We start from the raw sequence: 144,179 nt of genomic DNA on the forward strand, positions 1-144,179 counted from the left end.
GCATTTCTAACTAGTGCTTAAGATAATATCTAACAGTAATTTAATTCTACGAGAAGTTATTGCTGGTAGCAATAATAAAAATTACTTGCAGGAAGGAGGTGTGTGATGGAAGGAAATGATGACACGTTTGGAGATGTGGGAGAAGGATGCAGCCTGTCTTTTTCAAGCTGAGGACATTGATAAATTGTATCTACAGAACATCTGGTCCACAACCACCCTCCTTTTACAGAGGGGACAAGTAAATCTGCAAACAGGCAAGTAATTTTCGCAAGGTTTGTTGAGTGGTGGAACCAGGTCCAGTGCAGGTTTCCCAATTCAGCTGTACCATATCAAGTGCACTGGGTGCTATAGTTGAAATCAGTAGCAGCAGGTTTATGCCCCCGCCTTAAACACCTAAATTCACTTCCTCCCACCACTATTCATCTATCATGCCTCTTAAATATTGCTTGCCAATGCAAAATAATATATTACTCTGTAGGGAGTGGAGGACTTGCACTCAACAAGCTTTGCGATCATCCCACATCCACTCAACTCCCACACCAGCCTTGACTGGGTTGGGGAAGAAAAAAAATTGGGTAACTCAACTGCTCCCAGATTGTGGGTTTTTGTCAGTTGCAGCAGGTGTCCAAGGATATGTAGTTGGCCTGAGAGGTTCACAGTAGCAGAACATTCCTATTTGAACACAGGAATCCATAACCAGAGTATGCTCAAGGTGACTGTCCCATTCTGCGTGGGCCAGTATCTCTTTTTATGGGGTAAAGGAGGGGAAGTCCAAACTTCCTCATGACCATTGTCACAAGACCTCCAAAGGGAACCGTTAACGCCCACATATATCAAAAACACACCACTGCAATTCATAGTCTTCAAATATTTAAGTTTTCCAGCTGATTCACTTTTAACAGTAAACTCAATTTTAGAGTAAATCACATCAAGCAATGGAAAACCACTCATTACATTGAAATAGACAATTTTGCCAATAGAAAAACCAATTACTATCTCAAATAATTTGTTTATAACTACCAAGCTAACCAATGACTCTGAAAACTATTTTCTAGGGAATATTTGTACGCTAAAAGAATTTTTCAATATTGTTATATAAAAATGTTAAATATTTATATGCACTAGTTTTTATTGTAACAAAGCTAATGCCTATACAGAGGTTACTGTGTGCCAAGTGTGTTCTAAGCATTTTCCATGTAGCTAATAATGTAATACTCCTCTCAGATAGATACAAATATCAGTGCCTCCATATATAGATGAGGAAACTGCGATGCAGAGAAGTTTTCTAACTTGCTCATGATTACCTGACTAGTAAGTAGCAGTCAGTCCTCATGACCACTTACCAAGCCTGCTCCTCTCTCCTCATAGTAAGCTGAAAGAACTGAAGAAAAAATTCAAGCCTGGAGTTGCAATATTGAAAGATTCTATGGGGAAACTATTAAATGACTCAGGAAGCATCAAAAGAAGATGGAAGGAATACACAGAGTAACTGTACCAAAAAGAATTGGCCGACATTCAACCATTTCAGAAAGTAGCATATGATCAGGAACCAATGATACTGAAGGAAGAGGTCCAAGCTGCACTGAAAAAAAAAAAAAAAATGCACTGAAGGCACTGGCAAAAAACAAGGCTCCAGGAATTGACGGAATATCAATTGAGATGTTTCAACAAATGGATGCAGTGCTGGAGGTGCTCACTCATCTATGCCAAGAAATTTGGAAGAGAGCTACCTGACCAGCTAAATGGAAGAGATCCATATTGTACCCGTTCCAAAGAAAGGTGATCCAACAGAATTCAGAAATTATCAAGCAATATCATTAATATCACACGCAAGTAAAATTTTGCTGAAGATCATTCAAAAGTGGTTGCCGCAGTACATTGACGGGGAACGGCTAGAAATTCAAGCTGGATTCAGAAGAGGACGTGGAACCAGGGATATCATTTTTGATGTCAGATGGATCCTGGCTGAAAGTAGAGAATACCAGAAAGATGTTTACCTGTGTTTTATTGATTATGCAAAGGCATTTGAATGTGTGAATCATAGCAAATTATGGATAACGTTTCAAAGAATGGGAATTCTGGAACACTTAATTGTGCTCCTGAGGAACCTGTGCTTAGACCAAGAGGCAGTCATTTGGACAGAACAAGGGGATGCTGTGTGGTTTGACCACAGGAAAGGTGTGTGTCAGGGTGTGTCCTTTCCCCATACCTATTCAACCTGTATGCTGAGCAAATAATCTGAGAAGCTGGGCTATATGAAGAAGAACGGGGCATCAGGATTGGAGGAAGGCTCATTAACAACCTGTGATATTCAGATGACACAACATTGCTTGCTGAAAGTGAAGAGGACTTGAAGTGCTTGTTGATGAAGATCAAAGACCACAGCCTTCGGTATGGATTACACTTCAACCTGAAGAAAACAAAAATCCTAACTGGACCAATAAGCCGTATTGTGATAAATGGAGAAAAGATTGAAGTTGTCAAGGATTTCATTTTACTTGGATACACAATCAACATGGAAGCAGCAGTCAAGAAATCAAACAGCACATTGCATTGGGCAAATCTGCTGCAAAAGATCTCTTTAAAGTGTTTAAAAGCAAAGATGTCACTTTAAGCACTAAGATGTGCCTGACCCAAGCCATGGTGTTTTCAATAGCCTCATATGCATGCAAAAGCTGGACAATGAATAAGGAAGACCAAAGAAGAATCGACGCCTTTGAATTTTGCATTGGCAAAGAATATTGCATGTACCACAGACTGCCAAAAAAACAAATCTGCCTTGAAAGAAGTATAGCCAGAATGCTCCTTAGAAGTGAGGATAGGGAGACTTTGTCTAACCTACTTTGGACATGTTATCAGGAGAGAAGGACATAATGCTTGGTAAAGTGAGGGTCAGTGAAAAAGAGGAAGATCCTCAACCAGATGGATTGACACAGTGGCTGCAACAGTGGGCTCAAGCATAACAATGATTGTGAGGATGAGGTAGGACCGAGCAGTGTTTCGTTCTGTTGTACATAGGGTCGCTATGAGTAGGAATTCATTTGATGGCACCTAACAACAACTCTTCATAATATATTGTTGTTTGCTGGTATTTGAATATATTGTTGTTTGCTGGTATTTGAATATATTGTTGTTTGCTGGTATTTGAATACTGCTGGTATTTGAATACCGGTGGCATAGCTTCCAGCATCACAGCAACACCAAGCCCACACAGTATGACAGACACGTGGGACTTCATAATATAAAAAAAAAATATATAGTATGTTTTTATTTGAAAGATTTTGAGGACAAGTACTATATCTTTTTGTATTCCTTATTTTAATATCTCATGCTCTTCCTTACATATTGCAAACAGTCAGGGGCAAATATAAAAATATTTTAATCAATAGTAATCATGTTCCAGATAAATGAAACAACAACATTCCACAGAGATGTGCCTTGGGCCCAGTAGAGGTTCAATAAGTATTTGTGAATTCTTTCTGTTAAGGTACATGGAGATTACACCAACATTTTCAAAAGTAGTAGATATTATTGAATTTTTTCCTAATCCTTGAGTCTGACAAAATTCAATGAAAATTAAACAACATGCTTACCATATAAAATTATTTAACTGCCAGTTCAAATGTATGAATACCAACAATATATTCTTACTAAGTTTTTTAAACAGCTAAAACTTTTGGAATAGTTAAGACACGAAGGTGAAACTCATTGCTATCAAGTTGATTCTGATTCATAGCGACCCAAGAGGACAGAGTAGAATTGCCCCCACAGAATTTTCAAGGAGTGGCTGGTGGATTACTAACCACTGACCTTTTGGTTAGCAGCCAAGCTCTTAACCACTGAGCCACCAAGGCACGTGGTCTGAATTTACCTAAAACGACCACTTTTCTTAAATCTCTTATTTAAGCCTTAAAATAAGCTTAATCTCTGTCAGTTATTTGTTGCTACACAGTGATGTGAAACTAGCACTATATTTCTTCCATTAACATTACTAATAGATATTTCATACCTACCTGACAGATAAAGTTTAAAAAAAACTCAAACCCACTGCCACCTTGTCTATTCCGACTCATAGTGACCCTATAGGACAAAGTATAACTCCCCCATAGGGTTTCTGAGGCCGTAAATCTTTATGGGAGCAGACTGCCTCATGCTTCCCCTGCGGAGCCACAGGTGGTTTCGAACTGCTGCCTTTTGGTTAGCAGCCGAGCATTTTAACCACTGCATTACTGGAGCTCCCTGATAATGTTTTAGTCTTCTCATATTCTACAATTAGCTTGAGTGAGCCCTTGGGGAAGGAAAAGTCAGGCCCACTTCCATTGTCTTTTCAGAATGGATGACTTTTCCTTCTCCATTCTTGGTTGTTCATAAAGATAATGCGATGGCTTTGAAAAGAATTTCAAAAGCTACATTTAATCCATTCATCAAGGAAATGTGAAATTATTGAACAATGAATTTGTCAATTATTTTACTAAATCGACACTAGAAAAAAATTGCTGAAGTCAATTCTGACTACATGAAGCCACTTTGTAGTTATACAAAAACATTTGAACCATTTGTTTTACTTGTTCACACAAAAAGCTTATCATTTTTCACCCCAGGAATATTTCCAGTCTGAAATAAGAAGGACAAAGAAAAATTATTCACATTTAGATTTTGCTCTTGATATACAGGGGTGGATTAAACAGTAAGCATGGTATGCACCAGCTTGCATTGACCAAGGTACGAATGACTTAATTCTGTTTACTTGCTAATCTGTGGTGAGTGAGAAATTTCACATGGCTTTTACCACATCTTTGATGTGGTGGGGGACAGGTGACATTGTGCACTGCATATTTTTGTGCACTGAGTATTGGTGGGAAGGCACAACTGGGCCCTTGCCTATCTTGCTTATTGGGTAATCCGGCCCTGCATGGCAACCTACGTTAAATTCTGAAACTCTAACTTAACTTTATTGAAAAAGAACAACTAAGTGGATTGGGGCTTAGAGCTACTAATTTTTTCACCTGATTTTAGCAATTCTTTGGCTTTCTAAGAAATAGAAACATGAGACTAAGCAACAGGGAGAAATACGTGTCTTTCAAGTGGTACAAAAGTAATATTTCCAGTTAGAATTTTTTTCACGTTTCACATTTGGAACTTAAGTATGTTTGGATCAGTGGAAAACCTTGCTTTCTTTTGGCATCTCTTAAAGATACCCTGGTAGAAGGAGGTTCAGAACCATATCCCTGGGGAAATAACATAGAGAAAGAAATGGGAGAAGAGCATGAGATGAGTGTGCTGACTAGTTCTTTATTCTGGCCACCAAAAGATAAACGACAGTCCATTAATTTTTCATACATAAGGTAAAGGCACGGTTACAGTTTCAAAGCAGAAAAAATATTGGAGAGGCAGTATTATAATTGAATGCTACCCCTCAAGTTGCAGGCTGTGGAATACAGACAAGTAAATGTAATCCCAATTAATTCACCAGTTCTATATATAAAGGAGCCTTCTGAGTTATCTTGTCATTAAAACAGATCGTATGCTTGCAATAAGATCTCAGATCCATGTACTGTAGCTCAAATCAATGCTGCATTGTGCCGCTTTCATAGAATATGCTTACTAATGTCTATGGCTATCTTTAATGGTTAGCAAAAGTTCTATATTAAATAAGAAAACTCCCTAGAATATAAACCAATTGCCTTCAAGTCAATTTCAACTGATGGTGACCCCAGGTGCGACAGAGTAAAACTGTGCTCCATAGGGTTTTCAATGGCTCATCATATATTCTCAGGCTTTTTTCTTGAGATGTCTCTGGCTGGACTCAAACCTGCTGCCTTTCAGTTAACAGTCAGGAGTTTTAACCATTTGCAGTACCCATGGACTTCCAAAAAATTAAAGCCCACATATACACTTTTTCTGTCATATGGAGTCGAGTCGATTGCCATCGAGTCGATTCCGACTCATAGCGACCCTATAGCAAACCTATAGGACAGAGTAGAACTGCCCCATACGGTTTCCAAGGAGTGCCTGGTGGATATACACAGGTAATTAATTCATCTGATCTGTCCTCAAAAGTCAAGAGCATTTATAGATCTGGTATTGAGAAGGGAGAAACAGAGAAAAGGAATTGGAATCATGGTTTCCATTCTATTAGTCTTGGCTGTGTGCATCTGTCTTTCCACAGCTCTGAGGAGCTGTAAAGAGAAAGCACAGAAGATGCTCCCAGGGACTAGTAACATCCACTTCAAAGTAGTGGTGCAGAATAAAGGTACTAAATCATTTAAGAAATCAAGTTCAACCACTTTTAAGGATTAGAGAAACTACTCCTGGAGTTCACATGGGCCAGAATCTTTGAACCTCAACAAAAAATATTTTTTTTACTTCATTCACAGCTCAAGGTAAAGACAGTGGGCAGGCTTTAGCAAACAAGTCTGCAGCCATTCTTCTTCATTACCCAGCCTCCAGGGAACCAGCATCCTCAGGTTCTTTAGCCAAGAGCACCCCATCCCCAAGTCATGAGGATTTAATGATACACTTTTTAGTTACCAGAGAGTCTGTGGAGGTGGGTAACCTACCTCTTCCAGACACGACCCTGTGCCAAACGTTTTGGCCCTGATTGAAGACTTCAAGTCTTAGTCTTAGTGTTCAGTGAAAGAAATTTCAAACATTAGTACGTTGGTTAAAGAAAACCAGACGGAAAAAACAACTCAGGAGAACCTGGTGCCTACTATGGCTCTTTGGAGTTTACAACAGTCCTGTGAGATAGTGTACTGGTGAAGCTTAAAGAGGGCCAGGGTAAGATTCCCCAGGGCATTCAGACATGGAGGCTCTTGCCCGTGACTCTTCTGTGGTATCACTAATGGGGATTATGCACGAGTCCAGATTTTAATGCGTATGTACACATTAAACAAATTGCCATCCACTTAATTCCAACTCATGGCGAGCCCATGTGTGTCAGAGTGGAACTGTGCTCTATAGAGCTTTTAATGGCCGATTTTTTCTGAAGTAGAGTATCAGGACTTTCCTCTAAGGTGCCTCTGACTAGACTTGAACCTCCACTCTTCTGACTAGCAGCCATTTGCACCACCCAGGGACCTCACATTAAATACAAATAAATACGAATGCACTTTCAAAGGAACAAGCCAAGATTTCATTCCAAAGCCTCCTTTTGCATTGGCCCAAGCAGATGATTAAACCTATCATTTTCAGATTAAATGTTGATGTTTCTACCCTTTCTAATTGCATGTTTTAGCTGATATTTTCCCCCAGTCCAGTTTCATTCTTATTAAACATGTATTGTGCTCTTTAACCAACTTAATAATTTTGTCACACTTCAAATAACTTAGTTCTCTTGCTTCTAAATCAGCACTAAGAGTCTCTTTAAAGCATTAAAAAACAAAGATGCCCCTTTGATGACTAAGGTACACCTGAAGGAAGACGTGGTATTTTCAATTGCCTCATATGCATGTGAAATCTGGACAATGAAAAGGGAAGATCGAAGAAGACTGAATACATTCAAATTGTGGTATTGGTGAAGAATAATGAACATACTATGGACTACCAGAAGAACGAACAGATCTGTCTTTGATGAAGTACAGCCAGAATGATCCTTAGAAGCAAGGATTGTGAGATTTGTCTTGCTTTCATTAGACATGTCTTCAGGAAGAACCAATTACTGGAGAAAGATATCACACTTGTTAAAGCATAGGGTCAGCAAAAAGAGGGAGACCCTCAATGGGAGGGGTTGACGGAGTGGCTGCAACAATGGGCTCAAACATAGCAATGATTGTGAGGATGGTTACACATGGGTTCATTATGAGTCAGAGCCAACTCCAAGGCACCTACCAACAACAACAACAATGACAAAAAGTTTCTTAACCAGCTTTTGCAATGTGAAAACTGGCAGGGAGTTTTAAACCTATTGACCTACCCATAATTAGCCACCAATGTTGCATCAGGATTGCTATGTTTTCTTCCTCTATGGTTTTGGAAAGTTCCTGATCTTGAATAGACACTAGGCTGAACAACAGCTGTTTTTTAATTTGAACTGCTGTCCATGCTGTGAATAAACAGCAGGGGTGGCTGCAGTGAGGCAACACTTCCCACTTTGGCCCTCCCCAAAATGACAAAAGCAAGAGGCTGAATGAGGTAGCTGCTTTTGCCTTGGGCTTTTACTTCTTGGTATTCACCTGTATTTCGCATGACTTATATTTCCGTATATATAGTATTATTGTCCATGTCTCCAAAGTTTTATAAAGTTCCCTAGTGAGTAATTTGAATAAACTTAAGCTTGGTTAAATTCAGAGACGTCCAGCCTGGAACACTCAGAAGTGAGCAAACAGAGCCAGCTCTGTTTGACTATGTGGCCACATCCTTCCCTAGAGACAGTTTGTACCAATTACTTCTTTAGCTGTGACAATCACCTTATTATTCCCAATATACTATTAGTTCTCCATAAAGTAAATCCATAAAAGTGAAACTTTTCCTGGTTAATTTAAAGTGAGGATGTGGAGTAAGCGTACTGAATTGGATTATGTCGTCAACCTTTTTTGGCCAGAACACCTGTTACATTTACTCTTCTTCCTTCAGCCAAAGAGGCCCAAGTCACTGGAAATTTAAGAATTTATATTGTTTTGAGGTCTTCAAATATTTCACGAAACGAAAGTTCTGATAAAGCCTGTGCTTGTTGGCGTTAGATGCACCAAGTTGGCAGTGAAATGTTGCCCAGTCCTGGGCCATTTTCCTTCCAGCCTGAGGGGCTTGTCTTCCAGCACTATATAGGACAATCTGCAGTTATCCACAAAGTTTTCATTTGCTGATTTTCAGAAGTAGTCTGGAAGTTCTGCTGAACCTGTTCATCATCGGTGACCCTGCTGTATTTGAAATAACAGTGGCATGGCTTCCAGCATCACAGCAACATGCAGATTACCAGAGTACAATAAACTGACAGATGGCTGATGTTATAATAAAGCCTCCAAAAACCAAGAAAACAAACACGTTGCTGGCCAGTTGATTCCGACTCATAGTGACCCTTCAGGGTAGTGTAGAATTGCCCCATAGGGTCTCCAAGGCTGTCAGTCTTTACAGAAGCAGACTGCCACATCTTTCTCCTATGAAGCGGCTGGTGGGTGCTTAGTAGTTGAGCACTTTAACCACTGTGCCAATACGGCCCCTCATAATAAAGCCTAGTTTCCACAAAACATTCAAAGAACAGAGAAGATAAACCAATCTACAGTCTCTGGCCTCTGACCTAAGAAATCATTCAGGTTTTCCAAGTAAAGCTTCTCTCTCAGCAAGTCTTAATTGTAGAGGAAGAGAAGCAAAGGTCAGGAGTTGGACTAGTGAGATGGAAAGTCAGTGATTCCAACCACAACCTGAAGGATGCTACAGTTTTTCCCATTTTACAAATATAAAATGGTGGTAGTAGCCTCAGAACGTGTCTAATTTCAGGGGGATAATGACCAGGATCAGCCCAAAGCTGATTCTCAGAAGGTGAAGATCAGACATACCTCCACCTCCAACCTTTTTACCAATTCTGATACCAGCCATCCTTCCCATGGCACACTCTACTTCTCTTCTGGGGTCAGTACTCTGTTGCAATGCCAAACAGAACTCACAGATCATACTTACAGTTAAGTCATTTATTAATGAAGCAACAGGCTTCAACTCAGGATCACGAAGCATGTAGGCAAAGTCTCCCATCTTCAGTGCCAGGACAACTCTCTCATCTCCTCTCTTCCATGCAAGGAAGTAGGCCCTTCTCTCTGCTGTCTGTGCCACCTCTCAGCAGGCCTCCTTACAGTGCCCGCAGGATAGGCCTCCTCTCCACCCCCTCAGGGCAGGTCTCCTCTTGGTCCCCTCAGGACAGGCTTCTCTTGGCCCTGCCATCTGTCACCACCAATTCTGCTACACAGACTCAGCCGTTGGGCTGCTTCGAGGCCTCTCACTGTCTTCAGTGTTACAGTCCTTGACCCATGTCACAGCTCTTTCAGGAGGTTCCTTGCTTCCTGTCTTTCCGCGTCTTCTCCCTTCTCTCTTGCCTTTACTCCTTTCTGCTTATTCCTTCTTCTTATCTGAAAAAATTTTGTGGGCTTGGCTGCGTATGTACACAAACTCCTCATCAATTTCAAGGTCACAGACCAGGGCCACGAACTGACCAATCCCCTGTTGGTAGGTCACAGACACTTCATTTGCATGGTACTCTATAATAACTTCATTTATGCGGTGGTTAAGATTGTGTGTCAACTTGGCTTAGCCATGATTCCCAGTGGTTTGGCAGTTACATAATGATGTAGTCTGGCAGATAAATAATGATGTACTTTGGCAGTTATGTAATGATACAGCAATCCTCCATTTTGTGATATAATGTAATCACTTCCATCATGTGACCTTATGTGATCAGCCAATCAGGTGTAAGAGGAGCTTCCTTGGGCCTGTGGCCTGCATCTAATACATATGGATGTTCTGGCAAAGCTCACTGGCTTTTGCTTGCTGTACATCCAATTCTTAGAACTTGAGCCAGTGGCCTGCTGTGCTGTCTGCCAATCTTGGGATTCATTGGCCTCTGCAGCCTGTGAGCCATCTGACCTGCTGATCTTGGGCTCATCATTCCCTGCAGCTACGTGAGTCAGGAGAAGCCTCAAGCCTGACGCATAACCCAAGGACTTGAGACTTGCCAGCCTACAACTCTGTGAGCCATTTCCTTGACATAAATCTCTCTCACTTTATGTATATATATTTGTTTCATCGGTTTTGCTTCTCTAGAGAACCCAGCCTAAGACGATTTGCATAGTCAATAGTTTCTTCATTTGCATAGCATATTGGCCAATCCTTGCAAGGTGAATACCAATCACAGGGTCAGCTACAGCCCAGGGCCAGGCTAAAAAGTATCCAACCATCAGTTATTTACAGCTTGTCCAGGAAATGTCAATCGACCTGGATGAAAGTAACAAACTCTCTGGGGCAGAAAACGAGGGCAAAAGTAACTTCTCAGGGCTTAAAGGAAAAACTCTTAAGCTGTTTTTCCAAACACCAAGGCAAAAAGTCACATAAAGGCACTCATTTCACCAAAACTAAATGAGTAAATGGAGGGGTAGAAAGATCAGGAAACTCATCTAACTTCAGAAAGTTGACGAATGGTGCACCCAAAGGTCAAATTCCTGTTGGTCTCTTTGCATTATAGCAGTAATAACCATAGACTACTGCATCTATTCTTCCAGAATTTTTTAAACTGGAATTTTGCTCACTATTAGTTGATCATAATGTCAATATACTGACTCATGACCAACATTCCCATAAAATAGAATAAAATAGTAAAAGCATGAGTATTGTTTTTTGAAAATTTTATTTCACTGATGTAATACATGCCCACATATTCATGCATACTGGGTCGTGGTATAAAATGTATTTCTTCCTAGGTTCTTAGTCAGAAATGAAACTTTAAGCCACCAAACTCCTCTCCTTTAAGATTCTTTGTTAGTCTAGAAAAATCAGCTTATAGGTTTGAGAACTATTCTTTTGAGACAAAACAGTTGCATTCTGAGTTTTTCTCCAAGAGCAGAGATTACAGCACTATTGATTTATGCGATTCCTCACAGCGATATTCTGAAATTCCCCACTGTGACTCTGAAAAGACAGCCATACCTCACTATTATGCTCTTTGTAATTCACTGAATACTTCAGCATGGATACTGGGGTGTGCTTCATAAGTCTGGGTGTGGGTGTGGTTAGGGGAGGGTAGTTACAGAGAGAATTAACACTGGTGGTTCCCTAACTGTGAACGCATGCTCCAGAGACGGCTAAGTTACTGCAAACTTGAAAAAAAATTGAATTCAGTATTTTCAACCCTAGATATACCATATGAGGGGTTTTAAAATTTTTCTTTATCATTATGTTACCTTATTTTTAATATTATCATACAATAATATTGACTTTTTGTCATTGTTGTTATTGTACAGCTCTACAGATTTTAACACATAACCAAAAGTTTAGTGGTTTGAACCCACCCGTTAGCTCTGCATGAGAAAGACCTGGTAATCTGCTTCTGTAAAGATTACAGCCAAGAAAGCCCTATGAGGCTGTTCTGTGCTGTCACATGGGGTTGCTATGAGTCCAAAACGACTTGACAGCACCTAACAACAACAGTAACACGGATTTGTGTGAGTAGTAATTGACTCCACGGCAATGGGTTTGTGGTTTAGATAGATAGATAGGCAGGTAGGTAGGTAGGTAGATTTGTATAACTATCTCCAGAATCAGGACTTAAAATAGTTTCATCACCCCCAAAAACTCATTCCTGTGTGCTAGCCCTTTATAGTGTAACTGCTCCCCACAATCCTAGCCTCTGGTAACTACAATCTGTTGATCGGCTTTTTAAAAATACCAACACCCAGCTCTACCCTCAAGATTCTGATTTAATTGGACTGAGGTGGGCTAGGGCTTTGGGTTTCGTTGTTTTCCCAGTGACTCTAATGTGTAGCCAGGGCTAAAGAATTGGGGCTTTAACCAGAGTGCACACTCCAGGGGCTGCTCCCACAAGCTTTTTGACTATCTTCATCTCAAACCAGGACTATTTTGGTTTTGTATGGGTGAAATGAATGCTGTTCCAAACATGTGGTGGGCTGGAAGGTGATTGTACAAGCACCCCCACCTTCTCACAGAGAGGGATGAGAGTCCAGTGAGTCCAGAACCCACTGGAGAAGGACATAGCCCACTTAGCAGAAGACAGGGACAGAATCTGATTAGAAATTTGGTTAAATTCTGTTCCTGGAATTTCATAGGATCTGTTTTGAACAAACTCTTCACGCCTGGTGCCTATTCAGATGGTCTAAAATGAAAAGGAGCTGGAACTTCATGGAAGCTTCAGAACAATTTAGATGTCTGTTTCTGCTTGCCTGTAAATATTTGCTTTGCAGATTTAGTCTGAGACTTGCTTTCGATATAATTTACCGTCTAGGGGAGGGATGTTGGGGAGGCAGAGGGCGTAACATTACACTTCCCAACCTCTAACTATTAGAGCAGTAGTTTTCCACCTTGGCTGCACATTAGAATCACCTGGGGAAATTTAAAAACCCTAATGCACAGGCTGCAGCCCAGAGCAATTAGAATTTCTGGGAGAGAGAACCAGGCATCACTGTTTTGAACACTCCCCAGGTGTTCAACCAAGGCTGAGAAGCACTGCATTAGAGGCTAATACAGTTTAACAAAAATAATCTAATAATTTTGAACAAATAAGTTGGTTTAAAATTTTCACCTCATTAAATAGAATTCCATCTTCCTTCACCAACACATCTCAGCCAGGCTTCTAGCAGAACTTTTTACCACTGGCCCCTCTCCACTTTGAGCCATAAACATCCCTTACAAGATGTACTAGTTATCGCCTGCTGTGCATAAACTTGCCCCAAAACTTACTGGACTAGAACAATAAGCATTTATTATCAGGAATCTGGAAACAACTTCGGTAGGTGGTTCTGGCTCCGGTTTCTAATGAGGTTGCAATGAAGGTGTAGTTGTCTGTAGGCTTGACTTGGGCTGGAGAATCTGCTGCCAAGCTCTCTCATGTGGGTTGTTGGAAGGAGGTCCTTGCTGGCCTCAATTCCTTGCCACCCAGACATGGGCCTCACAGTAAAACTGCATGAATAGCTTCATACACGGCTGCTGGCTTCCCCTCAAGTTAATGATCCAAGAAAGAAAGCATGGGGAAAGTTGCATTGTTTTATTTTTTAAAATAGACTTCATTTTTTAGAGCTGTTTTCAGTTTACAGAGAGATGGTATGGAAAGTACAGAAAGTTCTCCTATTCTCCTCCTCTCTCTTGCACACCATGTCTCCTATTGTTAGAATCTTGCATTAGTGTAGTGCATTTATTGCAGTCGAGGGACCAATACTGATACATTATCATTAACTAAAGTCCATAGCTTTCATTTGGGTTCACTCTTTGTTTTGTATAGTCCTACTGGTTTTGACGCATGCACAATGTCACATGTCCACAATTACGGTATCATACAGAATAGCTTCACTGTCCTAAAGATGCCCTGTGCTCCACCTAGTCATCTCTCCCCCTTCCCCATGCCCTTGGCAACCAAAGGTCTTTTTGCTGTCTCTGTAGTTTTGACTTTTCAAGAATATAGCTGAAATAATACATTATGTAGCTTTTCCAGACTGGCTCCTTTCTTCACAATATACATTTATGGCCTACTTAGCAGTATCCATTTAAGGTTCATCAAGCAATAGCTTGATAGCTCATTTCTTTTTATCACTGAATATTATTCCATTGTATGGATTACCACAGTTTATCCATTCACCTATTGAAGGACATCTTTGTTGCTTTCAATTTTTGGCAATTATGAATAAACCCGCTGCAAACATTTGTGCGTAGGTTTTTATATGGACATACATTTTCACGTTGTTTGTGTAAGTACCTAGGAGCGTAATGGATGGACTGTATGATGTGCGTATGTTGAGCTTTGTGAGAAACTGGAAGACTGCTTTCCACATGCATTGTCTTTTATGATGTAACATCTGAGGCAAAGAATAACTTCCCTTTAATTCTACTTCTTAGAAGGTAGTAACACTCTAAGGAAGGGGAATTAAGCTCCACCACTTGATGAGAGAAGTAGAAAAGATTTTGTGGACATAGTGTTAAACCACCACAGAAGTTAGTTGGCCAGGATTAAGGAAATAGGTAGGTGTTTTAATTACTTTTATGAAAAACAAAAGAAGTCCAATTCCACTGGGATACATCAACATAACAAGAATCAGACACCTACAAAGTTGAGGCCAAAACTCAACAACAAATTTGACTCTTTTTAATAAAAGGTGCCCTGGTGGCACAATGGTGAAGCACTTGGCTGCTAACCAAAAGGCTGACAGTTCAAACCCAACAGCCACTCTGCGAGAAAAAAGACCTGGGGATCTATTTCCATAAAGATTATATACAGCCTAGAAAACCCTATGGGGAAGTTCTACTTTATCACATGGGGGTAACTGTGAGTTGAAATTGACTGGCCAGCATACAACAACAGCAACAATGTATTAATGGGCAGCCATTGTAATTTGTTCCCATACTTTAAATCTTAAAAGAACAAAGGACATATTAGAGCAAAAGATGTCATCTCATCTTGCTCAAACCCACATTTCCAATGAACCAGTTCTTTGGGAAACATGTACTTTACGGGAAATGCTGTGTGTGTTAACAGATGAACAGAAATGACATTTAATTTCAAGCTCCATTAGTAACATACAAGAAAGGGGGAGAACAAGGTCAGCCAAGATGGTAAAGGACAAAAGTATTTCATTTCCCATTACTTAAAATAGTGTACAAATGTAGCAGCTAAGATAACGTTGAGCGCTTGCCAACTTAAAATAGAAGGGTTTATAGCAAAGAACTAGAAAGCCTTGATACTTTCACTTGCTGTCAAGTTGACTCACAGTGACCCTACAGGACAGAGTAGACCTGCCACATCTTTCTCCCTTGGAGCAGCTGGTAGGTTTGAACTACTGACCTTTCAGTTAGCAGTCAAACACTTTAACCACTGCACCACCAGGGCTCTTTCCTTGATATTTACAGACCCCCAAATTCTCTATTTTCTGTTGAGGTAATTGTTTGGGCCATATAGACCAAGTGCTGGCAAACTACAGTCAGCTGGTGAAACCCTGTTCACATCCTTTTTTATAAAGTTCTTTTTTGAATACAGTTATGCTCATTCCTTGAAGCATCACCTCTGGCTGCTTTTGCAGCACAACATTTGAGTTGAGTAGTTTCAACAGATGCCCTCTGGCCTGCGAAGACTAAAAGATTTGCTATCTGGTCCTTCATAGCAAAAGTTTGCCAATCCTTGGTGTAGACTAAAGAATGGAGATATATAAGCATTCATAACTTAGTTACAATAATCCCTGAACTTTTATCACAGATCCTGTGGGCCTCAAAGACAGATCCAAAGGAAAAGATGGCGATCAAGAGATTGCCCCAAAACATGTCATTTTCCATATTTATTAAGCGCACGCTGCATTCAACGGCAACGGGGAACAGGGCATTTAGGGCAAGATGACTGAAAGTTAATTGAAAGTATTCCCTCTGTCATACTAATAATGCTCTGCACCTTAAGATATTTAGTGATCAACTAAGTCAGTATTCTCTAGGAAAAGAGAGAGCAAGAGGGAGATTTACTGGCAAGTAAAATCAAAAGATGTCAGAACCTGGGAATCTGAACACTATTCTCTTTCTGGGTCTCTGTCTCTCCCCAACCCTGCTCACATTTCTTCTCTCTCTACTCCGTTCCTACTCCTCTCTCTGGGTTGCCTTCATCTTTCTTGCTGCAACGAGTTTTGCTAATGTAATGAGAACTGCAACTCCCGGCAGCTCTAGTCATACATAATTATACATAATTCCTGCCATCATCAGAAAAGCCATGTCTTAGTTATCTAGGGCTGCTGTACAGAAATACCACAAGCAGATGGCTTTAACAAAGATAAACTTATTCTCTCACACTCTAGTAAGTTAGAAGCCCAAATCCAGTGTGTCAGCTCCAGGGGAAGGCTTTCTCTCTCTGTCGGCTCTGGAGGAAGGTCCTTGTCATCAGCCTTCCCATGGTCGGGGAACTTCTCAGGCGCAGGGACCTTGGGTACTAAGGAAGCTCCCGGCACTGCTTTCTTGGTGGTATGAGGTCCCCAACTTTCTGCTTGCTTCCCTTTCCTTTTATCTTTTGAGAGACAAAAGGTGGTGTGGGCTACACCCCAGGGAAACTCCCTTTACCTTGGACAGGGAGGTGACCTAAGTGTGGTATTACAATCCCACCTTAATCTTCTCAACATAAAATTACAATCACAAAATGGAGGACAATCACACAATACTGGGAATCATGGCCTAACCAAGTTGACACATATTTTGGGGGGGACTCAATTCAATCCATGACAAGCCACTTCTCTTATCCAGCCTCAGTACAGAAATCGCAGGGGTGCAGGTTCAAGGACTACTTTGGGACACGCTCTCATTCCTGGATCAATCACCGTGGCCTAGAAGATGGGCTACAACAATTGGCCCATCTCAGTTCTTGGGTCACCCCTGTGGTTATAGGGTTAAATCTGGCTACAGATGAAGAATAGAAGAGTAGGTGGTGTGCTGAGAAATGGACAGCCAGTGAGATGAACACAGAGGCTGCTCTACAAAGTGAACTAACTCTCCCACAACGTTACCTAACAGACCTGAAGACATTCTAAGAGGATATTCCATCTACTTTCTGTTTAGGCAGGAGTCTTGTAAATCATCATTGATAACTTAAAATATCCTAATTTAAAAACCTCTCCAAATTTTATAGCTCCAGTCTCTGTTTCTCAAGAAATTCTTTATCCTCCATGCTAGAGTTGATGCTTCCAAGATGATAGACTATGTTATGCCTTCCTTTAGCCATCTCTTTCTCAGGTCAAGTAATTCTAATTTCTTAATTCCTCCTTAAGACCCTATGGCTGAGACTTCAGTCTTTTTTTTTTTTTTGCCTCTCCTAAGATTTGTTATGGAAAATTTATGACACCTCTTCTTAATAAATGAACTCAGAATATGACCAAGGCAATGATGTAGTCTGGGGTAGAAATGAACTGTTAACTTTGGAATCAGATTCACCTGGGAAGAAATCCTAGCTCTGCCAAATTATTTATTGTATGATCTTATAATAATTAATATGCCCTTTCACAGGTGAAGACTGTAAGATATTCATTTTCCAAATATTTATTGAAGATCTACACTATGCCAGTGTTAAGGAAGCAATAACGGACAAGAGAAATACGGTCCCTAGTCTCACAGACCTTGTATGTCAAGGAGAGCATAGACAAATTTATAGGCCATGTCAATACATTGTGATAGGTACCCAAAGTGTGGTAGGTATGTGAAATGAAATACTGGATGCTGTAGGAGAACATAGAAGTGGTATGCAATCCAAACTTGAGGGTATGGTGAGTAAGAAGTGAACCCTTCCTAAAGGAAGTGGTATACAAGGTGAGAGACCAAGTAATCAGTCAGAGAAAGGAGAGAAGGAGGAATAGGAATTGAGCAGTGTTTCTGGGGTGAGTACATGGCATATATACCATGATATGAGAGAGCATGGTGATTTCAAGGAACTGAATATTATTCAAGTATTAGTCAGGGATTTCAGGTGGCAAGTGACAGAAGTCCATATCCAACTAGCAAAATGAAAAAGCAAATGTATTGGTTCATTGACCAACCTATGGGTAAACCTGGTTGGCATCAGGAATGACAAGATATGGGGCTGAAAAAATGTCATGATTCTCTTCCTCTCTGCCTCTGCCTTTTGCTTCTCTTTCTGAGCTAGATTTGTTCTCTACTTCTGTAGGCTGTCTTCTCCACAGAGTGGAGAAAATGGACACCAGTGGCTCTGAATTCATTATACAAAAGCTTTGCCATTGGAAGGGAAATAGAAATGCTATTATTCTTTTGCTCCGGCCTGAAAAAAATGTCAAGAATTGTGCAGGGCGGGATTTTCACCTGCCTTACAAACTAGCAAGTTAGCCTGCCACAGTTTCATGAATGCTGGCAGAAGGCACTAACCCCCTAGGTCAGAGACAGAGAACTTTAGTTCTCAGAGCACAGCAGGCAGCATGAGCTTCACGTTCACCTCAGCTCCCCTTACCCCTCAAGTCCCACGGGGGTGATGCAGAGCACTTCAGGAGAGTGCTGCACACAGTGGACCTGTGTCCCAGCTGAGGATCCCTGATTTTAAGGAACCTGTCTTATAAGGGGGCTGCTAGCAAACCTACCCAAACCTTGCTCTCCAGGGAGACTTTATCTTTACTACCCTGGACAGGAAACAAGTCTGCCCTCTGACCCTGAGGAGAACACTCTCCCTAGCTTCCCAGGTTACTGTCCAAACATCCTTGAAAAGATAAAATATAAGCCATGGGGGTCAATTCCAACACCACAAAATCCCAGAGAAGGAATCATATTGGTGAATCTTTGGTTATGTGCCCATCCCTGGGCAAGCACTTTGTCTAAGGAGTTGGGGTGGTATTATTGGCTCTGCTGAGATCAACTTCCTTCCCTGAGGACAAGGGTCAGAGTCAGTTGCCAAGAAATTAGAAAGGTACTTTTTACAAAGATGAGTCACTACACATATTATGATTCAGTATTAGAGTGTAAGTTTTAAGGCTAAAGCGGTAAGATGAGGTCAGATCATGAAGAATTGTGGGTCATGTAAAGGAGTTTGGGAAGTTTCCTGTGTGCAAAGTGATTTGTTATTTTGTAATGCGGTAGTATTAGGGTTATCTTTAGATCACACTGGCACAGATTTTAGAGATTGCCGTCAAAGAGATGAGTTAGGGGACTGCTTCAACACTCAAGGTAAGAGAGAACAGAGGTCTGAACCATGATAGTGCGGACAAAGAGAAATGGGCAAATTTGAAGGTTATTTTGCTAGCTGCTCTAGGGAGAGAAGGTGGAATCAAGAACAAATTTATGTTTCTGTTTGAGAAAACTTATTGAATTGAGATACAGAACATAGAAAGAATAGCTGGTTTTAGGTGGAAAAGAAAGCAAATTTAGTTTTGAAAATTGTGAATGTGAGGTACGATGAGACACAGACAAAGCTAGATTGAAATGGATTAGGAGACATTTGTATGTCATTGGCAGGAGGAGGGTTAAACAGAGGAAAGATCTTAAGGACAAAACCTGAAGAATGCTGATATTTGAAGGACAGGCATCAGAAGATGAGCTGCAAAAAAGGCTGAGAAAGAGTATCCAAGATGGTAGGAAGAAAACTAGGAACAGACAGTACGGTGGAAGCCAAGAAATGTAAAATTCAAGAATACAAATTGACTTGATTCATTCTTTTTAATGGCTGTGCAACATAACATAGTATGGATATACCAAAATGTAAAAAGAACTAAAAACAAAACAAGAACTCAAACCAGGCAGAAGTTAAACAATATGAAATGCTCTAAAAAGACAAAGTTCTGCTTTGCAAGAGGGGGGAGCCCATCAACCTTACAGGAGTGAGGTGGGGTTAAAGTAGATCCTACCAGACACTCCTTGTACAATGAAGGCAGTCAGTAATTTTCCTAGATAAAAATCTCCTGTGACTTACATGTGGCTCTGATTATACTCTTCCTCCCAGATGGTTTTCAATCACTTCTGCAAACAACCTCGAGTTGTACCAGCACATTTGTACTAAAAAAAAAAAAAAAAAACTAGTGTAGCTTTTTTGTGCTCCATTTTACTTGTCCCAAATAAATGCACCTTTTTTTTCTCCTTCCAGTTATGCTACTGGTACAAAAGCTTTTGACTTACTGATTGCACAAAAACTCATGGACTAATTGGCAGGAGATGTAAGTAACATTTTATTTCTGTTCGTCTCATAAATGTAGACCAGCTCTGGCTGATTAGTTCTCCCTCAAACATCAGTGAGAGGGGCTTCACAAGGTGAGTAAAATGTTGCTTTCCAGGTGGGCTTCATGTCGTGTGTGTGCGCGCACGCGCAAGTGCACAAGGCCCCCTGGTGGCACAAATGGTTTGTGCTCAACTGCTAACCTAAAGGTGGGTGATTTGAACCCACTCAGCAGTACTGTGGAAGAAAAGGCCTGGCAATCTGCCTCCCCTAAGATTACAGCCAGAAAAATCTTATGGAGCAGTTCTACTCTACACACATGGTGCCACGAGTAAGAAATAACCCAACAGCAACTTACATGTATGCACACATGATACTCTTACATTTTCCACACCTGTTTGCTTTTCTCTTCCTCCAGAACTAGCTCAAATAAAATTTAAGCTTTCTTTAGGAAAGGGGGGTGGTGGCGATGTGCCAATCCAGTAGAGGAGATAAGGAAAGCGGGAGCAGACTGGGAAAGTTATTGTATAATTCATTAATATGGATTAGTACCTTTTAAAATTATTTTTATTAAAACGAAATAAACAATGTTTTATGATCAGAAACCAATAAGAAGTCGCATATTTTAAAAAGATTTACTACTTGCTTTTTAGGGCTTTATTGGCTATTATCAAGTTTCAATATATTTCAAATAATTAAATACTGCAACTGGGACATTAAAAATACAAACTAATTTACCAAAATAATTGTATTCTGAATATTATGTACAATATTATACATTTTACATTACATAAAGGGTTTTTATACATAAAGGTAAGATTTGATTACTGAAAATCCAAAATACATTTGAACAAAGCATTCCTGTGCATACAAACACAATCACTCAACTGGGATAATCAAAACTACACAGGAACGCGGCTATTAAAATACGCAACTGCATTCATACGATGGGAGGAACAAATCTGACTTTATTGAGCGTTATTAAAAACCACATCCATATGAATTATATTGCCTAGTTCTTACATATTTAAAAAGCTTTATAATTATGACTGAGATATGTCTCCATCCAAGGGGAATTTTTGGTTTTTAATTTTTTATCATAGGGATTTATTATAATTCATAATCATTAAAATGCTTATACACAGGCAAAAAGCAGACCCAATCTCAGCAAATACAAAAGTCATGAAGTTGTACACCATCATGTGTATCTCGTATGGTTTCAAAAAATAATCCTATTATACAGTTGGGTATGCCTTCATATTCATACTTGTCATCAAACTATGTGTTGAGGTCCAGCGCTCAAAGGGGACGTACATATTATTGTAGAGAACTAAATACTCAAACATGGGGATCACTGGATGACTTAAAAAAATACTGAGAATGGGTTCTCACGTCGAACACACCACCCATACACACTAAGTTAGTTTTTAAACAACGCATCAGTCCTTCCTAAAGGTTAATAGTCTGATGTGTTACACACCTTGTTTGAACACTGAAATATCTAATTTAAGGCCAGGATACTGTCGCATGAACTTTAGTACTGCTTCACTTTTCAATTTAGTTCCTCTCAAGCAGAACGGCTATGATTTTAAGTAATGTCTAACATTTTTGTAACCGATCTGGAAAAATCTGAAAAACAATGTCTTTACTCTGCTTAAAAAAAAATGCCCTTCCAATTGCATGCCACTTCGTATTTGGATCTCATTCCAGAGACACATACACAGGTGAAAATTCTATCAGAACCTGGGAAAGGCAGCAATTAATAAACTGACCTTTCCCCTTAAAGTTTGCACAGGATCTTGCCATTTCACTGTTTTCTATACGCTCCACTTTATCAAAGTCAAACAGAACACCGGGAACTACAAGGCGGAAAGGTAACAAGTTGAAACATACACAAAACTGTTCTTTCCAACATCTCATAATCTACGAAAAATGAGAGTCAGAGCCTAAGGTTTTCTTTGTTTTCCTTCTTCTTCATGATTAGCTTGAATATAAAAGAAGCTCTAACCTAGGTTATCAAAATATATTCATATAAATGTATGAGTTATTTCTAATACAAAAGTTAAAAAAAGTCTAAATTCTTAATTTCTGTAATTAAATATCCTAGAGTTCAGTAGGCAGATTTATTTTTGAGCAGCTTGAGAAGACTCCCTTGGCTGAGCACTGTCTGTGGGATTGGGCACAGCTACATTTCTGCTCTTCGATGTGATTTCTCAGCAACAGCAGCACCATCTTCTTCCTCCTCTTCCTCCTCCTCATAGTGTTCCTCTCGGCCTTTGGGGCGGTTGTCCTCTCGAACTTCTTGCTCTTCTCCATCATTGTTTTTATCATCAACCTTAAAAGAAAAAGAGAAACACTAAGTAAGAGATAGAGAATACAGTTAGTGATGTAAACAATTTCCTCTTAAAAAGGTTTAAAATTATTCATTTTTAGCAAAAGGAAACAAGTGAGGAAAAATAATCCTAGAGACAACAGTGTTCGTTTCTCCTAATCCTCAAGCTGTCATAACTTTTCCTAATTCTAAGTTGGCCTGTTAAACTCAGTAGCTCCTCTGAGATACCATCATCCACCGGTACCTCAGGAGCACTGAAGATGCAAAGGTTAAGTGCTCAGTTGCTAACTGAAAGGTTGGCGGTTTGAACCCACCCAGCGGCTCCACTGGAGAAAAACTTGGTGATCTGCTCCCATAGATTACAGCCTTGGAAACCCTATGGGACAGTTCTACTCTGTCATACAGGGGTGCCCTGAGTGGAAAATCGACTCAACAGCACCTAACCACCACCACCACCTCAAGATAAGCAAGTAAGCATCCCTCTACCAAATTATACAAATACAAATATGTATCTTCTATACCTTGTTTGAACACCAAAATATCATACATACATATACACGTGCAAGATATATATGTATCCTACACGTACATTTTCACCGTAAGTCTCTTCAGCATTATGTTCCAATTTCCTTTTTTTCTCTTCAGTCAAATCTTCCTGAATCTGAAACAAAGCAGAGGTACCGCATGACATTTTTATCACTTAAACAACTCCAACAACAATAAATTCTGACCTCCAGAAAGTTCATTCAAAGTAGCAAAAACAAAACTAAACTTAAAAAAAAAAAAAAGATACAAGTTAATGAGTGACTTATGTATCAGGTACAAAGAAATGTATAATACATCTACCATAAAAGTCAATGTGACTGATTCTGATCTAGAACTTTGTGTCTGAATTTCTGATTTCTTTGGATAAGAACTAACAGTCCCAAGTGTAACACGTGGAGAAATTCGGTTTATAAAGCTAAAAATCCCCCCTTTCCAAGTGGAAACAACTACAGAATTCTGAAAGCTCTGGTAGATTTTAAGTCCCATGAAGGCAAGAGGCAACTGTTTTACTCAACTCACTGTCTTCAACACCTAGCACAATTACAACTGCTAAATAAATACACTGGAATAAATTAGTCTATGAATCAATGAATCGATGCAAAAAAAAAATCTGCACAGAAAACAGACACCACTGCCTATATATAAGATAGTAACAATCTAAAGCATTTATTCGATAATTAAGAATAAAATTTTCTGGCTAAAATATCTAGAAAATAGCATGTGGGTGATTATTTCAAATTCTTCATGAAACAGTCTATTACACTGCCTCAAATCCCTACTTCGCTTTAGTGTTCTAACATGACATTTCTGTTTCAAGTGCTTTTCCTTTACGTACTCTATTATTACTGTGTTTCACTGATCCCCATTATTTATGTCAAAATGCAAATCAAAGAAAACAGCCTAATGATATTTTTGCTAAACAATCTCTAATGCATCGGATCATATTCCACAAAAACACAGAGTAAAGTGCTGTCTAACTTGTCGATGATTTTGAAGACCATATTTTGTCAAAAGGTTTAAGTCATTTGAATACATTTTTAAAAACCACTGAGCATCAGTTAAACACAATGTAGTGTCCTGGGGCCAAAAGAAAGACTTCGCTCTCCTAGAATTGTGGTAAAATCGGAATTGCGGGTATGTTGAAAATCTGAAAAACAGGCAAGGGAAGTAAAGTACGCAGATGTTATAATCAAGGAGCAAAAAATGATGGGCCATCTCAAGGTGTCCAGTCCAGGTGAGACACGAATGAACTGCTGTCTCTCAAGACCAGCTTTGGGAGGAACCTGGCCCACCACAGATGCCCTAGACAGAGCCCAGCTTTCATGAACCTCTTCTAACCAGCTACTACACTGACACCAAATACATTCTGAGGACTGAGGCACCAAGCATATTTTGTATTCATTTTCCTGGTGCATCGAGCTAAAGAGAAAACACCTTAGTCTCACTTTATGGCTCTATCAAGGAGCTCTGATGGTATAGCGGTTAAGCATTCGCTGCTAACCAAAAGATGAGCAGTTTGAATCCACAAACCACTCCACAGGAGAAAGATGCAGGGGTCTGCTTTCATAAAGGTTTATGGCCTTGGAGACCCTAATGGGCAGTTCTACTCTGTCCTATACGGTTGCTATGAGTCAGAATCAATTCTACAGCAATTGGTTTGTTGGTTTGGTATGGCTCTATCAGTGGTTCATGGCATCTCCTCTGCCCTTAGAGAATCTCACAGTAACACCTCACAGGATGTTGGGAAGAAAACAATGAAGTACTTATTTTACATTATATGAAGGTCTGATGAATTGAAACATCATTCAGTTACTAAGTGTCCCTGATGATTTCTATTAACATGTCATCTATATAGCCTTAAAATGAAAACAAATTATTATTGAATACTAAACGTGGGTATACTTATGGGGGGGAGAAACTGACTTGAAGCTATGCAGTATGGAAGAGAATATATAAATCAGAGATTGGCGAGTTTTTCTTGTAAAGAGTTTACATAATAAATATTTTTAGCTTTCTAGGCCATAAGGTCTTTGTCACAACTACCCAACTCTACTGTTGTGGTGTAAAAGCACCCATAGACAATAGGTAAGCACATGGCCATGGCTCTATTCCAATAAAACTTTATTTACAAAACAGGCTGCAGGCCAGCTTGCCCACCCGATACAGACTACGGAGTCAGACTTGAACTAAAATTCTGGCTCCGCAGCTTTCCTAGCTGTAGGAACAATAAGGTAATTTGTTTTTATTATGAAATATTTCAAACATGCACAAATAATGGAAATAATTCAACAAAACTCCTATAACCACCACGAAGGCTGAAGAGCTCTCTTGATGCTGCCACACTTGCATCATCTATCACTTTAGTGCTTTTTTTAAAAATTATTTTTAAAAATTCTAGACATGATGTAATCTTGCTCCTACATACCTCAGTGTACATCTCTAAAAATAATGGCCATTCTTCACTCACAGAGCCATAATGTCATTTCCACACCTGAGAAAATGAATAATTTCTTGGTATCAGCTAGTCCATTTCTCTGATTGTCTTAAAAAATGTGTTATGGTTGGTTTGTTCTAATTATGATCCAAACAAAGGCTGGTTCCACTCCCCTTCTTTATCGTTCATGCTTGTCCTGTAAAAAGACCCACATTCTGGAATTGTTTACTTCCTTGTGGTGTCACTTCGCTCATTCATCTAGCCCCCACATTTCCTCTAACTGGAAGTCAGCACTCAGGTGCAACTTAAAAAGTAGGGGTATTTCAGAGGTAGGGGTGTATATTTCATATTTTCCTCACATCAGAAGGTACCTATGTTTGTCCCACTTTCAGTGAGGCTAAAAGTGGCCAGCAAGCGCAGACTGTGACAGCCTGATCCTTCCAAGGTAGAGCTCTCCAACCTCCCTTTATTTAGTGATTTCGTCCATTATTTCTTGAATCAATCATTAATTAGGGTTCACAAAATGGTGACTTTCTATTTCTACCATTCCTTCTGCATTTACTAACTTCTACATAGAACTTGTCCATATTAGCTATTTAGTTACCCTAAGATGCAGTCTGTACAAGAAAGGCAGGATAAATTTTTAATTATTTCCTCAAAACTACCAGTTTTCAGAGTAAGAGTTGATGGTTTAATCACTTCCATAGTGTCCAGTGAGAAGGAAGAGTTATCATCATTAGTAGTATCTGCTTTCTTTCTTTTTTTTTTGGAGAATCATTATAACCCTGGGTCTTTACACATTCAGTATATTTAAGTCACTTACTCTATTCTATGCTCACATACTCCCATCTTTGGCCAATAGGAATTCCTTTATATTGACTCCTGTGTCTTTTTGATATAACACCCTCAGTCCTTGGCAACTTGTGTAAAACAATGAACAAGTATAAGGCTGTTATGGACTCAATTGTGTCCCTTGAAAATGTGTACTAATTTGGTTAGGCCATGATTCCCAATATTATGTGACTGTCCACCATTCTGTCATCTGATGTGATTTTCCTAAAGTGTTGTAAATCCTACCTCTATTATGTTAATGAGATGGGATTATCGGCAGTTATAATAATGAGGCAGGGCCCCGTCTATAAGATTAGATTATGTTTTCAACCAATCTCTTTTGAGATATAAAAGAGGGAAGTGAGCAGAGAGACATGGGGACCTCATTCCACCAAACAACAATAGCTAAGAGAACAGCATGTCCTTAGGATTTGGGGTCCTTGTGCTGAGAAGCCCCTAGACCCAGGGAAGATTGATGACAAGGACCCTTCCCCAGAGCCCAGACAGAAAGCCTTCCCCTGGAGCTGGCACTGTGAATTTGGACTGTTAGCCTCCTAAACTATGAGAGAATAAACTTCCATTTGTGGAAGCCATCCACTCGTGGTATTTGTTATAGCAGCACTAGATAACGAAGACAGAGGATTACTTTCCTCAAAATGGGAATAAAAAACATTATCTTCATTGCCAGGTGACTGCATTTGGATAATTACGCCCAATGTTCATCACGTGCCTGGTATACTGCTTGACACCAAATAAATCCTCCATTACGGTAGCCATGAAAATCAGACCTGGGTGGGTTCTAATCATGGTTCTAAGAGGAACAAGCTGTGTGGCCTTCAATAATTCAGCTAATCTCTCTGAACCTCAAATTTCTTACCTGTAAAATAAAGAGGTTGGGTAAAAATCAGTGATCTTCAATTTTCTGCATGGGGGAGAGGAGTCACAGACTCTTTTAAGATTTTGATAAGATGCAAATGAGAACAAACACACAGCATTTTACATACAAGTTTCAAGACGTTTAGACTCCCCAGAGCTCATCCAGGGCTGCCTTTCCTACAACAGTTTCCCTAAACAGTGTGTCCCTCAAACATCAGCATCAGCTGGGCACTTGTGAAAAATTCTGATTCCTAGGCCCCATGAAAGACAAGATCCCAATCTCCAAGGCTGACATCTCGTAGAGATTCGTATTTTTCACATGCTCTCCAAGGTGACTCTTTGCCACGGCAAAGACTGAGAACCAGTCCTTACCCTTGGGTGACAAGGAATGCCAGGTTAAGAATGTCTCTGGCTAGTGAAATAATCAAGCTTTTACAAGATCTTTCTTTTCTACTCTTGGGATCTATTGTAGAAAATTTATCTTACCAATTGTCAATAAAATATGAGTCAGGAACCACTGATTTAAATTGCTCTTTAGGAAATCCATAAGTGGAAATTTCAGAAAAAAAAAAAAATATATATATATATTTTTTTTATAGAGAATACTGTTAGATATACTTTTTATTTTAGTAGTATGTTCTTCATGTTTGGGGGCAAAGGTACTCAAACTCATCTTAAAGGCATTACTGAAAAGGAAAAAAATGATATGGAGTTTTCTAATTGATCTTTAAAATATGTTTAGATTCATAAGCAGAAGTCAAATGTTACTCTTTTATGATGCAGGCATACCAATTACGTCTTCCACACCTGATCTTTAGTACCCTGCTGATGCTGACACAGCACTTTATCAAAGATTTCCTAACACTACTGGTCTGACAGAGACAGGAGAAATCCCAAAAGTGTGGTCCCCAGACACCCTTTTAACTCAGTACTTAAGTCACTCCTGAGATTCACCCCTCAGCCAAAGATTAGACAGGCTCATAAAACAAACAATAATACACGTAGCCCAACCATGTACATGAGACTAAATGGGCACACCAGTCCAGGGGCAAGGACAAGAAGGCAGGAGGGGACAGGAAAACTGGATGAATAGAAATGAGGAACCCAAGGTCCAGAAGGGGAGAATACTAACAAGTCGCAGGGTTCGCAACCAGTGTCACAAAACAATATGTGTATTAATTATTTAATGAGAAACTAATTTGCTCTGTAAACCTTTAAAGTACAATTAAAAAGAAAAGATTTTCCAACACAGTGTCTCTTTACTCATTTTTATTCTCTGAAATCTAATGTTTGAGGCATTTTAGAAATGGGCCCTATAGGATTTGGCAAAAGTTAATAAATGGTCAAACAAAAAACAAAAAGATACACTGAGTCTGAAATGGGCTTTGGCTAGCTCTGCCCCCATGTGTACTAATGCCTTTCTTTGACCCATCAAAGATGTTATGGAACAAGACAGAAACAAGAAAGCTGAACCTTAAGTAGTCAAAAATGCTAGGATCTAAAGAGGTGGGTGGAATGTGACAAATGAAAGGCCATAGCAACATTAGCTATAGTGATCCACGCCACTGCTAGCTGAGTAATGTTTAACAGAACACCTTCTGCCATCTGGATTGTTGTTGACATGGTGGTTCACAGGCTGGCAATCCCATGCAGCTGTGTGTGTGTATATGTAGCCACAGAGGGTAGCCATAGAACCTTATGCTATACTCTCCCAAGTGTTCAGATCAACCTGTTTTCAGTTAATTGGGTAAACTGAGGCACTTAGATTTTTCCAGCGTCATTTAATCATGCATTCTTTTTGTACATTTAAATAATTTTAAAGTGCAGCTAGTACTTTTTGGCAATGCTATAACTTGTTTGGCTCATAAACCAAAAAAACCCAAACTAGTTGCTGTTGAGTCAATTCCAAATCATGGTGACCCCATGTGTGTCAGGGTTGAATCGGGCTCCATAGGGTTTTTAAGACTGTGACCTTTCGGAAGCAGATCACCAGGCCTTCTTCCGAGGTGCCTCTGGGTGGATTCAAACTGCCAACCTTTCAGTGAGCAATTGAGCATGTAACCATTTATACCACTCAGGGAGTCCTTGTTTGCTCATAAATAGATTAAAAAATCTAGAATGTAAGTAACATGAGGATGGGATCACCATATAAACATATTTCTCCCTCACAACCCCAAACAATAAACAAGGATTGCTGGTTAATAAGAGTCATTTTTATGTCTTAGAAGGATAACATTGCTGCACTAAGATGAAAGAAGGCACAGATAGCACAAATTTCCTAAAAGTCACTTGTTTTGAGTCTTTTACTCTCCAAGTTCTAGTCTACAATTTTGGTGAACTGCTCCCTAGGAGCAGATGCCAATAGCAAAAGTTTTGACTGTGGGATGGGAAGGAAAGGAACTGATGGCAGCACTGGCCTTACTTCCTAGCAGTTAGCTGCAACAGTGAGAGGACTCTGAGATTTAATGGAGATAAAAACAACGCTCAGTTACGTGGCATTTTACTGTTTTCAGAGTGATTCCATATATGTCGTTTCATACATATACACTTAAGAACAATGCAATAGCTGTTCTCACATACAGAAGAAAAAAAAACCAAACCCATTGCCGTCAAGTCAACCAACTCATTGCGACCCTACAGGACAGAGTAGAACTGCCCCATAGGGTTTCCAAGCAGCAGCTGGTGGATTCCAAATGCTGACCCTTTGGCTAACAGCTGAGCCATTATGCCACCACCAGGGCTCCTATCCCATTCTACACTCCCCTCATTTTTTCTCATTTTGCTGAAGTCTGCTGAGAACTTCATATCTAACTATCCCTAGTCCTTGAATGGTATTTGGGAACCACTCTTCTCCTTCCCTCTCAACTGAAGAACTGGGAACAATGGAAAGAGGAGGCAAGATCCAATAACTAAGCATCTCAGAAACTACCAGAAAAATACAGCACAGTCTGAACAAGAGACATTCTGGGGCAGAGTGGAAAGCCACGTGGCGCAGAATCAAGGCATGAGGCAACAGGTCTAAATGAAAGGGGCATGGCTGCTTGCAGCCCATGCAAGAGGGAATCAGAAAGTAGGGACACACATCCCAGACACAGGAATTCTGGGCAGGGAATTAGAAAAAAGGAATTAGAGCCTAAGGCTAGGTGCAGAGAGAGAAAAAGGGCCCTGGTCAGTTCACCAGACCTGAAGGGAGATGAGCAGCTGCTGAGTGAGTGGTTGCCAAGGACAACAATTTCCTCTGTGTTCTCACCATGTCCCCTCTCTGTCTCTTCTACCTCTGAACCCTCGATTTCTCCCTCTATCTTAATTGATGATAATATAGAAATGAAAAGCAATCAGTATTTACTGATTAATATTTTATGTTTACCTTTCTGAATTTTTAAAAAGAAACCAAGGTGAACTTTTTTAATCCCATAAAGATTCCTGGCACCTGACATAATGAAGCAAAATAATATTAGTATACCTATCCTGTTACTACAAGAGAAGCCTACATGAATATCTTTTTCTTGCTGAATGTCTTAATATTCAAGGCTGCTAATTCTCTAATGCCCTTTTCTGACATGACAGCTCAGGATCCTGACTAAGATGAACACCAGGATGAGAAAAGCCAGAGAGTAAAAACATCGCAGGTGACTACAGATGTTGCCAATGGTTGTAAACAGCTACATCCTTTCCTGTTTTTGTGGGCTAAGCACACATTTTAGCATTAGCTCTGAAAAGCTGGCAGATGCAATGAGAACGAACAAACCCAGCCATGGGAACTGTGGGTGTGAGCACAGCAGAGCACACGAATCCAGAGCAGGCTCTCTAGCGTGGGGGAGCGTTTGTCCAGGCTGCCATTTGTCCATTTTCTGGTGCAGTTCCCTCAGGGCCAAAGCCATGTGTTTGTGAGGCAGCTGGCTGAGACGTAGCCGTGAACCAGGCTTTAATTTTTTTTTTTAATCTGAGAAACATCAGGTGGTCCACAAAGAGACTAAACATGGCACTTTGGCCACATACATGTCATATTCCCAAGTACAGAGCTTCGGCAGTCCTCACAGTGGAGCGCTGTGGCTAACTGCTACGGTAACAAGCAGCACTCATCAGTGACATGAATGTGGCACTAATATAGGGAATGCATAAAATCTAATATTCTTAAAGTTTACAGTAAAAAGCAAATTAAAATGACAAGTAATTCTATCCAAATGCATTTTATTCGACTGAGCTCCTCACATATTTTTCTTTATTACTAAATTTTAATTAAGATACTGAAGTCTTATGAGTGAAGAGGGCAAAAGGAGTGATACAGTAATTTACAGAAACATTTGGAGAGCGTTCAGTCTGGTCCGATGAATATTATGGGGTACCTTTTATGAGGCAGGCACTGCAGAGATGTCTCCAGGGAAAAGTCACAAGGCTTAGTTAGGCCAGGCTCCCTCAACATACAGAGCTTTGTCCTTCCCTCTTTTAAGAGGGGAAGAGACAGGAGAAAATATTCTTACAAAAAGATCACATAAATCTAAATCCACAATTCCTACAAAGTCAAATGTGTTCTTAACTCGAAATTTCCAGGGAGAATCAGAGAAACGGATTCCATTTCCCTGTTTTTTGTTATTTTCTAATGGATGTGTCCACCCCATGGTCTCTTTCCTCTTCAAACCACCATTTTTTATCCCGCTTAGGTCTTTCTGAACATTTCTATACAGTGTGTCAAAGACGACGCTGCTAAGGTTTCCTTTATACATAAGGTTAGTGTGAGAGACCAAGCGATTTGACCAGAATCCTGCATTAAATCTTACTACCTCCTCTTCTCCCTCTTCCTGGTACTGTTCATCAACATTATCTTCCTGCTGGTCTGGATTTCCTGCCATCTGTTGAAACAAAAGGAGAGGCTCACATTACTGTACATTGGAGATGGGTTTCACAGTGCACTGAGACAAAGAGCAAGCATGCCACCAGGAAAGCACACTCTGAATGCATCAGTGGCCAGGAAATGCTGAACGATCATTTACAATACAAAGCCCAGGACATCCACTGCTACCTCTCTCACAGGGCAAGCATATAATTTCATATAATGGCCTAAAAACCAACAAAAGTGGCAAACTTCCTGTCAATGTAGTTTATGACCAGCCTTTTACAAAAACCAGGAGTCCATTAAACTATCCAGGTTAAAAATCGCCCTCTGTAGAGGCATCGGAAACCCTGGCGGCATAGTGGTTAAGAGCTATGGCTGCTAACCAATAGGTCAGCAAAGCAAATCCACCAGGAACTCCTTGGAAACTCTATGGGGCAGTTCTACTCTGTCCTACAGGGTCGCTGTGAGTCGGAATTGACTCGACAGCAATGGCTTTGGTTTTGGGTTCGGTAGAGGCATCTGCTTACCACCAAATGCTCCTCCATTTCTGTATTCTCTTGCTTTTGATTGTTCTGTTTTTGCTCCTCATTTTCATCCGGCAGGTTTTCTTCTCTCACTTGTTCGGCTTCCTCAAATTCATCTTCCCCTTGATTATTAGGGTCGTCTGCTGGGTTTATATCTTCTACAGCTGCCCTCTATAAAAGTTTAATAGAAAGTGACCCTCCCCACTTCAAAACCCAGGATCAAATTTAACTTCATTTGAAAGGCCACACACAGGCAGAAAATGAAACCGCCCTTCCCTGGATTGTTTGGATTTACCCTGGTCAAGACTCACAACTATTCAACCCTCCCACTGTCAAAAGACAGAAATCCTGGTTTTTCAGAGGTTGATAAACCAGGGTGAAGTACAAATAGCACTTCTTCTCTGCAACTGATCCCAAAATAGTTCTCAAACCCTACCATCACAAATAAGGTAAGCACAACTGAATAGACAATAAGAAAAATAGCTCACAAAAGCCAAAGGACCAGGTAGGAGGGAAAAAAAAAAAAAGAAAACAAATTAAAATGGGATAATTTAGATGGGAAAAAGGTAACACCTTTCACTGGTACACTGATTTTTATACAAACTTTCCTTTCCAAGCAATTTTTAATGTGTAATAGGTGAACAATGGAGGTCTAGAGTAGTGCAAACAGTTAACACGCTTGGCTGCTAAACAAAAAAAGGCTGGTGGTTTGAGTCCACCCAGAAGTGCCTCAGAAGAAAAGCCTGGTGATCTACTTCCAAAAAATCAGCCACCGAAAATCCTGTGGAGCACAAGTCTACTCTGACACGGATAGGGTCGCCATGAGTCAGGGTCACCTTGCAGGCAATTGGTTTTGTTTTGTTCTGGTGCGGGGAGCGAGAGGTAGTTGAAAGGAGAGAAGGCCCACACCAGACAGAATGTAAGAAGAGGGCTTGGAAAGGAGACAAGATCCAAAGAAGGCTAACTCAAAAGTAAAGGATCAATTCCTAGCATAGAAGAAAGCTTTTTATAACAAACACAACCATGAAACTGAAAGGTGCTGCACTGCTAAGGGACAGGAGGAAAAAGAACAGAGCTAATCCAGTCTTTGCTAACATATTTTGAAAAAATATCCCCCCTCCCAACTCACCCTGCATCCCAGGGTAGTTCTCGGATATTGTGTTCAAAAAATGCCCTTTGTATTTTCAACTTTGGAATTACCTCGATTTTCCACTTAAGCTCCCAAAGCACCTTTTATGATAATACACTTCCCTCACGAAGATTCCGAGCTGTAGAGACTCGGATGGGTAGGAATGCCGATGTTTGTGTGAGCTCCCCCATCTCTCCAGCGTCACAAACAGGACACTTCCTAAAGCAGCACATGCTTCTGGAAGGTGAAGTAGCTACAGAGTAGAATTGAGTTTCTGTGGATGTTCTCTGGACATAAAGATTCTCCTTCAGTTCACTTAAGAGCCTTGAACACGTTCAAGCGGTGACTGTAATCTCAGCCGATACATTATCTGCACATCCCCGGCCCTATACTTCATTCAAGTGCAAACGGTGCTTCCCTGGGAAGGGGGAGAGTGGCAAACGGCTTCACACTAAGCTCTAATTACTCCATGATCTCTTATTACGTGGATTTCTTTTTGTGTTTTACCAATAACTTGTGTGGAAATAAAAATTAACATGTTTTCTTCAGGAAAAAATACTATCAAATATCTTTTGCAAAAGGCTTAAATTTTCACAGAAGTTCATAAAAATGGATACCCTAACTCCAACTCCAACCAAGTAATAAAGATTAACAGGCACAGTCGGCAAATTCAAATAAAACAGTTAAGAAGAGATGAAGAAAGGGACGGAAGGGGCTGATAATTTCTAATTAAAAGAAGGCATGGTAGAAAAAGGCCAGTGTTTCCCGGTGTGTTCCCCAGAACACGTCAGCAGCAGACAGAATAGCGGACTTAGTAGGTAGGTATTATGGCACTACACAACTGTACACAGCATTTCCCAAACGCCTGTGGCTGGAGCACTCATCCTTTCCCAACCCCCTTCGGCCCTTCTCAGGCACACTCGCAGGCTTCTGCACGCAATCTTGCTTTCTTGCTGTCTCGTGGATACTCTCTTGCTCTCTCACTTTTGTTCTCTCCTGAAAGTATTCCAGAGCTCGCATTCCGTGCTGCAGGCAAGTATGTTTGTGACATCTCAGAGCAAGTTAAGTGGGAAAGCCCTTTGCATCAAAGTTGGTTAAGTACCCATCAGGAAGACTTTCTCAATGATTATCAAGGAAGACTATATTAAGCATCTGTTCAGCACTCTGCTGCTAACTGAAAAGGTTGGTGGTTCAAACCCACCCAGTGGCTCCAAGGAAGAAATAGCTGGTGATTTGCTCCCATAAAGATTACAGCCTAGAAAACCCTATGAAGCAGTTCTGCTCTGTCACACAGGGTCGATATGAGTCAGAATCGACTCCACGGCACTCAACAACAACGTAAGTCCACTAAATCCATAAAAACAGGAGTTATAATAAAGGCACAGACTGAATTTTAAAAGCATGGTGGTTGATTTACCAGCAAAAGACGACAGGAGAGCAAAACAAATCATCTACGTATAAATTCAAGAACACAGGGTCTCTCAACATTGGCTTGCCTTACTCGTTGACAGGGCCAAGGCCCTGGACTGTCCAGCTGAACTGGTCCTTTTTTGGTAAACACAAAAGAACATTCCTGGTTATTAGGTCTCTACCTATCTACATGCTAAATTTTCTATAACATCATGGTATCTGAGCAGTTCTTCATTTCTCAAACTGTACTTTATCTATGTATTTATTAAAATACCACTGTACTGCTAGATTACAGAAAGTCACATGACACATATAAAGCCCTAAAAGAGTGCCAGACACACTCAGGAAAGGTGAATTTCCCTTTTCTGATCCCCTCTCCAACTCCCACACTTGTTTTTCTCCATTGTTCAGAGTTACTGCGTATTTCAATGCCTCTCAATTTTGCTTTTCTCAGTTTTATTTTTCCCAATCTAAAAATCCTCTGAGGGGCAATCTTTTGATGTTTTCCTAGAGTAATCTTTAACCCATTCCTATCATACATCATGGTTTATAGTCAACAACATTACTCGTGTCATATACTTATGCAAGCCACCTTCCTTCTGTACTGATGAAATAACAGACGTGTCTAGAGCTAAAGGCATGGTGTGATGCAAACTTGCACATTTCCTTTCTGCCTCATGAGTTTTCAAGAGTTATGACCAGAAAGGAGGACACTTACATCTGCCTCAGGTTCTGGGTTATCTTCTTGGGGCCTTTGTTCTCGAGGTTCATGTCCATTACCTGCATCTTCTTCTGCTTCATCTTGGTGCTGGTTCTCTCTTTCATAAGCTAGAAAAGCAAAGAAACTAAAATCAGACCTATATGAGTCAAGCAGCAATCTTCTAACTCAAAAAACCCCACCAGTGCTCTTTCCTAGAGACCACGTCACCCAGTTTCTCCTCCATCCAGGCTAACTCAACATAGGGCATTATGCCGCAGCTTTGCTGAACAAAGTTATGCCCTTTTTCCAGACTTTGAGCCTAAAAGAGATCGTGTGGATGAGTGACACCATTTTAACCCTCTCAAATAAAGTCAATAACAGACTGCATTTTTTTTTTGCCCCCACTGCACAAAAAGCAAGAACAGTAAGAACTTTTCTTGATAAAAGAAGGCTCAGGCAGTTGCACATTGCTTGTTTGGTAATGTCTGGTAACGTTTGGTAATGTCTGGTAACGTCTGGTAATATCAGAGGAAATAACAAGGTATCAAAAGAAGAAACTGATCACGTTTCAGGAAATGAAAAAAGAACACCCCATCATCTGTAGAGCTCAAAAATGAACATGATCCATCCGTGTTCTCTGAAATGGAAATGATGACAGCCACAAGAGAGATATGCCACACATTTATACTCACGCAGGCATTTACTTCCTTTTTGGGGGGAAAAAAAAGTTCAGATAAACAAAATTTTAAGAGCATATAAAGAGAAGAACAAATAACTTTTTAAAATAAGTGAGACTCAAGAGGAAGGTTTAAACACGTAGACAGTAGTTACTCTATAGAAAATAAACACATGGGTAACTTGCCATCAAGTTTCAAGTGCACAGAGGGATTTATTAAGTAAAGAAGGGAACAAACAAACATAGTCTTGCTGATAATGAACAAAAGAGCTTCAGGTGCCACATGGGGGACATAAGGAAAACAATTTGACCCTAAGCGCTATAAAATACCAGAACAGGCTATTGAGGGAGCTTGTGTAATCACCTTCCTTTAGACTCTTCAGAGGAGGATGCATATGTAAGTGTTAGTGTTGCCAGAGAGACAGTTACTTTCTACTTTTAAGACCACAGTAAGCAATGGCTGATAAATTTTTACCAGTAGATATTCACAATAAATCAAAGTTACTACTGACTAAAGTGGAAACATTTAAAGACAATGATCTAAAGGCTTCCAAGATAAGGATAAAATGTAGAAGTTTCCTAAACCATAAAAGTCCAATGAAATAACTATTTAATATATACAAAACTTAAACTATGGAGAAAATGTTTGGAAACAGATTATCCTGGATAATTTTGGCTACCAGTGAGTACTGTTTGGGGAATTAAGAAAAACATGCAACAATTAAAGACCCGTGATTCACAAATCTGCCTTGCACTTACTCACGTGTGCATAACAGCTTATCAATATTATATAATATTACTATCACGGATTGAATTGTGTCACCCAAAAATATGTCAACTTGGCTAGGTCATGATTGCCAGTATTGTGTGACTGTCCACCATTTTGTCATCTGATGTGATTTTCCTATGTATTGTCAACCCTTACCTCTATGATGCTAATGATATGGGATTAGTAGCAGTTATGCTGACTCAATCTACAAAATTAATCTACAATTTAAGCCAATCTCTTTTGAGATATAAAAGGGAGAAGTGAACAGAAAGACAGGGGGACCTCATACCACCAAGAAAGCAGTGCCAGGAGCAGAGCGTGTCCTTTGGACCTGAGGTTCCTGCGCAGAGAAGCTCCTAGGCCAACGGAAGATTGAGTGTAAGGACCTTCCCCCCAGAGTTGACAGAGAAAGAAAGCCCTCCCCTGGAGCTGGTGCCCTGAATTTGGACTTCCAGCCTACCAGACTGTGAGAGAATAAATTTCTCTTTGTTAAAGCCATCCACTTTTGGTATTTCTGTTACAGCAGCATTAGATGACCAAGACAACTACCAAGTAAATTTACTAAACACTCATCATTTAAGAAGTCTCACCACCTCCTTCCTCTTCTTGGATGCCCTGGTCCTCTGCTCCCTGAACAATATCATTGTCCACAGCATCATAGCGAGCTTGTTGCCTGTAAGGGACACAAACATCAGAAATTCAGTGATACTGATTAGGTGGCACAGTTCTACATAGGTCATTCACTTTTACAGTAATGATAAACAAGGTTTTTCAAAAAGCAATGAAAAAAAATTTTTAAATGTATACCACACCAAAAACCCACTGCCATCAAGTGGGCTCCTACTTATAGCAACCCTATAGGACAGAGTAGAACTGCCCCATAAGGTTTCCAAGGAGTGGCTGGTGGATTTGAACTGCTGACCTTTTGGTTAGCAGCACAGCTCTTAACCACTGCGCCACTAGGGCTCCATATTATATACATACATACACAACGTACAATACCTATTACCACTCCCATTGCCGCGGAGTTGATTCTGACTCATAACAGCCCTACAGGATAAAGGAGAACTGCCCCATAAGTTTTCCAAGGAGCGGCTGTTAGATTCGAACCGCCGACCTTTTGGTTCGCAGCAGAGTGATTATACGGCTCTGTATACAATTGGGTATAATAAAGATTCCATACACAGTTTCAAAAGATACCTTAAAAAGGTTGAACACCTTCCAACAATAAAATTAGCACAAAACCTGCCAGGTTATTCTGAAACCTAAACTATAATTTTTAAGCAGAAAAAATATTGTTTTTAAAATTAATATTTGGCATTTCTCAAGAAGTACTACCTCACCTACACAAGCAATATGAGCCTCTCGAGTTCAAGGACGGCAACTACACAAAACCGTTTTAAGTCTGCTTATGAAAACCAGGTAAGCGCTGTCTAAGCCCATCAGGAGGGGAAGGCTACCGTGGCTGCTCTTGGCGCTGCTGCTGGCCCTCCTCGTGTTCGGCCTGCCTCTGCCGGGCCAGCTCTCTCTCCCGAAGCTGCTGCTGCTGCTGTTGCTGCTGTTGCTGCTGCTGTTGCTGCTGCTGCTGCTGCTGCCGCTGCCATAACAGGTGTCCCTGCAGCCTCTGCTGGTGCAAAGCTTCCTGGCGTTCTCTCAACCTCTGGGCCTCCTCCGCCTGCCTTGCCGCCAGTCTCTGCTGTTCGAGCTGCTCCTCAAATGGCGATCGGAATTTGGTAGCTGGGTTGGTGGAAGGATACGCCTGGGGAAAAAGCAGTCAACTCCTCTGAGTTATCCACAAATTCATTTGCTTCTCATGAAAAACCCAGAAGGCATAGAGTCCCAGGGTTCCTGTTTCCCAACTTTCTCTAAATTGCCCTTGCTTCTTTTTACAGCTGAGCTTGCCAATATGCTGGCATGTGACAGATTTTCAATGTGCTGCCTCTCACATGGAACACGGAGCACAAGAGAAGGAATACGTTTCAAACCTTATTTAAATGTATGTCCAAAAGGCTCTGATATAAAGGTTTTTTCCTTTAATATTTAAAAATAAAGCCACTTCTCCTATCCCAACCAGCAAAGCACAGGTCCAGCAGATTTGAAGTGGATGACCTCGTACCTCAGCATGAGCACGCCCTTCCAGAAGGTTGGCTTCTTCTTTTTGTTCGTGCTGTTCTTTCCACTCCTGGTCCTGCTCCTCTGGCGATGGATCATGTTCCTCCTCCAGGTGTTCCGCCTGCCCGACCTGCTCCATTTCCTCCTCTTCAAGCGCCTTTCTGTGCTCCTCCTCCACCTGACGCTCCTCAGGCTCTCTGGCTTCCACTTCTTGTTGGTTCGGCTCTGCTGCAGCCTGAGTTTCCACCCCCTTCTGTGTGGGAGGATAAACCTTCGGTTCTTCTGGTCTTCCAGGGGCTGCTCCATGCTTCTGCCCCACATCACCATTTCGAGACACCTAAGACAAACACATCGTTGGAAATGACACTCTTCTATTTCAAAAGTGATATAATAATGTGCCTATGGGTCTACAAGATAAGCAAAATACTGAAGTCTAGAAATATACAGTCCTGACTTAAAAATACAGCTGTGATGGAATCACTTAACTCTTCTCATTGTGTAACCTCACCTACAAAAACAGGTAATATAAGCAAAATTTCATCTCAGAAAGAAATAAGTAACTTGGAATGTATAAGCCATTAAGTGACTCTGCCTCAAAAGTAGACCTTTCCCTCAAAGGCAATCTAACTCCTGTTTTCTTTTAGGACAAAAAGGGGAAAAACCCTTAAACTTCAAGAGATGAAACAATTATGTTATTTTCCTCATTGTAAGTTGTTTTCATTAATTATTGAAAATAATAAGAGGACAAGTTGGCCTTATTTTTTATTAGTTTGGCTTACTCATGAAAAAGAATATCATCATAAGTGGACATCCATGGTAGTTAAAAATAATGTCCATTAGGCAAGATACAATAACACATTTCTTCATGAGCCAGAAGGAATCTTTTGTAAATATTTTGTATTGTTAATACAGAAAACCCTAAACAGAAAAAATAGAGTCTTTTTTAGGATACTCCTCTAAAACTGGTTGACGGAAATCAGTTTTCCCTACAAGTTTCAAAGATTTCTATACGATCTTCCTTACTTTAAAACAGGGAAAGAGACGTTATAACACCAATAGGGACATATGCCGACCCTTTCCCTCCTAACTGTCTTTATCAGAAAAATCACTTCTTTGATCAGATTGTTCTCCTATAGCTGAAATAAAGGTGAAGCTTCTAGTATTAAATTAGCAGAAATACAGCTACCATACTTGAGGAACTGGATTGTATAAATAAGAAGCTGGAGAACAAAATCCTTTCTGAGACATCTGAGAACCACCTGTGGAGCTATGCACTATAGCAACATCCTCACCTTCTCTGGCAAGCGTGACACAACACTGCTGCAGCATTAGATGAAATCTTACTTCTCTGAAGGGCCCTAAGTGTGCTTTCAAACAGCTGCCATTTCTCTTCACAACATCCTTGTGAGGAGGGTTAGAGCAGACATCTCCACCTCACAGATGGAAAAACGGAAGCTCTGAGTCATTAAAGGATTAATCCAGTATACTGGGAGTCAAATCAGGGTGGAGAACAGAACCAATTCCCAGGCCAGGGATCCATCATGTTTTCTTAAATTAGTAGTCACACAAGACCCAGAAAAAAAACAAGAGTTCATGAGGACACTGACGATGTCCATGAAGGCATGCTCCTGCAGACTAAGGACACTCATGTAAACTTAATTATTTCCAGAAGATGGCAACTCAAGTGCAGGTCTTCTCAAATATTTATTGTTAAAAACAACTTTGTCAGGGGGAAGGATAACCATACTTCTCACTTTTCTTACACAGATGACCACAAAAATAACTTAGTAAGAATTAATAAGGGTGACACGATTTTAAATGTTCCACTTACGAGGTACACTTAAGTAGGGTTTGATTTATATGAAGAACAAGAATACAAAAAAGTAGATTATGAGACTAGGACTCATACCTATTACAGTTTTATAAAGGCCTTTTTATACAATTTTGACACGTTCTATATGGACTTAACACTGTGCCAAGTTGAAACGTATTATCTAATACTTGAGTAGACTGTACATAATATCCTCATGATCATTTAACCTTCTCACCCTACCAAAACACCCAAATCAAAACAAACAAAAAATGTTAAAAATCGAGGCACTGCAGCTCTTAAGACAAATAAACCCAGATGAAGAAAGACAAAACCAGTAGTAAAGTCTTTCTCAGAAAATACTTTAACGTTAGTGTTTCTCAAAGGGTGCTCCCTCACCAGCTGAGCCACTTAGAAATGCAAATCAGGAACTCTTGGGTGGGTCCAGCAGTGAGTGTTTTAACAGTCCCTGCTGGGGCGCTGATATCTGCTATAATTTGAGAACCACTGTTCTATAGGAAGGGTGGGCAATACTGAGAGCAGTTCACCTGATGACAGCTTGACAGAGAAAAAGACCTAACCACAGATTACAGCTCATGTCGCTTACCTCCTGTGGCTCTTCGCTCAGTTTCTCTTTTGTGCTGTAACCTCGTGGAGAATGTACCACCAGGGTAACATTTTGTTCCTCAGCTCGTTCAGGTTTTCGAAAGCTTGGAATCCTATTCAGAGTGTCTTTCAGTTGTTTATATTCTGCAACTTGAGTCTGCATATAAATTGCACATTTGGATGCAAATGGCACAATTTGAAGAGAAAAAAAGATGTCATTCATAGATGAGTATTTGGGCTTACTGGAACAGTAGACAAAAATATTATACCTAAACACCAGTTAAGGGGAATATGCAGATGGTGCCCATGCATTAGCTCTTCTTACTCTGACATGCTTAATTGTTTCTGAGCACATGCAAATTGGAATTAGAGTTAGAGGAAACAGAGAAATATTTTAGAAAGATGTTAGCTTATCATGCTGCATTAAAAAAAGTCAGAATTTTATAAATGACCTTCTAATACAAATATCATTATTAAAACTAAGACAACTATGCAACCAATGTTTCACAGCTTTAAAAAATCTATTAAAAATTCACACAATGATACAAATACAAGTGCAGATATTTTTTCTCAAGATGAGTTTTCAGTGGAAAAGAATCATAGGTTTAAAATTATATATATCTTTCCATCACTTCAGCCACTCCCCACCCCCAACTTGCACTCAAATAAGGTCCCTTACTGCCCAGAACCCTTCCTGTACTGTGCTTTGCAACTCTGGAAAGCAGTGGCATAGGAGTGAAACGAGGCTGGACTCTTACTCCCCAATCCTGCATGTCCTTTTCTTCTAAACTGGCAAAGCCATTAATGTAGATATAGGACTGAAATAAGCTCATACAGGGGTGTGTGCGCGCGTGCTCGTGTGTGTGCGTGCGCGCGTTTTCAATAAAGACAAATATACTTAGTTCAAGGAGCCCTGGTGGCACAGTGGTTAAAGCACTTGGCTGCTAATCAAAAGGTTGGTGGTTCGAACCCACCAGCCACTCCCGGAAAAAGATGTGGAAGTCTGCTTCCGCAAAGATTATAGCCTTGGAAACTCTATGGGACAGTTCTACTCTGTCCTGTAAGGTCAGGTCGTTGAGCTGGAATTGACTATATGGCAATGGGTTTGGTGTACTTAGTTCACCAAGTAAACCAACTGGTTTCCTAGAAAATAAATGCTGTCAGTGTAAACCCACACTTACAGAAACACCTACAGAAGAACACAGAAACCTTTTTCTAAACAAGTGAAGTTTCCCAGACAGGGTTGCCTTCCACAGTGTGCACAGCAGACAGGGCAAGTGGAGACTGAAATCTAACCGGGGCTCCAGCTGCCAAAGACATGCGTCTGGGCTCAGCACTCTTCCATCCTCAAGGAAGAGGCACCATTTTGCCTTTTTCTAGTTCAGGCAAAAGTGAAGAAGTCTGCTATAAAGATGCCCAGAAGTAGAGTCTTGTTATGATCTGTACAAAGGTGCGCCATATGGGCCAGAAGTGGTCCTCATCCCAGAACATCTGCAAACCAACTTCAGAAGTCAAAGAAAAAAAAAGACATCCATACAGAGATGCTGTTAACATTTTAAGATGCATATCGAGGATACACAAACCTTTCTTCTATCTCCTCCCAGATAGCCTGTGAAGGCAGGAATGGTGTGGTTCTCAAATATTAGTGTGCATTAAGAACCATGTAAAGATCATGATATAAATTCAGGTTCCTGATCTCCCACTCTAGAAAACTATGATTCAACAGGTCTAGGGTAAGACCCAGGTAACTGTGATGCAGCTAAGTCTCAAAAACACTGGCTTAAGAGTTAAGAGTAACTTTGATGTCAGGCTTCCCTGAAATTCAAGCTCAGTTCTGGTTGGGCTAGCTACTTTACCTCCTTTAGCCTCAGTTTACTTAGTTATAAAAGGGTGCCATGTTATATAACTCACATGGCTGTGAGAATTAAGATTCTGTACACAAAGTTCTTATGGTGACCTTGACAAACTATAAACTCCCAGATTCTAAATCAGGTTGCCAGGAAAGAATCTCATAAGGTGATTTTCATGAGAAGTACAGATGCCAAAACAGCATTTGTTTTCTAAGGAGATCTGGGGAAAGTGTCTTAATATGGGGACTGAGGATGAGGCTCTAACTATCGCACATGTTTTGGCATAACTAAAAAAAAAAAAAGGGTGGGGGGGGCAGGACAAATTTGGAGCCACCTACCAAAACAGTCAAAAACATTAATTAAAAAAAATATAAAACTATATATAGTTTGAGCTAAAAAAAAAATTCTTATTATAAAACCCTGTCAGTAATACACCCAGTATGCTTGGTTTGGTTATTAAATGAACTGTTTTACTTTCAGTTCTGATTTTCAAACTGTTGCTTAGTCTAATACTTATGGCTGTCATAGGACATAGAGTCAATTCAGTGTGTTTTGGTAACACTTGGCTACATTTTACAGTATGAAGAACAGCCTCGTATAAAATCAAGCATTTTTACAAAGAAGGATTTGAATCAAATAATTTCTAAAGTCAGTTTAAATCATACACATGAAAACCATTACTGCAGTTACAGTTGGGTAGGGACAGAGCGAATCAGTGGCCACCTTGAGAGAGGCCCCACAGACACAGATGTTACAGCCTCTGCGATGATCGGGGCCCAGCATCTTACACCTTTTAATAATTTTATTTAAAAGAAATACAAAGTTTCCTGATAAGCACAGTTAGTTGGTTTCCCTTTGCCCTTTCCTCTTAATTTCTCCACCAAAAAGAAAAGATCTAGTTTAATACAGCGAGTGACTAAGCTAGCCATTCCTGTTTCTTTGCTTCTACTAGAAAGCCATAAAACACTCCATACGATATCACTTTGATAAGTTCTCCAAAGCTTGTATTTGTTCATTTGGTTTCTCAGTAAATATCTGTTGAGGGCTTGCCTTGTCCCAGGGTCTGTTACAGGCTTTGAACAAATGAAGCTTATGATTCCTGCTTTTGCTTCTCTGTTGACGTGAGGTTTCATCTTAGGTTCTGTAATTTTATGCACAGCCCACAAGCTTAGTCCCAAAAGCAGTATGTCTAGGCTGGAATGCTGAGAATGCAGGAGGGATGGAAGAAAAGGTCTGACAATTTATTTAGGTAGCTAACACCATAAAATCTTACAGATTCTACTCCTTTACTGGGAGCCCTGGTGGCACAGTGGTTAAGAGGTCGGCTGCTAACCCAAAAGGTCAGCAGTTCAAATTCACCAACCCCTCCTTGGAAACCCTAAGCAGTGGTTCTACTCTGTCCTATGGGGTCGCTGTGAGTCAGGACTAACTCAACGGCACTTAACAGCAATGCCTTTACCAAGAAACAACACCATCAGATAGTTGTAAAAGATCATGTTTATGGAATACTTTCTGAGATTTAAACAAGTATTAGACTACTGCATATATAGGCTAGTAGGTAGGAAAAGGGACAGGGAAGGAATAATAATATATATATCACACAACCAGTGTGGGAAATAATCAAAGATGTACTTCATTTTCTCTTGATTGTCTTTGGAAAGCATGCATGATCCTGAAGATCAGGACAGCTCTGTCCTACGGTACTTATTGAAGATTGGCTTGTAAGAGACTACATGCATAGAGGAATTGAGAAATGTTAAGCAGACTACAAGAATGGAAAGAGGCTGCTACCCTGCTAACCTGTGCAGCAGCTAGTGCACTCTTGTGGTCTTCCAGAGTCACTACAAGTTGTTCATGCTCGGAGAGTAAGTTCTTATGCTGTTGCTACACAAAAAAGAATTTTACATGTTGAGCTTTAACATCCTAAGACAAATTCTCTTTGGCTGGCAGTGGTATGACCACCCAAACGTTGCTTGCTTATTTATTTGTTCGTCTGTTGTTGTTGCAATATTTGCTAAGTTTAAAAATAACTGTTGTGAGACAAGACTAGGGTTTATGTAGTATTCCAAAAGTTAAAATATGCTACCGAAATATTAAAACCACGTGAAATCAAAACCAAAGGACCACATCTCTTATTAACAACAACTCTTTGTACGAGGTTTATTAAAATGCAACCATCTATAGCAAAAGAATCATATCGGTATTAAGGAAAATATTTTGATCTTCATACAACTTTTTAACTTAAGATGCAGAAGTGGTGAAAGTGCTAGGTATACTTCAATAACAGTATGGATTTGTAAAGCATGGATTTTAAAAGTCATCCTACAAAGTAATGCAGACAAACACTGAACAGTAAAATGTTTGCTTTTATTTTACCTTCACATCTTGAAGCTGTGTATGCATGTCTTGGTGTGCTTTCCTTAGTTGTCTATTCTCTTCTCTCAAATTATACACAGTTTCTATTTTAGAAAAAGAAAAACCATGCGTAAAGCCTTGAAATTGTCAGGCTTATGATTCTATCGCCTCCACATTTAAAGTCTCCCATTAACTTGATTTAGAATTTGTTTTCAACTCTGACAGTGTAAGATTCCAAATCAACAAAGCTATACCATACTGGCATGTGGCATGGACTCAGCTGGACATCTTAATGCAACCCGGTGCAGTAGTCTCAACACTTAAACAAGTTACACATCATAGAAGAAGTTAAGGATTTTTAATTACTCAGGAATTAAATACTTCTGTTAATAAACAATCCCTTAGAAATAAAATATAACAGGGCAGGGGTCGTCTAAGATCTGAGCCTCTTCACAAATTAAAGTCATAGCATGAATAATTCCATGTCCTCAAAAGGGACTTTAATTACTAAAGCAGCTCAAGAAAGAGAGAAAGGCAGGCACAGAGAGAGAAACCCCACCTACCTGATGTAATGGACTGAACTGTGTTCCTCAAAAATATGCCTGTAAATCCTACACCCCCGCAGCATATCTGTGGATGTAATACCATTTGGGAATAGGGTTTTGTTACATTAATGAGGCCACATCAGTGTAGGGCTATAAAAAGAGGCCATCAGGCACAGGGCGGAGGAAGAACGAATGGAGGAAAGACAGATGCCACGAAGACCGCTAGAGAAGCCAAGGCAACGATGTCCCCCCAGAGTGGACAGACAGCCTCCCCTAGAGCCAGAGCTCTCAATGTGGACTTCTAGCTTCCTAAATTTTGAAAAAATAAATTGGTAAAGTCGCCTACTTGTGGTATTTCTGTCATAGCAGCACTAAGAAACTAAAACACCCATCTAAAAAAGTTCTAAGTATTTTTCTTTCTCCTACCATTGAATTCTTGACTGATCCAAATTCCACCTCCATAACCATTTTTTTAACCATAGGGAAGTTCTTTCTAGGCTGCAGCAGCCAGAGTGTGGTCGTAACATTTCCCCAGTCCCAAGCTCTAGTGTTCAGGGAACATACTCTCATGGAAAATTTTCCCACATTTCCTGAATCCAGACATCAGATGTTGTGAACTGGCACCCTTGCACCAAATCCAACTCAATGGCAGCCAAGTTTCATTTTTTTGGTTGTAGGCAAACCATCCCTAAATGGCAGCCACACCCTGCAGACAAAGCCCTAACTCTCCAGAGTGCCACTCAGCACTGAAGCAAAGCATCAGTCACTATATCTTGTATTATTTCTGGCCACTTTTACTGCTTTGGATCCTGGCCTGACCCCTGGGCATTAGATTTACGATTGGGTTTTGGGGAAAAATCAAGAACGAAGATGGGAAGATGTGGCCAATGAATGGGTTACCTACCTACAGGTAATAATGGAATTTTCTCAAAGGAAAAAACAGGAGGCCACTGGCAATCCAAGAGGACCACGTGTCATTGACTAAACACACATATGTACATACACACACATGCACATACACACACATGCACACACCTCTAAAATACCCAAACTTTGATATCTTCTGAAGGAATTTCAGGTGATAAACTTAATGGCAGTGGAATAATCTGGAATAAGTTTGAATCTTGGCTTCCCCACCTTTGCTGTGTCACCTTGTTAAGTTATTTCACTTTGGTCAACTTCAACTTCATCTGCTAAATGAGGCTAAACACAATGCCTACCTTACAGGTTGTTGTAAGAATTAAATAAAATAATCCATATGAAGAGTTTTACCAGGAACAAGCATATGGTAAACATTTGTTAAGTGTCAGCCATTATAATGCTGATAACAAAAAGAATAATTACCTAAGCTTATATGTGATCAGCTCAACCTCCCTAGGGATTCTAAACTGTCTCCTTGCATCATACCGAGCTATCAAAGACAATATGGGCTATACACACCTCAGTTAGCCACTATTGACCTGCATCTACCACAGAATGCTTTAATTTACTATTCTAAGTTTTTATCAGGGATCATAACCAAACAAAAGTGCTGATGTGAAAATTATTTGTGGAAGTGTCATCAAAGGCATTGCCTACTCTTTTATTTAAGGTTTCTAGGAAATGTCTGGAGCCCTAGTGGCGCAGTGGATAAGAGCTCAGCTGCTAATCAAAAGGTCAGCAGTTCGAATCCACCAGCTGTTCCTTGGAAATCCTATGGGGCAGTTCTACTCTGTCCTATAGGGTCGCTATGAGTCTGACTCAACAGCAATGAGCTGGGGTTTGGTAAGGAATGTCTTCTAGAATTTGGTACCAGAAACACTGTTGTCTCTCTCTCTCCAAAGGCACTGGTATATTTTCTCCTTCTGATGACAAGAGCCTTATAACTTACTGTATTTTTCCCTTTTGTTCTGAGTGCCAGGAAGTTCAGACCAGACTATGAGGCTTGCATCATTTTAGTACTTGACATATTTGTGTCCTCCTGTTTTCCAAGACTCTGGTTTCTGACTTCTATCTATAATTTGTTAAAATTGTACTACACATGGACTTTGTTTCAAATAAGGAGTAAATGTAAGAGTGGACAAAAGAAAACCTGTCTTCCAGGGCTATTACTAAAAGTATAATTTACTAATTTATGTAAAGCTCCTAAAGTATGCCAAGCACAGATCATGTAGCTTGCTAATTTTATCTCTCATTCCTTAATGAATCTACTTATTATCAGTATAATGTATTTACTCAGCTAGCTTAGGTTTGCAAATGCTAAACAGTGCATTATAAAAACAATCATGAAGATGACACAGAACCAGGCAACATTTCCTTTTGGTGGCCATGAGTGGGAGCTGGCTCTACAACACCTAATGACAACAAACAGTGTACACAATAAGTCAATGTCTCCTCTCCCCCGTCCACTCCAGGCGTAGCCTCCTGTACTCAGGCAAGGCAAGCGCCATCTGACACTGGACTTCTCTGGTACTCTCTTCATTTATATTACCTTTGTGAGGACTTCCAGTGTTCAGTCTTTCTTCTTTTCTTTGTTTTGTCATCTTCAACAACCCCTCATCACCTGCCACATCACCAACAAGTAACAACATATCTACATCTCTTGGGTGCTATCTGCCCACACCTGGCCTGACCATCAAGACCGCCCTAAACCTCTGTACTACTGCCTTGATGGCTACTTAACTCTCATGTGCCTTTTTAACTTTTTATTTTGAAATAATTATAGACAAAAAGTTGCAAAAACTTCACAGCAAGATCCCAAGTATCCATTACCTGGGTTCCCTCAGTGGTGACATCTTACATACATATAGTACACTACCAAAACTAGGAAATCGGTTGGCACAGTGCAATTAACTAGAGTTCTACTAGGATTTCATTTTTTCCATGTGCCACATGTCTTTTTAAACTACTCCCAACACTTTAAAATTATTTAGCCCCTAAATATTTGAATGTAGAATGTGCTGGATCCCTTTCCCAGGACTCAGATACACTCAGAGAAGAGATACATGCTGTGCCATTTTACTCTGAAAATACCTGATGATGATGAAGAAGGCAGAAAATACATACTGAAGGTTTACCATATGCCAGTAATAGTTCTAGGGGCTTTACTTATATTATTTAATTCTCACACCAACTCTATGAGGTTGATAGTTTTTAATGATTATCTCAAATTTACAATGAAGCCCACGATGAACACACAATTTGCCCATAATCACTTAACTAGTAATTGGAGAAGCCACGATTCACCTGGGCAGTCTGGCTCTAGAGTCTGAGTTTTTCGTAGTACTCAACAGCTCAAGAGGAAGTCTCTCTGTCCCCTTGGGGAGTTCCAGAAATACGAGGGGCAATTTCCCATTGACACAATGACTGGGGAGCACTGATGGTACTTGTGCGGGGTGGGGGGGTAGAGATGCGAAACGTCTTGCCTCACACACAAGAACTGTCTTGTTCAAAATGGCCCACTGAGAAACACTGAGTATCCTACTATGCTTCCTAAACAAACTCAAAAAGATAAGAATGAATGCGCAATACTACAAAGACGCAAGTGGCTGGTAAGGAATCACATGATAAAGAATTACTATGCAAAGGCAAACAAAATCGAAGTCTGCTGTTCTACTGAAACATTAATATGAGTAATTATTTTCATACAAACTGGCTACTTAGATTTTCAAACACCTTTTAGCTTAGAAAGTTCCTGTTCTTTCTCCTGCTGAAGCTGCAGGTACTTCTGCTTATGGTCATTAAATGTTCTACTGAAGTCCTCCCCTTGTTGGCGATGCTCCTCTTCCAAGTCACTGTGCTGTTTCTTTAGCTCCTCGTGTTGACTCTGCAAAGATGAAAACTTGAGCAGAGACATACATTCTGTACATAAATTACATAAAAAATTATTTCTCGAGAGCAAAGTTTTTCTCTTCAAAGAAAGAACAAATGAAAACATAAGCCTCATTTCCCTGAGGTTGCTGGTAATTTGTACAGCTCCTCTATATTTCCCCTACATTTTACATGACTGCTTTGGGATTATGGCCAAAAATAATTTTCCTCTTAATTTTTAACATTAATGGGAAACAAGTCAGCATGAGAGACTGAGAAAGAGAGTGATCTGGGGAAATTTGAAGGGACTCAAATTACCATGGAAACAAGCGAAGCTAATGGCAAAATTATCCCTCTACAGATGTTCTGGACTTCCTAATTTCAATCTGATATTCCCCCAGCAACATAACTGACTTCTCTTATCTGGCTTCCAGCCTTCTCTGGTAACCCAGTTTAAAAAAATACACACAAAAAAGATATTGCTCCTTTTGAGGCAGTGATAAATTGACTGTTTATAAAATGACTCTTATTGTTCTTACTTCTGATTATACCACTACACTATAATCACAATTTAGATAAATGCTTAATGTGAAAGGATCGTCTGCCCTAATTCATGTACTGCATTTTTGATAATATGAAAAGTTCTGATTTCAATAAAAAGTATGTGCCTTATGTGATATACTAAACAGAAAACTAGGGGCAGGGGAACTGTGGTTTGGTCTGCACACATGCAGAGTGGCGTGATGGCACGCTCGCTGCTCCTTTCTGCTAGCTTCACACAAACAAGGAGTCTCTCTTTTTTTTTTTTTTTTGGTTGTCTTCCTAAAACCCAGTAATGAGTTTTATCCAAGCACCAAGGGAGGAGAATCTTTAAATATAAATTGTGTCCCTGTGGCAGGTAAAAGAATATTTATTAAATGTAGTAACAGGAAGGAAGCATTTTAATAGGTATACTCTCCAGTCTAAGATAAAAGAAAATCACCATGAGAAACTAAAACAAGCAAACCTTAAAGGGTAAGTAAGGAACAAAACAAAAAGTTAGGTGACCAGGGGGAAAAAAAAAATCTGTTGCTGTTTAGTCAATTCCGACTCAGGGCAACCCTACAGAGTACCTGATTTATAGGAAAATATATAATAAGCTAAACATGTTCTTTGCAATCAGGTAGTAAATATGATGGGACATTATAATTATACATAATTTAAACCAAATATGACTTTAGTATACCATATTACTATACAAATCAACTTTCTGTAAACTTTCATCACTTTAGAGACCACTGCATTAATTAGTTCAAATACTAGTTAACTTTCTTTCATTCATGAAGAACAACTTTAAATTACTCACTTTCAGCATCTGATGTTGGACATTCAATGCACTGTATCTGCTATTGGAATCTTGCTGTAAATTGAAAAGAAAGTGGTCAACACAAAGATAAATCTAGCTCTCCTGCTAAACACGGCTTAAAGCACTTAGTAGAAGAACTTCATTTATTTCATTTGTATAAGCTGAAATGAATTCTATGCTTAAATCAGGATGTCTCTGGAGCCATTTCTTTATTTTACAGCAGAAATGAAGTTTTAGCATACCTTTGCTAGATTTTAGTAATGAAAAGGCAGCATACAAAATCATAAAATGGTAGCTTAAACGGGCTCTTAGAGATGATTTGGTCTCACTTCTCATATTCAGGAGAACTGAGGCCACACACAGAGGGGCTTGTCCTGAGACACGGTCACCACATATGGCTAATACATTGTGCTGGGTGCCCACGTGAAGGAGGGAGAGGTGATAAACCAGCCAGGACCATTCCTCACAAGCTTAGTATGGCTTAAGTGAGAGAAGAGAAAAGGTGCTTCCCTTCACTGAGCTTCAGTAGGTAAGAAATTCTACATACATTATTTTACCTCAGTGAGACTCCACGAAGTGAGAAACAAACTCAGAAAGGTTAAGGAAGATACCCGAAGGCAAACGTCTTGTTGAAGCAGCACAGCCAGGACTGAAACTCGAGTATAAGCTGACGGCCAAGCTCCATGTTCTGCTGGTATATATCTGTGTCCCAGTGGAGCATCTGTGCACCTAACACATTTCCACAGCCCAAGCAGCCATAACTAGTCAGTACGCTAGGGGATCCTGCAATGTTTTCCTCCCTATACTGTGTTGTTTTATCTTTACCTGTCTCTGAATTGTGCCTGTCAAAAAGTATTGAAATCCTAACCACTATAGCGCTGAATGTGGTCCTGTTTGGAAGCAGGATTTTTCTTGTTAGGTTAATGAAGTCATACAGCAGGAGGGTAGGTCCTAAACCTAATCTCTTCTGAGTGGTGTCTTATACAGAGGAGTACAGACACAGGAGCAGATGCAAACCGCAGAAGACATACTCCACATGAAGACAGATCTACAAGTAGCCAAGGAAGCCCAAGAAACGCTGAGACTACAGGAACAGGAAGGACACGAGGATCTTCCCCCAGCACCCAGAGAGAGAGCATGTGGGCACGTGTGAGCTCAGCCTCACAGTTGCCCTGGATGCAGGCTCCTTGCCTCCAAACCTGTGAGGTGATAAATTCTCATCCTTTAAAGCCATACACTTAGTGGTATTTTGTTATGGCAATCTAGGAAACCAAGACAATCACTATCATCAATAATGATAAACGAAGGTAAGTTTTAAAAGAATAATTTTTAAAGCTTTCCTCTTGGAATTTTTTGGTAGTAAATATATTTTTGCCAAACAACCGGAGTGATCAACAGAGTGAAATACTTTATGACTATATTTCCCCCTCCTTCAAGTTTCTTAAGAAAAAATTTAAGAGACAATAGACTTACTCTTCCTTTATTTAGTGTTTCTTGCGCTTCTAACTTATAGACAAGGAAATCTAAGAAAGAAAAGACGGAGAAAGTAAACAGAGTGTAAGTAATTCGTTGTGGAATTTTAAAACATCTAAAAAATTAAAGGCAAGCTTTACTCAGTCTTACAAAAATATTCTAGTTTTAAAACAATCTATTTGGCGATTCATATACCTTTTTTTTTTTTTTTTTTACTACTTCTATACTTCTTTTTGTGGAAACCCTGGTGGCGTACTAGTTAAGTGCTATGGCTGCTAACCAAAGGGTCGGCAGTTCGAATCCACCAGGCACTCCTTGGAAACTCTATGGAGCAGTTCTACTCTGTCCTATAGGGTTGCTATGAGTCGGAATCAACTCGACTGCACTGGGTTTTTTGATTCTTCTTTTTACCACTTAATACTTTAAAAATAGTTGAACAGAGCTATTATATAATCTTCCCCCTTAACTTAGAGCTGTAAATCTTGCATTGAAAAAGCCTGCGTTGTATATAAACAATTGATTAAAAGTGCATTTACAATATCTCTGTGATTAACTCTCCTTGAAATAGGGAGGGAAAAAAAAGCAGCACATATGAATACACGGGTGACTTATTGCTACCCACTAGATGGCATACTATAATCATTAATGCTCTAACAGCTTTATTATCCACTAGGTGGCTCTATAAAATCACTCAGCATTTGAAGACAAGAAACATTCAAATTCTATCAAAGCATTTTACTTAGGTTAAACTTCTATACTTCATACAGGATTAATCCAAGGGTGACTCAAACATCCCAACCAATACCGTCCTCTGCTTTGCCGCCTTCTATCCCACTAAAGTGACCAGACAGAACAACTCCAACTAAAATCTCAAGATTTACTACAAAACATGAATAAATAAACAAAAATTGGAATGCAGAAAAGTTCAAATCATAAGCTCTATAACAAGGCCTGTGCTTTACAGAAAAATTCTGAAAAAGGTCAACAGACTTGCTAATACCTGAGCTGTTAATTTTTCAAACTGAACCAATCAGCTGTGCCACTAAAGTCTTTCCAAAGAGAAAAACAGGTGCAAAACTTAAAAGATACAGACTATGTGATCAATTATATATAGTGTGATATATAACTGTGAGACAATAAATGCTTACATACATATATACTAGACCTTGTATACTGTTTCTCTTATTTTTTTCCTGGAGCTCTACAGACAGAAGTTCCAGGTATTAATAGCACATGTCTATAATATTCAGATAAAAAATTGTTATTTCTGAAATAATATGCACTACCAATATATGAACTATTTCAAGGCAGTGTGAACTGAGGGAGGGATTCTAAATCGCATCTTGAGCAGGAATTACTGTGCAATGCCTAACATACTGTTTGATACCTCTTTCTCTCCATCCACCTATAATACTGGCTTTGGGTTCATCTGAGAAATTTCTTCATAAAAAACTAGTAAGGCAAGTACATAATGCTTCAAAGAACAATATGATAAAAACATAAAACAAGTTAAATTATTTACCTTCCTTTGCTTTCTTATGTTCAAGTCTTTCCTTTTGCAGGGATTTCTCTAATCTCGATCTGTGTTCATATACAACTTAAAAAAAAAAAAAAGAGTTACATTTTGTCTTAAAAGAATGAGCAATTCTAAGGTAAAGTTAATATCATTTTTCAAAACAGGGTTAACCTGAAAGGAAAACAGTTTAGGGTCCTGCTGTGGGTTGACCTGTGTGACCCTCAAAAAGATATGTCTGCATCCTCAGCCCCGGCGCCTGTGAATGTGAACTTATTTTGTTAGCAGGGTCTTTGCAGATGTAATCAAGCTAAGATGAAGCCATACTGGATTTGGGTAGGCCCTAATGCAATGACTGGTATCTTTCTAAGTAGAGGGAAATCTGTACACAGAGGCACAGAGGAGACACATAGGGAGAACCCATGAGACAACAGAGGCAGAGACCGTGGTGACAAATTTACAAGCCAAGGAACACTAAAACTGCGGGCAAGCACCAGAAGCAAGGCAGATGCAAGGAGCAATCTTCCCCTAGAGTTTTCGGAAAGAGCATGGTCCTCTGACACCTTGATTTCAGACTCCCTGCCTCTAGAACAGTGAGAGAATAAATTTCTGCTGTTTTAAGCCACCTTGTTTGAGCCAGTTGGTTACAGCAGCTCTAGGAAACGAATACAAGTCCTTACAGAACTGAAATAGATTCGTGTGCATTGTAAGTGCTACATTATGGGTAAAGAACATACATACTATTCTGGGCTGACTCTCATATAGTCTGCCCCTTTATAGAGCCCATACTCTGAAGAGGCTTCCACCTTCTCTGTCAGCTGCTTTTCCTTCTCCTGCTCCTTAACTGTGAGTATCTCTGTGAGGGCTCCATGTCTCTTCCTGGGCAATCGTGCCCACTCTCATAACTTTGATCACCATCTGCACAGCATTTACTCCCATACCTGTATTTCCAGATCACACCTCTCTCCTTAGGCACTAGATGAGTGTTTCCTAAAGTCTACAGAGTGTATCCACTCAGGTATCCCATAAGCACTTCAAAGTCAACATGATCAAATGTAAATTAAGGCAGCATGAACAGGTGAGGACATCTCAACAGCCGCCACCAGATGCCTAGGGGACGAAGGAGAAGGCGCAAAGGTGAGAGATCCACAGAAACAGGGGAGGCAGGTACTCTCCACAGAACCTGTAAAAGTGCCCACACAAGAGGACAAGTCAGGTTTAATACCTGCCAAGGTCGGGAGAAACCAATGGCAAACTGACGTCAATCCTGTAAGACCTTCCTGCACTAAAGTAGGGGAAGGATAGGTTAGGAAGGGAAACGGATGAAGTAGTTGATCATAACCCTCTTCTCCCCAATACGGGCTTCACATCTATCACAAGCAGGAACTGGAGAGAGGGAACAGCTTTACCTTTGAATGAATAAAATCTGTATTATTACACTGGACAAAATAATTACTGAACTGACACTATGTGCACAGATAAAAGTTATTGAAAGATCTTTTTTTTTTTTTTTTTAAATCATCTGAGAAAAGCCAGACAAGTAACCAAGTCTGTCCTAGATTTCATCCAGGCATAGAAAACCCTGCCCCATACAGTGATTTGAACAGGAAATGAGCTTAAGAAGAGGAGAGAATAAAGTAAATTTCTGACGCACATTTCAAACCCTATTAGTTCAGCATTATGGATATATGATCTCACTCCCTGGAAGGTTAGGCAAACCTGTTACTTGGTTCTTTGCCTAGTCTCAAGCTCTCCATGGCTACTTAAGATAGAATCTCATCATTGATCATCCGACTGACCACGCAGAATACACAGAATTGCCCCAACCCTTTTGGACGCCTCCCAGTTGCCATGGTCACAGCAATTGCCCTCCCCTGCTATGACCTCTTGCTGCTGAAGGGAGTCCCAATCCCTGCTCCCGCACTCTCTCCATCATCACAGCTGCCAGTCTTGCTTCCAACATAGCCATCGCCTCCTGGGCCCTCCACACTGCATCTCCTATCTTGTCATCCCACATAAACCTTCCATTCCCAGGGCTCACTGTACTATTTATTACCACAAGCCTGACCTCTGCTCATACCTATGCTAACATTCTGTCCACACCTCCTAGGATGCCTGTCACCACCCATACTGGTGTGGCTATAGTCCTCTGATGGCACGCCGACCCCAATCTCATCTTTACCCTCAACCTCAGCCTCCTACCAGTTATTGCAACAATTCCTGTCCCATCCTCTTCCTTCATCAGGGTTACAATTCTATTCACCAGCACTAGAGAGGAATGTAATACAAATCAGCACTACTAAGCCCTTACTATGTACCTGGCACCTTATTACAGGTGGGAATGCAAAATGAATAGACATGGACATTGCCCTCGAGAAGCTCAAGCCTAACATGGGAGACAGATTACATGATTTGTAAATTGTTAGTGCCAAAGGCATTTGGCATAATAAAAGTATATTTAAGCCCCCTAAAAGAGAGCAGTGAACTCCAGATCAGAGAGTTGCAAGGGAAAGATTCTCAGAAGTAGTGAACCCTTGGCTACCTTTGAAAGTGAAGGGCAGTTTGACAGACGGAGGCACTAATGGAGAAAGGTACTCATGGAAGACAGATTATAAGTGCAAAGGCACAGAGGTGTGGAAGTGGATTAAAGGCAGCTGTGCTCCAAAAGCCTTGGTCCACTGTTGAGAAATCATACTTTTCAAACATTTACACGTATGGTACAATCCCCTTGGCCAATTTCTAAAAGCCTATTAAACCCAAGAGGTACCTTGGATTGGTACTACTAGCACTATTTTGGATGCTGTTTGGAAGGTGGCAGTGAATTAGCACTTTAGAACCTCACTAAGCCAAAGTCTGAACCCTTAACTCATAATCTTTGAGAATTTCCGTCTGGTGGGGGAGATTTAAAGGGAAACAAATAAATTACAATACTATTATGATGTAACAGGTAGAATAGGATGCTATAGGAATACCTAACCTCCCCAGCTGGAAGGAAAAACACTCAATTTCCAATCCACTGGCCAAAGGTCCCATGGTATGGGGTACAAGGTCATAGGAACATAAACATGATAGTTAAAAGGGAATCTTGGTCACTGACTGGACATATTATATAGATAATTCCAGCCTAGGAATACCCATGATAAGTTCAATAAGAACAGGAACAGTAAAAAAAAAAAAAAAAAAGGCATTCTCAGATACCTCATATTCTAAACATTAAACACTATTTTGGAAGGGTGAGATAGAGGGAAAAAGTTGAGCTTAGACCCTGGCACTACTGGCATGAATAAAAAAACAGAAAATGACAAATGTTGGAGAGGCTACGGGGAGATTGGAACTTTTATGCACTGCTGATGGGAATGCAAAATGGTACAACCATTTTGGAAAATGGGAAGCTGCTTCCTTAAAAAGCTAGAAATAGAAACACCGTACAATCCAGCAATCCCACTCCTAGGAGTATATTCTAGACAAGTAAGAGCTGTCACACAAATAGGCATATGCACACCCATGTTCACTGTAGCATTATTCACAATAGCAAAAAGATGGAAACAACCTAAGTGCCCATCAACATACGAATGAATAAACTATGGTACATACACACAATGGAATACTACGCAACAATAAAGAACAAGGATGAATCTGCTAAACATCTCACAACATGGATAAATCTGGAGACCATTATGCTGAGGGAAAGAAGTCAATCACAAAAAGATGAATACTGTATGAGATCACTATTATAAAAACTCATGAAAAGGTTTACACACAGAAAGAAAATCTTTGATGGTTACGAGGGAGGGGAGGGGTAGGGATGGAAAAACACTAACTAGACAATAATAGATATGTGGTAACCTTGGTTAAGGGTAAGAGAGTATACATTACTGGTAAAGTCAGCACAAATTGACCAACGCAAAGTCACAGGAGCTTCATAGACACATCTAAACTCCTTGAGGGCCGAGTTACTGGGCTGAAGGCTGGGGGTCATGTTCTCGGGGGACATTTAGCTCAACTGGCATAACATGGTTTATAAAGAAAATGTTCTACATTCTACGTTGGTGAGTAGCGTCTGGGGTCTTAAAAGCCTGTGAGTGGCCATCTAAGATACATCTACTGGTCCCACACTGTCTGGGGCAAGAAGAATGAAGACAACCAAAGACACAAGGGAAAGATTAGTCCAAAGGACTAATGGACCAGAACTACCACAGCCTCCACCAGACTAAGTCTGGCACAACTAGACAGGGGTCGCTCTGACAGGGATCACAATAGAGGGTCCTGGACAGAGCAGAAGAAGAACGTAGAACACGTAGTTCAATCATGTATACGAGACTAAATGGGCACACCAGCCCAAGGGCAAGGACAAAAAGACAGGAGGAGACAAGAAAGCTGGATGAACGGAAATGGGGAACCCAAGGTTGAGAAGGAGAGAGTGTTGACATGTTGTGGGGTGTGCAGTGTCACACAACAATATGTGTATTGTTTAATGAGAAACTAATTTGCTTTGTAAACTTTCACCAAAGAACAATTTTAAAAAAGTTGAATTTAGAAATTTCAACCCAGTGAGATTCTTCTTTATTTAATAGAATACGGCAGCAATCACTGCAAACGCATTGTTGAAAACTCAATGTTGTAGGTTATCAGATAATGATTATCTCAGACTAAGGAGTCCTGGGGCACTGTTGTTAACTGCTCAGCTGCTAACCAAGAGGTTGGTCGTTCAAATCCAGCTGCTCCAAGAGAGAAAGATGTGGAAGTCTGCTTCTGTAAAGATTACGGCCTTGGAAACACGATGGGGCAGTTCTACTCTGTCCTATATGGTGGCTACAAGTCAGAATTTACTAGATGGCAATGGATATTTTTGGTATCTCAGCCTCAGGAAGTAGAAAACTCATCAGTATAACTTAATCACAATTAGAATGAAGGGTCCACTACATTAAACCAAGGAAAGAGGGAGTGTGGGCTTAGGAGCAAGGGGTGAGAGGGTAGGAGATAATTTCATTCTTTATTCTCTTCCCCAGGATTCAGTGAGGAATGGTATTGTGCCAACAACTGGTCTAAGATACCCATTTATCAAACTGAATCACACAACTGAGTTTTACACTCAATGGGAATGTACACATTCAACATACTAGTAGCAGTGTCAAGAGTCAGGAGAACTTAGGGTCCATAGTTATAAACTTTCATAAATAGGTCCTATATGATGTCCCCATGAAGTCCAGCATGTTTGTGGATTACACCAAAATTCAAAGCCTTGTGAAATCTAAGACACATATACAAATACATGAATGGCATCACTAATAAAAAGCTCTAATGCAAAAAGAATACACTTTTGTAAATACAGTAGGGAAAAAAAAGATATGGTAAACAGGAATAGAGGATCTACGTAGAAACCATGAGGTAACTTTGCTATTATTAATATCATCTTACTCAGAACTGATCAAGCCATTACTATAACACCAGCTTCTAGTCCTGATGTAATATAACTTCAGAATTCAGGAGTATGTAAGGATTGGAGAATATCACTGAGAAGAAGGTGAAAGAACAGAGCAGCAATGACTTGGAAAAAGGAAAACAAACCAAAGGAAGAGCCTTAAGCTATAGGCTGAGGAAACCATATTAGACAAAAGGAAATGACATACAGAAACCAACATTCACTGGTGATTCCCTGGGATATTGTAGTCAGAGGGTCACCCTCTAGATAGCAGACACTTGTTATTTTGGGGGAGGGAAATGTAGCATCAAATGCGGGTGAAGTGTACACAGCCTGACCAAGGTAAATGATGTCACTAAGATGTATGCAAGAAAAAAGGGCATTTTTGGCAAGTGCTAGGACATATACAACCGTGCAACAACTAAATAATGGGAGTGTGGACACAGGTGTATGCATGTATGCAACAAGTGTACACGTATGTATCTAGGTGGTATCTATATGCTGATACATGTGTATACATATATGTAAGTGTATGCATCCATATATATTCACATGTACAATAAAACACATAGGGAACAAAAGAAAAAAAAAGACGTGAGAGTGAAAATTTAGCCTTGGAATGGGTATTAGGAAGATTTGGAAATTCTAGAAAGAGGAGAGAGAAGAGGAAAAGAGGCATGCAGCAGTATAATGGCTGAGAGCACAGATTACGGTACCTGGCTTTAAATCTTACCTCCATCCCTCATGGGGTGGGTTGCTGAACTTCCTGTGCCTTCGTTTCCTGATATGACATGTGGGGATGATAACAGTAGGTACTTGTTATATAACGGACTGAACTGTGTCCTCCAAAAATATATGCTGAAATTCTGACACCTGTACCTGTAAATATGACCCTGTTTGGGAATAGGAGTGTCTTAAGTTATCTAGTGCTGCTATAACAGAAATACCACAAGTAGATGGCTTTAACAAACAGAAGTTTATTCTCCCACAGGTTAGGAAGCTAGAAGTCTGAATTCAGGGCACCAGCCCCAGGGGAAGGTTTTCTCTGTTGGCTCTGGAGGAAGGTCCTTGTCATCAATCTTCCCCTGGTCTAGAAGCTTCTCAGCAGAGGGATGCCAGGTCCAAAGAACATGTGCTCCTGATTCTTTTGCTTGGTGATAGTGAGGTTCCCACATCTCACTTCTCTCTTTTACATCTCAAAAGTGATTGACTTAAGACCCAACCTAATCTTGTAAACTGAGTCCTACCTCATTAACATAGAGGCCCTAGTGGTGCAGTGGTTAAGAGCTCAGCTGCTAACCAAAAGGTCAGCAGCTCAAATCCACTAGCAATTCCACCCGGTGGGGGCAGTTCTACCCTGCCCTGTAGGGTCGCTACGAGTTGGAATCGACTCAATGGCAACAGGTTCATTAACACCCCCATGCTGATTACCACAATATTGTAGCTAAAACATTAGAAAATTTGATAAAATCAGCAACTATAAGAACACCGGCAACAATAAAAACAACAGCGTGTACTTGTAGTGCATGTAGACGAAACCATGCGATGCAAAACGTCATTGTAATTGGGTAATGGGTAATGATGGCTCTGACCAGAGTGCATTAGAAGATTCAAAAAGTAAATTAGCATAGAGTTTTAGCCCTGTAGGTATATTGATACATATACGCTGGGTTTATGAAGATTTTTGTTGTTGTTCTAACTACAGGAATATTTTCATTAAAAATTTCTGCTGAAAAAACTGCATAAAATTTTTATAGACAGTCATTTTGGTATCAACCCCTCTGCCAGTGTCACCCAGTGCAGTATGCACCCTTCTAGTAACACCACCAGTCAGATGATCTCTCCTGAGTCCTTACCATGTTGCTGTTGAGTTGATTCCAACTCATAGTGACCCGACAGGACAGGGTTGAACTGCCCCATTGGGTTTCCAAGGCTGTAAATCTTTACAGAAGCCAACTACCACATCCTCCTCCTGAGAAGCAGCTGATGTGTTTGAACCGCTGGCCCTTCAGTTAGCAGCCGAGTGCTTTAACCACTATGCCACCAGGATTAAAATCTAATAATAATAAAGTAATTATACATATATAATGTATATATGACTTGAAAAGGCAATAAAACTTATTTTAAGAGATCTTAAAATATGTGAAAGCAAAAAACCATTCCAATAAAAAAGTCATAATCTTACTTTTTTCATAAAAATTGAAGTACAGTGAAACAGAATCTTTGTGTACTTGTAGCTCTTCTAGAATATTCACTATCAATTAACTATACACACACACACACACACACACACACACACACATGCACACATACACGTTACCCTTAATTCTTTTAACCTATATTCTCCTGGCTTTTGAGCTGCAGATTTACCTAGACAGGTTTACTGTTTCACTTGGAAGGAAGATTAGAATAATCAATCTTTGTCACCTATCTCTATTTTCCTATTTATATGCTGAAGTCAAGGGCATCAGTCAAGATGAACTAATGCTACCACAGCCTCTGTAACAAAATGGAATAAAAAGATCTCAAAGTACCAAACAAATTTAAAGGAAAGTACAAAAATAATGGCTCAATCTGGACCCTGAAGAGCTTTAATGCAGAATAAGGCCACAACAGGAACAGGATCTGAACCACAAGAGCTCGTAAGAAAAAGACAGAAACCCGTAAAACTCGTCTCCTCCACTACTTACTAAAAAGTACTTCAGTATTTTCCACGCAGTCAAGAAGGGAAAGAGGTTTTATCCCCCCTCAAAAGCACTCGAGAGTTTAAAAACATGCCAGCTTCCTACAGCAATTTCCCATTTTAACTCTGACTTCCATCTGAAAGTCACAAGAGAAATTATCCGTGTACATTCACTTATCAGAAAATACATATTTATCCGCATACATTCACTTATCAGCAAAATACATATCTATGCCATTTCCAGGGAAACTGCTAGGAGTCAGAATTAAAAAGTTACACTCTAAAATCAGAAAACACTGCTAAGTGTTAACACCTGAAGCCAAGAGAGGGCAACGTTTCTCCGGCAGGAGCAACAGTCCACGGAGCTTTACTTTCAGTACCGACCGTAACATAAGGTTTTATCTTTATTGGAAAAACAAAACAACCGAAGCTTAGTATGAAAGTCACAGTGTTGGGAAGACATTAAGATTTGGAAGTACCTTTATGATTTTACATGTGATAAAAGTTTAAATGAACACATTTGTGCTGTCAACAATTACAGTTGAAGATTAAGTAAAACAGTGAGATGACAAAAAAGGAAAAGAAATTGAAATTAATACTGTTTTCCAAGAACACAACACTTTTGAGATTTTTTTTTTAAAGGACTGAAACTGTAGATATTTATTGTACAGCTATGTGCCACATAACGTCCCTTAGGGCAATGTCTGTGGGACCACATATACATGTCTGTATCCCCTAAGGTTTTTTGTTTTGTTTTAAAGGGAAAGCAGCTCTCCTTTTATTATTCGTCCCTAATGGTTTTAAAGGCCTCAAACCCAGACTCTTAGAGCACTGAACCACAGGTGGGATACAGACAGGTGAGGCAGAGGACATGGCTCTGGGCACGGTGTCTAGGGCATCGTGTAGCAGGCAGATACACAGGCGGGCAGGCAGGCAGGCAGGCAGGCAGGCCATGGCGGCGGGGGCTGCGGAGCCTGGGCTGCTTCTGCTCCTCAGGCAGGGAGAACAGCGGGCAGGGCTGGGTGTGCTCATCTCCCTCCTCGCTAGCTCTTCTGGTTCCGCTCTCGCCACCACCCTATCAGCCACCACCACCATCCCCCTTTCCTCTGGCCTCCACCAGCGGCCCCAGCAGCAGCAGCGATGAGGATGACCGGAAGCGGGCTCCCGTAAAGTTTTAATATAATAGGCTTTATGGGTGCTGGCTCGTAATTATGGGTTGTATGTGGTTGGACCTTCATAACCTGGGGTCTGCCTGTATATAATATACTGTTTGCACGATGTCCAAATCACATAACATCCAATTTCACAGAACATATGGACATTATGCCATGCGTGACTATATTCTTTAAAAGTAGTTGTCAGTTCTATTTGCTAGAAGTGGGTAGAGGTCAGCCACTTACACACCATGCTCCTCTGCAGAACAACAAGTTGGCAGTTTAACATGAAGACATCATCACAGATTATATATCCAATTATGTTTCCTTCCTTCCTTCATCATTTTACCTCAACAGGTGACTCCTAAACCATCAAGTCCAGGTTTTACTTTTCACTCAGTGTCACATCTTCCAATACAATTCAATCCTTCCAATTTGCCTCACAATTCCTAGGTGACTTTAATTAACCCTTTCCTGTGCCTAGCTCCCTTTACTGAATTGCATATTTATGTCCAGGCCCGAGGTCAAAGCCTTCCAGTGATTTTTGCTCTCACTCGAGCGGAAACCAAAGTCCTCACAAGGCTTTGCCCATCGTTCATCCCACTCTGGCCACAGCAGCCTCCTAGTCAGTCTCTGAATATTCCAGGCCTACTTTCACCTCAGCACTTCATAGTGCCTTTTCCCTGTGCCTCAACTGCTCCTTCTCCAGTTAACTAACTGCATGACTAGCTCCCTCTCTTGCTTTACATCTTTACTAGAAAGATACTTTGTCACTGAGTCCTTTCCTGGATGGCCAATCTAAAGTGCGACCTGCTTCCCACGCTCAACACTTCCAGTCCCCTTTCCTACTTTATTTTTCTCTGAAGCACTTATCACTACTACTATATACAGTCTCTTACTTATCTATCTTCTCCATTACTTGTCTATATCATTAGAATGTAAGCTCAATGAGAGCATGGATTTCTGGTTTGTTTATTTCAGTGTTCTGTCACCAGTACATGAATCCCTGGGTGGCACAAAGGTTAAGTACTTGACTATTAGTTGAACGGTTGGGGGTTCAAATCCACCCAGAGGTGCCTCAGAAGACAGGCCTGGTGATCTGCTTCTGAAAGGCCATAGCCTTGAAAACCCTATGAAGATGTTCTATTCTGTACATTTTGGGCTGCCATAAGTCGGAACTGACTTGAAGGCAACATCACCAGGACACTGAGTTACAGGCATTCAATAGATGTTGAATGAATGAATGAGTGAACAAACTGTAAGTACCCTGAAGGCTGGGACTGGCTATATCTCCTGGTTTCTTTCTCTTCTGTATCCTGAACCCTCACTCCCTCTTTAGTCCCAGTTCCCCAGTTCCGAACACCTAGTGGTATTCAGTAATACCTGTTAAATGAATGAGCGCATTTAGAAGATACTTCATTCTTTTCCTTTGTTGACGGCTATCCTTTATGTCTCAGCATTTTTAATTCCCAGATTTGTTGGTTCATTGTCACATATTCCAGAGAACAGACAGATAACGGAAAAGAGATTAAATATAAATTTATCCGTTGATGGATAGGCTTAGAAGATTAGCATTAGTTAAACCACAGCACTGATATATAGAAGCTTTTGGAATGTTGAAAGAAAAAAGAGTAGTCTGATTAGAGATTCTTCTACTTCATGGCAATTGCAGTATTTTTTCCTGTACAATAAAGTTGCTATAATAGTTCACCTAAGTGTCTATTTTTAGTTTTTTTTTAATGCATACAGTTTATAAAGCAGTTTATATGAAAATTTGAACCATGATTCGAATTGGTGCTTAACTGCTTTTTCTATTTTGGATAAAACTATAGCCAGACTTTTCCTCATGACACTGTCTAATTGAGATTTGGCTTTTTCAAACAAGTATTATATTAGCTGACTTCAAATATATCTCTTCACACAAGTTTTATTTTTGGCATTCTTTCAAGTGGTAAGCTACTAATAATCATTCTTATTTTCAGATCAAATGCATTCATTCCTCATGGAAGGATTCTTCTCTGAGCTCCCAGAGCTATAATATTACAGCCAGCAGTGTTCCAGGCACCTTGGGAGACACCAAAGTATAGCAGCTACTCTTATAAAAAGCTTATAATCAATAAATTCAGCTTGTGTGAGGAAGCTAAGACAGGTTAAAGAATAAGAAGACAATTAGAGATCGCCAAAGGTTAGGAAGGCTGGGATGAAAGGATGACCCTGCTGAGCTGGCAGATTTTTAAACAAAATCTCTCTGCGGGCCTAGAGGAAAATATCCTTTGTCCCATGAAAGTGTTGCACTGCCCAAAGCAAAAATTACATTCTCAAACTATGTCTGGATAAGTGTATATGGATAAGAGTAGAAGTTTAAGGACTCACAGTAATAAAAGCAAAATTTATTTAAAAATTAGATGTATATACACAGACCCTATACAGTAACAGTCTTCTTATCCAGCAGTGAGGCTTCAGCTGTCCAGCATCACAGTATTTCTGGAAATAACACACAAGGGCAAGAGAAGGAAAGTCAGAGGCTTCTGGTCATGAAAAATTGATGCAAGGATATCTAAGAATGCATTTAAGATAGGCTACAGTAGGCAAAAAAAAAAAAAGGTTTTACAATAGGGCTATGAATTTATGTACTTTTTTTTTTTTTTCAAAATTATTGTGCTTATACCAAACATATGGAAACCCTGGTGGCATAGTGGTTAAGTACTACAGCTGCAAACCAAAAAGTAGGCAGTTCAAATCCACCAGGCGCTCCTTGGAGACTCTATAGGGCAGTCCTACTCTGTCCTATAGGGTCGTTATGAGTTGGAATCGACTCGACGGCACTGGCTTTTCTTTTTTTATACCAAACATCAAGGACAACTAATTTTCATAAGCTCTCTAATTTTCATGGGACCATGTCAAATTTTATAGATATTTCAAGTAATGCCAGCAAAGAGGGACCAACCTAAAATCCAGTGTTAAAGTAGCCCCCAAAAAACCAAACCCACTACCATAGAGTCGATTCTGACTCACAGCAACCCTATAGGACAGAGTAAAACTGCCCGTAGAGTTTCCAAGGAGTGCCTGGCGGATTCGAACTGCCGACCTCTTGGTTAAGAGCCATAGCACTTAACCACTACGCCACCAGGGTTTCCAAGTATCAGGTCTAAAAGGTTTTTACTCTGTACAACAATGCTTAGGGCAAAACCAGTGGTCCCAGGGAAAACCTAAAATTAGGTTATAATGAGCCAAGCTACAACTGGCTTTTCCTTCACATCAGCGCAGCAGTATACAAACAACCCCACATTCATGCAAACTTCTAAAGTCAAGCTTTCACTTCAGTTGTGAAAATATGCAACATATCTTAGTAAAAGTTGCATATAGATCTAGCTTAAAAGATACTATTTGAGGGCTGTTTATCTACTGCATTTTGAATATTTCATTCAACAAATCAAATAGGTATGTACTGAGCAGCTATTATGTGCCAACCATTGCTCAGCTATTTAGGCATACATCATGAACAAAAGATTAAAAAATGCCTTCTTTTGGGGAGCTTATATTCTGACAGAGAGGTACAAATGGTAAATAATAAACCTAATAGTATATTAGAAGATAATGAGTTTCATGGATAAAGAGCAGGCTTAAAGGGATTGAAGGGGTGGGGAGGTTGAATCAGGTTTCATTTTTAAATAAGATGATCAGTGCAGACTTCACCGAGGAGACATTTGTACCAAGACTTGAAAAAAGTGAAGGAGTTAGTCGTGCTGACATCTAGTGGTAAATGCTCCAGGTAGACAGAACAGCCAGTGCAAGAGCCCTGTGGGCTGCGGTGTTCTAAGAACAACAGGGAGGCCAGTGTGCCTGAGGCAGGCAGAGTGAGCCAGGAAGTGGATATGCATATATATTAAAAACTTGAGGACTCACAGTCATAAAAACAATAATTTTTCTAAAATTAAGTGTATATAAATAGGCCTTGTACAGTAACATTCTTATCTAGCAGTCAGATTTCAGCTGGCCGGCATCATAGCATGGTGAAGGTAGAGAATGGGGCAGACGGCAAGCAGCCTTATAAGGCCTAGTGGGGCTAAGGCTTTTACTCTGCGAAACAGGAGTCACTGGAGGGTTCTGAGCAGAAACATGTGATGCTGACTGAGGTTTTAAAATAATGACCACTCTGACTTGCTGTGTTGAGAACTGACCACATGTGTGCAAGCAGGAAACCAGTTAGTAGGCTTCAGCGGTACTCCAGGCATGAGATAATGGCAGACTGTGACCAGTGTGGTAGCTGTGGAGCTGGTGAAATGGTCAGATTCTGCATTTATAGGGAAGATAACATTATCCTATATTACCAGCTGAGATGGGGAATGCTCACGGTACATTAGTCAAAAAGATCAGGAATAAGCATTTATTGACTGCAGAGTGATTTACTTGGTCTAAAGGAGTCAGGACAGACTCCCAGAGGTGACTTCTGTGTGGGTGTTGAAATATGAGAATGGAGGAGGACAGAGAATCCAGAGAATGGAGAGAGAATGCAATAGCACTGAGGCAAAAATACATAAGATGCTTATAGTAGTCCCCAAAGTTCCCTTAAGATAAGGATAAAGTGGAACGCTATTTAATAGCACAGATTCCTGGGCCCCAACCCAATCTACCGAAGCTGAATTTTCAGAGAAGAGACCTAGTAATCTGAATATTTAGCAAGTGTGGCCCACCTTTCATACCACGAGCTTTTGTAGGGAAGTTCTCTAAAGACTATGTTTAGCATAGGGTTGATGAGAAGGTAGATAATCTTCGCAGGGAGAGAGTAATGAGACTGGGCTTCAAATGACTTGATCAGGTCTGTGTATTTTAAAAAATAACTGTGAATAGTGCAGAAAAGTTGAGAAATGGAGAGAGAATGGAGGTTGATCAATTACTTGGGAGATTACTGCAATAACCTAGAAAGGTAAGATGAAGTTTAAACAGCCACGTTGCCCAAATATAAGATGATCCCCAGTTTTATCAACAAGACAATCCAAAAAAAAGTTGTTTTTTCTTTTCCAACTGGAATATATGACATTTTAGGGATGTGAAGAAAAGTAGGGCAAAGAACCTGAACAGGCAATTTAAAGATATCCTAATGGCCATTAAATGTATGAAAAGGTGATCAACTAAATACATTATCAAGGAAATGGAAATTAAAATCATAATGTAACACACTATTCTCCTAGCAAAATAATAAAATTAAAAGAGAAAATACCAAGAGTAGCCAAGAAAAATACTTTGCTGGTGGATGTGTAAGTTGGTAAAAACTATTTTAGAAAACTGTTTGATGGTATCTACTAAAGCTGACCTAAAAAATAAACCAAACCTGTTGCTGCTGAGTTGATTCTGATTTATAGTGACCCTATAATCTGACCGAGGCATCCTTTGTGACCTAGAAATCCCACTCCTTGGTATATACCCAACCAAATGGTTGGCATTGACTCACCAAAGTCACACAGGAGAATAATCATCGCAGCACTATTTGTAATAGTCCTACACTGGAAACAATGCAAATATCTATCACAGTAGAATAGATACATTGTGATTATTCATAAAATGGAACACCATTCAGCAGTGTCATAAGTTTAATAAACATATCATCATGGAAAGAATCCAGATAAGAATGGGCTACCTACTGAATGATTCTATTTACACAACGTTCAAAAACAAGCAAAACTAAGGTGACTGAAGACAGAATACTGTTTACACTGTACTTTGTGAGCTGGGGAGCAGGCAATGTTTGAAAGAGAGCAAAAGGGCGCATTTTTTGGGTGCTGGTAATGTTCTGATTCTGGGTCTGGGTGCAGGCTACACTGTTTGCTTTGTGAAACTTCACTGAGCTGTACACTTAGGACTGATGAACTTTTTTCTGTATAATTCAATAAAGCTGATTAAAAAACGTCAAGATTACAAGCAACAGCTACCTATTTATGTAACATGGTATTTGTTGTTTTTAGTTGCATAAATGAATTTAAGACTGAAAGATATTACGTATTTAGATTCATCACTTTTTTCTACATCTACATCTCCCAAACATTTTTATTCAAACTCTTCACATGCACATCTGATATCTGTAACTGTGCCAACTCAATTTTTTTAGTGCTCTGAAGCATACCTATCTTCACATAATATAGCTTTTGTGGAATCTCTGTCTGATGCTATCATTGTAAATCCTGTCCTAAGCCACAGGTATAACTTGGTAAAATTGAGGATAGTTGTCATTTTCGTATGTATTCTCAGTATATATTCATGCTTTTATATCCCTAACTCCTGAATATATTGGGTTTGTGTGTGCATGTGTGTGAAAAGGCTTGTTTATAAAAAGACATTCTGCATTTGCGATTGTGAGGGCCAATTCCTGGCAATAAATACACACACCCCACACTACTTCATGTTACTGCATCTCTTTAAAAAAAAAAAAAAGAGAATTGTGCCAAGTGCCCTCCATAAATATCTAACCAGCACTGAATGAGGTCATTTTGGGCTAACGTGTCTTTCTCACAGTGCTGTGCTGTTTAAAATAAAGCAGTTGAGAAAGCACCCAATAATAGTAGAGGCTTTATACTCATTCCAGTACAAGGCAACTCCCTCTTTTATGAGGGATCCTTCTGCAGGATGAAGTGAACCTTGCCTTTTATTCAAGTATATGGAGTAATCATTGATGGAGGGAGAGGAATACACAAAACCAGAATATACTTAGCAAGGAGAATAAAAATTCCTGACTAATTCAAAATACACTATGAAAGTAGATCCAAGCATGCTGCCAGTTTTTCCGGCTTAAGATACTGCATGAAAGGCGGATCCACAACCAAGGAGGAAAGGGAGGGCCGCATAACGGGTTCCATTTCGGACACATTTAATATGTAATAAAGAAAAGTATAAACAATAACAAACACTCATATTGCTGGTACCTGGAATTTAAGGTCACTGCTGGGAAGGTTTATTTCACCGTCAACTATAGGTCTAAGATGTGACAAGGACCTCTCTGAAGTAAACCCCAGCCAATCTCTCCAGGGAACTTATTAAAAGGATGTTATTATTATACTTTATCCATAGATCTGTCACTCCCACTAGATTGTGGTTACTGATGAGACAATCTCCTTAATCTGTGCTTAGCCTTGAAGATCTGGTACAACCCAGGTACCTACCTGCTGAATATTTATTTAATGATTGAAACGAAGGAATGACTGAATCCAAGGCAGCACATGATGTTAAGTGTACTCTTCCTATCAATAATTTCATAAGATATACACACAAAAAGTGTTATCAAGATAGATTTCCAAGAGTCTAGTTTTAAGAAACTTTGTAAAGATGACACAGTTAGCTTATACCAATATAAACCACAGGAATTCATTAGAAACCTCTAAAGTTTCTATGTGAAAAGTAGAGTGAATATAACCAAACTGTTTAAATTTTAAAAGTACATAGGGATTTTTCTAAAGCACAGTAAAATCAATAAACAGTCCAGATCTGTACAAAGATGCATGACTGGATGTTAAGAGACAAAAAAAAAATTTTTTTTTTGAGTACCAATTTCCTTTTCAACCCTATCCCATAGTTATGGTTCAAATTAAATCCACTAAAAATAATTTAAATAAAACTGAAGTGGATTAGACTGAAAGAAAAACAGGAAAAAGAAAAAAGAGACACACAAAGAAACAAAGACAGAAACTGACAGTGTCAATATAATTTAATAAGGATGTTCAAGTACTTTGGGGAAAACAACTCTGGCCTGAGCCCAGATTACTGAGCTTCATGCAGTTTTTGACACTAACTAGTTCTGTGATCACAACTAAGAAACTTTACCTCTCTAAGTTTGTTACCTCGGCAATAAAATGAAGTAGTTGGAGGGCTGAGTCACCACGGTCTTTCCAATACTAAAAGTCTGTGATTCTAAATATGCACGTTTCCTGAATACACAGAAGATCAATCAAAAGGGCCTGCAGTAGTACACTGACAGGGAACTGCCAGAAATTCAAGCTGGATGCAGAAGAGGACATGGAATGCAGGATATTGTTGCTGATGTCAGATGGATCTTGGCTGAAAGCAGAGAATACCAGAAAGATATTTACCTGTGTTTTACTAACTACGCAAAGGTATTTGACCACGTGGATCGTAATAAATTATGGATAATGTTGCAAAGAATGGAAATTCAGACACTTAAATTGTGCTTATGGGGAGCCTGTGCATACATCAAGAAGCAGTCATTTGAACAGAACAAGCAGATACTGAGTGGTTTAAAATCAGAAAAGGAGTGCATCAGCATTGTATCCTTTCACATACTTATTCAATCTGTATGCTGGGCAAATTATCCAAGAAGCTGGACTACATGAAGAACACGGCATCAGGATTGGAAGAAGGCTCATTAACAATCCGCAAAATGCAAATGACAAAACCTTGCTCGCTGAAAGCAAAGAGGACTCGAAGCACTCACTGATGAAGATAAAAGACTATAGCCTTCAGTATGGATTAGATCTTAACATAAAGAAAAAAAATATCCTCACAAATGGACCAATAAGCAACATCATGATAAACAAAGGAAACACAGAAGGATTTCATTTCATGGATCCAATCAATGCCCATGAAAGTGGCAGTCAAGAAATCAAATGATGTACTACACTGGGCAAATCTGTTGCAAAAGATCTCTTTAAAGTGTTAAAAAACAAAGATGTCACCTGAAGGACTAAGGTGCACCTGGGCCCAAGTCACGGTATTTTCAATCACCACATACGCATCAGAAAGCTGGACAGTGAATAGGGAAGACCAAAGAAGAATTGATGCCTTTGAGTTATGGGGTTGGTGAAGAATATTGAATATGTCATGGACTGCCAAAAGAATGAACAAATCTTGTCTTGGAAGAAGTACAGCCAGAATTCTCCTTACAAGCAAGGATGGTGAGGCTTCGTCTCACATACTTTGGACATGTTATCAAGAGGGACCAGTCCCTGGAGGAGGACATCATGCTTGGTAAAGCAGAGGGTCAGTGAAAGAAAGGAAGATTCTCACCAAGATGGACTGACACAGAGGCTGCAACAACTGGCTCAACCAATACATTAATTGTGAGGATGACAGGATAACAAAGGACCAGGTAGTGTTTCTTTCTGTTGTACATACGGTCACTATGAGTCAGAACTGACTCGACAGCACCCAACAACAACATTGCAATCAATAAATGCTTATTCCTGATCTTTTTGACTAATCTACCATAAGCATTCCCCATCTCAGCTGGTAACACAGGATGATTTTATCTTCCCTGTAAATGCAGAATCTGACCATTTCACACATATTCAAACTCTGTTGCTTAGGAAACAAACATATTATTAAGTCTTTGTGGTTATGCTAAGACTGTGACTCTTTAACCAAACCTTATTGAAAGCCCTTTGTGTTGGATGTCCCCAGGAGATCTTAAGCTCTGGGCGAGGGGATGTTTAACAACCTGTTCTTGACAGTAGCTGCCATGCCATCGCCGTGCCATTGTTTTGTGACAGTCATGAGACTCATTCATGACTGTAACTTGCAATTATGTCCTTTAGCCAATTAACGTATTCCAGTTGTATTAATGTAACCGATAATGTTAAAAATCACATTTCAATTTATTACTTTTGGTCCTTGGAAACCCTGGCAGCATAGTGGTTAAGTGCTATGGCTGCTAACCAAAACGGTCAGCAGTTCGAATCCACCAGAGACTCCTTGGAAACTCTATGGGGCAGTTCTACTCTGTCCTATAGGGTCGCTATGAGTCAGAATCGACTCAATGGCACTGGGCTTGGTTTTGGTTTTTTTTTTTTTTGGTCCTTTGTTCCTGTTTGCAATCTGACCATTCTGCAGAAATTTTGAGCATGACAAGCCTGACATCTAGCAGACGAAAGGTACAACTACCACTGCAAATCTTTTTCTTCTGTTTCTCTAAGGGCACATCAGGCTCAGTGTACCCTTTGTTGTCGGCACGTACAGGTCTTTGGTAAGATGGGGAATGCCACCTCAATAAATCATAGCAGCCTCCTCGATGGGACTGTTGCTCGTTATGTGCTTAAGAATTATGGCCCCAGTACAGTCCAATATCTGGTATGGTAAAATATTCTTACAGAAGGAAAAAAATCTCAAGAACTTGTGGTCAGTTTGGGGGAGTTTTAAGTTCACTAAGCTAACCTTTTTGCACGACAAATTAGAGGTTAAAAGCTCCCAGACTAATGAGAACCAGTGCAAAGCCTATTTTAATTGGTTTTTGGAAGCTTCCAAGAGACAAAATAATAATAGATTTGTCTCACTACAGAACACCATGTCTAGGCAAGCAAAGTGAATTAAGGAATTGCAATCCAAAACTCTACTGTAACTGCAGCAGCATCTACTCCTCTCACTGCTCCTCCCGAGCCTGCCTCTTTGTATCCATCTCTATCTTCTTGGATTGACAATACTTTTGTGAGCTTCTTTGTTACCCTAGGGAACCCTCAAAAAAACCAAACTAGTAGCTACAGGAGAGACTTACAAGTAACTGAGATGCCTTTTAAAATTTAAATATCCGAGGTCCTCCCAAGGTCACCTTTGCCCTTTTATAAAGGATTTTCTTAACCCTCGCGAGGACCATCATAAGTTCTGTCAGGAGTTTAAAATCCTGGCAGAGACATATAAGCCTGGGACAATAGACTTATGTAACTTTTTGCACATGCTGTTGGGACCTGGAGATGCTCAAGGGTAGATAAAACCCATTGCTGTCGAGTTGATTCTGACCCATAGCAACCCTGAAGGACAGAGCAGAACTGCCCCACAGGGTTTCCAAGGAGCACCTGACAGGTTCAAACCGCCGATCTTTTGGTTAGCAGCTACAGCTCGTAACCACTACACCACCAGGGTTTCCCGAAGGTGGATGGTGGAGACCAAATGGAAGGATCCTGAAAAATCATTATCAACTCAACCAAATGTCCCCAGTTTGGAGCTGGTAACCCGGAGTAAGGAAACTGTTGCAAGTTTAACTGACTCCTTCCTAAAGGTGTTTCATAGAAAGATAAATTGGATTAAGGTTAAAGCCTGCAAATAAGAAAGAAACGAGAATGTATACAATTATTGAGAACATTTAATCAAATTATTTATGGAATACTCTTGCATGAACTTAGCAAATGAAGGAGCTACCATCACCTTTAATTCTCTTTTTGTGGGTGGCCTCCCTCCAGAACAAGGAGATTTAGTTAAATGTCACAAAGTAAATTAAGAAAGTATTTATACCTTAGAAGAAACTACTGTTGCATACAAATTGACTGAAATGCTTGAACTAAAAGCAAAAGAGTCACAAGAAAAAACCAAGTTCAACAAAATAATGGCATTACACTTACAACAATTACAATCTCCAGGGTGTAATAATAGATTCAAACCCTGGTCTGGGAATAGACCAAGCATTACCCAATCAAGAGTCTTTGGCATTTGCCGTTATTGCAAAAAGCCGGGACATTTCAAGGATTGCCTTAAATTGAAGAACAAGCTTGGCGTTTTGCCATTAGCACCACTCAAGCCTGAAAGAAGGGACTCCAAGGACACATTAGAGACTTTTCCAGTAGTTGCTCTCAATTTGCAACGAGAAACAACCCTCTGAATTAATGGAGAACCACGTAAATTCTTAATTTACATGAGGTCTACTCTTTTCTGCTATTAACCCACCATTTTTTGCAAAAACCTCTATCCTGGATTATAAAAACCTCTAAAGTAGTGGTGGTTTCAAATTATTAACAGATTTAAGTATGCCCCCAATCGGTTTCTGTTTCTTTGGGTTCTACAGAAGATATACAACCATTTTTACTCAGTTTAGATACTCCAGTTAATTTGTTAGGGACTTTTTATCTAAATGGAATTGTCACAAAAAATTTACTGATCAAGGAAAAATTATCTTAGATTTTCCCAATAACTCTTCACTTCCCAAACATTTAGACTCAGAAGCGGTTTTATACCACCTTGGGGCACCTACTTTCCCTTTACAGGCCTCCAAGTCCCAAAAGCTATGGCACCTTTAGATTGTCTTTCTACTGTGCCAGGAAGTTTATGAGCCAACTCATCCATAGACGCTGGCCAGGTTCTGTCAGCAGAACCTATTAAAGTTCAGGCTGATACCTCTAAACTTTTACCTAAGGTCCCTTAACAGCCTTTAAAATGGCCAGAGAGGGATTTGCCACCATAATTCAAGGTTTTCTGGCCACAGGGCTCATTATTCCATGCACTAGTCCAAGCAATACTTCAGTGTTTCCAGTAAAGAAACCCAGTGGCCAGGGTTGGGCATCGGTAAAAGGTTGGCAGTGTGAATCCACCAGTTGTTCCTTGGAAACTCTATGGGGGCAGTTCTACTCTGTCCTATAGGGTAACTACGAGTCAGAATCAATTCAACAGCAATGAGTTTTTGTGTTAACCATATTGTCACCCCAAGATTTCTCACTGTGTCCAATCCCCATTTGCTTTTGTCTAATGTACCTCCACAGGCAACTCATTTTTTAGTGACAGATTTGTGTTGTGCTTTTTTCAGTATTCCAGGTGCATTCGGTCAGTATCTGTTCAGATTCACCCAGGATAATCAACAATATACCTGGAGTGTCATGCCCCAGGAATTTACTAAATCTCCCACCTACCTTTCCCAGATCTTGCATGATTTACAGCCCCTGCAGTTTTCTAAGGGATCTACCTTGTTACAGCATGTAGATGATCACCTGGTCCCCTCAAATTCATTGCAAGGTTGCATAGAAGATACTGTTTTACTGTTACATTTGGCCACTAAAGGGCACAAAGCATCCAAAGAAAAACTGCAGCTAACTTTACCAGCAGTGAAATATTTAGGGCATGTTATCAATGGCAATTTTGTTATCTCTGCACAAGGGGTTTCTATAGATCCCCAAGGAAAGGATTTCATTATGGTCTTTCCTATTTCCACAACAAAGAAGCAATTAAGGAGATTTTTTAGCCTTTGCAGCTACTGCTGAGAGTGGATTCCTAATTTTTTGGTGATGGCCCAGGCATTATCTGAGGAAGGCATCCAAGCTGTCTCTAAACTGAAGGAGTCTCTTCTCACTACTCCAGCTTTGGGATTCTCCAATTTTAACTTAGACTTTTCTTTTTTCTTGAAACAGCTGGCAATGCTCTGGGAGTCCTCACACAAGCTCACAGAAGCCACCAACAGCCTGCGGGGTATTTCAGCTTACAGTTAAATTCTGTGGGTATAGGGTGCCCCCTCATTCCTCAGAGCAATAGCTGCCACAACCCGATTAGTTGAGGCCAGAGCTGACTTTGTGCTTGGAAATTTCTTAGATGTGTATGTTCCACATGCTGTGGCTGCTATTTTAAATTCTACAGTGACCCAACACACTTATCAGCTAACAGAATAATCTCTTATGAAGCCCTTCTTTTGGCTGGATACAATATCTGGTTATACACTGTTAATTCTTTAAACCCAGACACTTTGTTGCCTCCATCTAGTGATGCTGGCAAATTGCCTTGATTCAACAGATAAACTACTCGCCCCCCAGGCAGGACTTGCAGGAGACTCCCCTCCTTAACCCTGATCTAATTTTTTGTTGACAGGTCTTATTTAAAACCAGATCCTTCTAGCTCTCATTATCAAGGTGGATATGCAGTAACCACATCTACCAAGATTTTGGAAAGCAACCCTTTACCAGATATTACATCAGCTCAACAAGCTGAACTGATAGCGCTCTCTAGGGCTTCAAGTTGGCCTCTGGACAGTCAGTAACCATGTATATGGATTCAAGGTATTGTTTTTGGATAGTTCATAATTTTGGAAGCTTTGGAAATAAAGGGGGCTCCTAACATCCTCTGGTACACAGATCAAAAATGGCTCCTTGGTGGCTGACCTACTGGAGGCTCTCTTGCTCCCTTCTAAGATTGCAGTAGTCAAAATTCAGGCCCACCAATCAAAAAAGTTTCCTCAAGCAGAAGTCAAGGAAAATGTCTTGACTGATACTGCTGCCAAACAAGTTGCCCCTTGACTTTTCACTTCTGCTTGTGACAATTGTTGCCACAATTTGGAATGAAGAGCAGGGAATGAAAGTGTTGTGCCTTTCTAAGCTATGCCCTTCTAAGACATCAAATTTCAATTCTTTAAAGGCCCTGGACCATGTTAAGTTGGGTATAGCTAAACCCAGTCCATATTTAATTTTTCTCAATTTTCCAATCTTTTTAATATTTTAGTAGGTATCAGCAACTGGCCACTATAGAAGAGATTAGGGACTGGTTACACAATGAATGTTATCATTGTTGCCCACCTGTTTGCATGTTCTTACACTTCAGGTTTGTCTAAATGAAATAAAGGATACACCAGGTGATAATGGAATTCCTAGAAAGGTATTTTTGGGGTAATTTTCTGACTGCTACCAATTACTTATTTTCTTTCTACTGGGCCTCTTTGGTAATGGAGATACCCTTTATGATTCTGAGTACCTCTGGCACAGATCTTTATAAACCATCTTATAAACATTGCCCTAACAAACCTACTATCTGTGGCAGATGCCACCTTTGTAATGGAATTCCACCAGGTATGTCCAAAGGATTAATAATCGAAGACCCTGGACAGGACCCTACCATCTGGCATGATTTGGCTTGCCATCAGATTAATGTTCCCACAACTGAGGTGGAGCTATGCAAAAAGGAAGGCTATACCATCCACCAAAGCTCATCCTTACGAGAAAGGCCAAATGCCAAACTTGTGGTTCCCAAAGATTTGCATATACTTCTAGCAACTACCTTCCATAGGAAGGGACATTTGGGGAGAGAAAAAGCCATGGGCATTTTATGAAAATACTTTTGGGGACATTTTTGGAAAGCTGTAGATCAGGTTTATGACAACCTGGCAGACCTTACTGACCTTCACCTGGGAGGTATCCTTTGCCAACTGAACCGATACTCAAATGGCAGATAGATTTCATCCAGTTAACTCCTTCTATTGGTTATAAATTTGTCTTGGTTCTAATTTGTAGATGTTCACATTGGGCGGAAGCTTCCCCTTGCCGTAAGGCCACGGCAGCTTTTGTGGCCAAAAAGTTATTAGAAAAATATTATTCCCATGTGGTGAACTCCGGTTGTCCTCTGCAGTGACAAAAGGACTTTGCTAGACTAGTAATCATGGCTATATGTAGCATTTTTCCCATTTTTCACAGATTTCATTGCCCTTATCACCCTTAGTCCTCTGGCCCTGTACAGAGAATTAATGGTATTATAAAAACTCAGTTGGCAAAGCTTACCTCTTTCATGGAATTGACTATTAGACTTAATGAACTTGAGGGCCACTCCCTTTGCTCCTCATAATTTAACTCCATATGAAATTGTAACTGGACGACCTACGAACTTGCCATGTTCAGCAGCTATTGCTGACTCGAATTTAATACAAGCAAATTTGTTAAAGTACCGTCAGTCTTTAATTCACTTGCTAAATAAAGATCATCCTAAATTTCTAAAAGAAGTTTTTCACTGTATAGGTACTGAAAGGTCTGCTACCCTATTCTTCCTGTCTGGAGACTATGTTTATCAAAAGAGATACTAACTAAAACATTCCCTTGGAACTCAATGGAAGGGATTTTATTTAGTTTTGCTCACTAATGGATGTTCAGCAAAACTGCAGGGGGGTCAAAGCTTGGATTCACTGTCCCGGTTGAAGAAGGCCCCTGCCCCTGAATGGAGTGTTAACCCACTGAGGGACTAAAGTCAAAGTTTAAACAATCCCAAGACAGAAGCAGATGACATCTGAGTACATGGTTTTCTTTCCCAAGATGTTAGACCAGGCCTGTATCTTGGATTTGGGCTACTATTTATGCAACCTTTAGAAATTTGGGGGCTTAGTTTAGTGATAATAGGAGTAATCCCAGTTGTTGGATGGTATTACTTCTTTGGGTATTCATTTTAATCACGTTTCCTATAATTAGTCTTTGATGTTTTCTTACTCTATTGCTTAGGAGGAAAATGTTTTTATTAAATTAACTCAATCAGTAGCCAATGCTAGTAATTTAACCGAATGCTGGGTATGTCACTCTCCCCCTCAGTCTGCACAGGATCATACTGATGCTCTTGCTTATATAAGGATTAGATTACAAGCCCATACCTAATTTTACTATTGATTTCAAAAAACCATTTAAATGGGCTACTTGTGTCAAGTTATGGCTACCCCTAGAATTATGCACTTACCCATCAGCTCGCTGTTTCAATCTCACTCATGCCTGGTCAAAATGTTTTCTTTCCACACCTTGTGAGCATTTTATTAATGATGCTCAATATTATTTTGCAGTGGCAGGTAACTGTTTTCAAAATCATCAAAATTTCTCAGTTTGTGCCCAACTCCAGGATCCTCTAGAATTTGGAGAATTTTTTTTAATGATTCATTAACTACAAATTTGCTTGAAAGGGCCAATTAGTCTATTCCATTTCCTAATATTTAAACCAGGGCAGGTAACTTGTGTGCCTCATCTGGATATGCCATTTTACATGCAGAATCAGATTACTTAAGGAAAAAGTTCAATGATTCACATGGCTTTGCCATGTTTAGATGCCTGGAATATACTAGTCCAATGTACATAAGGAACCCAAGGAGTTCCCATGAGTATCCAATTCATACAATGACAGCTTATTACAGAACAGTGACTTGAAATAATATCCACATAGGAGAACCTGTCCTCTCAACTAACCCCATAGCTGATTACCCAGGATTGGGATGGTCCCTCTTACGTGCTACTGTGTCATGGTTTGGAATTGGGCAATTAGAACAGTCCATTCACAATTTTTCTGCCACTGTGGCTCAAATTCCTAATGATATGTCAATGGAATGGCCACACAACAAAAATCTTTAGACTCTTTGGCAAAATTAGTATCGGACTTTAGCATACCCTTGGATTTCCTCTTACCTCAGCAAGGAGGGATCTACACCATTGCTAACACTTCCTGTTGCTCTGCATTAACACCACTGGAGAAGTTGAACAGGATATTGCTAAGACTCATCAAAAAGGCTGTGTGGTTACATTCTATACCCCCTATGACTTTACCATCCTTTTTTAATACCTTCAGTTGGCTACCTAATAGTGCAAGTTTCTTGGTTCTAATCTTTGTTGCAAACCAGGTTAATTATATTAATAATAATCCTTATTATCGGAATTATAAAATGTGTTATAACATGTGCATCTACCATAGGAGCTGATAACCCTACCTCATCTCATGCTCACAGAATTCTGTATATCTAGAATGCATTCAGGAACCCAAAACTAAAGAAGCCTCATGTCTTAGATTAGCCTTTAAATCAGGTTGTTCCCCCAATGTGGCCATACCCTATTCATTCTACATACCAAGATCACTGAAGATGGCTGCTCAGCCACAGCATGGAACTTAGCAGAGCTGCCTGGTAACCAAGGCACTGGTGGTCCCTGATTATGGGGGGAAATGGGCTTAACACAAGAAACATGAAAGGCATAAACTGCAAAGGTTAAGCTGCCCCCTGGGAGCAGCATACTGACAAAACCCATGCAGAAGACAGTATGCCCATAAGTGTGACCAAAGGATGTCCTTCGAAATCCTTGATAAAAAGGAGGGAATGATATGCTATAAAATCAAAAGAGGTATCTAACCTAAAAGTAAAATGGCTGACCTAATGCTTAGGCTCAGTGTAAACTTTCACACAGATTCAAACTCTGTTGCTTAGGAAACAATCCTATTATTAAGGCTTTGTGGTTAGGCTAAAACTGTTAATCTGTAATCAAACCTTCTTGAAAACTCTTTGTGTTAGAACTCCCCAGGAGATATTACACTCTGGGTGAGGTGACGTTTAAAAACCTGTTGTTGACAGTAGCTGTCACGCCATTGTTTTGCGACAGCCATTAGACCCAGTCATGACCGTAACTTTCAATTATATCCTTTGGTCAATTAGTGTATTTCAGCTATATTAATGTAACGAATAATGTTAAAAATCACACTTTGTTCTGCCTTGAATTGATCTCAATCACTGTACATCAATCCAAATATTGTGTTTGTAGTTCCTCAGACAACACTGTAACTATGGGTGATTTGCACCCTACCGTTTGGAATTTGTGAGCTTCAGATCTGAGGTCTTCACCATTCCCCATTCAAATGATATACCAGCTTCAATAAATTTCTTTAAGTTCACTTTAACAAAATTGGAGAGTCTTATCTCTACAACATAGGAATCTGGACATGAATACAAAAAAAAAAAAAAAAAAAAATGCCATTGAGTTGATTCCAACGCACAGCAACCCTATAGGACAGAGTAGAACTGAGCCGTAGGGTTTCCAAGGAGCAACTAGTGGATTTGAACTGCTGACCTTTTGGTCAGCAGCTAAGCTCTTAATCACTATGCCATCAGGGCTCCTTGGACATGAATAGATGATGTTTATTATTACACTACATATTGATTTTCAAACAATAGAGAGTAAAACTATATAACCACAGCCCCTAAAACAAGATCCATTAGTATGCCAGACATTGTACCTCTATTTTATGTTATTTTCTCCTTGTCAAAGTGTAAATCGGAATTTCTCAGGAAGAACAAGCATTTATTCCACTAAAGATCTCAGGTCTATTCCTTATCACCTTGTAGACAAACCTGTCAGTAAGAGCTTAAACATATTTACAGATGAGTATCCATATATTTAGGGGAAAAATTGTCCTTGCACTTTAAATCCTACTGTAACAGCAATCATAATAAGTTCTGCTTTTATAGGCCTTTAGAATTTATATACGAAGCACTTTTACGTCTAATCCACATGTTATCTGTAGATGAACAAGCTAGATACTAATTAGAAATTGCTCCTACCTAGTCATTATAAGACATAGTGACCTTTCTTTAGCCATTAGCTTATCTTACATGTACAGTACTTGAAAGAACATTTACTTAAAAGCATTAAACTGTTCAGTGACTTAGAATGTTCTTCTTCCATTATTCTGAATTTCTGAAATTACTTCACAGGAAAAGGAAACTACTTAACAAGATAAAATTTTGTGGGTGTTATTCAAGAGACTGAAAAAGAAAAAACAGTATCTTTAATTTTACCTTGAAATCATTTATACATCATAGTCATCCCCCCCCAAAATAAAGCTGTATTAATACAAGTATACAGACAAGAGTTTTTTTTTTAATTACTGCTGAAAATTAATTACCATATGGAAATTAGGACAGTTTTTCGTTAATATTCATGTTTTGTTCTTTCACCTTTGCTTTAGAATCTTGAGAATAGGTAATTTTTTTGTTTAACATTTTGAAGGGCCCAATTTTCAGTTCTACTTTTAATGAACATAATATTGTGGCTACCTCATTACTTACTCAAGGACAGAATAAGACCTACAGTACTTATAAGTAAGCTATCGTTACAATACCACAAATTTATGAATTAAGAATTCCAGCTCTTGATCCTAAGGATTAAGCATAAGAATGGACATTAAGCAGCTCCCAAATGAATAAATAATTAGCAGTATATGTAGGCCAAAAAATAAATAAAAAGGAGAGAAAAAAAGAACCAAGTAGTTATTATTAGCTATTAGCTTTTCTTCTGCAATTACCAAAAAAAAACCCTCTAATCTCTGATCTAGTAGTTGCCAAAGTACTGACAACTTACTAAATCACCCCCACACAAAACACATCAGAGAATACAACACCATCAATTAAGAAATAAAAACAAGACCATAACCCATTAAAAAAAAAAAAAAAACCTGTAAGGCAAAAAGAGTAATGCTACATTATCGATATGCAAAAAATCATATCATAATATTTACCTGTGGCACATAAAGCGAGTTTTGTCATCACCTTTTCTTTCAGTTTTGTGAATCAAAAAAGCAAACAAATGAAATTTTCCCAAAATAAATACTTTCTGACCTAGTGTTTAACTAGGAATATGTAACTTACAGTTTCTTAACTTCAGAACTAAGAACTAAAAGGCAGTATGAGCTTCATTGGAAATTCTGGTGGCGTAGTGGTTAAGTGCTACAGCTGCTAACCAAAAGGTAGGCAGTTCGAATCCACCAGGCGCTCCTTGGAAATTCTATGGGGCAGTTCTTCTCTGCCCTATAGGGTCACTGTGAGTCAGAACTGACGCAATGACAGTGGTTTTTTTGTTTTTTTTAATATGCTTAATCTTCCATTCTGAATTTAAACAAAAAACCAAAAACCAAACCCATTGCCATCAAATCGATTCCAACTCATAGCAACCCCATAGGACAGAGCAGAACTGCCCCACAGAGTTTCCAAGCAGCGTCTGGTGGATTCGAACTGCCAACCTTTTGGTTAGCAGCTATGGCACTTAACCACTACGCCACCAGGGTTTCCAAATTTAAATAAGTTTATAAAAATAGCACTATGTATCTGCTAATAAATGTCACTGCATTACAGAACTAAAGTAATTTTCACAAGATTTTCCTTGCAAAGATCAGGAATTAATTATGTAAGGAAAAATAAATATTGATAATTCATGGATGCATTTTTCTTTTAGGCTTGTGTTCCTTACTGTGATGACAAAACAAAAGCAAAAAAGGAAAACAATTACTTTGGTAAGAACTACTTGTTCAACACTCCAATGACAAAAACGAAGCAAAAAAAAAAAAACTCAAAATATGGCTTCTGAATGGTTCCATTTTTAGAGCAATTTTTCTCTCAATTCTGAAAGCAGGTGATTTTATATACAACAATAAATTTACATACATGTATGTAAATACACACATTAACTTCTTCCAGAATAAAGAAATAACTTTTTAAAATAATCTGTTCTTTGTTACACATGCCCTATAAGATTCTGCAATGTTAAGTTAAAGATAGGTTTTTGTTTTTTTTTAAACCATAAAGGGGAGGTTTATTTCTTTTCATCCATTTCTTTCTTATAACTTCTCTAAATTTTAAAATGGAAAAAAAATACATAAAGCAAAAAACAAACTGTAAACTTAAACAGGTTTAAAAAAAAAGAACTTCACATGCATTTGCCTTTTATTCCTTAAATAGATGACGCAATGAACACTAAAATTTTAGAGGTTCCCTCTGAGTGGTAAGATTATGAGTGACCTTTTTTCCTTCCCTTCTTAAAAATTTACTAGACTTTCCAAATTTTCTATGCAAATATACCCTACTCTTTAAACATATAATTATGCTGACTCAACAATAAGCTCATTTCACCATAACTCAACTAAATGGAATTGATTTTTTTTTTTTACACTTAACTTCTAGAAAACAGGAAAAGATCAAAATCTATTAAAAAAGTAGTTCAATGCTATGTCTAAGGGACAGTATACATTTAATTGAATCTTGTTCATGTATGATCTACATATATGGTACTGGACAAGAACTGATATTTCTTACCAAGGAAGTAAGGCAAGTAATATGGTAGTCTGTAATGCTTTTTAAGTAATGTAACTTGAAATAAAAATAAATTTTTTTAATTGATTTCCCTTCTTTCTTCCAGAAAAAAATGACACAGAGCTTACAATAAAAACAAAGATTCAATGGAATGGGTTAAATATAGAGACCAGAAACCATATGGGTGGAGGAGGTAATAACTTTTCAATTTAACACTGACAACTAAATTCACCAGAATATTTAATTTCCTGACAATTCCACTTCATTGAGTTTTACTGCTTTGTTGTTCTGAAAAAAATGAGTTAACGACTCAAATGGGGACCTTTAAAAGATTATCACAAAATATACCACGAGAGAAATAAAATTGCCTATTAAAAACATAATGTCCTGTAACAACCTAAACTTACTTTTCTCAATGGAGATCTTAAAAGCGGGTCATTAGAATTTTGTGCCCTCTTTATTTTCATTTTCTAAGCCAGTATTACATGAAACCTTTGATGTAATATAGTTAACTTTCAACTACGAAGTCTCAGAATAAAAGGATGAAGCTACTAACTCACCACTAATAAGGCAAATTCTTGTTTTTCTGGAAGCTGTAATTTACCAACTAATTAAAATGGTGAATGGAGGTTGCCTAACTTTCAAATGCCTACCAAGTACAGTTTAGATATTTTGATTACATTCAAAACTCCAGAAAATGAGTATAATCCTTAGTTTTACAGACACTGAGACAGGCTAAGTGGCTAAGTAGCTTGCCACGGTGTCATGGATTGAGTTGTGTCCCCCATTTTGTTGTCCTTCATTTTGTGATAGCAATTTTATGTTAAAGAGGGTTAGGGTGGGATTCTAACAACCTTACTAAGGTTACATCCCTGATCCAATGTAAAGGGACTTTCCCTAGAGTGTGCCCTGCACTACTTTTTATCATGGAAGAGATAAAATGAAAGGGAAGCGAACAGAGGGGGGGACCTCATACCACCAAGAAAAAAGCACCGGGAACAGAGGGCATCCTTTGGACCCAGGGTTCCTACAAGGAGAAGCTCCTAATGTAGATGATTGATGAGAAGGACTTTCCTCCAGAGCCAAAAGAGAGAAAAAGCCTTCCCCGGAGCTGACGCCCTGCATTTGGACCTCTAGCCTGCAGACTGTGAGAAAATTTTGCTTTGTTAAAGCTATCCACTTATGGTATTTCTGTTACAGTAGCACTATATGACCAGAACACATGGGTTATTCAGAGATTTGATTATGAAATACAAATCTGAACCCAAGTCTACACTCATTCCAAGCTTTGGGGAAAATGCACAGTTTTGTCATCCTCCTGAGCTGGTGTTCACACTGTGGCTTCATTAAAGTCTCAAAAGTCACCTTCCACCTTATCAAACACAGACTCAAAAACAAATTTAAAAACACATTATGAAACCCAAAATGACTTATATTTAATATTCTCCTCCATTAATACAATTAATCAATGATTGTCTGTATTTTTCAACCCATGAAACCACCTTCCTTCCTATTAAGGTATTGGAAAAGTAAAGAAGCATTAACTTCTGTGACCTGTATAGATAGAGCCATATGGAATTATAACTTCAAATGGAAGCCTTATTTACTCAATTTTAACACCTTTCTGATTAAAGGTCAAATCCACACACTAAAAAAAAACTGAAGTCAGGGAATAGTTCCCCAACTTCCATGTATTTAATAAGTTCACTTTTCTTGTGAATGGAGGCTTTCCATGCTGAATTGCTAAATCTAACCTTAAGACCTATCTTTTTCTTTTAAATCAACAACAGCTCTCCTTCTATCCTATAGGCCAGGGACTGGCATTACAGTGTCAGAGTGGACTCAGAGAATGGAACTGGGGCACCTCTGCCACACACTGCCTACAGCAGTCATCGCAGGGTGGGGGGGGGGAGGGGCAGTGGGGCAGACTCAAGCATGAACCAATGAAGCCTCCTAGCTCACCTCATCAGTTTCTCAACCTCCTGGCATGTATGTAGGGAAAAGAACTCACTGCTGTCAAAAGCAGCTGTGTTAAATAGAGAGAAAACTGAATTTGGAGTCAGCAGATTTGCATTCATATTCTGTCTGTCATTTATTATCGTTATCATCATCTTGGGGACATAACCTTTCTTAGCCTCAGTTTTGTAATCCATAATATAAGGGCCAAATTCAGTGTATGACATATACACTGACATAGGCCTAATTCAGCGTATCACATAGGTACTCAAGAAATTTTCACTGAATTTAAAAGAAGAAGGGCAGAATCTTAGCACTGCTCTGAACACATGAATTATGAATGAATATAAGAAACATAATATTTAAAAGGGAGCAACCTGGAATGGTGGAGTCAGAAGGTCAGTGGAAACCAGCCCATGGGAGAAAAAGGAACATGGCAGAGGAAGAGGCCCAAACTGAAAAGAGATTCTCTGGGGCAGACCAGACAACCAGCAGGCCAGGGAGATGGCCCACTTTTTGTTTTGTTTTGTTTCATATTTCATTTTTGTTGTTGCTGAAAATACACACATCAGAACATACACCAATTCAACAATTCTCACATGTACAATTCAATGACATTGACTACATTCTTCAAGTTGTATGACCATTCTCATGCTTGTTTTCTGAGCTGTTTTGCCCCCACTGAAATAAAATCACTGTCCCCTAAGTTTCCTGTTGAGATCCTGTTGTCAATTTGATCCCATATATACAGGTATTAAAAGAGCATAATGCTCAAGGCAGACATTTTTTACTAGTTAAGCTAAACCGTATGGTTTTAAGAAGACTTCATGGGATAATTCTGGTTTAAGGTTTAAAGATTATCTCAGGGCAATAGTTACAGGGGTACGTTCAGACTCCATGGCTTCAGGAAGTCTGGAGTCCATGGGATTTTGAAATGCTGTTCTGCATTTTCCCCCATTTGATCAAGATTCTATAGAATCTTTGATCAAAATGTTCAATAATGGTAACAGGGCACCATTCAGCTCTTCTGGTCCCATGGCAAAGGGGGCAGTTGTTCATGAAGGCAATTGGCCACAAGTTCCATTTCCTCCTCCTATTCCTTCCTCTCCTTCCACTGTTGCTCCAGGCAAACAGAGATCAATTGTTGTGCCTTGGATGGCTCCTTACCAGCTTTTAAGACTCTAGGCACTACAAACTAGGAGGTAAAACAGAAGCACTAAACATGATATTCGGCCAATTAACTGGGATGGTCCATAAAACCATGGCCCATTTTTGCTTGATGACTGGAAGAGAATGCTCATTTCACCGATTCTGCTACCGAATGAGTCACAAGGGTAGGCAACTCGAGAAAATATGTGAGGGAGTAGAAAATGCAAGTAATTACAAGGATACTGTAGGACCTATTTTAATTAAAAAAATTCCTTGCTCTGAATGTTTTTTTAACTTGGAGCACCTACAAATGCCTATGAAATCCCTATGACCTTATTCTTCTCAAAACCCAGTCACTTCAGGCAGGGAACGAAATACCACATAGCAGCTAAATCTGCTCCTGAGCATCCAATCAGTCTCTGAAGGGTACAGAGACAGTGAGTTTAATTTCACATCAATCTTGGATTTCGGATTTTCCACAGGGCCAAGCTCTTGGTACCACGCTTCAGTGAAACTCATCCTCCCCCAAGTTGCACTAACCATCTTAGGAAAGAAAGGTGTCTGCAGGACTGGTCTTCCTAGTCCAGCCCTATACCACTGGAGATAAAGCAGACAATCTCCGTCAAAGTGACGTGCTTTATGGATCCTGTAAGTCAAGGCATTTGTCACTAGGCTCTAAATGTCAGAGCATGAAGTCAATTCAACCTGGTGGGGACTGACTGCAGAAGGATGGAAGTAGGTCAACTGTGAAGATGACAGCTCTCCCTGTATCCTATAAGCCAGTGAATGGAATTACATTGCCAAAGTGGACCCAGGTAACATTCTAGGCCTTTCACAATTATCACTCATTCTGTACAACACTATGTGGAAGATATGCTTGGTCCTCTTTTTTTAGATTTTTAAAAACTGAGGCTCAGAAAGATTCAACAACTAGCCTAAGGCCACAAAACTAAAACTTGGTGGAGCTATGAGTCGGTCTGACAGCAAAGCCAACTATAGTATAGTGAGCACAGACAAAAAAGTTCAATAGACTCCACCAGACTGAGTCCAGTACAACTAGACGGTGCCCAGCTACCACCAACTGCTCTGACAGGGACCACAATAGAGAGTCCTGGATAGAGCTGGGAAAAATGCAGAACAAAATTGTAACTCAAAGAGAAAGAGCAGACTTGCTGGCCTGACAGAGACTGGAAAAACCCTGAGCGTATGGCCCCCAGACACTCTTTCAGCTCAGTAATGAGGTCACTCCTGAGGTTCACCCTTTAGCCAAAGACTGAACAGGCCCATGGAACAAAACAAGACTAAAGGGACACACCAGCCCTGGGGCAGAGACTGGAAGGTAGGAGGGAACAGGAAAGCCTGTAATAGTGAACACAGGGTTGAGAAGGGAGAGCGTTGATATGTCATGGGGCTGTTAACCAATGTCATACAACAATGTGTGTATCAACTGTTTGATGGGAAACTAGTTTGTTCTTAAAATTAAAAAAAAAAAAGAAAAAAACTTCAATAGAAAACTTAAAATAACATCCTGCCTACTAAGAGAAGGTGTTAAAATACAGTTATGTAGGTGACTACCAAATAGATTTGAAAAGAGCTAAACTAAAAAAAAAAAAACCCTCCTCTAAAACTTAATTACTTGAAAACAAAACTTTTGGGGGGGAGCCTATTATCCTTATTTTACATAATTCTATCAGGTTTGGTGATTTGGTTTTCAAGACCACAGCAAAATTAGATGAAGAGGGGGACAGAATGATTACAGTAAGAAGCTGACAATAGAGAAGATTATAGAAAAAAATCATTACTCAGAGAAAAAAATCTAAAGATAGTGATTTAGGGTTATTTAGAGTATAGGCAAACTGTTCTCTATATAACAACCATATAGAATGGAAACATTGATAATTTCATGTATCTTTTTTTTTTTTTTTAGTCATTTCACCAAGGTGATTTTTAAAATATACAACTAAATAATTTACCATTTCTATTTATGTAGACCAGATTTTCTACATTTTCACATCCTGAGGATTCTAAGAGAAATACAATATTACAGCATAAAATAATAATTGTACTGACCCTAAGACATCAAAAGGGTGTTCTATTCTGTGGTTTTCTCCAATTCTCACTGGCCCTCTAGCCCTGTAATTTCTCCTTCTTCATTTTACTTGTTCTCATATTGCACACACCATATTCTGCCCTTCCTTACTAAAAAGACTTCTTTAAGATAGAGACCATGTTTTATTTGTGCTTATAAGTTCAGAGGATTTAGTACAGTGCTTTCCACATAAATCAGTAAATATTAAACTATAAAAAATGGTTGAAGTACATTTTCTAGGGTTTATAAGGGTATACCTATTTATTCATTTATCGAATATTTGACTACCTACTATGCTTCAGGCACTGTTCTAAGCTCAAGGATTAGAATGGTGAACATGAAATACCAGTTTACTACATTCAGGGTCTACAATCTCACAGGAGACAACTGACAGTAAACAAAACCCAATGTGTCAAGTTGATTCCAACTCATAGCAATCCTATAGAACAGATATTCAAGGAGATACAAAATGAGATTTCAGATAGTGATAAGTGCAAATGAGAAAATAACACAGGATAACAGGATAGATAGTATTTGTGTGGATGGATGAGTGCCATTTTTCTGCTTATATAGGGTATTCCCTTACATCAAGGAAGAAATGTACTTGTGAATTCTACAGACTGTCCGTAAGTAATAAAGCCCCTAAATCTCCTCATTTATTAGGAAAAATATGGAAAGCCCTGATTCCTCACAGGCAACCAATGAAAACCCCATGGGTGGTGCAGGACTACTGTAGGACCCAGCCTTCAGATTGTCCCCAATGATCCCTGCCTCCTGGTACTTACATTCTTGTGTACTCCCCGCCCCCCATATTGTACCAGGATTGGTGTGTGTGAATAATGGCATACAACAGAAGTGATTTTGTGTCACTTCCAGGATTAGGTTATAAAAGACTGTGGCTTCCATATTGGGCTCTCCCTCCTCTTTCCTGAACCCCTCACTCTGTGGGAAGCCAGCCGCCACATCATGAGGACATTCAGACAATCTACAGGGAGGTATACGTGGTGAAAAACTAGGTTTCTGGCCAACAATAAGGAACTGAAGCCTGCCAACAACCACACATGAATAAGCCTGGAAGTGGATCACCCCCTAGTCAATCCTTAGATGACTGCAACCCCAGCTGGCATCTTGATTACAACCTTGAGCAAGACCCTGGGCCAGAACGATGTCGCTGAACTCCTCCTTGATTCTTGATCCTCAGGTAACTGTGTGAAATAATAAATGTGTGTATGTTTGCTGCTTGAAGCTACTAAGTTATGGGGTAATTTGTTATGCAGCCATAGATAACTAATACAACTCCCTTTCTAAGAGAAGGTCTTTATAAGTAGTTGAAATCCAAGCAGAAGCCTCAATAAAGAAAAGCCAGTCATGAAAAGATCTTGGGGAACAGCATTTCAGAGATAACAGCGGGTACAAAGACCCTCAGAAGGGCATAAGCTTGAGTGCTCCTGAAACAGCTAAATGGTCCGTGCAGCTCAAATCTCTTTAAGATTTCCATTAAAGAGAGATGGAAAGTAACATTACCTAATTTATATTTTACAAAGATTACTGGCTACTGCTTGGGAGGTAGGGCAGAATCCAGAAAATGAGGTGGAGGTCTACTACATTAGTCCAATCTAGAGATGACGGTGACTTGAAATCAGATGTTAGAGACAAAAATATAGTCTGGTAAGATTCAGGATATATATTTGGAAAGTAGAGTCAAAACAACTATATGAAAAACTCATTCAGTATCATGGACTGAATTGTGTCCCCCCAAAATATAGCACCTTGGTTACTGCAAGAGGCTTCCTGGGGGAATGGGGTGCCTCCAGGCACTTATTGCTGCAGCTAGGCTTGCAGGGAGCAAAAGCGCTGGGTGCCTTCCAGCCAAAGTTTACTGGCAGAGTGGGGTACCTCCAGGTAGTTATTGGTGAAGCTACAGAGTTTTGAAACACTTGCCCCAGCAGGGCAGACTGAGGTGGAGACACCTGAGGGGCTGAGAGGGCAAGGAACCAGGAAGCAGAAGCTGAAGAGACAAGGAACACAGAAAGCTGAGTTGCCTCAGTCTCAAAGGGTATGGCCAGAACTTCTGGCATCTCAAAAGGGTAAAGCCATGGCCTCTGGTGTTTCTAAGGGTGGAGTCACCACTCAGATGGACTAAGAGGATACTGCACCTAAAGCCAAGGGAGCAGTGGTGCTGCCCCAGTGGGCCTGAAAGGTAGAGCTAAAAGTCCAGGGCCCAGGGGCCTCCATTCAGAATTTGGAGAGTGTGGCCAATACCCAGAGCCTGGAGGCATGGCCATTGTGTAAATTGTCTCAGAGAACAGAGGATTATTTTCAAGACTTGAGGACTAACGTAATGTGTTCTGCTGACTTACTTGGTGCCTGTTATCCCTTCTTTCCCTCCATTTGCTCCCATTTGTAATGGAAATATCTAGCTTGTGCCTGTCTGTTGCACCACTGTACCTTTGGAAACAGATAACCTGTATTCTAGATTTCACAGATGAAGAGGAATTTTTGGATTTGGGACTTGGGGTTGATTTAAGGCTTTTGCTATGATATGATGGGGTGAATATTTTTTACATGTGGCAAGGACATGAATGTGGGGAGGCCAAAGGGTGGAGCTGTTGTTGTTAGGTGCCATCGAATTGATTCTGACTCATAGCGACCCTATGCACAACAGAACGAAATACTGCCCAGTCTAGTGCCATCCTTACAATTGTTGTTATGCTTGAGCTCATTGTTGCAGCCACTGAGTCAATCCACCTCGTTGAGGATCTTCCTCTTTTCCGCTGACCCTGTACTCTGCCAAGCATGATGTCCTTCTCCAGGGACTGATCCCTCTTGACAACACGTCCAAAGTATGTAAGATGCAGTCTCGCCATCCTTGCCTCTAAGGAGCATTCTGGTTGTACTTCCTTTAAGACAGATTTGTTCATTCTTTTGGCAGTCCATGGTATATTCAATATTCTTCTCCAACACCACAATTCAAAGGTGTCAATTCTTCTTTGGTCTTCCTTATTCATTGTCCAGCTTTCACATGCATGTGATGTGATTGAAAATACCACAGTTTGGATCAGGCGTACCTTAGTCTTCAGGGTGACATCTTTGCTCTTCAACACTTTGAAGAGGTCCTTTGCAGCAGATTTGCCCAATGCAATGCGTCTTTTGATTTCTTGACTGCTGCTTCCATGGCTCTTGATTGTGGATCCAAGTAAAATGAAATCCTTGACAACTTCAATCTTTTCTCTGTTTATCATGATGTTGCTCATTGGTCCAGTTGTGAGGATTTTTGTTTTCTTTATGTTGAGGTGTAATCCATGCTGAAGGCTGTGGTCTTTGATCTTCATTAGTAAGTGCTTCAAGTCATCTTCACTTTCAGCAAGCAAGGCTGTGTCATCTGCATAACACAGATTGTTAACGAGTCTTCCTCCAATCCTGATGCCCTGTTCTTCTTCAGATAGTCCAGCTTCTCGGATTATTTGTTCAGCATACAGATTAAACAGGTATGGTGAAAGAATACAATCCTGACGCACACCTTTCCTGACTTTAAACCAATCAGTATCCCCTTGTTCTGTCTGAACAACTGCCTCTTGATCTATGTAAAGGTTCCTCATAAGCACAGTTAAGTGTTCTGGAATTCCCATTCTTCGCAATGTTATCGATAATTTGTTATGATCCACACAGTCGAATGCCTTTGCATAGTCAATAAAACACAGGTAAACATCCTTCTGGTATTCTCTGCTTTCAGCCAGGATCCATCTGACATCAGCAATGATATCCCTGGTTTCACATCCTCTTCTGAAACCAGCCTGAATTTCTGGCAGTTCCCTGTCGATATACTGCTGCAGCCGTTTTTGAATGATCTTCAGCAAAATTTTGCTTGCGTGTGATCTTAATGATATTGTTCTATAATTTCCAAATTCTAATCTCTGTCTGTGGTTAATGAGGCAAGGTTAGATTATGTTAAATAGGATTAGGGTGGGGTGAAACATCCTTACCCAGGTCACATCCCCGATCAAATGTACAGAGAGTTTCCCTGGGATGTGGCCTGTACCACCTTTTATCTTACAAGAGATAAAAGGAAAGGGAATTGAGCAGAAAGTTGGGGACCTCATACCATCAAGAAGGCAGCATCGGGAGCAGAGCGTGTCCTTTGGATCCAGGGTTCCTGTGCAGAGAAACTCCTAGTACAGAGGAAGACTGATGACAAAGACCTTCCTCCAGAGCCAACAGAGAAAGCCTCCCCCTGGAGCTGACACCCTCAATTTGGACTTGTAGCCTACCAGACTGTGAGAGAATAAATTTCTCTTTATTAAAGCCATCCGCTTGGGGTATTTCTGTTATAGCAGCACTAGATAACTAAGACATCCAGGTTGCCTAAGTCACGCCAATAAGTTCTGGCTTTCAAGTGACCTAGATAACACCAGAATAGATCTAGACGGTGGAGAATTGGGTATGCTCTACTGAGACATAACTCAAAATTCAAGAACTAAGTTATAGGTGTGGTAGTTAAAAAGCGTTAACTTTTTGTAATTAAAATGCTGTGGGGTCTGGAAAGAAAGATTTTGCCCTTTATAAAAGAATAAAGCAGGCGTTTGATATGTTTATTTTGGTGCCTGTTCTGATTGGTGCCAACCAGACGTTAAAAAAAAAAAAAATTGTCTAAGCAATCAACTAAAAAAAAAAAAAAAGGGTAGTAAAACAGAGATGAGAAAGACCAAAAATAAAGCTAGATTTCTCTTCCACATCAACATTATCTCCAAAAGAACGAAGTTAATGACATCAAGTATTTCTTTATGTTAGGGAAGAAAAACATCTACTGGTAACTGACAGACAATTCACTGGTTTCATAAAGCATGGAGAACTTCATTTATTAGGGCTTAACAAGAATCTACGTGTTCTTACTTTGAAAGTTTTCTGAACAGGCATTGTTCACAAAGAGTATATAAATGAATGTGTTGAAAAATAACCTGCCTCTTCTGACTGCTTTTATTATACTCACAAAAAGCATGTGAAAACAACTCACAGGAAATATTCATTTCCAAATCAAGGCCATATTTGTATATGTAGGGATCAGCCTTCAGCTTCCCTTTTCTAGTAGAGAACTCTGATCTTCTTAAGCTGATACGTAAAGAATCAAGCTTTAAAAAGTAAAAATATAAACAAATCATTATTCAGGACTATCTTACTAAAGAAAGCCAATATAACAGACTAGTGCCTCTCTCTCTCACATACACACCACATGCACACACCTATCTAATTACATACATACACATACATACAATCATATAAACATAGACACAGATCTCACAATAAATGGAAGAAATTAATGGATGTATAACTTGAAAAGTAAAGGTATTTAAAGTAATTTTTTAAAATCATATAAGCTCTTAAAAATACAGGCAGATAGAAAGACAGGCCATCTGCCTCTATAAATTTTCCAGTCTTTTCCCAAAGCCTCGGGTGTATAAACAATACAGCAGCCATCGCAGGTGCTAGAACCTACAAGTAAATACTAATGACATAATTTTACTCACTTTCTTTTGTCTTACAAAAGAATCTCAGAAAATATGCAACAATAACTACAAGGAAGAAAGCACACATGTTCACCATGTTCGCCAAAGTTCTCCAAATAATTCACAATGCCCAAGCCATCCAAAGATCTATGCTCTAAACTGTGAAAATTATTTACCCACAAAGACTACTATGTAAAAACAAATCTTATGTTTTATTGCATCAACTTTTACTGCTAAAATCAGTATATTAAATGTTGAAATACTTTGGTAAAGAAATTTTACTTATTCTATGTCACTGAAAGAGCAGAATCATAAAACCCAATGGGAAAGCCTTAAACCTTAAGGGACAATTTCATTTCCATTCTATTTCTTTTGGCAGCATCTGTATAATAAATCTATATCCACCGAGATAGACTGTGAGAAATAGGTGCTTCAGGAACAGTCTGTTGAATAAAAGAACAGATTTACTTATTGCCTTTGGTTTAGAATTGATGCTAGGTGCTTATTCGTTATAAACTCATACGCTCTGCCAAAAACTATATGAATATGACTAAAATATGTTATTTAATGTTAACATTTTAAAATGTCTGTATCAAATCACTGTAAAATGGTTCTTCAATTAAAAGAAGTTTATTTCCTTTATCTCACACTGTACCAATCTTAAAATTGACTGTGGTACCTGGAATCCTTGTTTCAAATTCTTCGCTCCCTCCCTATCGGAACTATACATCCACAATCTGCAACACACTCTGGAGCATGTACTGCTGTGGGCAGTGTTCTTCTCCACCCCATTAATGTTAGGCTTAACCATGTGACTCATTTGGCCAATGGAACGTGGACAGAAGTGACAGTGTGCCTGCCAGTCTAAGCCAAGGCTTTAAGAAACATCGCGTGTTAATGCTCGCCCTCTTCTGCTGTGATCCACCATGAGAAGAACACTCCCAGGAAGATGCAATCCATTCAGTCCAGATCATACAATGGAGGCATGGGGAGGAGACCTAAAACTGATCAAAAACCTATTGCCCAGGCCAGCCAAATCAGGAACAGCCAAGCACAGACTATAATAGCCAAATCAGAGTCAACCTGCAGACCCGTGAACATAAATAAAAATGCTTGTTACTGTAAGCCACTGAGATTTTGAAATATACTGACTCAGTATATTCATATGGCTACACATATAACATTAGTTGCATGCCCTCTTGTCTTACCTATTCTAAACCAGTAATAACCTTCTTTGGCTATGTTATATTTCAGAAAACACAATCAGAATTATTTTTAATAAGGAAATGTTTTAAGAAAAAGTTGTCACAGAAAGAAAAAGACACTCTACAACAACCTAATTTATGGGAATGACTATAACATACTGAATAAACTAATTTTAAGAATCTCAAGTTATAATTCTGTAACCTCTGATGATTTACAATTTACCAAGAAGTCCTCCAAGTGAACTGAAAGTAACCCACCACTGCTGTTGAGTCAATTCCGACTCACAGCAACCCCAAAGGTCAGAGTAGAACTGCACCATAGAGTTTCCAAGTGGCACCTGGTGAGTTCAAACTGCTGACCTCTTGGTGAGCAGCTGTAGTACTTAATCACTACGCCACCAGGGCTTCCCTCAAAGTAACACACCTCCCTAAATGTCTGATACACCCTAGAAACTATTTGCTTGTTTTGAGTAGCATCTGACTATCTTCACTTTAAAACCACATAGGCATGAACTAAGTAGCACTGAGTGGGAGTAACTGGTATGAATTGATAAAAATCTTGAAGATTTGAATAAGTATGATGTAATGGATTGAGTTATCTCCCCCGAAAAATGAGTATATCAACTTGGTTAGGCCATGATTCCCAGTATTCTGTGACTGCTCTCCATTTTGTGATTTTAATTTTATGTTGAGAGGATTAGGGTGGGATTGTATCACCACCCTTACTCAGATCACCTCCCTGATCCAAGATAAAGGGGGTTTCCCTGGGGTGTGGCCTGTAACACCTTTTCTCTCTCAAGAGATAAAAGGAACAGGAAACAAGCAGACAGTTGGGGACCTCACACCACCAAGAACGCAGCACCAGGAGCAGAGCGCGTCCTTTGGACACAGGGTCCCTGTGCCTGAGGAGCTCCTTGACCAGGGGAAGGTTAAGATTGAGGACAAGGACGTTCCTCCAGAGCCGACAGAAAGAGAAAGCCTTCCCCTGGAGTGGATGCCCTGAATTTGGGCTTGTAATCTACTCAACTGAGAGTGAATAAATTTTTCTTTGTTAAAGCCATCCACTTGTGGTATTTCTGTTATAGCAATACTAGGTGACTAGGACATACGATTTTATTACTTTTAAGTACCAATGCTTTCAGGGCCTGCCTGAATTACTAGAAAACAATCATCTGTGAATTCTTTGGCTTGAAGGAAATCTTTCCTGTTTATGTTCCTAAGTGATTCAGAAGTTTGTTCTTTTAAAAAGTTAAGGAGGACAGATTTTGTTTACACAAATGTTTTATTAGTTAATATTTTCTATCATAATTTGGTATAAAGGCAAACTTTAGCCTAACCCAAGTTCAAGTATCACAAATTATAAAAGTAAAATTTATGAGATTTTCATGGACCAATTCTAAGAGCCTCACTGACTTTTTGCCATTCATTTATAATAAGGCAAAACATACACTGTTGTCGTGTGCTGTTGAGTCTATTCCAACTCACAGCAACCCTATATGGTGGAGCAGAATTGCCCATAAGGTTTCCTAAGCTGTAATCTTTGTGGGAAGCAGTTCTGGAGGAGCAATGGGTAAAGTGATAAACTGCTAACTGAAAGGTCAATGGTTCGAAACCACCAGGGGCTCCATGGGAGAAAGTTGTGGCAGTCAGCTTCAGTAAAGATTTATAGCCTCAGAAACCCCGGGGGGTCGCTCTGAGTCGGAATCAACTCAACAGCAATGGGTTAATCTCTACAGGAGCAGATCACCAGGTCTTTTTTCCTGTGGAGTGGCTGATGGGTTCGAACTGCCAACCTATCAGTTAGCAGCTGAGCACTTAACTACCGCTAAAATTGTCAATTTTATGCCAATAGCTCCTTTAACAGCCTCCAAAATCCTATTCTTAACCTTAATGATTGTCTAAATGGTCGAATGAAACAGTCCTTCCTCATGTGCTATTTTGCTGAAATTCTTTCCATTATCATAGGCCTTAATGACCTTCACCTTTACATCCACGTCTAGAATCTTTCTCACCTTCTTTTCTGGATTAGGACTTTCAGTGGCATGATCTCTTTTGCTAGACATATTGTGGGGGGTATAAGCAGTACAGATGTTACAGTTAGAGAAACCTGAACAACTCGGCTTCAAATTAACAACTAATGCTTCTTATGGTAACAAACCTTGAATAAGATCACTCTCGAGACCTGGTCTACGATGAAGTCGGCATCAGCATTGTAACAATGAATGACGTCAGAGTCCTAAGAGCTGCCAGATGCTTGCGTGGAATTCAATGTTGTATGTTGTTAGAGTTGAACGCTGCCCAACTTTCTGTCTGTTACAACTCCTCTCACTGACACGACTTCACTGCAGACCAGGCCACAGCCTGCTCTACAGCAGTGTTTTGAACAGTAAATCATAAAATTGAACACCTGAGAGTGAATAAGAATGATAACATCAGGAAATTATTTGCTCCAACACTGTATGTAGTGCATATTACTAATAAGATGTACAAATAAAAACCAAAACAGTTGTAAGTGTGGTTCCTCATAACTTGAATACATTGTAAATCAGTAACCACCTGTAAAATTAAAAATTCAGTTTCTCAGTTCCACTAGCCATGTTCCAAGTGCTACTGCCATATGTGACCGGTTGCTACTGTATTAGACAGTACAGTCAAGCCATTCAATCTCTCTGAGGTTCACTATTCATTGATAAACCAAAGAAGGTATTCGAGATTAAGAATTGCAAATTCAGATACTTACAGAGGCCAGGCCAGTAATACAAAGACCCAAAGAATCCTAGGGGAACTTTGCCCAACTGACGCCCGTATGCCCCACTCAAAGTGGGCAGCCAGTCATTCCCCACAAGGAAACACAGGTCCAGAATTGTGGGTTCTTAGAACTTTTCAAACAAAATTGGAAATCTGGGTGTCTATGTAAAATATCTTTCCTGTTCAATGTAGACAACTACTGTGAAATTTTTCAAAACGCTACGTGAGCCAAACCAAAACTTATCTGTGTGCTGCCGTTTGTACACATTCTTTCCTGTTCTACCAATCTAAGAATTAGAGGAGTGATCTGACTTCTATATCTGGAAGATAAAAAACACATCTGGAGAATCAGATGACTGGTGAGCTTCAAAGCCCCCCTCCGAGGTCAGGGTGAAGCTACAGATACTACCAGGAGGCAGCAGCCAGTGGTAAATGTCAGTAAGATGCCGGCATGAGCCTGAACCCTGCCTACAGCCCGGGATGCAGGAGTCTGAAAAAGAGTCCTTCTAAGGTAAAGCGCAAAACACCAGAGACAGATGGAAAGGGTAGTGAAGTCATGTTCACCTCAGTGACGATCGTCCTTATTACACTGGGATACAGCGCCTACGGACCCTCCGTGGGCCATCCGGGGCATGTGAGAGCCAGGAAGGAACAAGGTAAACATGATACTGACAGTGCAGAGCTCCAGCAGTGAAGCAGACATTATTAGGAGACCAACCATTAGCATCTTCCATGGCATACAGTACAGTGAGAAGTGAAGGAGGGCTGTTGGCAAGCAGACTACAAAGCTACTAGTTCTTAAAGTCCAGATGAGTCACTGTCCAGGAATATTCTTAACTGCTTGATAAACTCCGAGTTCCCTCAGAGAAGGCAAAGTTTGTGATTACTGTTAAAACCACATTTTTAGTCCCATGGTGAGTGAGCTTTGGAAACTCAATAGCATATTAGTAAGAGGCCTGTGTTAGGATTCAAGCAACTTGAGCGCTGATCCCAAATGTGTCATTGTCTTGCTGTGTGACTTGTTTCCCCAAATTTAAAATAATACTATATATTGCATTACTGTATGTCATGAACATAAATGCAATTTGAGAAGTATAAATTCTCATGTAATTGCAAGGCATTTTTTATCATTTACTAAGCAATTACTAGTGCATTCTAAGAGGGCAATTTATTAAGTGCCATTTGAGTCCCTAAACAGGATTTTTCTTTAATTTGGGGGGATAACGTTGGTTAGGGGTTTTAGGGGAATGACAGCGAGCACTGACTACCCCATTACAAATTCAGTCACATTCAGCCATGTCTGGGGGGTTCTGGAGTGGAACTATGGAAGGTCAAATTCCAGGATGGACTGGAAAACACCTCAGGAGGGGAGAATTTGCCCTAAAACAGTGGTTCTTAACCTTTTTCAGGTAATTTATGCTTTGAAGATCTGATAAGAGCCATGGCTTCGGTCTTAGAAAAATGCACATATACAGAACCGACCCATAATTTCAGGAAGTTCATGGACCCCTGGGGCTCCCCCGTGGATCCCAAATTGAAAATGCCACTCTTAAGGACGGGAGGGTCACAGGCAAGACACACAACTTGGTCTCAGGCAACGAACTGTTGCTGGGTAGGAGACAGTGTTGACAACAGCTAGAGGTCAACGGTGAAAACAAAACAGTCTTTTTTAAAGCCTCAGCCCTTCCTCAAAGTATGAGCCTGTCATCAGATGATAACTTCTGGGCTTTATACCATGGTCTCACATGCAACTTGCAAATAGGGAAGGAGCCCTGGTGGTACAATGGTTAAGTGCTTGGCTGTTAACCATAACATGGGAGGTTTGAACCCACCAGCCTGCTCCATGGGAGAAAAGACCTGGGAATCTGCTCCTGTAAAGATTATAGCCTAGAAGTACTGTCATATAGGGTCACTATGAGTCAGAATCAACTGGTCGGCACACAACAACAAACAAAGCTAAATAGTAAGGAGTGCCAGGGTGGTGCAAAAGGTTAAGCATTTGACTACTAGAGGTGCCTCCGAAGACAGGCCTGGTGATCTGCTTCTGAAAGGTCACAGCCTTGAAAACCCTATGGGGCATTTCTACTCTGCATCCATGAGTTCTACTCTGTATGACTATGGGGCCACCAGGAGTATCAATCAAGTCGACAGCAACTAATAACAACTAAACAGTAGTTACCGCCTCCTTGACAGTTTCAACTGAAAAGAGCATCTTCTAGGTTCAATCCACATGGACCCTAACCAAAATCAGGGAACAAAACGTATATGGGGTGGGAGCAGAACACACACACACACACACACACCATACAGTACATGTCAGCAATACATTGTGGCACATGTAGAGAATTGTTCCCATTTTGATTTTTAGGATGGAGAACAGAGAAGAAACTACATATCACTGAGGGCTTAAGGGATTCATGCGACTATCACCAAGAGTAGGAGAAGCCGAGGACAACTTAGTTTAACAGTGAAATGTCATACCAGCAACCAGGCACCAACATATATCAGTGGGTCATGAGAATCATCACTGATTTCACCAAAATTCAGTCATATATCAACTTCTCACTGACAAGAGCAGAACTCTCCTTGACTCTTGAACGGAATATGGCAGCAAACACACTTTGAAAAAGCATTCTCTACCTACTTCCCAAGCCAATCTGTAACAGAGATATGCCTAAGAAAGCACAATGGGAGTCAAATGGAAAACAGAAATATTTAGCTCATGAATTTCTAGTTACTAAAATGTGTTTACAAGAGTGAAGTCATATAGGTAAGAACTACTTTAGGTGAAGGGAAAGACAACTCACAATACAGGAGAGGTCGGCACAACTGGACTAAACCAAAAGCAAAGAAGTTCCCTGAATAAACTGCTTCGAAGTCCAGCGTATTAGTGGCAGGGGTTTGGGGACCATGACTTCACGGGACACCTAAGTCAACTGGCATAATAAAATCTATTAAGAACACATTCTGCACACTCTGGAGAGCAGCATCGGGGTCTTAAACGCTGGCAACTGGCCATCTAAGATGCATCAATTGGTCTCAAGCCATATGGTAATTATGAGCCCAAGAGACAGAAAGGGCCACATAAACCAGAGACTACATCGCCCAGAGGCCAGAAGAACTAGATGGTGCCTGGCTACAACTGATGACTGCCCTGACAGGGAACACAACAGAGAACCCCTGAGGGGGCAGGAAAGCAGTGGGATGCAGAGCCCAAATTCTCATAAAAAGCCCAGACTTAATGGTCTGATTGAGACTAGAAGGGCCCCGGTGACACGGCCTCCAGACCTTCTGTTAGCCCAAGACAGGAACGATTTCCAAAGCCAACTCTTCAAACAGGGATTAGACTGGACAATGGGATAGAAACATGAGGAGAGAGAGTGGAGGGAAGGTTTTTTTAGCAAGGTGTGTATAAATTTTTGTATGACAGACTGACTTGATTTGTAAGCTTTCACTTAAAGCACAATAAAAGTTAATTTAAAAAAAAAAGGGTGAGGTCATGATATGAATTTGGAATTACAACTGTTCAGAACACATTCAATGATCTTTTCATAATAAACTCTTATACTCTACTTTTGATCTTCTTTAACATTGCAAAGGAATACTCACATATTGTAATTTTTAAGCCTTGACTTTCAAGGTAGGGGGTGAATGAACATGCTGACATTACCAGTCACACAATTAAGGCTCCTTGTTTAAATCAAAGATATTCATGTTTCTAAGACCAGTAAAATCCTATAAAAAAATTATCTTTTGACTATGAGATAACGAGACCTTCACCAAGGACTGCAGTAAAGTCAGAAGAAAACTTTTAGAACCAAGTGAAAATACTATATGAACAAACGCACTGCACTGTATCTCCTTGCCAAAGAAATACAATCACTTGTGGGAGTGGGAAATTTTCATATACTGTCAATGGGTTTTGAAACCCACCAGGAATAATGCCTTTCAATTTGGTATTTCCCTTGACAGTCTACTATGTGGGTTTATGCTGGTGGGTTTTCAGGTCAGTTGGTTTAAGCACCAGATAATTCCCCTCTGATTTCAAATACTACTTCTTGCTAATACATTTCAAATTCATACTTTAATATGTAACAAAACATTTTCCCAAAAGTATTAAGTCAGATAACCCAAGAAAACAATTTTTAACAGTGCCTAGTACAGACTAAGTGCTCAATGAATGTTAGCTTATGATGACTGTGATAACGATGCTGCTGCCAATAATGATATTCAAGTAAGTATTCTCAATTTGTGGTAGGCAGCCATGAAGAGGGCCTCAATCATCATGCCTCCTGTTACTCACGCTCTCATAAGCTCCTACCCTTGAGCAGTGGAGTCCCTGGAGGGTGCAAATTGTTAAGACTGTCAGTTGCCAAAGAGAGAGTAGAGATTTGAATCCACCCAGAGGCACCTCAGGAGAAAGCCCTGGCAATTTACTTTAGAAAAATCAGACATTAAAAACCCTACAGGGCACAGTTCTACTCTGACACACATGGGGTATCCATGAGTCAGAATCAACTGGACAGCAATTGGAGATAGTGACAGTGGCTTGAGCAAGTGAGACAGATAGGGTTAACTGTGCTAGTGGAATAAAAGAGCTTTTAAAAAGATTAACATCTAGAAGTTGGGTAAACAGGAACCCACCCTGTCAACAAGAAATAGGATTGGGGCAACCTGTGAATTACTATCTCCTTCTTAGTGTCTTTCTAGTCCCCTCCTCCTTTGCAGGCTCCTTATGCACAGTGGAACAGAGTGTGACTGCTGTTTGACCTTCCTTAGCCCTCCGAAGATGGCGATGTAGTGCCGAAGATAAAGTGTGCTTGTGCTATATCCCATAATAAGTGATGCCAAAGGCTGCCGAGAGGACTCCATGTTGAATACCAGTAGGTTCCATCTTAGAATTTCAGATGCAGGTGAACCTAATTAGCATACACCACCATTCTGAGAAGTACCTGCCCCCTGGAAGAAGTCCACTGAATATTCATTACTCTATTGTCTCCACCAAACCCACATAAGCCCTAGCCTTGCTTCCATTTTCAAGTCAGTCTTTTGGAGAGGCTTAGATCCCCGCTGACTCCTTTTGCTTGACTCAAGCAAAATAAAGCTTGCTGAAGATAGTTTGTCTTTCGCGTGTATGCTTACTCGGGAAAATACAAGGACCCTTTGTGTCAGATTGGCAATTGGTAACACAAGGGCTAGATCTAGTGATTCAATTCTAATGAACAGAAAATGGCATAAGTGATACAATATCACTTCCAAGATTAGGCTATAAAAATATGTTAGCTGCTGGCTTGGGTGCTTGCACTTTCTCACTTGCTCGTGGATCAGCCAACTACCACGTTGTAAGGCAGCCCTGTGGAAGGGTCCAGGTGAGTGAAAGAGATCTTCTGAGGCCTGCTGACAACCACAGAAGTGAATCTGGAAGCAGGTCTTTCAATCCCAGTCAAACTTTGAGATGACTTCAACCTTGGCCAACAGCTTGACTGCAACTTCATGAGAGACCTCGAGAGGTTCACCCAGCTAAGGCCAGATACCTGTCCACAGAAACCTGGAAACAGCGTTTGTTGTTCTAAGCCAATTCAGTTTTGAGATAATGTGCTATGCAGTAAAAAACAACTAATACAGATTCTGCAAGTGGGGTGCTGCGATAACAAAAATCTAGAAGGTGGGAGGAGCTTCCCAACTTTGAATGTTAGTGAAAGCTTAGTGCCTGTTCATAGAATTTTAGACTTTAAAGACATTGCTAAGGTGAGAAAAAAAATTTACTGGAAACTGGAATTACGTCTTGGCAAAACGTTTACCAATACCTACACTTATGTGCCATTACGTAACTAGCAGTTACCTGCAGTTACGTGAAGTAAAAATAATGTGCCGAATGAACTGCGTAATCTAGCTAAGAAGATTTCCAAGTAAAGTGTTGACGCCACCTGGTTTCTCCTTGGTATTTATAACAAAATTAGAGAAAAGAGAAATAAATTGAGGGAAGGTCTGCTTAACAAAAAGGAGCAAGTACTTGATGGTTCTGAAAATTCTCACCCTCTCCAGACAGAAAACAATGCTAAAAATTAAGATATGGCATCTGAGCATAGATCAAATCCAAGGTACTATAAGAAGAATATGGTGTAAAGTAGAAGTTAAACGTGGCTGTAAAATCCTTTTGTGAAGACCTTAGAAGGATCAGAAGTGGTATCTCAGAGTACTAACCAGACAATTACATCTCTTAACAGCTGAAGAGTAGGACTCACACATCCTCTCAATAAGCCTTTTGGATCTAAGGGCACTGTCTCTCAGCTGTCTCAGTAGAAGCCCACGGCAAAGAAGGGTTTATTTCTAAGAGATACATAGATGTGGCTCTGTCTCATGGAGTAAACCTCTGGAAGTTTCACAAGAAAACCACAAATTTTTTGAGAGGATTACATCAGCAGAAACACTGCCAGTGTGGACTGAAAGGGACAATACCAAAAGAAAAGAGACCATCAACTTCCAAAATTCTCCTGGCAGGAAGCAGAATGAGAAACTACTCAGCTATAAACACATACTACCTTTCATGAAAAAGGAAAGATGGCTCAGAGGATGGAACAAAATGCCCAATGGGTAGCATCAAGAACCATGAAGAATTATTCCAAAGCCTTGCTACCTAATCAAGGAAATGTTTGCCTCGCTGGATTTCAGAATTGCTAAGGACCAACACTTCTATGTACCTCACATTTTCGGCCTTTTTGAGCAGTAATATGTATAACAATCTTACACCTACCCCACCACTGTATACAGATTGTGTGAAGGGCAGATAACTTGACTCTCTAGTTTTGAAGATCTACAGATGAAGACAAACTACACTTAAGGAGTTGTACTTCAAAAAAGAGGTGCCTCACCCACACCTGGATCTAATTTAGATGACTTTTAGATTTTGAGCTGATATTCATCTATAGTTTTTTTTTTTTTTTTTGGTATTCATCTCTACAGTAAAGATTTATTTTTCATTTTCTCATACAAGTTCTGCTTGACTTAGTACAATTTAACATATTTTACAGCATCCAAACCTCTAAACAGGATATAAAGTCTTTTTAAAACATGACCTCTATGTGTATGTTAATAGGTTGAAACACTGATTCAATAGGGCAGGAATTACTGATTTATAATATTAAATCTCACTAACATAAACTTGATAAACCGTTCTACACTAACCAAATCAAGTCACAAAATAATTATCAGCTGCCCAATTTTAATCTACATTTATAACATCCATTTAACAACATCACAGCTGTTGTCAAGAAAGCACAGCAGCAAAGCTGCCTTAAATATCCTGATGTGCAGATTTTGTTGTTTGTAGCAACCATTCCACTTAAAGAGATTTTAAATGAGATACAAATTGGGAAATGGAATGTCTGACTCTCCTAAAATGATTATATGTTTTTAAATCCACCTACTCATCCAAACGCTCTATAATATTAGCCTCATCATTCAGAATGACAGCACATCTTTTACTTTTCTATTCCCTACCTATCATATTGTGACATTTCAAATACGAAAGAGAGTTAAAACAATATTTTTTTTTTAAATGTCATATTGTTGCAGGGAGCAACTAATCTCACTCCCAAGACCCTCCAGGCTATGAGTCTATTTGATGAAGCTTATTACTAGTGAAGAATAATGACTGACATGTCCTCTCTGTAAGCACTCATGGGCCAATAAACACAAAGAGCACAAATACGGTATTCAAAAATATACAGCTTTGTTTAAAAACAGCAATGCCATTTCTGCTAGAACTGAGAAGAGGGGACTGCTGGCCTACAGAGACAGCACGAAGCAGTGGGGGAATGTGGTGTTGTATTGGGGATCACGTACGACACGGGCTCTGTACTCCGCTTGAGACACATGGTAAGTGATTCATCTGCTTCAAGATCAAATGTCCTTAACTGTAAAGTTCAAGATTCATATTAGATTCGATTAGTTCATGCATTCCTAAACTTCAGACATGCAGGTACCCCTCACGAGTTCTTACCATATCCAAGTAAAACCTGAATACATGAGTTACCAATATTCACGTTTTCCCCTCAAGTCAGTTTCTAAAAAGGAAACTTTACACCACTGTCTTATAAATAAAAAATCTGATTTACATGCCATTAATGGATGGTTACTGTAAAAATTAAACACAATAAAACAACAGAACAATTATTAACTCTAGTTATCAGGCTGTTCACCGCCTGAAATGCACTCTTTACAAAAAGAGATAAGCAACTGTAGCTAGGAAAGAGATTCTAGCACCAAACTGAGTTTCTCTTTGACTTGTCAAGAAAACAGGGCAGGGAACCGAAAACGGCATAAGTTTTTCACTAGGCAATTTGATGCCACTTAATGCTGCAGCTGCATACCACCTAAAATCAACTCCAGTACCAGCCAAAATCAACTTTCCTGACAGCAGCAGACGTCCTCCACTCTGGGATTACGGCATCGAATAATCAGGTCTGTTACTTTTGATTCTAAATTTTACCTTGAATCCTCATATGACCCACCTAACCTACTTTCTCAAAACCATTAATATTGTCATGAGACACTCAAAAATAAGTTTGAGGGCAATGGAGTACTGTGGAAAGAACATGGGCTAGGAAGTCAGACTAGGGTTCTAAGTTCAGTTTCATTAGGCTAGAACTTGACAGTGGCAAGCTAATTAACCCTCTGGGCCTCAGGGAGTCCTGGCGGCACAGTGGTTAAGAGCTTGGCTGCTAGCCAAAAGGCTGGCAGCTTGAATCCACCAGCTGCTCCTTCGAAACCCTACGGGGCAGATCTGCTCTGTCCTATAGGGTTGCTATGAGTCAGAATCAACTGGACAGCTACGGGTTTTTGGTTTCTGAGTCTCACGTTGCTCATGTACAAAGTAAAGATAAAACTTACATTAAAGTGCTCTCATTACAGTTGTTGCTGTTAGCTGCTGTCCAGTTGGCCCCTGACTCATGGCAACCCCATGTCCAACGGGATCAGACTGCTGTGAGCCACAGGGTTTTCACTGGCTGATTTTCAGAAGCACATCACCAGGGCTTGCTTCCTCATCCATCTAGAAGCTCCACTGGAACCTGTTCACCATCACAGCCACACACAGGCCTTCACTGACAAACGGGTGGTGGCTGTGTTAAGGTGCAATGGCCAGGAACTAAACCTGTCTTCTGCATGGAAAGCAGAAATTCTACCCTGAGCCACTACTGCCCCTTCCATCACAGTTAAAAGAGAGATAATACATGTAGTATGCCTAGCACAGTACTTGAACATAGCAGGCACTCAATAAAGGTTATGTGCTATAAATAATTTAATGCTAAACCAAACCTTTGAAGAGCAAAGACGTCACCCTGAAGACTAAGGTGCGCCTGACCCAAGCCATGGTATTTTCAATCGCATCACATGCATGTGAAAGCTGGACAATGAATAAGGAAGACCGAAGAAGAGTTGACGCCTTTGAATTGTGGTGTTGGCGCAGAATATTGAATATACCACGGACTGCCAAAAGAATGAACAAATCTGTCTTAGAGGAAGTGCAACCAGAATGCTCCTTAGAAGCAAGGATGGTGAGACTGCGCCTTACATACTTTGGACATGTTGTCAGGAGGGATCAGTCCCTGGAGAAGGACATCATGCTTGGCAGAGTACGGGGTCAGCAGAAAAGAGGAAGACCCTCAACCAGGTGTACTGACACAGTAGCTGCAACAATGAGTTCAAGCATAACAACGACTGTAAGTGTGGCTCAGGACTGGGCAATGTTTCATTCTGTTATGCACAGGGTCGCTACGACTCGGAACCAACTCAACAGCACCTAACAACAACAACAACAAATCAAACCTACTGGTGTCAAGTCAATTCCAACTTATAGTGATCCTACAGGACAGAACAGACCTGCCTCATAGGGTTTCCAAGGCTATAAACCTTTACAGAAACAGACTGCCACATCTTTCTCCCACGAAGCAGCTGGTGGCTTCCAATCGCTGACCCTTCAGTTGGCAGTCGAGCGCTTTAACCACTGTGTCACCAAGACTCCTGAATTTAGTGCCATCAGATAAATTTTCAAAAAAATTTATCAAAATAAATTCACTCTAAGTAACAGTGGCTTGAAAGAAAATTAAACTTTATCATTTCTCATGGGAGCCCCAGTGGCACAGTGGTCAAGAGCTACGGCTGCTGACCAAAAAGTCAGCAGTACAAATTCACCAGCTGCTCCTTGGAAACCCTGTGGGGTGGTTCTACTCTGTCCTATAGGGTCACTATGACTCTGAACAGGCTTGACAGCAATGGGCTTTTATATTTTTCTTTAGCCTATCTGAACTTCAATACATATTTATTAAGAAAACCTTTCACTTCCAAACAAAGCTACAAAATCCACAAGCCACCTATTGGCAAATGTAGCAAAAACATTTTGTCCGCAATGATAAAACAAGAACACTTAGTTGTCAAAATGAAAAACAGTACCTCCTAGTTACTACCACGTAAAGTGCTTTGAGGTTTTTTCTTCCGACAACGATCACTGCAGAAAACACAATGTGAGAGTATCTTAAATCACATAAAAGTTTCAGAGCCAAGTTGGGCACACAATTCTGAAAACCACATTTAAATCACAGTTTACCCACTAGATGTTGTAAAACCAGTTCAAAAAAACAGTTGCTGTCGAGTCAATTATGACTCAGGGTGATCCCCATGTTTGTCAGTAAAACTGTGTTTCACAGGGTTTTCAATGGCTGATTTTTCAAAGTAGGTCACTAGGCCTTTCTTCCGAAGTGGCTTTGGTTGAATTCCAACCTCTCATCTTTGAGCTAGCAGCTGCAGCGCTAACCATTTGCACCACTCAGGGATAAAAGAAGCCCAATACTACCAACACTAATTGAGCAACAGCAGCCCTGGTCACCCAAGGAACAGTAGTAATATGCTCCTGAATTAGCGCTAGCCACTTCAGATGTATTTTACCTCACACATATCCATGTAAGTGTATGGGACAGACACTGTTATCCCCAATTCAAGTATGAAGAGATCAAAGTTCAGAGAGGTTAACCTGCCTGCTAAAGGTCACCCTGGTGATAAACACCGCAGCTGCCTTCAGAGCACAAGGGACACCCAAACCCATTCTGCTTTCACTATCCCATTGCTTTCTTTTGAACACAAAAAGATGTGAGCAAGAATCTTCCTCGCTGCTTTCAAGAGTCATCAGCTGATATCAGTCCCTTTTTCTCTCCCTTCTCTTCTGGTTTCTCTCAAATCCTTTGCCTTTTGTCCCACTCTATCTCTAGTCAGTCTTCATTTCCTTAACTCTAATTCACTCATTCCTGAGTCACTGAAATCTGGTCTTGCGCCCCAGCCCTACAGGGAACTGGCAGGCAAGAAAAAAAAAGTCAGAACACGGCTCCACTCCACTTGGGACTGTCACATCTTTCTCCCGCAGAGTGGCTGGTCAGTTCAGACTGCTGACCATCTGGTTAGCAGCCAAGGGCTTAACTACTGCACCTCCAGGGCTCCTCTAGGACTTAAAGGCGGCAAATAACGTGCACTTCTCTTTAACGGTCAACTGTTATTTACTTAGACACAGTACTCTCATGACAGAATTGCCACATGCCAGTTTATCTGGATGACGAAGTCAAACACAATGTGTGCAATGAGTTGTAGATCCTTGTACAAACCACATATTTTAACAGATGCTTCACTGAGTCAGACTTTCAAAAGGTATCCAGAAGCTTTCATATTTTACTCAGGGGATGATTTTAAAGCAAGGCTTTACATATAAATAGAACCTAATGAACTTAAAAACCAAAAAAGCCTGTTGCCATTGAGTCGATTCCAACCCTATAGAACAGAGTAGAACTGCCCCATAGAGTTTCCAAGGAGCACCTGTTGGATTCAAACTGCCAACCATTCGGTTAGGAGTCTAGCACTTAACCACTATACCACCAAGGTTTCCATGAACTTAAGAGTACTTATTTCTGTCCCATATTTACATCAATTAAACACAGCTTGATAAATACCTCCTTTAAACTGTGAAATGTACTTCAGTGAAGATGACTATTTAATAGACAAAATCTAACCGATGTTCATAACTTTGTCCTAACTTTGTACTTTAAAATGAGTACATGTACCACACATTGCCCACCCTTGTGGTTCTCAATTACTGAGGTCTGGGAACCACTCCGCTCTATATGAAATTTTTCAACAGTCCAAAATGCAATCACACCCTTCTAAGCATCGTATTGGAGCGCTGGTGGCATAGTGGTTAAGTGCCACAGCTGCTAACCAAAAGGTCAGCTGTTCAAGTCTACCAGGTGCTCCTTGGAAACTCTATGGGACAGTTCTACTCTGTCCTGTAGGGTTGCTATGGGTCGGAATCGACTCGACAGCAATGGGTTTGGTTTTTTCCTTTTTTAAAGCACTGTATCTTGGCTAACACTACCTATCCTCAGAACCACCTATTATAAGCACTATTTTCCTGATTATTACTTATGATGAAACTGAGTCACAGAGAAGCTAAATAACTTGCCCAGGACCACCCAGTTAGTAAAGAAGACAGCAGAAAATCAAATCCAAGTGCTTTGACTCCTGAGCCCATACCCACTACACTTCGCTGACTACCGTGTATGAATACACGTAACAGAAAATATCACATAGGTATACAGACCAACTATTTATTAAGCACCTATATATGCCAGGCAGAAACCCTGGTGGCGTAGTGGTTAAGTGCTACAGCTGCTAACCAAAAGGTCAGCAGTTCAAATTCACCAGGTGCTCCTTGGAAAACCCTATGCAGCAGTTTTACTCTGTCCTATAAGGTCACTGTGAGTTGGAATTGACTCGACAGCAATGGGTATGTTTTTTTTTTTTTTTGCCAGGCACCAATCACTGGAGAAGAAGAAATAAAAAAAGCCTGGTCCTGAGCTAAAAGAGACTTCACCAAAAAGAACAAAAAACAGATTCAGGATAATCTGAAATCAGAGAAGCAACCAGTTTTAATATAGTATGTTCCTGCTTAGGGTAGCAAGCCAACCTAAATGCTTAGGATTAATCTAACAGGCTAAGTGCTGGGGGAACCCAACGCAAAGGACAACTCACTTAAGTGACAAATGTGACACCTGGAAGAGCCAATTTTTTCTCTTTTTTAATTTCAAATAGCTGTGATACACTTACCTGGAATAGGAACATATAAAACATTCTGTAAACCTTTTTGATGGTTTCTGGTCATCACTGGGATGGCCAAGAGGGTCACAGTGCTGTAATATACTGCTTCAGGCGTCTGGGACTTTTTGTCCCTACAGTAAATGGTTTGTTTTTTTTTTTCTTCACTTAAATAGCTATGCCTGTCACAGGTCTTATTTTTCACATGCTTACTGCCTGCCTCTAGCAGTCACACCCTCTCCTAACGATCCAGGAGTGAGTTAATCAGTAACCACAGTCTAAACTATTGGTGCAAGACCTCTTATCCAGAGTAAAGTTCACTGCGTTTATGTCAGTTTATCTGTTTTCCTTACTGCTCAGATCCCCCTGCTCCCCACTCCTATACTGTTTATTCCCAGCTTTCAGTTCTGAATGACTGAAGCTGACAGAAATAAGACCACCAAGAAGTATAAATGGATTGCTTATTTCTCACCATTTTCTCCTGAGAATTTAATGCTGACTGAATTTGACAAAATAACATACTAGAAGTATGGAACACGTTAGAAAATTAAGTGTTGCCCTTGCTTTATCGAAATCACAAATTCATATCAGATTAAGTTATTTGAGGGACATGGCTCTTCAATTACTAACAAAATTAATCAGTGGAGATTTCATTTTATAACTTATCATTTGTTCATATATTCCCAAACGCAAAATGTTGTATTTTGCAACTGATACTTTATTTAGTCTGGTAAATGCAAATTTAGAGCTAACATTCTAGGAGCTGCCCTGCTGCTATAAAAAAGAATTGCCTTCAGCCCTGCACTCCTCAGCGGCTGCCATTTCCAGAACTGTGGACATTTTCTGAACTCACAATCACTGGAGAATTTTAGGTGCCAAAACCAGCCTTCAGATACATGTGCCCCAGCTGCCTCTGCCCAAACCTGTGGAATGATTCAAGAACTATTCCAAAGTATAAATTAGCCAGTCTCACCAGCACGGACTTTCTGTACAACCAGGAGTTGGACAAGCTCACTCTGAATAGGAAAAAAACAGACCACAGCAGAGCAGTTAAACTTAACAATTCTTCACTCATTCTGAAATAGTTTTGCCCCCAAGTGTGTAAACACAGTCTCAAATGCCCCCTAGTCCCAAGAGAGAAATAAACTGTCCCTAGGAATTTTGGGCTGACAAGGTTCGTGTGAAGAGAGACTAGTGAAAATGATTCTGTGGAAGACTAGGAATGGGCGTTTTCCATTTCACTCATCTAACAACACACATTAACCTCTGTATCAATTCCAGTACTGGGCATCTGCTGTGTGTGAGGCACTGTGCTCAGTAATTTGTCACATTCTCACATTGACCCTCCTGTCATACAGATGAGGAAACAAAGGCTTAGAGAGGTTAAGTAATCGGCCCTAGGTCACTGGTGGAGCTAGTCTGGCTCCACTGTCCATGTTTTTAACCACTCTGCTAAGAATTTCTGAGAAAATATAACACACAGTAAAGGCACAAAGGGGAGAGTGGTTAAAATCAATAAGATTTTCTGCCACACTAGAGTATGTTCACCTGGCTTGCTTCATCCCAATGTGAACGAACATTACACTCTTACATAGATATAATAATGACATTTGCGTCAGAAAGTGGTCCATTAAATCACAAAAGCCTAGTTCAAAGATTTCTGGTTAAAAAATGCACAATGCCTTCTGCGGAAATCATTACAGGTTGGTGTCCTAGCAGTGATAAAGGATCAGGGTAGTGAAAGTTGTTGTGTTTTAGCTGTGTGGTATCTGCTCACCTGATTTCAGCAAAAGCCCCATTGTCACATGAGGATAAATTCTTCTAGCACTCTCAGTCCCTGTGGTTCAGGCACAGCCTGACTCCAAGCTCTGGAACCTGTGAACAAGGCCTAAGGCAGTCAGCACACTCCAACCCATCTCTCCAGCCATAATGATTGGTTCTGAAATGGGCATTAGTCCTAAATCTGTCCAGATAGAGTACTGGACCCACTGAGAAGAAAATCTTTCCTAACCACCACCACTGAACCACAAGGCAGTGTATGAACTAGGAGCCCCTGGGAACAACAGCCAAAGGCTCAGAGGCCAGTTCGGCAGGGGATGAACCGGAGACTGACCCCCAAAAAAACCCAGTGCCGTTGAGTCGATTCCGACTCATTGCTGGGATTGACAGAGGAACAATACTCATTCACACAAGGAGAACTTCCTTTCTCCACACTCCCGACTGTATTTGTTTTTTATTTTTTTTTTTTGAGGCAAGTGGAACTCGTTAGAAAGCAGGAGAGAGATCATTTTAAGATCACGCAGGGTTTGTCGATTCTGCAAGAATAAACTCTTGACTGCAGAGAAAGCGACTGTAGATTAGCATTTAGGTACAAGAAAAAAAAAAAGAGGTGACTATAAAAACAGTCAATTTCAAAATTTTGCCCATGACAATCCTGAAACAAAAGAGAAAAAATATCACCTTACCTCAAACAGGAACGCCAACCTCATCCCATGACAAACACAGTCAATCTTTAATAAGCACCTACTATGTTTGGAAACTCTGGTAGCATAGTGCTTAAGTGCTATGGCTGCCAACCATAGGGTTGGCAGTTTGAATCCGCCAGGCGCTCCTTGGAAACTCTGTGGGGCAGTTCTACTCTGTCCTATAGGGTCGCTGTGAGTCGGAATCGACTCGACAGCAATGAGTGGGTTTTTATGTGCCAAGTATGTGCTAGAAGCTTTGAAGGCATTTTCTTATTTAATTCTCACAAAAACTCTATGAAATAGATAATTCTAATCTGTATTTTATAAACAGGAAAACTTGAGGTTCAAACTTATACAAAAAGTTGCAGAGCCAGTATTTGAACCCCAATCTGTTTTATTACAATTCATAGTCTTTGCATTTAATCACATACTCAGGGTAAAAAAACTCCAATGTCTTTGGGACCAGGCAAGTGAAGTACAGTAAATGTGTGGAGTGGTTCAGTTTTAAGATTATAAAGCTGCGGTTCTCAACCTTAGCTATAAGTTGGCATTACCTGCAGAACTTTAAAGATTACTGACGCCTGGCTTCCACCCCCATAATTGTGATTTAATTCATCTGGGAGCTCTCCAGCTGATTCCAATGGGCAGTCATGGCTGAGAACCACTGTGTATAGTTATAGAGAAATGGTGCATGGCCCACTTGAAAGCAGTTTAAAAAAACTTAAAGGTTAAATAAAAACTGTGCAGGTCAAAACAAAGGTTGTTACTATCTCTGCCACCAGTATGTGACCTCTGTCCCATTCCTCAGTATACTTAAGGTACAGTAAGAGAGAAAGACAGTCAGACATAGACATTTAAAAAACAAAAACAAAAAACTATGGCCTTCCAGTCGAATTCCAACTCACAGTGACTCTATAGAATAGAGTAGAAGCCCCATAGGGTTTGCAAGGAGCAAGTTGTGGATTTGAACTGCCGACTTTTTGGTTAGCAGCCAAACACGTAACCACTGTGCCACGAGGGCCCCAGATATAGACACAGCGATAGAAGTATTTGTTTTTTGTGGAGATGGAGTTGCCTAGTTTGAGAACATTCCCCATGGGACCCCCTCCACCTCCTATTTATAGGTCTGTTCTACAACAAAATGTGCTTGGGGTTAGAAGTAACCTAATTCCCAACCAAGATCTGCAGTACAACTCATTCCTAAAGTGAAAAAAAGATGACCTAAATTTGCACACTTTACAAATGTATACCACCTTCAAGACTACAGGACCAAGTTACTTCAACTTTTTCAAGGGTCATTTTTACAAAGTAGGACACTCATGATGAACTCTAGTCTTAATCCAAGCCAGGTCAAGAAATCCCACCTAAATAAACAAGTCTTAAGAATGGACAGTCTGATGCCCCAAGACCCATCGTTGTAGGTGGCATATATCTTACTGTGTAAAATGCCATCTGTCACTGGACAGGCGAAGCGAAATCTGCACACCACCAGAATATCTTCACCCAATAAATGCTACAGAGGTCAGTGGCCAATAATGACTGCAATAATACGTTTTTAAAAAAGGAGAAACTGTAGCCTACCTGGGAAATATTCTTCATGAATAATCATGTTTTAACTGCTGCAGCACCACAGTTCTGGAGGAATGGCAAGAGTAATTAAGAAATGGCCTTTAACTCTTTCAAACTTGCCAGAACATTTTTATCCCCTGTTGCAAAGCAAAAGCTGTGCATTTTAATGGCCTTGTATTATCACCACTAAAAACCAGCTGTCGCTGAGTGGACTCTGACTCACGGTGACCCCATGTGTGTCAGAGTAGAACTGTGCTCCATAGGGTTTTCAATAGCTGATTTTTCAGAAGTAGACTGACAGACTTTCTTCAGAGGCACCTGTGAGTGGACCAAACCCTCCAACCTTTTGGTTAGCAGCCAACTGTGTTCACCGTTTGCACCACCCGGGGACTCCCCACCCGCCACTACCATCACCAAAAAAGACAAAGAATCTTAAGATTGGTTTTCAAAATGAAATACTGCAAATAAAAGTCATGATTCAGAAAGCGGAGCCTCAGTCAATAAGTTCCAGAACTGGCAGTTAAGGCAATGAGCTATTTGGACTTTTTTTTTTTAATTTGTGTTGCTTTGGTTTTCAGGATAGAGACACAGAAAAGCAGACAACAGTACCTGGAATTAGTTTTTCCACCGTAATTCAGGTTTGTTGACTGAATACTAAATATTGATCCCATCCTCAATGTCAGGCACTGTAAGGTGCCTTGGTGAGCGTGACAGCACCTGCCCTCACGGGTTCCTAAGAGACCAAGGTACATAACCTCAGCCAATCCACCACAGACACCTCCCGTTCTAGCCACCTTTGGAAAAACCCAGTCCTGATGTTGTACTATTAGACAACAAATTGTTCCCTTGGTCTAGCTGCACTGAACTTCACAAGGAAGCCACTGATGTTTTATGAGCAAGTAAATTACATAAAAATATTTACCCTACTCATACCAAATAGATATTTCAACAACATGGTAAATTTCATCAACATGAGTAAATTTCAACAACTTTAAGGAAAAAAAATTTTTTTCTTAAACTAAGATTACCAAAATAGGTTTTCCTTTTGAACCAAGCCCAGTTCACATATTTTCATTGCCTGTAGCTATGCAGCTTCAGGGAGCTAAAAATACTTCCTTTTCTCCTAAGTTGGGAAGAGCAAACAAAACCAAGCAATCACTTTTGTTCATCTTAAATTTTTTACTACAAAACACTCAGAATACTGGAGCAATGAAAAAGCATCTGTTATATATTCATATACACACACTGGCAGAAACATCCAGCCAACCTATATCTTCCTAGTAACATGAAATAAGCTATAGTTACATTACCAGCAGACTGTCAACATTTCCCCTATCTATAGCTTTTTTATTATTTTTTGGTCAGAGGGAGGGCATGTATGTGTTGAAAACTAACCCAAGTACATGTAGGAGCTTTAAAAACTGTATAAATATGATGACTATGCCTTTAACAGGACCACACTGTGCTTACTTTGCAGTCATATATCATTTATGTTTCTGAAATTTACATTAAATGAGACTCTAAAATAGAAGGTTATAAGCTTTAAGCCTTTGTACTACCTATCCTCCGCTCCAGTTGTTTGCTGTGTACGACAAAGTGAAAAACTGTGTTTCTCCTCACCAACTTCTTTCAAGGTTGACTGGTTAAAACACACACACACACACACACACACACACAAAACGACCTGTGATGAATTAAAAGGTGCTCAGGAAGACAAATACACCATTTTTGTCAAAAACATACCTGCCAGCTGCTGAACAGTAAATAGTGTGCAGACTTTTTAAACACATCCAGCAACCCTCAAGTCGCTCTACTGAGTTAACAGAATAAGGAACTAGCAGGTCTAGATTCCATTCGACTGCGCCATTACTTTGGGGTGCTAGGTCATGGCTTAATTTTTCCTTGGAAAGCAGTGCAGTTTGAGAAATCTCTGACAAACTCTCCATTTCCTAGGCGACTGGCAAAATCAACTGGAAATCAAATACCTAGAAAACCAGGAACCCTGCCCCTCAGAGATGGGACTGGCAGGGGGGCTGCTGGTGTGTCTGCTCGGATTCCAGCTGGGCCTTTGACAAGTGCTCGGTGAAAGCTCAGTGTGCACCCGCCCCCCAAACGCTCCGAGGGACTAGGTAGGAGCTGGTGCTATCAACTTCAAACTTAACCGCCTGGAGAAAGCGGGAGAAGGACGATATCATTTCCCCTGACATACCGCGGGACAGACACTCCTGCATCGCTCGCCTCTGATGTCCCTGAGGGTCAGAAGTGGCACCTGCAGTGCCAACGCCTCCCCAAAGCCACTTTTCCAGCTGGGGCTGGAGGCGCGAGGCAAAGTTGGCCACGGCCGCGCACGTCGCGTTAACCGTACCTTGTAACTGGGCTGAGAGGGACTCCTGGTGCTGCTGGTACTTGAGCGCCACAGCCTCAGCTTTCCGCAGCTGCGTCTGCAGCTCGTAGTACAGCATCGCGCCGTAGAGAAAGCCGAACACCACGGTCAGTAGCAGCAGCGTCTGGAAGATCCGCTTCTGTTTTCGGGAGCACATCCCGTTTCCCATAGTCCCGCCTGGACCGCGCGCCGCGGCCGCCCCCGCCGCTGCCGTCGCCTCCTCGTCGTCCCTTCAGTCCCGGCAAGCGCCTCAGCAGCGGCCGCCGCAGGAGGTGGCCGGACGCAGCATGAGGAACAGACGCGACACACAAAAGCGGGGCTGTAGGGGAAGTGGCGCCCGCCTAGCCCCCGCGCGCCGCGGGGCGCGCAGCCATCGACACCGCCCGGGCAGCAGCCGCCAAACTTTTCCAAGGCTCGCTCGCCGCGAGTGCCGGGGCCCGGAAGGGGGCCCTCCGCATACTTCTCAGCGGCTGCTCTCGCGCCTGTCCCCGGACACCGCCTGCCTTTTGCCCTCCTCCCCACTTTTTGGCCCCCTTGTCCCGGTGGCGCACAGAGTTCCGCCCCGGCCGCACCCCACCCCCTCGCGGCAGCTCCCACCGCGCGACTATGTGCCACCTAAGGGAGGGGTGCGCGCCCAACAAAGGCAACTCAGCTCGGGGCGCCTTAGGCGCCTCCCCGCGCGCGCGGCCCGTCGGGGTGGTGGATGGGTGGGGGCCGGCTGCCCGGCTGGGCTTGGAAGACCGCAGGCCGGTGTCACAGACCCGACTGCCCGAGCCTCAGATGCCGCCGCTTCCCACCCAACTTACGTGTCACCCACGGCCCCGCTATTCTGGCCAACGGGATTCCGGGAGGAAGTCCCACTCCGGCTCCCCGCTCATTGGGCCCGTCCGAGCCGCCGCTCCCTCCCTTCGGGGAGGCAGTACCGGGCTCGATTGGACGCGCGCTTTGTCCGTCCGACCCCAGGGCTGCTCCTTCCCTCCCACCGCGGGGGCCGGCCAGGGGCTGCGTGGGGAGCGCTGCCGTCTGGCGCCGGGGTGTGCTCACGCGGTGGGGAGAGGCAGCGGAGTGAGGGACCGGGAGATTGGGGTGAGCTAGGGACGTGTCTTGGCTTGTGTCTGGGTGAGGTGCAGTACGCACGTGTGTGAATGTGAGTGCGTAGTGTGTGTGTGTGATCCACCACTCGGAACACGTGGGGAGAGGAATGCAGAATGTATACAGAGAGAAGAGTAACTGGAAACAACTGCGTACAATCTGCTGAGTACCTTTAATTTCTTTCCCTGTACAGTGGGCAGATGCTTCAGGCTTATGGGATAGCTGCATCGTCAGCACAATCTTCATAAAGCAAAAAAGCCTTGCCAGTTGAGCCTTGCCCCATCCAGTGTACAAGCCTGGATGTGTGTGTGCCCACAGATGGCACTGCACGAGTCGGGAGATTGAAGCACGCTAGACTCACTGCTCAGCTGTCCACGTGGGTTGGGAAAATTAGCTTGCCGTTGGCAGAAGCGAAAGAAATGAGCTCATACTTTTTCCCTCGCTGCAAAACAGGATAATTTAAAAACAAATCTTACAGACAAAAATGAGTTTGCATTCATTTTGCCATATATATTTGTTTCATTGGTGGCAAAAATACATCAGTTACAACATTTCTAAATTACGTTTTAAAGGCCAACAAAGGTTCCCTATATAAAAACAATCAAAACAAACTTAAGGATCATAAACCCCTTCGAAGAAAGTCCGCAGCGCATATGCTCTTTCTACATAACTGAGGAGGGAAAGATCGAGGTTATGCATACACTGGCATGTATATAGGATAATTATGTTTCTGCCCTTGACCTGTATTTTGAAAAAAGTAAATTATTTCTCACATGCCACAGTCGTATGTGGAATTTATTACATACTCTATAATTTTTATGATATTCTAACTGGATTTTAGTCATCACCATCAATAATCTCCATGGTAGATCAGTTTGGCCAAATACAACACAAAGATAGTCCCTGGTGCAGATTTCTTTCAGGTGAATTCTGAAGTTATAGGCTGCTAAAAGCCATTAAAGAAACAATTTACAACCTAACTAGCCTGCGACATTTAAACTACCGTGAAAATTAAGTGTGCCTGGCATGTGTTTTCCCTATAAATAATAACTTACATTATATTCAAAATGCTTTCATTAATAGTTCCACTGTCTCAGCCATGTTAGGTATTAGAGTTACATTTTGGTAAATAGAGAAACTAAGGTGGCTGTGATAGCTCTAGAATCTTCTAGGTCATGCAGGAAGTTAGGAGCTGAGCAAGACTGGAATCCAGATCAGAGTTCTGCTCTTTCTAACAGTTTTTCCTTCTAGAAATTCTCATTTTATTTAAACATGTTAAATTAGCAAATCCTTATCTAGTTCATTAAAGTGAAAACCTAACTTATACAATGAAGAACATGGCATCAGGATTGGAGGAAGACTCAGTACCAGCCTGACAGCAGGTGACACAACCTTGCTTGCAGAAAGTGAAGACGACTTGAAGCACTTACTGATGAATTTGAAAGACTACAGCCTTCAGGATGCATTATGCCTGGGCATAAAGAAAATGAAAATCCACATAACTGGACCATAAATATCATGATAAATGGCAAAAGAAATTGAAGTTATAAAGGATTTTATTCTTCTTGGATCAACAATCAATGCCCGAGGAAGCAGCAGACATGAAATCAAACAACATACTGCACTGGGCAAATCTACTGCAAAAGACCTCTTTGGAGTGTTAAAAGGCAAAGATGTCACTTTAATGACTAAGGTGAGCCTGACCCAAACCATGGTATTTTACTTGGTTAATGTTATGCATCAACTTGGCTAGGCTGTGATTCTTGGTAATTTGGCAGACACTGTGTAATCACCAGAGCCCTGGTGGCACAGCAGTTAAGAGCTTAACTGCTAACCAAAAGGTTAGCTGTTCAAATCTACCAGCTGCTCCTTGGAAACCCTAGGGGGCAGCTCTACTCTTTCCTATGGGGTCAAAATTGATGGTAACAGGTTTGGGTTTTTTTTTTATGTAATCACCAGGAGCCCTCATGGTGAAATGGTTAAAGTGATACCCTGCTAAATGAACAGTCAGCAGTTCAAATCCACTAGCCGCTCCTTGGAAACCCTACAGGGTTGAAATTGACTCGACTGTAACAGGTTTGGGCTTGGGTTTTTTTTATATAATCACCAGGAGCCCAGGTGGCAAAATGGTTAAAGTGATAGGCTGCTAACTGAAAGGTCAGCAGTGTGAATCCACCACTCTGCAGGAGAAAGATGTGGCAGTCTGCTTCCTTGGACACCCTACGGGGCAGTTCTACTCTGTCATGTGGGGTGACTATAAGTGGGATCAACTCAATGGCAATGGGTTTATGTAATCACCTTCCATTTTGTGATCTGATGTGAGCAGCCAATCAGTTGAAAGGGAAGTTTCCTTGGGGATGTGCCTGCCTCCAGTATATAAATGAATGTTCTGGCAAACCTTGCTCACTCTCTGAGACCCTGCACTCTTCTCATCACCTGACCTCAGGTTTTTGGGATGTAAGCCCACAAATTTTGGATTTTCTAGCCCCCACAAACCTGTGAACCAGCAGAGGCCTCCAGCCTGCCCCTGACCTGCAGATTTTGGGTCCATCAGCCCCTGCAACCACGTGAGCCAGCAGAAGCCGCCCAACCCGTGAATTTGGGACTTGCCACCCCCACAATTGAGTGAGCCATCTCTTTGAAGTGAACCTGTCTTATATATTTATACACACGCTTCACTGGTTTTGCTCCTCTAGGGAACCCAGACTAAGACAATATTTTCACTTGTCTCATATGTATGCAAAAGCTGGGCAATGAAAAAATGAAGATAGAATTTACATATTCAAATTGTGATGTTGTTGAATATACCATGGACTGCCAGAAGAAAGAACAAATCTATCTTAGGGGAACATAGCCAGAATACTCCTCACAAGCAAGGATGGTGAGACTTCATCTCGCTTACTTTGGACATGTGAACAGGAGGGACCAATCACTGGAGAGAGATATCATGCTTGGTAAAGTAGAGGGTCAGCAAAAAAGGGGGAGTCCTCAATGAGATGGATTGATGCAAAAAAGAGGGAGTTCTCAATGAAATGGATTGACACAGTGGCTGCAATAATGGGCTCAAACATAGCAAAGACTGAAAGGCAACATTTCATTCCGTTATATATAAGGTTATTATGAGTCAGAGCCGACTTGATGATACCTAACAACAACAACAATTTTTTAAAATCGAACTAAAGAAGTTTTGGGTTTTTGTTTTGTTTTGTAAATGCCATATAGCCTTACTTGTTGAATCTACCACTGTTTTAATTTTCCATTTTCAGTTTGACTCTTACAAATTAAGCCTGAATAATTACTATGACCCCTTTAGAATTCCTCATAACTAAACCATTTGTTACCATTGTTATTATAAAATTTGCTAAACAAGCCTTTCTTCCCCAAAACTACCAAAAATATCCTGGAAACGAAGTTTTACAACAACAATCCTGGCCCATAGTTTAGAAAATTATCCTAGCCACAAAAGGGAAAAGAAATGTCTATCCAAAAAAACCCAAACCCATTGCTGTCCAGTCGATTCCTACTCAAAGCGACCCTATAGAACAGAATAGAACTGCGCCCGTGGGGTTTCCAAGGCTGTAAATCTTTACAGAAACGGACTGCCACATCTTTTTCCCATGGAGGGGCTGGTGATTTCAAACCACCAACCTTTTGGTTAGCAACCGAGCACTTAACCACTGTGCCATCAGGACTCCTAAAATGTCTATAAAAAAAACCTAAAGTTTTTTTTTTTTTTTGGAAAATTATGGCTTGTATGTTACACGGTATGCGGTGTTTAGTTGTATTTTAGAACCTTTGGAAAATTCTTATGCTTTCTGAATACATGATTATTCATATTAAACCCCTGATTCCTTGCTGTCTGATTCTAGACTCCAAAGGCATTCTTTGCCTAAAGCTGTTGACTGACTCTACAGAATATAATAAATGTAGGTCGTAAAATACAACTCAATATTTTAGTCATAAAACTTGAAAGAGTGAATTATTACCTGAGCTTATCCATTATTTCAAATTGAAGAAGAGTATGTAGAAATACATAAAATCACTAATGGCAGTGTCTTTGTAATATTAAATTTCCAAGGTGAAGTATGCTGCTAGTTTCTTGAAAATATCTGTATAGAGTTTTTGAGAGGCTAACATTGGAGAAGCTATCCAAGGCCTATAAATTGAATTTATATAACATTGCCATTAGAGGTAGAGGTTGTAATATGTAAGTTATTTATACTGTCATTAAACCAAAACCAAACCCACTGCCTTCATGTGCTTTCGAACTCATAGCAACCCTATAGGACAGAGTAGAACTGCCCCACGGGGTTTCCAAGGCTGTAATCTCTACAGAAGTAGACTGCCACATCTTTCTCCCACAGAATGGCTGGTGGGTTTGAACTGTAGACCTTTCACTTAGCAGCCGAGCATTTCACTACAACACCACCAAGGCTCAGGTCTATCAGTACTATTTTTGTTTCTTTTTCATTTAAAAAATAGTATTATATAATTATATATTGTATATTTAGCTATATATATATATATATATATAACTTAAAAATTGTAAAGCCTGAGGAATTCCACCCATTTGACATTTTATTCCCTAGGCAGAACGATATTAACTTACAGAGATTTAGAGTCTTAAACGTTTAAGAAGGGCTGAGGTAACATTGGAAACCCTGGTGTGGTGTAGTGGTTAAAAGCTATGGCTGCTAACCAAAAGGTAGACAGTTTGAATCTACCAGGTACTCCTTGGAAACTCTATAGGGCAGTTTTACTCTGTATTTGAAGACTCACTATGAGTCAGAATTGACTCGTCAGCAGTAGGTTTGGTTTCTGGTGAGGTAACATTTGGGAAACTTAGCATTCTCTCCAGCTTCAGTAAATTTGTCATTTTAATCATATTTGTTCATTTTCAGAAGGGGGAAGGGCAAAAAAATAAAGTTGAGGGGGCAAGGCTGATGTATAATTTGCAAAAATAGATTCCTCTAAATTAGTAATGTTCAGGATCTAAAATAAATAATTTACACTCCATCTGTGAAATTTTTCGTTTAAATATCTTTATTGTCAACTGAACTCAACGGCAATGGTTTAGTTTTTTTGGTTTTACTGTAAATAGAATTCAATTTTTTTTTTTTAACTTTTATTGAGCTTCAAGTGAACGTTTACAAATTAAGTCAGACTGTCACATATAGGTTTATATACACCTTACTCCGTACTCCCACTTGCTCTCCCCCTAATGAGTCAGCCCTTCCAGTCTCTCCTTTCGTGACAATTTTGCCAGCTTCCAACTCTCTCCATCCTCCCATCCCCCCTCTAGACAGGAGATGCCAACACAGTCTCAAGTGTCCACCTGATATAATTAGCTCACTCTTCATCAGCATCTCTCTCCTACCCTCTGTCCAGTCCCTTTCATGTCTGATGAGTTGTCTTCGGGAATGGTTCCTGTCCTGTGCCAACAGAAGGTTTGGGGACCATGATCGCCGGGATTCCTCTAGTCTCAGTCAGACCATTAAGTATGGTCTTTTTATGAGAATTTGGGGTCTGCATCCCACTGATCTCCTGCTCCCTCGGGGGTTCTCTGTTGTGCTCCCTGTCTGGGCATTCATCGATTGTGGCCGGGCTCCAACTAGTTCTTCTGGTCTCAGGATGATGTAGGTCTCTGGTTCACGTGGCCCTTTCTGTCTCTTGGGCTTTTAGTTATCGTGTGACCTTGGTGTTCTTCATTCTCTTTGATCCAGGTGGGTTGAGACCAATTGATGCATCTTAGATGGCTGCTTGTTAGCATTTAAGACCCCAGACGCCACATTTCAAAGTGGGATGCAGAATGTTTACATAATAGAATTATTTTGCCAATTGACCTAGAAGTCCCCTTAAACCATGGTCCCCAAACCCCCGCCCTTGCTCCGCTGACCTTAGAAGCATTCAGTTTATCCCAGAAACTTCTTTACTTTTGGTCCAGTCCAGTTGAGCTGACCTTCCCTGTATTGAGTATTGTCCTTCCCTTCACCTAAAGCAGTTCTTATCTACTAATTAATCAGTAAAAAACCCTCTCCCACCCTCCCTCCCTCCCCCCTCGTAACCACAAAAGTATGTGTTCTCAGTTTATACTATTTCTCAAGATCTTATAATAGTGGTCTTATACAATATTTGTCCTTTTGCCTCTGACTAATTTCGCTCAGCATAATGCCTGCCAGGTTCCTCCATGTTATGAAATGTTTCACAGATTCGTCACTGTTCTTTATCAATGCATAGTATTCCATTGTGTGAATATACCACAATTTATTTAACCATTCATCCGTTGATGGACACCTTGGTTGCTTCCAGCTTTTTGCTATTGTAAACAGAATTCAATATTTTTTTAATTTGCAAAAGAAACCAAAACCTAAGATGATAATGTGACCTAAAATTTAAAATGACTTTTCAGTACTGTTAGCTCTAGTTTTAACCTTTTCACATGAAAATCCCTGAAATCAACTATCCTTTATCCTCTGCATGCTTTAATGCTCGTCACCTTTACCTGACCTTTTTTTTTTATAATTTTTATTGTGCTTTAAGTGAAAAAAAAAAAAAAAAGCCTTTACAAATCAAGTGAGTCTCTCTCACAAAAACCCATATACACCTTGCTACACACTCCCAATCACTCTCTGCCTAATGAGGCAGCCCGCTCCCTCCCTCCACTCTCTCTTTTCCTGTCCATTTGGCCAGCTTCTAATCCCCTCTACCCTTTCATTCCCCTCCAGGCACGAGATGCCAACAAGTTCAAGTGTCCACCTGATCAAAGAAGCTCACTCTTCACCAGCATCCCTCTCCAACCCATTGTCCAGTCCAATCCATGTCTGAAGAGTTGGCTTCGGGAATGGTTCCTGTCCTGGACCAGCAGAAGGTCTGGGGGCCATGACCACCGGTGTCCTTCTAGTCTCAGTCAGACCATTAAGTCTGGTCTTATGAGAATTTGGGGTCTGCGTCCCACTGCTCTCCTGCTCCCTCAGGGGTTCTCTGTTGTGTTCCCTGTCAGGGCAGTCATCTGTTGTATCCGAGCACCATCTAGTTCTTCTGGTCCCAGGATGATGTAGTCTCTGGTTCATGTGGCCCTTTCTGTCTCTTGGGCTCGTAATCGCCTTGTGTCCTTGGTGTTCTTCGTTCTCCCTTGATCCAGGTGGGTTGAGACCAATTGATGCATCTTTGATGGCTGCTTGCTAGCGTTTAAGACCCCAGATGCCACTCTTCAAAGTGGGATGCAGAATGTTTTCTTAATAGATTTTATTATGCCAATTGTCTTAGATGTCCCCTGAAACCATGGTCCTCAAACCGCTACCCCTGCTTTGCTGACCTTTGAAGCATTCAGTTTATTCAGTTTAGTCTAATTGTGCTGACCTCCCCTGTATTGCGTGCTGTCTTTCCCTTCACCTAAAGTAGTTCCTATCCACTATCTAATCAGTGAATGCCCCTCTCCCACACTCCCTCCCTCCCCTCTCTTGTAACCACAAAAGAATGTTTTCTCAGTTTAAACTATTTCTCAAGTTCTTATAATACTGGACTTATGCAATATTTGTCCTTTTGCAACTGACTAATTTCACTCAGCATAATGCCTTCCAGGTTCCTCCATGTTATGAAATGTTTCACATATTCCTCACTGTTCTTCATCAATGCGTAGTATTCCATTGTGTGAATATACCACAATTTATCCATTCATCCGTTGATGGGCATCTTGGTTGATTCCATCTTTTTGCTATTGTAAACAGTGCTGAAATAAACATGGGTGTGTATATATCTCTTCTTGTAAAGGCTCTTATTTCTCTCGGATATATTCCAAGGAGTGAGATTGCTGGATCTTATGGTAGTTCTATTTCTAGCTTTTTAAGGAAGCGCCAAATTGATTTCCAAAGTGGTTGTACCATTTTACATTCCCACCAGCAGTGTATAAGTGTTCCAATCTCTCCACAGCCTCTGCAACATTTATTATTTTGTCTTTTTTGGATTAATGCCAGCCTTGTTGGAGTGAGATGAAATCTCATTGTAGTTTTGATCTGCATTTCTTTAATGGCTAATGATCGTGAACATTTCCTCATATATCTGTTAGCTACCTGAATGTCTTCTTTAGTAGAGTGTCTTTTCATATCTTTTGCCCATTTTTTAATTGGGTTATTTGTCTTTTTGCAGTTGAGTTTTTGTAGTATCATGTAGATTTTAGAGATCAGGCGCTGATCAGAAATGTCTAGCTAAAAACTTTTTCCCAGTCTGTAGGTAGTCTTCTTATTCTTTTGGTGAAGTCTTTGGATGAGCATAGGTGTTTGATTTTTAGGAGCTCCCAGTTATCTAAAAACTCACTGCCATGGTGAGGTGCTACACCTGCTAACCAAGAAGTCGGCAGTTCAAATCCGCCAGGTGCTCTTTGGAAACTCTATGGGGCAGTTCTACTCTGTCCTATAGGGTCGCTATGAGTCGGAATCGACTCGACGACAGTGGGTGTTTTTTCCAGTTATCTAGTTTTTCTTCTGCATTCTTAATAATGTTTCATATACTGTTTATGCCATGTATTAGGGTTCCTAATGTTGTCCCTATTTTTGCTTCCATGATATTTATTGTTTTAGATTTTATATTTAGATGTTTGATCCATTTTGAGTTAGTTTTTGTGCATGGAATGAGGTATGGGTTTTGTTTCATTTTTTTGCAGTTGGATATCTAGTTATGCTAGCACCATTTGTTAAAAAGACTGTCTTTTCCCCATTTAAATGTTTTGGGGCCTTTGTCAAATATCAACTGCTCATATGTGGATGGGTTTATGTCTGGATTCTCAATTGTGTTCCATTGGTCCATGTATCTGTTGTTGTACCACTACCAGGCTTTTTTGACTACTGTGGCTGTATAATAGGTTCCAAAATCAGGTAAAGTCAGGCCTCCCACTTTGTTCTACTTTTTCAGTAATGCTTTATTTATCCGGGGCCTCTTTCCCTTCCATATGAAGTTGGTGATTTGTTTCTCCATCTCATTAAAGAATGTTGTTGGGATTTGGATCGGAATTGCATTAAATGTATAGATCGCTTTTGGTAGAATAGACATTTTCATAATGTTAAGTCTTCCTAACCACGAGCAAGGTATGTTCTTCCATTTATCTAAGTCTCTTTTGGTTTCTTGCAGAAGTGTACTGTAGTTTTCTTTGTATAAGTCTTTTACATCTCTGGTAAGATTTATTCCTAAGTATTTTAAGTTCTTGGGGGCAACTGTAAATGCAATTGATTTGATGATTTCCTTTTTGATGTTCCTTTTGTTCGTGTAGGGGAATCCAACTGATTTTTGTATGTTTATATTGTATCCCGATACTCTGCTGAACTCTTCTGTTAGTTTCAGTAGTTTTCTGGAGGACTGCTTAGGTTTTCTGCGTATAAGATCGTGTCATCTGCAAATAGAGAAACCTTTACTTCTTCCTTGCTAATCTGGATGCCCTTTATTTCTTTATCCTAATTGCCCTGGCTAGGACTTCCAGCACAATGTTGAATAAGAGCGGTGATAAAGGGCGTCCTTGTCTGATTCCTGATCTCTATGGGAATGCTTTCAGGCTGTCTCCATTTATGGTGATGTTGGCTGTTGGCTTTGTATAAATGCCCTTTATTATGTTGAGGAATTTTCCTTCTATTCCTATTTTGCCGAGAGTTTTTGTCATGAATGGGTGTTAGACTTTGTCAAATGCCTTTTCTGCATCAATTGATAAAATCATGTGATTCTTGTCTTTTATTTATGTGGTGGATTACATTAATTGTTTTTCTAGTGTTGAACCGTCCCTGCATATCTGGTATGAATCCCACTTGGTCATGATGAATTATTTTTTTTGATATGTTGTTGAATTCTATTGGCTAGAATTTTGTTGAGGATTTTTGCATCTACGTTCATGAGGGATATAGGTCTATAATTTCCTTTTCTTATGGTGTCTTTACCTGGTTTTGGTATCAGGGATATGGTGGCTTCATAGAATGAGTTTGGGTGTACTCTGTCCTTTTCTATGCTCTAAAATACCTTTAGTAGTAGTGGTGTTAACTCTTATCGGTAAGTATGGTAGAATTCTGCAGTGAAGCCATCGGGACCAGGGCTTTTTTTGTTGCTGTTGGAAGTTTTTTGATTACCTTTTCAATCTCTTCTTTTGTTATGGGTCTATTTAGTTGTTCTACCTCTGTTTGTGTTAGTTTAGGTAGGTAGTGTGTTTCTAGGAATTCATCCATTTCTTCTAGGTTTTCAAATTTGTTTGAGTATAGTTTTTCATAGTAATCTGATATGATTCTTTTAATTTCAGTTGGGTCTGTTGTAATGTCACCCATCTCATTTCTTATTCAGGTTATTTGCTTCCTCTCCTGTTTTTCTTTTGTCAGTTTGGCCAGTGGTTTACCAATTTTGTTGATTTTTTTAAAAAAGCAGCTTTTGGTCTTGTTAATTCTTTCAATTATTTTTCTGTTTTCTATTTCATTTAGTTCAGCTCTAATTTTTATTTTTTGTTTTCTTGTGGTGCCTGTGGGTTTCTTTTGTTGCTCTCTTTCTATTTGTTCAAGTTATAGGGATAATTCTTTGATTTTGGCCCTTTCTTCTTTTTGGATGTGTGCATTTATTGTTATAAATTGGCTTCGGAGCACTGCTTTTGCTGTGTCCCAAAGGTTCTGATAGGAAGTGTTTTCATTCTCATTGGATTCTCTGAATTTCTTTATTCCATCCTCAATGTCTTCTATAATCCAGTCTTTTTTGAGCAGGGTATTGTTCAGTTTCCAAGTGTGTGATTTCTTTTCCCTGCTTTTCCTGTTATTGATTTCTACTTTTATGGCCTTATGGTCAGAGAAGATGCTTTGTAATATTTCAATGTTTTGGATTGTGCTAAGGCTTGCTTTATGACCTAATATGTGGTCTATTCTAGAGAATGTTCCATGTGCACTAGAAAAGAAAGTATAGTTGGTTGCTGTTGGATGGAGTGTTCTGTATATGTCTACGAGGTGAAGTTGGTTGATTGTGGCATTTAGATCTTCCGTGTCTTTATTGAGCTTCTTTCTGGTTGTCCTGTCCTTCACCAAAAGTGGTGTGTTGAAGTCTCCTACTATTATTGTGGAGCTGTCTATCTCACTTTTCAGTGCTGATAGAGTTTGTTTTATGTATCTTGCAGCCCTGTCATTGGGTGCATAAATATTTAATATGGTTATGTCTTCTTGTTGTATTGTCCCTTTAATCATTGTATAGTGCCCTTCCTTATCCTTTCTGATGGATTTAACTTTAAAGTCTATTTTGTCAGAAATTAATATTGCCATTTCTTCCCTTTTTTGATTTTTGTTTGCTTGATAGATTTTTTCTATCCTTTGAGTTTTAGTTTGTTTGTGTCTCTAAGTCTAAGGTGTGTCTCTTGTAGACAGCATATAGACAGATCATGTTTTTTAATCCATTCTGTCACTCTCTGTCTCTTTATTGGTGCATTTAGTCCATTTACATTCAGGGTACTTATGGATAGGTATGAATTTAGTGCTATCATTTTGAGGTCTTTTTTTGTGTGTTGTTGACAGTTTCTTTTTCCCACTTAATTTTATGTGCTGACTAGATTTTCTTTATATGTTTTCCTTTCCTCATATTCGTTGTTGTTGATTTTATTTTTGCTGAGTCTGTATTTTTCCCTTGTATTTTATTTTGATGAGTAGGATAGTTTGTCTCCTTTGTAGTTACCTTATTATTTACCCCTATTTTTATAAATTTAAAACTAACTTTTATTTCTTTGTATCGCCGTATCTTCCTCTCATATGGAAGGTGTATGATTACATTTCTTACCCAAAAACACCCAGTGCTGTCAAGTCAATTCCGACTCATAACGACCCCATAGGACAGAGTAGAACCACCCCATAGAGTTTTCAAGGAGCCCCTGGCGGATTTGAACTGCCGACCCTTTGGTTCGAAGCCATAGCACTTAACCACTACACCACCTGGGTTTCCTTACATTTCTTAGTCCCTCTTTATTATTTTAACATCGTCTTCTTTTATATAATAACGTCGCTGTTACCCTGTTTTGAGCTTTTTTTTTTTTTTAACAGTCTTATTTTGTTTTTTTTTTTTTTTGGATTTCCCTGTCTGGGTTGACTTCTGGTTGCTCTGCCCAGTGTTCTAGTCTTGGGTTGATACCTGATGTTATGGATTTTCTAACCAAAGGACTCCCCTTAGTATTTCTTGTAGTTTTGGTTTGGTTTTTACGATTTCCCTAAACTTGTGTTTATCTGGAAATGTCTTAATTTCACCTTTATATTTAAGAGACAGTTTTGCTGGATATATGATTCTCAGCAGGCAATTTTTTTCCTTCAATTTTTTAAATATGTCATCCCATTGCCTTCTTGCCTGTATGGTTTCTGCTGAGTAGTCCGAGCGTATCCTTATTGGCTCTCCTTTGTAGGTGACTTTTCTTTTATCCCTCGCTGCTCTTATAATTCTCTCTTTATCTTTGGTTTTGGCAAGTTTGATTATAATATATCTTGGTGACTTTCTTTTAACATATACTTTATGTGGAGTTCGATGAGCATCTTGGATAGGTGTCTTCTCATCTTCACAATATCAGGGAAGTTTTCTGCCAACAAACCTTCAAGAATTTTCTCTGTATTTTTTTTGTTATCCCTCCCTGTTCTGGTACTCCAATCACTCGTAGGTTATTTCTCTTGAAAGAGTACCTGATCTATTTCGAGGGTTAAAGAAAGCTATGTTCAAGATATTCTGTCTTTGTGAGGATACTGTAAGAAATGTTTTAAAACTTCTTTTTCACAAGATTTTGCAAATTTCCTGGCGGTAATTGTTAGCTGATTAACAAAGTAAGAAGTAGGCCTGTAGCAAATTGAACCCACTCAGTGTGTCTTGGTGCCTTGTTTTGGTCTGTCACTAAGCTGCCACTTTTGTAAATAGTTTTTAAGAGGTTAGAAGAGGGTAAAAGGGTAAGTTAGATAATTAGCTCTTATTTATAAAATGCTTTTCAATGAGAGAAACCACACCATCAGCTTCACTGATAAATACCTTTTGAACGTAAAATGCTTTGATAGTGGGGGAAATGATTTAGAAGCCCCTTTTACTCGTGCAGTGGTTAAGAGCTATTGTTGCTAACCAAAAGGTCAGCAGTTTGAATCCACCAGCTGCTCCTTGGAAACCCTATGGGCCCATTCTACTCTGTCCTATAGGGTTGCTATGAGTTGGAATCCACTCGACAGCAACAGGTTTGGTTTTTTACTTGCCACAAAAGGAACTCTGGTGATGCAGTGGCTAAGTGCTCGACTGCCAACCGAATGCTCAATTGTTGAACCCGCCAGCAGCTCTGTGGGTGAAAGATGTGGCAGTCTGCTTCTGCAAAGATTACAGCCTTGGAAACCCTATGGGGCAATTCTACTCAGTCCTATTGGGTTGCTATGAGTCGGAATGACTAAACGGCAATGGGTTTGAGGTTTTTTTTTTTTTTTTTTGATTTGCTAAAAGATGTATAGTTAGACTAAAGAAAAAGGAACTAACATTTCAAACATCTTTTAACAACTTTTTAAGCAGGACTGTACCTAAACAAGTTGTGGTGGAGTCGATTCTGTCTCATGGAGACCCCATGTGTGTCAGGGTAGAGCAGTGCTCCATAGGTTTTCAATGGCTGATTTTTCGAAAGTAGATGCCAGACCTTCCTTCCCAGGTGACTTGAACCTATAATCCTTTGGTTAGCAACCAAGTGTATTAACCGTTTGCACCAACCAGGGACTTCTAGCATACCCTGCCTAAAGCTCTTCTAAATTCTAAAGTTGCACATGAGATTATTATAAATGTGTTGCTTAGTATTTATTATAAAAAAAAGCTAACATATAATGAATGAACTAGCGTGTTAATTTTAGATAAAGTTTAGTTTCCTAGAATGTTAGAAGGGAAATGGACCATAGCTGAAACTCAGAGAAGTGAACTTCCCAAATGTTCGATGGGCTTGTTCAGCAAACTTTTCACTAACCCACACTCTTCTGTGACTTGATATATGCAGAGAGACCTTGGAAAAGATTCCCAAAAAACCCCTCCAGTAAAACATGACATTTTTTATGCTCCCTTCAAAACAATTTATAGTTGATTAGGTTCCTTTGTCTAAAAGATATGCTTGATTTTTATCCATAGCCATTTTATAGAACTAGTATTATAATTTTAACATGTTACGTGACAGATATTTATAGTAATTTCTCAATTGTCATGATCCATGACTGGTCATATTCATGATGTATCTAATGCTAAGTCCTGGGTCCAAAATTCAGCCACCAATTTTAGAGTAATTTCTAAGGGAAATCATAATCTACTTCATAAATATTCCTTCTGCTACAGTTTCCAGAGACATTTGAGCCAAAACAAAGCAACTACCATATATTTACTTAGAAATAAAACAGCAAATTTTCAAAAACAAATAAGCGTCACATTACTTCCACGTTAAATTCAGCCCAAATTAAAACCGTGAAAAAGAAACATTTGTCTTGGATCACTTTTCTCTTTGCCATTCTACTCTCTAGTTCAACTCCTGGCGTTGTCTATCCTAGTAATCACCTTTGGTTTTCCAGAATCCTCATCTATGACTGTGCCTTTTACTTCCTGCTCCCCCAACCACACATGCACACACACGCACATGCATACGCACACGCACACGCACACACACACACTGGACTTTCCTTCTTAGAGACCAAGTGGGCTAATCCAAGCCTCCCTCAAGACTCCCAATACTGTTATTTCCCTTTTTTCAAGTAACTACTTAAAGCAAATTGGAAATATTAATTAATAGGAAGGTATTAAACAATGAATTATTAACTTATTATTCCTCCCAAGAATTTTGTGTGAAAATGTGTTAAATCAAAGGACTGAACTCTAAGGCTATAATTCTAGACAGCCTGGTTCATAGATGAGCAATAATAGTGGATAGAGAGACTTGAGTTGTCAACTGATTCTCCTGCCCAACTGTAAAGGGGTTTTGGAACATTTAAAAGGTGATTCATGTGCACAGTGCCAGGGTACAAATCCCACCTAAATCACTAACTAGCTGTAAGCTCAAGGGTAAGTTGGCAACTGTTAGGATTATCAATTCTCTCATCTGTAAAATGGAAAGGATAATCATATCTGTCCTGCCTAGTTCTGAGAAAATTGCCTCAGAGGAAATAAGTTAGCAGGGCTCAAGAGAGAAGCAAAACTTCAGACTTATTTAGATGAAATTGAATGCTGCTGCTGTACTTGTCATTGTCCACCTAGACATTGTACATTTCTGCAAGGCTACATTTGATCTAAAAAAATAAATCAACTACCCAGTTTAAAATAATAATTTTCCATTCATAATTATCAACTGAGCTTCTTTAATTGTTGAGAAGGGATAAATTATGACTTCAAAGAAAAGGATAATCTTGTGACACACTTATTCAAGCCAGATTTCTAATTCTTGGGTTACAATAGACTAATGATTTCCATGTACTTTAAATTTAACTCAACAATTTTTTCTTCAGTATTTACTGTGTTCAAGGCAGGGAAGAAAGTGGAAAGTGGGGTATATGGTGATAAATGAATCATGGACCCTCTCTGGTACTCACTTGTTTAAAAAGGCTATATTGAAGACTTGGTTGGTAATTAAATTTCTCAAAGAAATAACAGAGCAAGGAGAGAAGAGGCTTCATGTTGCAATCAAGCTATTCCTATGGAAGGAGACTTCTTAAACAAGGCAATTAGGACAGTAGAGTTGGTAAAAACTGGGAAGCATGAAAGTGATGCATAGATACCTTTAAACATATAAACATAATTTCTTATAACTAAAAACATAAATGTACTTTCATTGAATTCTCTTTTGATGTGGGACCAAAGCCTTTTCTTTGTGTGAACCTGCTGTTGATTGGTTCTCAGCTTTGTCTTCTAAGCCATAAAGCATCATCCATAGATTCCGGTTATAGTTTTGAGTGGTGAAGAACTTAAAGACACTTGCAAAGCAAGTAAAATATGTGTAGATTTTAACAGGTTTTATTATTTTTTAATCTTGTTTTTCATTTAATTTGTAATTTTCTTTAAATTATCAGTCACTGTGGAATTTTTCCAAAGCATTCATCTTAATTTTCATAGAAAAAACTCTTGTCTCACACTTGCGTTCCATAATATTTGATTAAATTACATAATTAAAATAGCAAGTGCAATTGCATAAGCAGTTTTTAGAACGAACCACTTGTCTCTAGTAAGCGTAGAGCTCAGTAGGCATGTAGAGACTTATCAGAGGTTAGTTTATGTGCCAGGAGTCTTCAGCCCTAAGGCAGGGCTTCAGACAGTGTGCTCTACAGAGAGGGAGAGCCTCCCCTAATCCAATGAGTTGATTAAATCAAACCAAACCAAACTAAACCCAATGCTGTCAAGTCAAATCTGACTCATAGTGACCCAAATGGGCAGAGTAGAATTGCCCCATTGGGTTTCCAAGGCTGTAATCTTTATAGAAGCAGACTGCTGCATCTTTCTCCCATGGAGACGTGGATGGGTTTGAATCTCTGACCTTTTGATTAGCCACTGAGCACTTGAACCACTGCACTACTGGGGCTTCTTAGTGAGTTAAGTATTTTCATCAGTCATTCAAATGACCAGTGAGATACAATGAAGAATTGGTGATCAAAAAAAAAATGTTAGGAAAGTAGCAAGGAGACCAAAGGAATTCAATCTTCTGGGGAGGGAGTGTTTCAAGAGACAGTAAATTGTTACTGGTAGAACCAGAGAAAAGGCATGAAAGATAAAGTCTAAAACAAGGCCCTAGTAGTTAACAGATGAGGGTGGGATGGAAGATTGCAGTAAGTTGGGAAATAAATGTGTAAAAGGTGAATGAAGAGAAGTGGTCAGGGTGTACTCTGTATTTGATATGAGAAGGGAGATAATACAGGATACAGTTCCAAGGAAGAAAGGAGGTTGAGAGAAAGTTCTCTTATTTTGGGTTTTGTTGTTTTGTTTTTGTTATGAATAGAATACACTTTAGAGTCTTTGGAAAATAGCCAGACATAGGTTAAAGATGTAAAGTCCCACGCTTAAATATAGATTTTAAAAAGCAAAGACGGGTCTGCCTCAGTTTTTAGAATGTAAGTAAGAACCATTATTTCTTATGGCAACTCCCTCTTGTTCATTTTCCCATTTAGAGGTTCAGTAAATTATTAGTGAATGAATGATTTTAAGACTGACTAAAAAAAAAGAAATTTGAAAAGATTACCTGGCTAATTAAATAAATTAATTTTTTTGCGGGCCTAAGGTGTTGCTTTGTGCTTGTATTAATTCACTTTGATTGAATTTGTATGCTAAAAAAATAGGCGTGATCATACAATTATACCCCAGATGGGTAATCTGTAAAACAATACCTGTTTATTTCAGAAGAGATACTAACTCTATTCAAAAAGACTAACTGGTCCCTCAGAAATCATTTGTCTGTGATCTACTTTATGTGTGATCTCTATTTATGTGTAAACATGGTATGTACTGGAGTCCGTGGGTGGTACAGTTAACACGCTCCATTGTTAAATGAAAGGTCAGAAGTTCAAGTCCACCCAGAGAAACCTGGGAAGAAAGACCTGGTGACCTACTTCCAAAAAATCAGCCATTGAAAACCCTAAGGAGCACAGTTCTACTCTGACATACATGGGGTCACTGTGAGTTGGAATCGACTCAACAGCAACTGGTTTATGGTGTTTAACAAGTAGTTCATGACGTATGAAAATGTTTCATAATATTAAGTGGAAAAAGTCAATGTAAAATTATATAAACAATATGGTCAAAATGTTAAAATACTTAAAGAAAAATAATTTGTTATATCTTACCATTTTAGGTAATGAGATGAAGAGGAAGAAAGGCAGGTATTTTTAATGACCCATGAAAATCTTCTCATTCGCTTCAGGGTAATGATACTTTCTACTCTTCTGCAGTTTTTAACATTTTTGAGCATATCTTTGATCATAAGATTTGTTTTCTATAAAGAGTGAGTTGATCTCACACATAAAATAGGAGGCAGAATCCCAGAAGTGGAGCTGCCATTCCATACATCCACCTCCCATCAGTAATCAGTTAAGTATACTTCCCCACTGATCACAGATATGACTTCAGTTTCCTTAATATTTGCCTCCTCCATTCATGTCTAGCACTGTGCCTGGCACATAACAAACACTAAATAAATTTTTATTAAGTGAGTAAATACTTTGGCACACAAGATGGAATCTATTTCCCATCCCTGTCATATGTCAAAATAAGTAACAGAAGAATTCAAAAGATAAATGTTAAAAAGAGAGAAAACAGAAAGAGCAGAAAACCTTCTAGAGGAAAATGTAGGATAAACTTTGTCTGGCTTGAAATGTACCATTTTCTAAATAGAGAAGCATTGGAAGAAATTACAAAGGAAAGTAAATCAATAGATTGAACTACTTGAAAATTAAAACTGCTACATTTCAAACAATACCAAAAAATTTAAAAGCAAGCACATATAGAAAATATGTCCACAGATTAAACAGATGGTATAAATTACAAAAATTTAACAATTTTAAGCGTAAAGTTTTATGTAGACTGTTAAAAAAAAAAAAAAACTAAGTTAATTAATAAAAAATGCAAAGTTTTAAAAGAGAAAGTCCATAAACACGTGAGGAAGAATTCAATTTCATTGTTAATCAGTGAAATGGAAAAATGCTAAAATCTTTTGTCACTAATAAAAATAACAAAGAATTTTTCAAAGGAGAATGAAGAACGCCAAGGTCACACGACAACTAAGAGCCCAAGAGACAGAAAGGGCCACATGAACCAGAGACCTACATTACCCTGAGACCAGAAGAACTAGTTGGTGCCCGGCCACAATCGATGAATGCCCTCACAGGAAGCACAATAGAGAACCCCTGAGGGAGCAGGAGATCAGTGGGATGCAGACCCCAAATTCTCATAAAAAGACCATACTTAATGGTCTGGCTGTGACTAGAGGAATCCCGGCGATCATGGTCCCCAAACCTTGTGTTGGCACAGGACGGGAACCATCCCCGAAGACAATTCATCAGACATGAAAGGGACTGGACAGTGGGTGGGAGAGAGGTGCTGATGAAGAGTGAGCTAGTTATATTAGATGGACACTTGAGACTGTGTTGGCATCTCCTGTCTGGAGGGGGGATGGGAAGATAGAGAGAGTTGGAGGCTGGCAAAGTTTTCACGAAAGGAGAGACTGGAAGGGCTGACTCATTGGAGGGAGAGCAAGTGGGAGCAAGGAGTAAGATCTATATTAACTTATATGTGACAGACTAACTTGATTTGTAAACGTTCACTTGAAGCTCAATAAAAGTTAATAATAAAAAATAAAATAACAAAGAATTTTTTAAAGTTTATGCTTTAATGTGGCTAAAAAAAAAAAAAGATATGCTGCAAAGGGGATTATGAATTGGTGCCCATTTTCTGGAATGCAAGTTGGTTTCCAGATCAAGCACCATACAGTATTCATGCCCTTTGATTTATTAATTTCCCCTCTAGGAATCCATCCATAGAAAGTAAGCTGGGACACAGAAAAGCGTTTTTACTTGCAGAGATAATCATCACAAAGTCAGTTATTGTAAAAAAGAAATAGAAACAACCTAAATGCTGAACCATTGGTGAATAGTTAAATTCATTATGGTGTAAGTGGTATAAAGAGTAGAATGTTAGCCAGTCATTGAGGCTGGTTGGTTTAAGTTGGGAGCCTCAGAAATGGAGCCTGAAAAAAAGGACTCTTGTGAAAGAGGATTATTAGAAAGAGTTCCTAGGAAAAAAACCAGTAAGGAAATGGAAAGAAGAGTAAACAAAAGTCCAATAGAAAGTAACTTTTGCTCAATTTCTCAGAAGAGCTCTGGAGATAGAGTAGGTCATACCTCAGAGTTGGTCCCATCAGGAGCAAGGGAGTTGGAGTATTTATACTCTGCTCCACTGAGACATTTACTAAGAGTGGGAGAAATAAATTACCAGGTATTTCCATGCCTTTTGTGTGCAAACAGCAAAGTGGTCTCAGCAGCCTGAGAGCAGCCCTTCAACTGAGAATGATATGTGCTGGCTATTGAGATTAAAAGCATACTGGGAGCCTGAGTGCAGGAAAATGGCCAAGCATACAGGTGTACATGAGTGAAGTACTGACCGGAAAAAAAAAACCAAGCCATTGAGTCAAGTCCATTCTGACTCATTGCGACCCTGTAGGACAGAGTAGAACTGCCCTATAGGGTTTCCAAGGAGCACCTGGTGGATTCAAACTGCTGACCTTGTGGTTAGCAGCCGTAGCTCTTAACCACTATGCCACCAGGGTGTCCACCTCATAACGGGGCTTCTAAATATCTGAAGCAAAAACTAATAAAATAGGGAGAAGTAGACAAATGCAAAATTATAGCTGAAGCCTTTTTTACTTCTCTGTCAGTGAGTAGCCAGACATTCTGTGAGGATGTGGAAGACCTGAACAAAACTATCAGTCAACATGACCCAATTGACATACTCTAGAGAACATTCCACCTAACAGCAGAATACACATTCTTTTTTAAATGCCCAAGGACCATTTACCAAGCCCTTACATATTCTGAGACATAAATGAGCCTCAATAAAATTAAATATACCAAGTGTTAGTGAGGATGTGGAACAACTGGAATTCTCAGATACTGCTGGTGGGCATATGTAATGATGCAACCACTTTGGGAAGCAATTTAGCAGTTAAACATAAGCCTGCAATGTGCCCATACAATTTCATACCTAGATATTTACCCAAGAGAAATGAAAACATATGTCCACACAAAAACTGTACACAAATGCAGCTTTGTTTGCAATAGTCAAAAGCCAGAAACAACCCAAAAGTCCATGATCAAATGAACGAATAAACAAAATTTGGTACCTGTTGGGTTGGTTTTAGTGGGTTATACCATAGGAAACCTGGTAACACAGTGGTTAAGAGCTACAGCTGCTAACCAAAAGGTCAGCAGCTTGAATCCACCGTGCGCTCCCTGGAAACTCTATGGGGCAGTTCTACTCTGTCCTGTAGGGTTGTTATGAGTCGGAATCGACTCGACAGCAATGGGGTTTTTTTTTTTTTTTTGGTATACCATAGGATACTACTCAGCAATAAAAAAGAACTCTTAATACATAAACTAACATAGAAGTATCTCAAAATAGGAGTCCCTGAGGGATGCAAATGGTTAAACACACTCAGCTGTGAACATAAAATTTGGCAGCTTGAGTCCGCCCAGAGCTGCCTCAGAAATACGTTTTGGCAATCTTCTGAAAAATCAGCCACCGAAAACCCTATTGAGCACAGCTCTGCTGTGGCACACACAGTATCATCATGAGTTAGAGTCAACTGGACAGCAACCATTTTTTATCTCAAAATAATTATGCTAACTGAAAGAAGCCAGAGAATATAGAATATATAGTATATAGAATGTTACCTGAAGAGTTTGGATTTTTTCTTTGAAGTAATGGAAAGCTACTGAAGAATATTGAACAGTGAGGGGCATAATATTTATATTTAATTTAGAAACTTCCCTCAGACAGCTGTGTGAACAGTTGCAGTGATGGGGTGGATTGCGAAGTACTTTATGCAAAGGAGATAGAGAAATGAAACATACTTACTCTGTCAACAGCTTGGATCGATGGGAAGTCAAGAAGTGCTGCAGGACGGAAATAGAGCCTAAGAACGTTTCTCTAAAATGCTGAAGGGAAGATCAGTGATGTGTCAGCAGAAAGATAGGGAACAAGTTCCCTGACGAGTCATCAAAGAATGGGACCCAGGATGCTTGAAGAGATTGGTCTTGAACATGCTGGTAACATTTATTCATGTATTCCTTTATCTGGTCCAGATAAATTTAGATAAGTTTGTCATTACACTATTTAGTAGTATTCTATTACAAATGGTGAATAACAATTTCTATTGTAAAGAATGGGAATTCCAGAACAATAGTGCTCAGGAGGAACCTGTACATAGCCACAGGGAAGGCTTTCTTTCTCTGTTGGCTCTGGGGGAAGGTCCTTGTCATCAATCTTCCCCTGGTCTGGGAGCTTCTCAGCATAGGGGCCCCGGTCCAAAGGACATGCTCCCCTCGTGGTTCTTCATTCTTGATGGTAGGAGGTCCCTCTGTCTCTCTGTTTGATTTTCTCTTTTATACCTCAAAAGAAATTGACTCAAAATATTACCTAATCCTATAGATTGAGTCCTATCTCATTAACATAAATGCCTCTAATCCTGCCTCATTAACATAATAGAGGTTAGAATTCACAGCACATACAATAATCACATCTGATCATAAAATGGTGGACAACCACACAATACTGGGAATTATGGCCTAGCCAAGTTGACACACAGTTTGGGGGGACACAATTCAATCCAAAACAGTGTGTGACAGGGTTGTATCCTTACACCATATTTACTCATCTGTATGTTGAGCAAGTAATCCAAGAAGCTGGACTATATGAACAAGAATGGGGCATCAGGATTGGATGATGGCTCATTAACAACCTGTGATATGCAGATGACACAGCCTTACTTGCTGAAGTCGAAGAGTACTTGAAGCACTTGCTGATGAAGATGGAAGACTACAGCCTTCAGTATGAATTAGACACCAATATAAAGAAAAAAAATCCTCACAACTGGACCAATAAGTGACATCATGATAAACAGAGAAAATATTGAAGTTGTCAGGGATTTCATTTTGCTTGGATCCACAATAAACACCCATGGAAGCAGCAGTCAAGAAATCAAAGGCCATATTGCATTGGGCAAATCTGTTGTTAACAGACCTCTCTAAAGTCTTAAAAAGCAAAGATGTCACTTTGAGGACCAAGATGCATGTGACCCAAGCCATGGTATTTTCAATTGCCACATATGCAGAAAACCAAAGAAGAATTGATGCCATTGAATTATGGTGTTGGCAAAGAATATTGAATATTCCATGGACTGCCAGAAGAATGAACAAATCTGTCTTGGAAGAAGTATAACCAGAATGCTCCTTAGAAGAGAGGATGGCTTCTCCTGTGCTTTGGAGATGTTATCAGGAGGGGCCAGTCCCTGGAGAAGGACATCATGCTTGGTAAAGTAGAGGATCAGCAAAAGAAAGGAAGACCCTCAATGAAATGGATTGACACAGTGACTCCATCAATGGGCTCAAGCATAGCAACAATTGTGAGGATGGCACAGGACTGGGCAGTGCTTCATTCTGTTGTACATAGGAACCCTATGAGTTAGAACTGACTTGAGGGCACTTTTTTAAATATGTGACTCATTTATATTAGCTCAAGACACTGCTTAATTTCATGATTTAACAAAGAATCTGTATTCAAATAGAATAATATATTTGAAAGCACTTTGTAAACTGCCAAGAACTGTATAACTGGCAGCTGTGAAGTCATTGTCAATTATTAGAAAGAAATGTACTTTTGTTCTTACGCTCTACCTAATAATCGTAGGTCCTAGGGCATGTGCTTCTTTGTAAGAGATTAATAAAATCTCTCTCTAGCTTTTCTTCTCCCCTCTCCACATCTCTCCTTAGCTTTCTATCCTATAGTCCATTTTTTTTGTGCACTGCTCCAACAATCTT

The 144,179-nt window shown here is 40.0% G+C and overlaps 1 protein-coding gene across 12 annotated transcripts; it reads right to left on the reverse strand.

Annotated features, from left to right (window-relative positions):
* Positions 1–22,261: 22,261 nt before the first annotated feature.
* On the reverse strand, positions 22,262–120,239 carry GOLIM4 (golgi integral membrane protein 4). Of its 12 annotated transcripts, XM_064275440.1 has the most exons (18): positions 119,536–119,646; positions 99,413–99,661; positions 65,416–66,516; positions 54,783–54,857; positions 53,261–53,310; positions 51,788–51,841; positions 50,308–50,473; positions 46,130–46,212; positions 45,554–45,637; positions 41,905–42,060; positions 39,492–39,824; positions 38,836–39,134; positions 37,966–38,048; positions 35,949–36,058; positions 32,695–32,862; positions 32,115–32,183; positions 23,236–23,307; positions 22,262–22,649 (listed from the first exon to the last, which is right to left on the reverse strand). In XM_064275440.1, exons 3-18 carry the CDS (start codon positions 65,450–65,452, stop codon positions 22,500–22,502), a joined length of 1,989 nt encoding a protein of 662 aa, XP_064131510.1. In that variant the 5' UTR covers positions 65,453–66,516; positions 99,413–99,661; positions 119,536–119,646; the 3' UTR covers positions 22,262–22,499. The 12 variants fall into 12 exon arrangements, with proteins under 12 accessions (XP_064131510.1, XP_010594348.1, XP_064131507.1 ...); XM_010596046.3 differs by lacking the exons at positions 65,416–66,516; positions 99,413–99,661 and adding an exon at positions 60,929–60,976 and having other exon boundaries at positions 50,308–50,458; positions 119,536–120,239; XM_064275437.1 differs by lacking the exons at positions 65,416–66,516; positions 99,413–99,661 and adding an exon at positions 60,929–60,976 and having other exon boundaries at positions 37,969–38,048; positions 119,536–120,239.
* Positions 120,240–144,179: the final 23,940 nt, after the last annotated feature.

Source organism: Loxodonta africana, chromosome 23 (assembly GCF_030014295.1).
Source record: "Loxodonta africana isolate mLoxAfr1 chromosome 23, mLoxAfr1.hap2, whole genome shotgun sequence".
NCBI lineage: Eukaryota > Metazoa > Chordata > Mammalia > Proboscidea > Elephantidae > Loxodonta > Loxodonta africana.

Coding starts and splice junctions, on each gene's coding strand:
- GOLIM4 (XM_064275436.1), bottom strand. CDS start 119,722: ATGGGAAACGGGATGTGCTCCCGAAAACAGAAGCGGATCTTCCAGACG. Junction 54,858..60,928: donor CCACCCCATGAGGGATGGAG/GTAAGATTTAAA, acceptor TTTTTTTTTAAG/TTGTATATGAACACAGATCG. Junction 32,184..32,694: donor AAATGGAGGAGCATTTGGTG/GTAAGCAGATGC, acceptor TTGTTTCAACAG/ATGGCAGGAAATCCAGACCA.